This window comes from Apus apus, chromosome 1 (assembly GCF_020740795.1).
Source record: "Apus apus isolate bApuApu2 chromosome 1, bApuApu2.pri.cur, whole genome shotgun sequence".
Taxonomy (NCBI): domain Eukaryota; kingdom Metazoa; phylum Chordata; class Aves; order Apodiformes; family Apodidae; genus Apus; species Apus apus.
Window position 1 is genome coordinate 147,608,888 of NC_067282.1, and position 144,179 is coordinate 147,753,066.

Here is a 144,179-nt window from a genome sequence, read left to right on the forward strand (position 1 = left end):
AATTGACACAAGAGTTCTGAGCAGTAGATGTTTTATCACAGGGAATTTTCAGTATAAATAGATGTAAACCTGTTTTAGCAGCAGATATTTTGGGATCTTTAATCTGGATAAAATCACTGTTTACTGATAGCTGTTACATATTAATATCTTTCTTATTCACTTCTTGTGGAATACTGAGAGGAAAACTCCCATGCCAATTTTAACCTTTTAATTTCTTCTTTGTCCAACTGCATGAACTCTTATTCTACCCAGTGCTCACAGTGCTGTCCTGTTTAGTTCTTTCTCTCTGGAAACTTACTGTATTTGTAGCCATATGAAACAAGAAAAAGAGGGAATAGTATAAGCTTTTTTAGCACAGTAATAGGCTGCTGTTATAAACCTCTGCTGCTGGGAGACCTCTTCTACTAAAACTCTTTCAGTCCAACTTTGGCTAGTTGATTCAGTGGTTATGTCATTTAATCTACATATTTTTGATACCTTTGTATTTTATAATAATGATATATAGTGATACTACTTAGATTGATGCTATTTCATATTTTACAACAATTTTTGACTAAAGTTTCATAACTTACTTTTCATAAGCATAGGTACTTTCATACTCATTTAATATTTAATAGAGGGAATATGTTCATTGGATAGCTTTATTTCTTCATGTTCTGGAAGACAACACATGTTCTCACATTTCTACACATTTCTATGTGTTCTCCAAATATTCTATAGAAACTCCTAACATTCAAATATGGAATAGTAGGTGCACCTCCAGTTTAAGAACCTTATCTTAGATTTTTTGAAGAAAAAGGCTAAAATGGTGGGAGAGCATGTAGACTTTAAAAGATAGAACCTGTAGAATTTAAACTGAACAGTCTGGAATAGAGTAAGGTACTGGTGCCTACTTTGTATTTTAACAATAGTATAATGAAACCTCATCAATAGTGTAGACTACACAGGAAAAAAAAAAAAAAAAAAGAAAACCAAATTGCTCTATGAAAACTTTCTCTTTTATGTTTATAGTTCAGAATATAGCCCTTCTTTCTGTGAAAATATTAAGAGAATCTCATTCTACCTATTTTTATTATTACGTAATACCTATAGAAGCTTAGTGTCTTTGACATCTCTACGCCTTACAAAATTTCTTGAACTGTGCAACCAGTTCAACATTGTTAAAAAAATAGATTAAATTTTTCGGATATCATGATGACACAAGATTTATTTCTCTATGAAACCAGTATAACAGTATTTTAATGAGGTAAACTTAGTTTTGTAGGAGTTGTTCCTTTGTGTTTTATAAAAATTACCACAAACTACATTTTATGCTTATTGTGTTATTGATTCTTTTTTGCACCTTTTTATCAAATTTTTTAGAAGAATCCCACAATTAATTCTATTGAAGATTTTTAATGCAACTCAAGATGTTAAGAGGCTGTTTTGCAAAGCAAAGTTTTTTTCTCAACCATAAAGAACACATCAGAGAGCAACTTCTGTTGAGGAAAATTGTAGTAGGGCATAAAGCTTGGCACAAGCTTGTTCTTCACCATAGGTATTTCTGCAGTTATTCTTGCAGGATTCTTCCAACTGACAGAAAACTCATAGGACTAGTTGATCTAGCTGCCTAAAGGAAAAAAGAAGATAGCTTTGTATTATTGTGCAAGATCTTAACACCTGGCAAACCTATTCTTAGCCTAAACACTTAAAATAATTTATACTATTCTCATGTCTGCTACAACATGTTCATGTGGTAGTTTATTGAAAAAATATTTTTAAATAGTTTACAGCTCCAAAGCTTAATGAAACCATAGAAATCTTCAAAAATCCAATCATTCATAAATCAATCAGGATCGGTGTACACTGGGAAGGCCAGAGCTGCTTAAATATAAGTTTAGACTGGACCTACATTGAGCTCCAAATGTCTTTTAAAAGTGCTTAATTATAGTCCAAAAATATGTCTTTGGAACTTGCTTAAACGCATAGCACTTGAAAGCATAAATACTGAAGTTACTATGAATTTTAAATACGTTGCTTTTACAACAAAGGATATTAATTTATCTGTAGCTGCTTGCTGCTATTTACTAGTGAATCTTGATGACTGTAAGAAATCTAGAATGCTACTAGAAGTCTAAGCAGGAAAAGAGAGTACTTATGTTACCCAGAAAAATTCAGTTGTAGCTTCAACTGCCTAGCTGGAAAATCCCCACCAGCTCTTTTTTGATAATTCTATATAAGACTTATATGACTGTGAGTCTACTTGATCTAGGTGATGAAACTCATTTTCTTCACAGAAATTTTTGCTTCTTGGCATTTAAGTTTGATTTTTATGATGATAGCATTTTCATAGCAACAAAAATGAAGATTTTATTTTTTTATTTTGGTAATTAAGAGAGATTTCTTCTCCCCCCCGGTGCCCCCTCAAGTGTTTTGTGAGATTCTCATTTGTTTCTCTTTAACAGCAATGAGCTACTCTGAAGACCATTTGCACTGTGTCTGGATATTTTGTGATTAGGAGAAGAACCTATTTGTTTTCTTGGAATTCTTGTGCATTCCAGTGTGATGCAAAGACACAGGAAATAATTACAAGGAAAGGTCACAGAGTCACCATCACTAGCAATCTGTAAGTCAGTCATGGCTACGTCCATCAGTGCCTTTTATTTTTGGTTGTGTTGGCTTTAATGAAATAAATTTCTAATCCCAGTATTGTCTTAGATTTGAAATAATTTTGTGCCAGAGACATTGCTGTCTCTTGTTTGGATGAATGCATAGTTATGATAATTCATTAATAAATAATATTTAGTCATTTTTTTGGTGCTAAAAATAATTAAAATAACTTGTTTGAATGTGAATGTAGATCCAGCTACTAGATTCAGTGTCTTGCAATATGTCATCATTCTGACTCACAGTGTCATTCTTTCTTTAATTTTAGAATATATACATTAGAGGTTTATTTCTCTTGTCTGCCCATAATAATTTTACTGAGCAATTTTCCTAATAACTAAAAGTGTAAAAATCAATTAAGGCAATAAACCATACCAGACATGGTAAGAGTAATTTATATGTGTGTATATATATATGTAAAAAGAAAACATTGTTTGATTGAAATCTTGTCTTTTATGGAAATGTGGTAAGAAACCTGTGGTTGGAGGAAATATTTTAAACCATTTTAAAATAGACCACCTTAAGGGAAAAGCTATCTTTGGCAGTTTTTATTCTAGAGTCACAGTGTAGAACTTTGTCAGGATCCTAGGTAGTTCTCTTCTTTATTGCTGCTGAGAGTCACCTAGCTTCTGCTGCATGATCTGGTTTTTGCTGGCAGCATGGGGATTTGGGTCTGCACTCATACTATGTTTGAGAAAGAATCAGGGACAGGTGAGTCCTATCAAAGGGTGTCCGGTGTGATATGGTGGCTCAGTACAGTCCTTACAACTAAGAGGTGGAAGGAAGTTGTAAAACTTTGAATCCAGGTTCAGCTTCTGCTTGCATCTGTCAAGATTTGTATAAAGTCTGGCAGGACCTTTGCCCCCTTGGTGACAGTGGAAAGATACCTGCAGACCCACCAAAACTGATCTTATTTTGGGAGGTTCATATAATACCACTGACCCAAAACCAGGCATAAGCAATACAGGGAGGTGATACTAGTCTTGGAGTTACACAGGGTTACCATCCCTGAAGGTATTAAAAAGCTGTGTAGATTTGGTACTTCAGAACATGCTCTAGTGGCCAAGGTTGTGTGTTTGTTGTTTTGTTTTGTTTTGTTGTTTGTTTTTTTTTTGGTTGGTTGGGTTGGGTTTTTTTTTGTATTTACAGTTGGACTCTGTGATCTTAGAGCTCCTTTCCAACCATGACAATTCTGTAGTAGTACAGTTCTTACCTCTCATTTCAGCCCAAAAAGGGTCTCTGCCATTTTTACTTGTGGTCCGAGTCAGTGAATTAAGTGTTAAAGGCTTGAAACTGCCCCAGCAGTTAGATAATTCAGTGAGAACAAAACTGAAGGCATCTTTTCTTGATTTGGCACTCAACTACTAAGAAGAATTTAATCTTGGAATTTAATAAAAGCTTTAAAGGCTATCTGTTTTCAAGTTTGTCAGTAATCTCAAACTGCTTTGTAATTTTTCCAACAAATTGTTGCTTTTTCCTTTAAAAGGTTAGACTTGGTGATGATATTTCTCAATCATGCAGCTTGCTCCATCAGTTTTGAGTAATATCAACTGGGCTAAATACGTGTTCAGAAATGAAACATTCTAATTGCAGCCTCTATCAGAGTTCTAAGAGCTTAGATGACAGGCAGATAAATTATTTACATGCATTTTGGTGACATGATTTTGTTCTTGGTGATTCAAGTTTGTCTTAAGTAAGTTTTCAGTTATTCCCACTTTTTACCCTCCCTTTTTGTCATTAAATGCATTTCTCTCTAGTTAAACCACTAGTCTTTTACTATTACTATTTTACTATTCAAATTGAGGTTTCAGGGGGACCTTATAGTAGCTTTCTAGTACCTGAAGGGGCTACAGGAAAGCTGGAGAGGGACTTTTTACAAGGGCATGTAGTGATAGGATAAGGGGGGAATGACTTTAAACAAAAAGAGGGGCGATTTAGGTTAGACATTAGGAAGAAATGCTTCACTATGAGGATGGTGAGACACTGGAACGGGTTGCCCAGACAAGTTTTGAAAACCTCATTCCCTGGAAGCGTTCAAGGCCAGGTTGGATGGGGCTTGGAGCAACCTGGTCTAGTGGGAGGTGTCCCTGCCTATGGTAGGGGGATTGGAACTAGATGATCTTTAAGGTCCCTTCCAACCCAAACCATTCTGTGATTCTTCTTTCTCCAAGGAATGTGAACTTCTTTTCTATAAAACTGTTTAGCTACCTAGTGATTCACTTGGAAAACTTAATTTATCTTTGCACAGAATATAACATCTGTGTATGGAAAAATTTAATAATTCCTAGTTTATAAGTTACAGATTTCTTCAGAGAATTCTCACATAAATCAGCAGTGGTAATCACTGCACATTTATCTTCATTGTATGAATGTGATGAATATTGAAAGACTTCACAAAGGAGTTAAGTTCAGTATAGCTACTATTTATTTTTTTTTAAAGTTAAGTGTTACTATCAATGTCAGTATTTTCATATGCATAAAATTTGACCATGAGACTCAGATATTTATTTCTTCTAAGATGGTTCAATGTCCTGTATTTCCTCCAAGATGAGTTCATTCTGCACTTTGTCAAATTATGTTTCTAACCTAGGCCAACAAACACTCTCTAGTGAAAAATTGAAATCTTGACTAATTCTTGGCTGGTATTTATTTTTGCTTTTACCTGGATTTCTACCCTCCCTCCCGTTTTTGGGGTTGACATTTTCTGTGCAGCAGGAAATCTCTGGTTTTCAATCAAGTACACTTGCAAGAAAAATTGTTTGTTCTTTTAGAACTGAGGAAGTTAGCTTTACTTAAAAGCAAGATCTGTAGCTGTCAGTGAAAGTAAGACTCAAGCAGTCGAAGTTAAGGAAAATAAAATAATTTTAGTAAATTAATTTAAATTTGAGAAATCTCTACTTTGATGTTGTCTGATTGCAATTCCTATTTCCTACTAGCTAACTGAAAGCTTTATATAATTTCTACTAACACAGGAGCCTCAGCTCATATTGTTTAGCCCTTAGCTGGATTTCTTCTACTTTCTTTTCAGTTTTAGTCAGAAACCCTGTTGGCATTCTAAGAGATTTGCAATCTGTAGCAGTCATATTATATGGAACAAGAGGAAGAGTCTGTGCTTGGTCTTCTGTTTAACAGGAAGGCTGTCTTCAACAGAAGTGCTCCACTGCTATTGCTTTTGCAACATATCATTACAATCAGGATCATTTGTTCCAGGCTTTTTCAGCATCTGTGAAGCAGCAGCTGGTTACTGCTTCCTTCATCATCAAAGTGCTTTCAAGGACATTGGATGAGAAACTTCTAGGAGAATTTTATTAATTTTGAACACTGAAATAGGAGTATTTCAATGTTGGTTTTAAACGTAGGTCAAGTAACGTGTTAAAAAATATTGGGGAAGTCTTATCCACCATGGGATCATGTGTCTTGATCAATATGAAAAAACTTATTGGAAGCAATGGAACATCCTTCTTATAATTTTTATGATTCTCCATTATTTTGATAATTTTAATAATCTTTATAACTTTTATTTTGCTAGGAATACCAGAAATATAACTGATCCCTTTAAATCTTCATGTCAACGTAAGATGTTTGCATTTAATACACTTCACTCCTATGATTTACACAGCTCTAACATAAATAGATCTTCTTCAAAAAGAAATCTGAGTACATTTGAGCCACTTTTAATTCTTCTGCAACATTAAACATCTACAACTAGCACTGAACTGATAGCCACCAGCCTACATTTTATGTATGTGAAGTCTGGCAATAAAAGCAGAAAGATCTGCTCATTTCAATTTAGCAGGCATCTTGCTGTTAGCAGGTCATTTGCTTATTTGTTCTTATGTGTAAATGGGATTCCATTTTTATGGTAAAGCTATGAAGAAATGTGTCATGAATAGGCACTTGCTGTCTTAGCTAATCATCAACTTCTTTTTAATAATAATTCAACATAAATTTGGGGAGGAGAAGATCCCAAATGAGTTCCAAATTAAATGTTACAGTAGGTGAGAAATGGCAACAGAGGCACTATGGGACCTAAGAATATTGGATCATCTCAGTGCTCTGTCGTATTCTTAATTTACTGAAAGTCAAGCCATTGCAGATGTTGTTAACAATAGCTAAAATGTGATACAATCAAATATACAGCTAAATTGCTTTGATGACATTATAAGATGACATCTGTGTGCTATTTGTTAAACCTACAAATGCAAATTGGTTCTTGCTTTCAAGGTTCTATTGTATCGGGTGAGACTGGTGACTTTGGAAACAGATGAAGCAAACCTTGCTGTTTGGATATTTCCACCTATTAACATCTAAAATATTGCATTTTCTTTGGTAAATAGAATTCAAGGAAGCATTTTAATTAGCTACTGCAATTTTCAACAGAGAACCTAATTTATTTTATTCTGTTGTTGTGAAATCCTAGCATCATTGAGGTAGGAAGGGACCGATCTCCCTGCTCAAAGCAAGGTCAGCTGCAGCGTATTGTTCAGGACTGTGCCTGGTTCGGTTTCAATATGTCCAAGGGTGGAGACAGCAACCTCTCTGGGCAACCTGTTCTGATTAAACAGTGAAAAGGTTTTGGTGGGTTTTTTTTGGGTTTTTTTGGTGGTTTTTTTGTTTGTTTGTTTGGTTTTTTGTTGTTTAGTTTTTGTTTGTTTGGGTTTTTTGGGTTTTATTACATTCATGTGCAATTTCCTTTGTTTTACATTCCATTGCCTCTTTTCCTTCCACTGGTTACCACTGAAAATACTCTGGCTCTGTCTTCTTTACCACCTTGCATGTGATACTTATGCACATTCACGTCTCTGCTGAACATTTCTTCTTGTGGCTAAACAGTCCCAGCTCTCTCATCTCTCCTTCTATGTCAGAATTTGGAAATTATTTTAGATAGTTGAGGAAAACATTTTTTATATCTTTCTAATGCAATTCTAAATTTATTCCAACTCCCTTCTTGAAGTATTTTCATTATTCCTAGTAATTTTATTATAGTTATGCCACTGCTGATACTAACAATATCACATCTTGGATCATGAACTGATTGAAAGGAAGAAGTCAGAGAGTTGTGGTCAATGGGACAGAATCTAGTTGGAGGTCTGTGACTAGTGGAGTCCCTCAGGGGTCAGAACTGGGACCGGTGCTGTTCAGTATATTCATCAATGACTTGGACGAGGGAACAGAGTGTAACCTCAGCGAGTTTGCAGATGACACTAAACTGGGAGGTGTGGCTGACACACCAGAAGGCTGTGCTGCCATTCAGAGAGACCTAGAAAGACTGGAGAGTTGGGCAGGGAGAAACTTGATGAAATTCAACAAGGGCAAGTGTAGAGTCTTGCACCTGGGGAAGAACAACCCCACGTACCAGTACAGGTTGGGGACCGACCTGCTGGAGAGCAGTGCAGGAGAAAGGGACCTGGGGGTCCTGGTGGACAGGAGGATGACCATGAGCCAGCAATGTGCCCTTGTAGCCAAGAAGGCCAATGGCATCCTGGGGTGTATTAGAAAGGGTGTGGTTAGTAGGTCAAGGGAGGTTCTCCTCCCCCTCTATCCTGCCTTGGTGAGGCTGCATCTGGAATATTGTGTCCAGTTCTGGGCCCCACAGTTCAAGAAGGACAGGGAACTGCTTGAGAGAGCCCAGCACAGAGCCACAAAAATGATTAAGTGAGTGGAACCTCTCCCTTATGAGGAAAGGCTGAGGGAGCTGGGTCTCTTTAGCTTGGAAAAGAGGAGACTGAGGGGCGACCTCCTCAATGTTTACAAATATGTTAAGGGTGAGTGTCAGGAGGATGGAGACAGGCTTTTTTCAGTGATGTCTAGTGGTAGGACAAGGGGCAATGGATGCAAACTGGAGCATAGGAGGTTCCATGTGAATATCAGGAAGAACTTCTTTCCTGTGAGAGTGACCGAGCACTGGAACAGGCTGCCCAGAGAGGTTGTGGAGTCTCCTTCGCTGGAGACATTCAAAACTCGCCTGGACACGTTCCTGTGTGATGTGCTCTAGGTGACCCTGCCTGGCAGGGGGGGTTGCACTAGATGATCTTTTGAGGTCCCTTCCAACCGCTAAGATTCTGTGACTCTTAACACTCCCCACTATTAAATTATCTCCTGTATCCTCTGCTTGTCGCTTTAGTGTATAAAGTGAAAGGATAGCTTTAATCATCAACATTTCTCATTACGATTGGAAAAATTAAAAAAAAAATACAGTAAATGTATGCAGTTGTACTACATTTAAGTGTAGTGTTTGTAACAAATATTCTGAAACACTTAATTACATTTATTTAAAAGGTCTACTCTGCTTTTGATTTCTTTTCTAGGAGGTGAAAGCAATCCTTTCACATAATCAGCACTAGGAAAATCTTGTCTTGCCTACAATGCCCTTTTTTTTTTTTTTTTTCCCTCCTCTGGTAGAATGGGAATGCATTGTGCTTGGTTTTTATTTTCTAATGCTTCCTTAGTATTCCTGGCTCGCCCAGTTCACACAATCATATCCTCTCAGTTGATAATCTCTTCTTCCCTCCATCAAAAGGGCTGAAATGTTTTTAGCATTTCCTTGCTCTGTCTTTTCCTGAATTTCACCCTAACTCTAAAAAAAAATTAGCAAATAAGAAAAATCTCCAAGATAGCCTTTCCAAACTGGCAGTCTAATCACTGTAGCCCTGAAACCCCTTAAAGCCAAATGCTTTAAAGCCACTTGAGTTCAGGGATTTGAACTTCTCCAGTACATGCCAAGAATTAGGGTTATTCATATGGCCCTAGGGAGTTAGGCACTCATTTCTTGCTAAAAGACTATGTGAGGACATCACCTTTGGTCCTGAAAATTGCTCTTTCATTTAAGTGCGTTAAAATTCCAGCAAAACCACTGACAGAAGCTATCTATGTTTCTCTGTAATTTGTTTTTTAAGTAACACTATCATATTTCTAACTAGCTTTCCTTCTTCAAAATTTCTGTTCCCTGAACTATTTGTAACTTCTGAGGACAAATATTCTTCAATTTTATTGATTGCTGTAAGTTACACACTTAACTGCTCTTCTTTCTTTATTTTCAACAGTTAAAGGTGAGTGGGGGACAAGAAATGTGACCTCAAATGAAAAGGACCAGGCAAAAGGCATTTCTTGGGGCTTACACACAGCAGCAAGTACTAAATGTTAAGATATTTACTGCAATTCAGGTGTTTACTTGGAGGTGGCTCATTCTGGTCACTCATCTTAGAATCTCATTCTGCAGAAATATATAAGAGGATTTCAATCTCTTTCTTACAAATGAAAACAAAAATTCAGAGGAGAACACTTTTATCATTAGAGTATGCCTAAAGAAGATAATTCTTTTATGCAAATATAAAAATAAATAATGAAACACATCATTATGAAATAAATCAAGGTATTGTGGTTTCCTAAATACTTAGGTTTAGGGATACTGCATCCTCACTCTTTTTCTCTCATTTATTTGAAAATTAAGACACACAAATTCTTTCTACTATTCATATATTCCCCCACATTGTGATAGTAACTGAAATGAGATCAGTTAACTACATCCCTGCCATACGTTGTCAGGAAGCACAGCATGGATGAAACAATGTAGTAGGAAATTTCTTTTTTAATTCTTGATTCAGGTGTAAAATCTTTACCAGATTGCTAGAATTTTTCCTCTTTCTTTCTCCGCTATTTTTTTTTTTTCCCAGCATCTACCCTATTTCTTTTGCTGAAGTGTTGGAAGCATGTGCCCTAAGCACACCAAACAATTCTTTTTTGGAAAGTATTTTAAAGTCCGTACTGTTTTATGCCCCCATGGTGGCCTTTCCTATCCTAACTTTTTTTTAATTCATAGTTTTATAAGAATTATGAACAATTTATGTAATTAAGCATATACAACTAAGGAAATAGAGGTTTGGTGGGTTTTTTCCCCCCATAACTTACTGATTCCTGCCATGTGCTGTTCTACGTCTTAACTTTTAGATAGCTTTAGGTAACTTTTAGATTTTCATTCATCAAATATACCTTTATTTAGAAACCCACTGAAGTTAATGGTTAAGTTATTCTCCTATTATTTTTTTTTTCCTTTCTTTTTTTCCCCTTCCGTATGTGTTTATGAGCTTTGTTATTGTGGGGAATGTTGTGATAATAGTATCCATATGAAATATTTCAGTATCTGCACAATACTTCAGATCTGTCTTGCATCAATCACACTGAGCCAAAATCTGAGATTTCTAATCAGTAAATTTCTTAACTATAGTACGAGTTTTGCTCAATTTAAGACCTGGAGCACTTGGCTTGTAGGTTTTTTCTGTAAAAAAAAAAACTTGATAATATTTTCATGAAATAAACCTAGTATTCTTTTCTATTGGTTTTCCTTTCCAGGATCTCATTTCCTCTAAGACATCTGGCGTGTAAACTTGGCTGACAGGAATGTTGCCTGGTGTATGAGCCTTGGAATGTTAACACTCTAAAGCTCAGTGCCATATCATGAGTGTGTTTTTCATAATGTCGGGAAGGATGAGTTTCCAGTTTATTCTTACACACAGATTTTTTTCTTTTAACAGTGCCTCGATCAGTTGTTATGTGCAAGAGCTGAACTTCTCCTGGTAATGCGTGGAAAGCAATAACCTGTTCAAGTAACCAGTTTCAAAACAAGACACCACAACTGAAAGGCTTGATTTCCTCTCTGAATGGAATGACATGAATACATTCAGAATGATTGTAGATTTTACCCCGACTTGTGTTTTTACTTATCTGATACAAGGCTGATGGACTGTAAAAATATTTGCTTTGCAGAATAGTCATGCTTTATGGCTTTCTCATAAAACAAGCAAAACCAGACTCTAGTCAACCTAAAATAACTCTTTAATTCCATTAATATGAAAGGAGAGGTTTCCATTGGTCATGCTAGATTTTTGATAGGGCTCTCCGGCAGTCTTAGAGCTGAACTATTTTTAGTTTTCTAATATAAGGAATGCATAACTGAAATATTCAGAGCTGCTGTCACCTACTGCACACAGCATGTATGAGTAGTATTATTCTGTAAGTCAGACTTGCATCACATTTGAGCTGTCATACATTCAGCTATACTGAAGTTAGGGAGCTGCAGCTCCTCTCAAAACCCTCTGAAGGTTCTGTGTCTGCTTATTAGACAGTCAAGTGAGTGCCAAATCCACTGGATCTCACTGAGCTGAATATACTGAGACTACAATTGCTGGAACAAGTGAGAGAAGTAAAACTGCAGAACAAATGGGAGTGGGGTGCAGGAGAAGGTGCAAAATCAGAGGGCAGAGCTGAAAGCAAAGCAAGCAAAAAATGATTTGTTAAAATCAAAGAGGAGAGGGATCACATGTGCACTGCTTAAGCTTCCTCAGATACTCTGGTCAGTAATCCCTGGTATACTTTCCATATGCACCAGTTTCTCAGGCTATTTTCTCCTTAATATCTGCTCTGCTTTCTTGCTCATAGCAGCCTGATACTTTCTAGTATGTAGGTTCCCACTCCACTGGCATTTTTTACTTTCCTTTCCTGTCTGGTTGTCCTTAATTCTGCATTATGCAAAAATCTTGGGTTTTGGCTCTTTAACATCTATGGGATTCAAAGGGGAGAAATCAGATAATTTTTTTTTTTTCTAATCAACAGCAAATATAACAGTGGAGTACCCTATTAGCTGTGAAAATCTTACACTGGCATTGTAATAAATGTGTTTAAACTTTTAGGATTTCTATCACTATAAAGGTAGAGAGCTTGCTTTAATGTCTGTGTTATTGAAAGATAGCAACTCATAAAATGTATGCATTTTTTCAAAAAAGTCTTATTTTAGAGAGCAGAACATTTTGCATGTTGAGCATAACTTTGAGTGTCTGCTGAAAATTTGCACCAGAGACAGAACCTAAAATAATATAGTTGTAGAAAGGATACTGAGTGAATCTGAAATCTGTCTCTGTTTCAAATTTCAGCTACTGGTTTTGCACAGTCGCTTTCTTGTTTGTCAGTTGTAAAATAAAGCTTACTATCTCACATGTATGTCCAGCATAGAGAAACATTTTTAAAGCTTTGAAGGTAGGTTGTTTAGAATTTTCAGCAAATTAGGTAGTTTTGCCAGAATGCTGTGTGCATAATGAATTAAAAAAAAAAAAATACAGTAAAAACAGATTTCAACATCTCCTATACAGAATTAAAATGTCCAGAATATAAATTTTGAACTTAACTATGCATATCTGTAACATTCTGCTAAGTGTTTAATATTTGTTTTGCACTGTATAGGTTAATTTCACTCGCGTGTCAGACAGTGCAGTTAATGGAATGCAACAATTGTGTAATGTGTTGTATTTACTCTGCCATCTCTTTTTAAGACTAAAAAAATCCCAAGCCTTTCACGTTTCCTCCAATGTCATGTTTCCTCCAATGTCATGTTTCCTAGACCTCTAGTCATTTTGCATCCCTTTGCAATACTTTCCATTCAACATGACCTATAAAATTTGATGCAAAAACTGAGTACAATATTCCACTGGAAACCCTAACACTTCTGAAATAGCTATATTGTCTTTCAATTTTCCACTCCTTCTCCCCTAGTTTAAAAGATGCATTTTTTCACAAAATAGCTCCTTTAGAAATGTTAAGTAAATTTCATTGGTTAAAGATGAAGAGTATTTCTTCGTGTATCATTAAATCTTATATGTAAAGTATTAAAATAGTCTTAAAAAAAAATAATAATTCTTCACTGTGTTCTGTTTGTACTGGGACATGAGAAATTCCTCAACACAGGAGCTGTAATTTTGGACCCATAGCATCATGTTACATGAGTGATAAAGCATTTTCAGCTGCTATATGAGAAAGCTTGTCACAATTTCTCAGTCCTAAATTTTGTGATAATATAAAGGTGAAGCATTAATATTTAAAATATTATGTATCTACTAAGTCATCCTGTGAATGATAGGACAATAATATGACACTTTCAGAGAACGTTTTTCTTAAAGGGAAGTCCTGGAAACTACAATTTTCAATGGCTACATGTAGGTGTGATGAATGAGTGAAAATCCACAGTGGAGAGAGATAGAAACTCCTTGGAAATTCCTCTCCCTGTTTTCTCTCTAGTGAGTCATGTAGATGCTACAATAAAGTCAGCAATTGAAGTTAGCAGAAATGAATTGTAATTTAGAAATCAGAAATTAATTGTTCAGTGTCTCGTGATGTCTAAAATTCTGCAGTGAGAATGGTGTGCATTTGTTAATATGGATGACCAAAATTAGAAATTTGACCACAATTCTGTAATTTGACATTTAGAGGTGTTCCTGGGTCAGATGATATTCCTCATCAAGTTTCTACTGTGGATTAGTTCCTTACATGCCCTAGAACATAAATATGAGAATACTGAAAATGCTGCTCTGTCTATACACAAACTTCACACATAATCTTCTATATAAAAATGTTTTTTCAATGACAAGTCAAAATTACTGAAATGTTCCATAGGAAATTTTTCAAATATAAATTTGAGGCAGCAATCTGACTTTTTTAAAAGTAGGAAAACATGCACTATAATTTCTTGGTTATGAATTTGATCTTCTGCAGATCTTGAATTTAAAATGAGATTAATGTTTCTCTTCAACCAATACTGAGATGCTTAGGTGCTTTTACTGCTTTCTTCTTGACTCAATATGTAAACAGACATGTCATTACGAAGCCTCTTAAATCTTGCCATCCACATGATGGTTAGAAGAGGGGTCTCAGTTAGCAATGATTCAAAAAGTATTGGTTTGTTATCTTCTTAAATTAGGGGGCTTTGTGGTTTTTTTGTTGTTGTTTGGTTGGTTTTTTTTGTCTATTTTGAAGCTTTTCCCCTTTAGACAGGGAGCAATGTCTGCTGTGCAGCCCTACTGACCAAGCAAGCATTGAGAAATATGTAGCAGTTGCTGATTTCTTCTAATTCAATGTCACTTGGCTGCTTTCATGATGTAAATTCTTGTTTTGGTACCAACTAGGCATTGAATTCTCAAGAGATTATTGAAGAGAGAGATACAAAAATCCTTTACTATCTCTTTTGGTAGCTGGATTTCAGTGTATGTTTTTCTAGGAGAACAGCAAGGCTACATTTTGTCAGAAGAGTAATAAAAAATAAACCTGTTAGGAGTACATTATACGGTTTAGATTGCAACTGAAACTGCTAGAGGTAAGTGTTTAGATTGTTTGTATAAATCTATACCTGGTTGTTTGTAGGACTTTTAAAAAGTCTGTGATATCTGTGAACTGCACTAGATGATGCTTTCAGTAACATTTCTAGGCCAATGTCAGGATACCAGCTAACTGTCTTTCCCTTCTCAATCTACAGTCTCATAGATTCTGGTATCTGAGAATTCCATACTTAAATTTGTCAAGTTAAAAGTGAGATAAATATATTCCCTATACATACACCTGATATGTTTATCTATCGCTCTGTTCAAATGAATGTAATAAGTTTGCTTTGAAGTCACTCTGAAATTCTGGGTTGACTTTATGTGTGTATTGTAGTGCACAGGTTTAATTCTTCATCAACAAAGCTAGTACTGCCCCATGATATATAAAGATACATAATCTCTTTGTAACTGGAAAAGGATGTCGTAAACATGTCAAAGTCCTTGACAGAACTTCTTGTTGATTTCAGTACCTTTCTCATCGGGTCTATCCTACACTTGATCCTTTCTTTCCAAAATCTAGAATAATAGAAAGTCTAGAGCAAAATATTTGTTTTTAACAGCTGATATAAAAGCAGAGTTAGAATTCTTGAGTGCTGCTTTTGGTTCTGTTAGGGACTAGCTGTATGTTTTTTAGCAATTTAGTTACAATTTGACCTTTCACTTTTGTCTGATGTAGATAATTCTGTTTCATTTTCTTCTGAAAATCACTGTGAGATGTTCCATAAGTAGAAAGAGTTATTAATTCATGATCTCATAATGTAATTATCTGTACTAGTTACTGTCAATTTTTATGTTATGTTCAAATTATATGGCATACCATCCTGATAATGTGTTCAGGATTCAGTAATCTAAGGCGCCTGATGACACATTTCTAAACTGAGTTTTAGAGAGGTCTTCATCATAAAGGATTATGTAATTACTCTTATGTTTCAGCTTTTACATTTCTGCATTTGGCCTTTCAGTTTCCTAAACCTTTTCAGGTTAAAATTTGGCAGATTATTTCTCTTCCTGAGTAATCTCTGTAACTGTATGCAGACTCTGAAACTGGGCAAGTAGTACACATTTCTGTGTAAGGGACAAGATTAATAGGACAGAATCAATCGTATTCTTACAAATTACTGAGTATTGTTTTTAGCCAAATATTGAACAGAATTTTTTTAGAATAGGAGAAACATTTCAAATAAAAGTTGACCTTTTTTGTTTCATTTTTTGCCTTGATAGATTTATGAACCTGTCAAAATTTTATGTTGCAAATTCAGTCAACTTTTTGTCCAGCTGGAAAATCCCTCATCTACACAAGCTCAGGATACATACCTCCATGTACTTCTAATGATTCTCACTCTTTCTGGTGCTTGAGAGAATTTAAGAAACTAAAGTAAGAAGAAATCACAAGATGCTGGAGAAGCACTTTTTAAATCAAGGTGCCAGGGACAATTTAGCTGTATCTGACACTATCATACTGAGGGATATTGGGGAAGTTATTCTGTTCAGCCCATAAAAAAATGAAAACATCACCATTCATTTCCCTCATTTGAGGATGTGAGAGCCATAAGGAGGGAGGGTTTGTAACACGTTTTTTAAATTTTCAGCTTTAGGCAAATGCATGACCGTGTTTATCTGCTGCTGGGAAGACTGAAGGAATAGTGAGCCTGTAAAGAGGAGAACAAAGTTTCTTCCTCTTGGCCTAGACCAACTGTCTCAAATACAAGCCAGATAGTGGAAAGTGCTCTACTGAGAGTTTCTCTGGATGTATAATTACTGGAACATGAGGGATGGGAAAACATGTTTAGCCCTGATATTTTTATGTGAAGAAACTTGTACACACAGAAAACAACATTTGAAAAATAAACAGAAGGCACTTACAGTACTGATGATTGCTCAAGATGTGCCAGACCAAATAGTTTAAGAACAAGATATGTAATAAATGACAATTTCTGAAGTAATAGTTTGTCAATATGTTGTAAAAGCACTTTCAGATGAAGATTTAAATACACATTTACAGAATATTCTTATCTAGGATATAATGTGTTAGCTAAATGTGGTTCTGCTGATACTTTGTAGGAAGCTAATTTCAACAAATGGTGGAGACAGCTCCTCAATTTTTACTTGAAAGGCAAAGATCCAGCACACAAAGAAAACCAGAGAGTATGAGGAAATTAAGAGTTTGTCTGTTAGGAGAGACCAAAGAACCTTACTCTATGAGAATCCTATTTCAAAAAATCAGAGGAAGAATATGTGGATTTGATGGGTTGTTGGTTTTGGTTGGTTTTTTTGTGTGTGTTTTTTTTGTTGTTGTTTGGTTGGTTTTTTTTGTTTGTTTGTTTTTTTGTTGTTGTTGTTTTGTGTGGGGGTTTTTTTGCATTGGATAAGGGAATAGAGAGAAGAAGGAAGCGAAGGAATGGCAAAAGAAGACATCATATATGAAAGAGGTAGCTAGCAGAACAAAGGCAAACCAAGGGATTTGTACTTTGACAGGGGAAAGAATCAGAGATGATAAAATATAGGAAGACTGAAGTTTATACTTTGTAATTTATTTGAAAAACAATTAGTAATTTAAAGTCCTTAGGTAAAACAAGGTTTAAATGTCTCTCAGTAATAGTTGTTGAAAAATTTCAGTGGAAGAAGCAAGAAGAATATCCAGAGAGAGAAATGAAAAAAAAAAAAACACAACAAAACTCATTGTGTAGCTTTTTGTTGAAATAGCAAAAAGCATATAACAAGCTAATAAAGAAAATAAAATATAATAATACATCTGGATTAATAGACTTACATTACATGAAAGAATAGTTTTGGATGCAGGATTATAATGATGTTAATAACATAACTTTTATTAATGAGAAACATTTTAAATGGGCCTACGGATGGTACACGTTTATATATTGGTTCAAGTATCCTACAGAATCTTGACCAAAGACTCATATGAAAATTTCATGCTGGTAATTCTGTTACTACACTGGTACTTAGAGCAAATGAAGTTAAAGAACCAGTCTGCTTCCTTGTTAAAAGGAAATAGAAATGCAAAAAGATTGAAATAGAAATAATGACAACTAGACATATGCTTTCTTTAGTGCCCAGGAAAGTACCAGTCCATTTCAGAATAGAATGGTTAGAAAATGTGTCGACCTTGTCCTCAAGATTTCAGCAGTATTTCATAGCCAGGCTTGCTGGTCACTGGCATTTTACAGGATATAGATATATGAGCTTCAAACTGATAAAAAGGAAAAGCCTAGATGTCAGTGGTTACTCAGAAAGGCAGTAGAAATGTCCCCTTTAAATATAAGACCTAAATTTGTGAGAAGCTGATTAAATTCCTTGACTGCCTGGAATCCTTGGGTAGTGATAGGGTTACCATACTACAACTTCAGCTGTCAAGTTAGCTTGATGTTGTTATTGCAGACAGTATGGACATTGGAATAGAAAGAGCAAAAAGTGAAATTAAGGATGGGAGGAAATGTTTTAATATTAACTGACACTGTTGTTCTTGCTGGGAAAGCAGAGGAAATGCTGTATTTGAACTAAGTTAAAAAGCTGGGTAAAAAAAGCTAAATGCTGAACAAGAATAACAGGAAACGAGTCTGATAGTAAGTTATATTTGCAGAAAAGGCTTGTTTGAGTGTGGTGGCTGAAGTATATTTCTTATTGATTGATTACTAAGACAACAATGGGATATGCTTATAGCAGTACTGGTTTGTGTTCAGCCTATTAAATCACCAAGAAATTTACTGACTGATTTGGCTCTAAGAGCTAGGGATGAGTGATGTGTATGAAAAAATATTTTGAGCTGGGAAATACCAGTAATGATAACAATATACAGATGAAGATCTGCCAGAAATGCAATGATATAAAGTATTTTCAAAAAAATCAAGGATTTGAAGAATGTGAAATGAAGAAAAATATCTCCCTCAAACGATATGAATACAGATTTTGGTAGTGATTCTGCAGTCAGTTAATTTCAACAAAATCCATATGAATCCAAATCCACAGATAACAAGCTGATACTTCTGTAATTTGAACTAGAATGCAAATTATAGATGTGACAGAAGTATAAACTGTTTGAAAGGATTGAAGTAAACATATACCTAAAGTATCAATACCTGAACAAAACCAGACAAAAATGTAGAGTTTCTGTGTGGCCTGTTAACAGTGGAAATAACCCATTTTCTCTGCTCTATCTGCTCTAAAATTTCCTAAAGTTATTAGAGCTGCATAGCATATTGTGTGCCCAGATCTGTTCCACTTCAAGAACTGAAATACTTGCCTCTTCTGTAAGCCACACTGGGATCTGGAATCTGTAACATTTAAGTATTGATCAAGGTCTTGATGTCATCAGAAGGCTGAGGGCATACTTAGTAGCATAGTATCAGGCACCCAAAAAATGCTGGCATTGTTGCTTTTTTTTTTTTTCCCCAATTCAAAATAAGTGCAGTATGTCTACCATCAATGGGAGATCTGATTTGATTCCACTTTCAGCCTTATGACATTAAAACCTTGATCTCTCACTTCTTGACAGCATGCCCAAAACAGTAGACTTACCAGCTTTTTTTTATTGGAAGGTCTGGGAAGGCATTTTCTGCTTCTTTTTTACTGGGTCGCTATGTGGGGAGAACATATGATAAATGGAACAGAAGGAAAAAGCAAATAAAAAAAATGAAAACATAATTTAGTGGAGAGAGCACATGCTGAGAAGGTGAGTCCTGGAGGCCTTGGAGTTTGGTCCAAAGACTGCATTTTAATGTAAGTGATTGTCGTATTAAAGGTTAAGTCAAAGCATTTCCCAAACAAACAAAACCAGCCCAGTGGTAATGTGGAAATCCTGCTTTAATCTTTGTTTTATCTCGGTTTGACTAGCACTTTTCTTCCTGTTCTGTTCAATTTCTTCTCAGTGTTTTGGTTGTCAAAATACAGAGATGACAAATAGCTTATTTTCAGAAAGCCAGCAGAAATTCAATGTACCATTGATGCACTTTGCAACATGTGCAAACTTTTATGAATGTTAATAGCTCTGTCACCCTCTCAGTTGATAAAATGTACTTCTCAGAGGTAACTTCTTTTCACAGAGATGAAAGATTGGCTTAGAATCATCACTAATCAATTTTATCTAAAAACTATGTACAAGAGATAAATAAAAACACAAGGTTGTAAGCCAAAATTAAGGCAGTGATGCATGAAAAAAAGTATTTCTAACCACGTGTAAACCAGTGTGAAAATACAGGACAAAAACACACAGAGCTGAATGAAGTTGCCGAAGTTAAAAAAAAGTCGCTTTGGTTCTCTATGCACAGTGTCAACTTTGCACTAATAAAATAATTTTTTCCATGACATTTTTCACGGCTGCTGTTGATAGTCCTAGTTTTTACTATGTTTCCAGAAGTCCTGCTGGCCTCTAAGTAACAATGGATTTCTAAATTGATTTTTCTCTTTAGCTGTGATCCAAAACCAGTTCCAACACAGGGCAATAAATAAGATAGTTTCCCAGTAAATCAATATCCAGGCTTGGTTAATCTGCAGCAACTTTTTGATCAAAAGGTTTTATATATTAAATTATCTGTATCTGAGGAAGTGCACAATTAAAGAAAGGAGCTAAAGTTTTTATCTCTGTAGAGTATTCTTATTTTCATTGTGTTAGCATAGTTTACCGTGCAGTCATATTTATTAACAAGTACATATTATTAATGCAAGATTGAAAATGTGATAATGTATGCAATGCAGATGATTGAAAACTTTAAAAAGTTATGATTAAGATTACAACTGAATTTATTTTTAAAATGTCCCTTGGCCACAATGCCAAAGTCAGAAGTTGTGGTCTCTATTAACTGCATCTCATCATCAGAAAGTAAGACTGAAAATACATTTATTATTGTGGGTGATTATTTTTTAACTGAAATCGCCATTAATTGCTCAGGTATTATGATAAGACAGTGTGGATTTAAGAAATATTGGCTGTGGAAATTTAAATATGGATAATTTTTGTGAAAGATAATACTTTTGGGATGGTGCACTTAGAGATTGTGCTCTTAGAGTCCAGAATGGCCACTACGCCTGAAGGATAAAAATACAAGTACAGGAAACTGTTTTGCACTGTAGCCAAAATCAATATCTAGGGAAAAATGCAAGAACAAGGAACATGTAGCAAAACTTTCCTGCTCTCCATTGATTTACAATTTAGGGACTTCCTGCACCAGAGGCCTTCTTTGTGTCTGTGGTAAGGCTGTCCTCAGGCCTCCCAGAACCATGAGTTCTCTGGCAGAGTGAAGCCTTGTCCACAACAAAAGAAGACGTAATTATGGAGCACTTAAGCCAAATGGAAATACTCAGGTTCTTGGGACCATATGGGATACATATGAGGATGATGAGGGAGCTTTGCAGTGTTGTTGTGAGGCTGCTCTCCATTCTATTAGAAGAGTGGGTGCATTAGAAAGGGTGTGGTTAGTAGGTCAAGAGAGGTTCTCCTCCCCCTCTATTCTGTATTGGTGAGGCCGCATCTGGAGTATTGTGTCCAGTTCTGGGCCCCTCAGTTCAGGAAGGACAGGGAACTGCTTGAAAGAGTCCAGCGCAGAGCCACAAAAATGATTAAGGGAGTGGAACATCTCCCTTATGAGGAAAGGCTGAGGGAGCTGGGTCTCTTTAGTTTGGAGAAAAGGAGACTGAGGGGTGACCTCATCAATGTTTACAAATACGTAAAGGGTGAGTGTCAAGAAGATGGAGTTAAGCTTTTTTCAGTGATGACCAGTGATAGGACAAGGAGTAATGGATACAAACTGGAGCATAGGAGGTTTAAGGTGAATATCAGAAAAAAATTTTTTACTGTGAGAGTCACAGAGCACTGGAACAGGCTGCCCAGAGAGGTTGTGGAGTCTTCTTCACTGGAGACATTCAAAACCTGCCTGGACGCCTTCCTATGTGATGTGCTCTAGGTGACCCTGCTCTGGCAGGGAGGGTTGGACTAGATGATCTTTCGAGGTCCCTTCCAACCCCTATGATTCTATGATTCTATGAAGAGTTATGGCAACTGTGGGAATTAGTGACCAAAAAAAGACAAATCTTGCACGCCTCCGAGAGGGCCAAGCTCTGTGGGGATAGAAGTTGGCCTCAGCCTGGAAAGTTATAGAAGAAAATTTGCCTGAAAGCTGTTTCCAAACACATGAAGGACAAGATGGCAACTGGAAACAGTCACCGGAGTTTTACCAAGCCATAACATGCCTGGTTGACCTAATTGCCCTAATATCACACAGAAACTGTGTGTTCTTACTGTCACCCCTTCTACAGCTCATTTAAGGAAAGACTGAGCAGCACAGGTGCTAGAACAGATTTCAGGATTTCCCACATGGTGCCCCTCCACCACTGACTGGCTCTTTTTCTCGGTGTATCTTTTCTGCTTTTTAATCAGTGGTGTGCGCATAAGAAGAACTTCTTTCGCATTCCATGACATTTTAGTGTTTTTAAGAACTTTAGATGAGGGACCTACCGAATTTATAAGTGTACTGGAAATCCAAGATCACCCTGATCTTTCTTGATTACATCTTTGTACTTTCTTTCAAAGAACTCTCAACAGATTTCTGAGGTTTAACTTCACAACAACCATATTCCTTTTCTGGCAAGATACCATATTTATCCTATGATATTTATTCAGGTACCCAGAGATTCTGTTCTTGAGAGCAATTCAAGTGATGGTAGTTTGTAGGTCCTTCAGTGTCCCTTGGATAACTTTGGAAAAGTCACTATTCATTAGCTACCACACAGTTCTCCTATAGCAAGGAGCTTTTCAGTGAGTGGCTCTATACCACAGTTCAGATATCTTAATCTGTGTGTGAACACAGTTTGTTCTTGGTCATTCATTACTATTAATTTTATCTTTAGGTTCCACAATTCTTCTGCTGACAACTTCACTTTATCAAGGCTCTTGAGCTCCTAGTTAACTTTCCATGTCAGTCCTATCCTAGGAGTGAAGCCTGCTCATGCTGTGAAGGTATGTCCTGATTTTGGTGTATTCTGAGAACTGAAATATATATGCCAGGGAAGAGAAAGGAAGAATGCAAAATACTGCAAAATTTGTGTGGATGAGGAATTTTCAACACATTTTTTTATTAACTATAACCTTTATTAGACCTCACAGAGGTGTAAACTATACATACAAATACATTAGAAAGATACCCTCTTAACAGTAATGCTTCACATTTTGGACCTGATACCAAGAGGGTTGCAAACATTTCAGTACATTCTACAAACCAAAGGGTGCATTAGCCTTTACGTATACAGAGTGACAAAGCCCTTTACTGAAATCAAAGTAGATAAAAGTGAAAATCAGTCAGCTACCTCTTCCAACCTTTACCTACCATAAATGCATATAAAAGCCTTTAAAGCATGAATACACTATTATTTATGGAGCAAAGTTTACTGTTCTAGACAGCTCGTAGAGAAAGGGGAAGAGAATGGTCAAGATGGCATTACATGAACTGCAAACTAGCAAAAATTCTTGTTTTTTTTTTTAATATTTGTACATAGTAAGAGCTCCTTTTTTATTTATTTATTGGTTGTTACTATAAAAGCTTATAAGTGCTAAATGGGGAGAATAGCGCAACAAAGACATTGTTGAGGTATTTGGGGGATTCTGCAACACAATGATGTTACATACACAGTATGAAATATTATTTGTCATCAAGTAGTGACATTGTATTATGAGTAAGCACAAGAAAATAAAAAAGAAAGAATAAATCCAGTTAGAACTTTAATAGAGAGCTTAAATGGTTTTTTAGCGAATGAACATTTAACACTTGTCACTGGTTATACTGACTTGAAATGTTAATAGTAGCATTATTCAGTAGTGAAATCAGAAATTCATGTATCCACATTCATGCTTGCATCGTGGAAACCCCAGTTTTAGTCAGGATACCAATTGAAGTCCAACAGTGAAGAAAGGGAGAACAGTCAACATTCTTATTGGAAAGGGTGTTCTCCTGAAAACCAAGTGCTATTGATCTCTTCACCTAGTGCTTCTGGGCGGCTTTGCAGATAATCTGAGAGGAGAGAAAGCTCGTGTAGGTTCTGATATCAGCAGCAGGTGGTGCTGCTTCTTCTGCTTCGTTTCCTACAATTCTGAGGCTTGATAAACAAGTTTGATATTCAACCCAAAGATTCCAAGGATTAAGAAACTATGAAACAGAACCATCACATTCTGATAAAAGCAATGTGAAGTATCAGACTACAGGGCGAGTCTCTTCAGAACATTATGAAGTACTAGTATGCTTGCAGTGGAGCATTTTAGGACTCATGTTTGGTGAGACAGTTTAATCAGGCAACTATTATACTTATACACTTTTACTATTTTATTTTCTTTTTCATCTTGCACAGGATTTCTATAGAATTCAATCAAACTAACGACAGAAATGGTAATAAATGTAAAGGTTAAGACTGATATACTGTATCATGCAGTGTAACTTGCATGTGCTTCATTATATTAAAACTTGTTTCTAAGTGGAAATAATGAATAGCATTATAATTCTTATGCAGTATTTATATAAATTTGATTTAAAATTCTAATCTAAAAAAGATTAAAATTTGAGATAGAATCCATCCCTGTGCACAAAATAAGGACATTGTACCTCATTCACTGGTAGCAGTTTAGTCAATTGGATCCTTTGATCATTGTTAGAGATGGCTTTTCCATACCATAAACTAGATTAAAACCAGTAAATGAGGAATATTTGAACATGCATTTGATTTTAAAATTATACATAGTGAAATATTTCACTACAAAATATGAATTTAAGTGACTCAGTTGTAAATATAATTATCTGTTTAAACCTTTTTCTTTACAAGAATACATGAAACATTATTCTATTTATCAAGAAAATGTCTTTTTTTCCGCAGATTTTTTTTGTTGAGTTAGAGGAATGATATGATAGTAATGAATGTAAAATACAGGAAGATGGAATGTCTTTGATTTACTTAAAAAATGGATAATACCTTTAGAACATGAAAAAAAATAATCTCCCAACTATATTTGTGCTGTTTCTTAAGAACTTCAATCAAGTGTGAGTATATAAATATTGTAGGTGGTTATATGTGTGGTAAATATTTGTGGGAAAGAATGTTTAGCAGCAGAAGTATCATGCTGATGCTTTTTATGTCTTTTGTGAGCCAAGCTGTCAAAATAAAAAGTTACTGAAGAATACAGAGAAATAAAAAATTTATATAAATAATTTGTGATGTAGGAATTTACAGTGCTAGGTCTTTTCCACTTCTGAAATGCTTAAGGGTACTGTAGAAAGACATGGATTCTTTTTACAAAAAATAATCTAATTGACAAATGAATCATTGAGGTGATATTAAATGAGGGAAATGTTCACTTTTCTCTGTTTATATTACCCATTATTCTTACTTTGAAGGTATGCTTACATTTAAAAAAATCTCACTTTTCAGAAATTATCTGGAGTAGAATGAAATAAAAGAAAAATTGTAAATCACTATGTTTGTAATAAGGTCCTCGGAGTTACTATTTTTTGTCTGTAATTCACCAAATAGATGGATAGGTGTGCCTGATGACATCAAAGAAGTGTCTTATGATTTAAAAAGCAGGTAATTTCCCTAGGTGTGAAAAACAAAAGTAGGATCTTACTTGTGACACCATTTTATACAATGTTCTTCTAAATTAGATTCAAATTGGGTTAATGAATATGATCCATGAGAAATAATGTGTAAAAAGAAAGAAATTCAAATTGTACTTGAGAGAAAAAGGAAGAAAAGCATAATATCCACAGGCACACACACACATGATAACATTATAGATATATATATACATACATACATATGTTTATGTATATATATGTATATATATATGTGTATCTCCATACAGACACCCTATATGCAACTAGTGTGAGATTTCCTAATGTAAGCGTCAGGGAGGGCCTTCCTGGTTTGGTTTCTGGTAGACTGGTATTTCTATACTGTACTATATGTAATCAAGTTTCAGATAGTCCCATAACACCCTTCATGTATGTGTGTGTGTGTGTGTATATATATATATATATAAAAATCAGATACTGTGTGGACAGTTATGGACAGTTATAGTCCAGTAGAATATTCCAATGCTGTGAGAAGCAAAATGTAGAGTGTAGGGTTAGAGTGAGTAAAACCTGTGTATTAGTAACTTTTTTTCCTTCTTTCAAGACAACTTTAATCTAGTTGCTTTTCTTAATGCTACTTCCACACATGAATTGGATAATTAAGGATCTCATCCAGGTAAATTCTTTATTTTTTGAGGATTGTACCCAAGAGGAAGAAATGTTAATCACTTGAAAGCCTCATCTCCTTCTCCTTACCCCTGCCCCCCTCCCTCCCCAAATCAAAACAAAGTGAATCAAAACAAAACATCCCTTCCCCCAACAAACAGACAAACAATAAAATTATGTTGCAATAGTGTTTTAACTAGGTTTCTTGGAGGAGGGGGAGGGGGGAATGTATATTGATCTTGAATAGTTTTGTGTTTGGAAGACTTGTTTGCACTGAACAGTATCCTTAAAAGAGGGACCAGTACAGGTTGAGTCCCCAAATAAATTATTACTATTCCTTTTCTGACTAAAAATAAAACATTTTAAATATATTGATTATACCTTCATCAGAACATAACTATTCTATCTAGACTATAGGTTCCAAGAATCTCTATTTGGGCTTAACTTACCAACATTTCAAAACTAAACAATGAAATGTGAAATTTTGCACATTAGGATGTTCATAGTGACCATATAAAGTTAAAAAAAAAAAAAATCACAGACTGTTAGCCATATATTTCAACTTTTTCTCACAACTTGAAACTGGAGAGAATTAAAAACAGCATCAGTTTCACATTAGGAATATTTATTTTTTTCGTTCCTTATTAGTATCAGATTAATTTCTTTGTGTTATTTTTTTAACAGAATATGGACTTTTTAGGGGGCATGCCATGAGTGAGAAGGTAATAAAGTAAAAACAAAACGTGCTCAGTGAAAAGCTTGATCATATCATGCCACTGACTTTAAGCCAAACTCTTGATGATTTCAGTCTAGAGTATGTCTTAAAAGTCTTTGGTATGATACAGGACTTGCATTAATTTGAACAGGCTTTCAGTCATATCCATTGTTCCCTGACTTAAAATGCTCTTCTTCATCTGTATTTCTGACTTGGAGTAAAGATTCAAAATTGCATTTTAAGTCTATGAATTTTTGTGTCATTTTGACTCATTCCTGCCCCATTTTATTTAATTTCAGATTTCATTGCCGTGGCTGAGTGACAAAAAGTTGAAAAGTTATGGCTAGTTGTATTTCTATTTTAATAACCATACCTATATAATTGTCATTTTCATACATTAAAAAAATATTTATGCTTTCTTTTATATTTTAGTCAAGTACTTTCTTAGACAAAACAATAGCACCACTTTGGCATTGTTGGCCAAATCAGTAACAGGTAGCACAAATATGCATACACTTTTCTGAACTTATCATGCACTTGCTTGTAAAAATGGAGAGCCAAGAAGACACAGTGCTTGGCCTAGAGTCTTCATTAATCAATTTTAACCATTGATACTAAGTCAACAAACAGCTCATAAGGCAACTAACATAGCTACTAGTTGTGAATGGAATTCATTTCTATAAAGAAAGCCTGACACTAATTTACTGTTTAATCTTAGAGAAGGAATTAACACTGTAATCTGTCTTGAGTAAAAGGTGCCCAATTTAATATATCTACAGGGACTGAATGTAGTATCCCATTCTTTGATATTCTTTACTGTCTTGACTGAATGGTACAGATGAGCCTCATACAAGTCCTTCACAAATGGAAGCATGGATTTTTAAGTACCTTTGGAATAGAATATAGAATTTATTAATTTTAATCTAAACTCTTAATAATTAATTATGGTTACTGTGGAGATGAGGCTCAAATTTTGCTACCTTGATGAAGGAGATCTATTAATTTCAGTGGGTTATGATCTGCAGCCTTTTTTGAACTAACTGAAAATAATGAGGCTTAATTACCTTTTTTACTTTCACAGTTCAGTGATATTCTGAGTAATAGTTGGAGTTTTATGTCTATTATTGAATAATAAAATCTGAGATTTCTGTTATGTAATTCGCATGATATGGAAGGATGGGGAGTGGGATTTTCTTTACCACTTAAGTGAATTAAGAGAATCAGAGGCATCCAATGGAAGCCCTGTTCCTAAATATCCGGAGTGCTTTTGAAAATCCAGCTGAACCCTTCAGTTTCTCTAATCAGAAGTTTTTCAAGTCAGACTACTTTGTACTTTTGGGATGGAGTAGAAGCTCATGCTTCTACTTTGTAAGTAGCAGATTTATTGAGACTATTAAGCCTAACGCAGCCCTTCCATGTGCTCCCTTCCATATGCCTGGAGGTTACTTATACAAGTATTCATTTCCTATTCATGCATTTCTCACCTCTGTGGTGCTTAAGCTACTCTCCATTTTGTGACACCATAAATTTTCTAGTAAAGCAAAGTGTTGCCTTTGAAGCTTGCAGCTATGAATTATTCATTGTAGTTTCTTTCAAGGATTGTTCTAATTTGTTTAGACAATTGTCAGGGTCTTATGTTAGATATTGCTGTCTGTAAGTGACATTTTCTACTTGTGATTTCTCAACAGGAGAAATATGGTAACATGAATGTGAGTGCATAAATCCCAAGATAAGTCCAAAAGTTGAATTCATTTGAAAGGATTAAATATCACAAGGATGTGTGGTTATTCAGTTACGTTGACTGCACCAGTAAAATGTTATCTACAAAACAACTTGCCACCACAGTGATCTGCAAATTGCTTTTTGCACTCACACCTTTCCTCGCTTCCCCCTTTAGAACTTCAGAGGACACAGAGGACAGGAAGAATAATGGGAGACAAAATGGAAATAAGTATTTTCTTGGTGACATCAAAATAATGGCTTATTCTAAGAATACTATTCAGAATTCTTAACAGCCATTGAAGCAAAAATACTTCCCTCTCCCATCCCTTCTGCCAAAAAAAAAAGGTTTGTAAGAGCTGTGCTAGAGATCAGAATTGGTACCTCTGCTTATTGAACTGGTAGTAAATAATTTAGGTTAGTTTCCCATCTGTTTCTCTGTACTTTCTTCCTTCTTCAACACAACTGTCTCAGTCAGAGACAGCTGTGACATAGTCTTCTTATTCATTTACTGTTCTGCTTTTACATTGTGGTGGCAGCCTAGTGTGTGTATAAACACACATTTCACAGAAAGCAGAGAATTTAAAGGATTACGTAGGAACACATTGCTCTCTCCTTGGAAAAAATATAGAACCTCACTTTCTTTGGGAATAAAAAAGGAACTCTACTACTTGTTAGACTTTTAAGATGTACCTTTCTTACCTGTTTCACAAGAAACAAGAAACTATTAAGGAGCTGTACAGTATGTAGTCTGCAGACATTCTTCCCTTGTGTTTTAATCAATAGTGCAGTCATCTGCTCCCATGGATGTCACAGAAAGTAAGGCAGATTTGAGCCTTTGAAAAATAAATACTTCCTTTAGAGATCTAATCTAACATCTCCCTAATTGCTCCCTTCATACAGTATTCTCCCTGCTCTCTTTGAGGATGACCAGGGGATACTTCATCTCTTGCTGAGCTTACTGTGTGCAGGGTAATGGGAGGAAAGTCAAGTGGAACCAGGTTGCAGTTCTGGACAGAATGGAGCAGTGCATTCTCCCCTGCCATCTCTTCCCTTCTGTCACAGAGAAGTTTGTTTCTTACCTTGGGACACTGGTGAGCAATAAACTATCCCCCTTTCCTGCATGGCTGATCTAGCACTGAGCTGATTTGCAAAGATGGAGCATAGGACACGGTGTTGTTATTCAAGGTAGAATCAGTGCAGTACCTACCAAAGTTATATGGCAGAGATTATCTGGAAATAAATGTCCCCCACGGCAGTGCATGAAAAGCTATTGAGAGCAGCATTTTGAAGGACATTATGGTTCATCTCTTCTTGAGGACTCTCTACACTGTAATTTGGTGATTAGGTTAGATTTTCTGATTTACAGAGAGATGTAGCAGCCTAATTAACAGCCAATTTAATCACATCTGATTGTGGGAAGAATTAAAACGACAGAGATCTTGAGTAACGCTCTGTTATATTTGATAGAATGCTGATATTTCAGACAGATTTAGGCCCTCATGGGTTACCCTTTGAAGTCATTTGAGGGCTGCTTTTCCAATTGTCCTCTCCAGGAGAAGGCATCTTTGAATTTGTGTCCCACATTACTGTAAGGTGTAATTTGTGTTCCACATTACTATAAGGTGGCATAAACACCACCATTCAAACATCTAAATGGAAACAAGTATTTGAATTTTCTATTGAAGATGGGAAATTTATTTCCATGTTAGAATCTGAAGCCATTTTATTTCATTTAAACCAAGTATTTTTTTTTACTTAATCTTTGGCATGATCTTTTAATATTTGTTTTTACCTATTACTGTTTTGGCCAGACCCTTTCATGTAACAAACTATAAAATAGCACCGTTGTACTATAAAACAGAGATTTTTTACATACTGTTTGATAAATGTGTATTATTGATATGCTAAATTTTACATACTGCATTATATGGAGGAAGAAAGAAGTTACTTATACTGTTGCAAAACAATTACCTTGAAGAATCATTAATGGTTTGAGAGCCTATGTATGCTTTAACTGCTTTTAAAATTCTTTTGTCTCACAAAATGCAATAAACTGCATCTTTGCAAGAGAAGGAAAAACACAACTGTCTTACAACAAATGTATCTATAACCCATATTCTGTCAAAATGCCACAGATGTAATTAATGGATTTTTAAAACTATGTTACCTTACTGCTGCTGTTACTGGGGATGTCAAACTGTGCAAATATGAAGGGGTAGACAAACAATGTTATCAGACACTGTAAAACAAACAGCCTGTTGCTTGTATAGAAGTGCAAATAAAAAAAACCCACCACTTAGACAAGGCTGATGAATGACTCCAGCAGCCAGTGTTCATAGGTTAATTTAGTGCAATTGGATCCATCAAAGGCCCATAAATTTGTAGGCTTTTGAGGGGCACAGGACTTTAAGAGATTTTGTGCAGGACATTTAAAACAGGTTAACAAACAGTAATATATCAACCACAGAATTTTTAGCTCTGGGCTGCTTAAAATGTTCTGTTCTCTAAAGACTTATATTGGAATGTTTAGTTGCATTGTTCACTGGGAGAATGCCCATTGGTTGAGATTGCATTGAGCTTATTAAGCCATAGGTTTGTTTTTTTTTTTAAGTCTTCCAATGTTTAACAAATAATTTATTTACAGCAAAGTATCCTGCAGATGGCACATTCATTCTTCGTTCTTGTGGATGGCATGTTCTTACATTCTGTAGTTTCTGTTTCCTGTGTTTCCTCTACTTGTATTCTTCAAATGCACTTCCTGAAGGTGTAGGAAAAAAAAAAAAAAATTATTCCTGATAGGTTTTAATACACTGTGTGATAACAAAACTCATATTAGTGGAAGAATTGTTATCCTGAATGCTGAAATTGTTAGAGCCCTTCTTCCAGCTCACAGAGGACTTAACTATACAAAAATTCTGTCCACTAAATTCCTTCTTCTCCTAGGCAAAAACATGTTGGTTGCTGTCATTGCTGATCTTGGCAGAGGAAACATCTGCATACTGGAACTTGGATGGGCTTAGACACACAGGTGGTACCAAAGAATTTCTTTCTTTCAGAAAAAGAACATTTGCAAAACCAGGCTCTATAGGGACCAGGGAAAATAGAGTTGTAACTGTAGGATTTATGAAGCCTCTTGGGCTTGAGTATCTAGTGATCAGAGGTTTTCAAAATTGCCGAGTGAGTCTCTGTTACCTCCATTTCACATAAATAGCATGTTAGATGTGGAAGTTTTTTTGTTGAATAAAGCCTTTAGGAGGATAAAAAGTGTGGGTTCACTGCAGGAGCTGCAGCCAAATAACTTGTATTTTCAAAAAGAGACAGGGTGATATGCCAGGTGAATCAAGAGGGTTTTGGAATGAATAATACGCTCAGTCTGCTGTCTTTCCATGCACCAGCCAGTTTCCAGCAGCAGTAATGGGTGTGACATATCTTTCAGTTTAATTTGCTTATTTGCCATGCTGGTAAATATCAGCCGGTCCCAAATCTTTGCACATTCTGTACCAGACTAGGGGCAGAATTGTTAAGTCACTCTCCATATTTACAATCCTCATCAGAAGTAAAATTCTCAGTTAACTGGAATAATGTCCGTTGGCTTAAGAAAAACAAAAAATAAAAACATCTTGAGAAAGATGAGGAATCTGTATGCAGCTCACCACTATATTATCTGCTACTTAAGCCCTAAAGAAAAGGAAAAGTATTCTCTAAAATTTAATAAGTAATTACAGTTTTTCCTGCTGTTTTGATTGACAGAAAGAAAATGGAAGTTGATTTGTTGCATTACAGTAGTTTTGTGAGGTTTTTAAATTATTTCCTATATAAAGTACTATTCTGTATATAACTTTTCAATTTACTTCGTGTCTGTTAAACATAAAACAAATCAGGAACTTGCAAAGGATCGCAAAATTTGAGCTCAGATAGAACTTATTAATTTTCACTGGTTTTGAATTGGGATATGAGTGGAATTATTATTTTTAGAATATATATTAAAAAAATCCAAGCAGTATTAGCGATTGTTAAATTAATTATGCTAGCACCAAGCAAGAGCATTGAGCCAAACTAAGATTTATCATCACTGACAAGTCAAATTTGCTAACAACAAAATATTCATAATGAAGAAATGTCTTTGTTAGGAATCTGCCGTTCTAGACATTCTTAATCTGAAATGCAATACTAAATGAGGAAAAAGAAATTAATCATCTAGTCAGTATTCCTATGATCAGTTCAGTAGAATATTGGCTTGTCTTGATCAAATTTTGCTGCTGCTGCTGTGGCATACCTTCCTTAACATAGATCAAATACAGAAGAAAAAAGTAAAGACAATACTCCTTAATGATAAATTAAAATCAGTTTTGCTGTTTTGTTGCCTGTTTGTCTTCCAGCTTTTCCAAAACTAACTTTTCTGTCTTTGGTTTTCCTCGAGTTGTACCTTAGTTTTCACCTTGAAGTACTAGTTCTGGATGAACACTTTAATTTTCACTGATTTTCACTAAAATCATCATCACAGCACTTCACAGGAGGTTGCTACTGTTAAGGATCCTGCCTTGTGCTTGAAATGCTTATATTTGTAACAATGAACTAAGAAAAAAGGAATTCCTTGACTCTTCTGCCTGTTTTTTTACTCATGGCAACAAAGCAAAATATCCTCATCAATGTTGCCCTTAGGTGCTTCTGTTTGAACAGAGTTTACCAGGAAAAGATATATGCTACATTTTATTTGCAGAAAGTCATACATTCTTAAAGGTTACACACTTGTGGTCTATAAAATGGGCAGTGAGAGACTTATTATGAAAGAACAACCATTTTGCATTGCAGTGGTTTTCAAATTATATTTTGATTGAAAATTAACCCTGTTTCTCAAATGAAAATCTAAATTCTCTCCACTACTGTTGTTGCCTGACTTTAAATTGGCTTTATCAGTCAAATAAAGCAAATGCTAAGATGCAGCAGGGTTTCAGTGGAGGTTTTTAATATTGATATGTAGGTGGAAAAAGAGCTGACATAATACATAGGCTGGCTTTGAAATTGAAGGAGGTTACTGGCAGGTTACTTTTAGAAGTTTCTCCTCTGGGATCAGCATTTTGTTGAATAGCTACAAAGAAGTGGCAGCAGTGACATGCATGTCAGAAAATTATTTGGCCCACATCACACACTCTTTCAGCTATGCAAAGATGAGGCAATTGGGGAAAAATAATTAAAGAAATGTGAGTGCCTGAATCAGGTTCTCAGACCTGCAGTTGCACTCGTATGGAAAAGCTTGCCTTCTTTCTCAAGTCTTGGGGAAAACAGGTAATTAGAAATAAAGTTGCTATCTGTGATGTTTATTTCATTATCAGGTCCTCTGATCTGATATTCAGACCCATACAAAGAAAATGAGCATTTAAGGATGAGAGAGATGCAAAATGTCAATTTTGCCTGTCAGGTCATAAGCAGAGAAGCACAGGCTTGTATCATCTTAAGCATGGATCTTTGGAGACAGGGCAGCTTTAAGATAAAGATATCAACTAACTCAGTGATAGTAAAGGTCATTAAGCTAAGATGGAAGAGTATTCGGAAGCATGCAGCAGCATTCTTATCCCATTAGGATGGACATTCTAACCTCATATTGGCATTAAAAGATATCTTAGTTTATTGGTAATAAATGGAAAGTCTAATGTTTGTAGTAACAGGCATGATATCTTAGCTACAAACTCTCTGGGGTCTCTGAAAGCTTTTTAGTTCTGTGGGCAATGTGATCAGTAACATCATAACAAGGCTGGAAATTAAGCAATGGGAAAAATAATTTTCTGCAGTGAGGAGGCCAAGTTCTTCTATCTATTACACCTAAGGTTCCCTCATTGGCTTGGTAATACGGCACGGCTGTAATAGAAATTAGGATTACTGCCATTGTGCATTTTTTGGCCTGTAAATGTATCTGTGTGTTGTAACTGAGCCAATTAGAAAAGAATTTGCCAATCTTAGAAAGATTAATGAGAAATAATGCAATGCTTTTCTGTTTTCTTGATGGTGTTTTCTTAAACTAAAAAAAAAAAGAATAACAACTTTTCCCTCTATCTCTTAATCCCACTTAGTATTTATTTAAACTTTGAAGATTAGACAAAATCTGAAAAGGATTTTTGAGATAATCTGCTTCCTATTGATGCTTTGCTGCTAAATACATGTATGTGTATTCTCCAAATACGAGACTTAAAGAAGAACAAGGACTAAAAATTTGATGAAGAGCAAAACTATATCAAAGTGTTCAAAATTATTAGAATTATATATAAAAAAAATTAGATCAGCTTCCCTGGTGCTTTAGTTTAGGGTGCAATGGGATAGCATGGAACTATGTTTTTTGCTTTCCCTTTCCTTTATTTACTGAATCAGCCTTATCAGTGGTCATATTCATGTGATAATTTTCCAGGTACCTCATGGCCCTAAATTGATCAGAACTTTGTGCCACTGGTTCTGTGACACTACTTCATTTAAAAGGTCACACTCTTTCCTGACGTACACAATTGTTGTGGAAATAGCTCAATTTCCTTTGGTTGAACAGAGAGCAGTTGTTTTTCAAAGTTCTGTTCTCTAGTTTTCCAAATTGTTGCTAAAACTAAATTCCCTTAGCTGTTAATAAGCACAACTTACACTAGCATTTCTCAGAAGACAAATAAATGAATTAAAGAAAAGCTAGATGGAGCCATGTACAACGAAGACAGAAATTTAATTCCCCTTCTTGCTCCTGTTTTGCAGTTTAGAACTCTAAACATAAACTTAGTGTAACAATAGGTGAAACCATTATTTTACCCTCTTTAACAATCTCTGTTTACACACATAACTAACTGCAACTGAAATAGAATTTTATAATGGATTTGTGTTATGCAGTTATCCCTTCCTATTTTTTGTCAGTTCTGGCAAGCTGAATACCTAACTATCTCCCATTTTTTAAAAGCAAGAATTCTACTGAAAACTTTCAACAGAGTATTGAAATAGTAACCGAGTACATAAAACAGGCTTTGGATGATCATAATTGATGAGTGACCTATACATGAGTGATCAACATGTCCTGCAGTTTGGTTGGATTATTTGATCAACCATTTAGGTTTTCCTTATTCTTTGTAAAATTATTATTATTTTTCATGAATTCTCAAAAGAAAATTGTGATCCTGCAGAAACTGTTTGTTTAAAAGTACAGGTTTTTTAATAAAATTTCATTCCCGCAGGATTTTAACTGTTTATTTCATTGAGCTATTGTTTTGAATAATACAATTAATGTAAAAAAATGTAGTACTAAATTTCAGTAGCTTATTAAGATGGTCAGAAGCAAAGTCAGGTGATTTTCAGTAATATTAAATTTCTTGACATCTAAAGTTTTGAGGAGATTGAAAATAGCTTAAAGAATGTCAGTTTTACCACAAAAAAGACAGAGCTGCAAGAAACCATGAGCTTTATTTTTACTTTTGAGTTTAAAATGTTTTGCTATGGAAATACCAAAATATATAATTCCAGAAGTTATAATGTGAAACTTCTGACTTTCCCTTTTCAAAACATTACTATTTTCATTCAGTGTAGTAAAGAGATACGGAACAATAATTATTGTTAATAACATGTATATTATTAGTAGAAAGGTATATAAATTGAAGTACATTAAATAAACTGAAAAAAAAAAAAGACTTTGGTCTTTGTATTCTATTTCTTTACCTAAATGTTGAGAACTTTTTTTGTGAATTATTTTATTTTATTTATCTACTTAATCAATTTGAACAATGAACTGGAAATCAAATTTATTCACATAGCTTTCCTTGGGAAGCCCACTAGAGAAAGCCAAATACATTACCTGTAGTTCTTGCATATTTCATGCCATTTCTAAATTTCTGTTCAGCTGCTCTTGTACTGAGGAATCTGAATGATCAGGACAACATATTATAGAGCACAGATTGACTGTAAGTAGATTATATTGATAGATCCTACTCTATTCTAAAGGAAAAATTTACCTTTGCAGATCGAATTCAGAGGAACAAAACCAAAAGATAAAAAGTAAACTTCTCACTAAATCTTAGCCAGTGATATTGGTTTTGTATAAAATCTTCAGATATGATTGTTAACAGCAACATGTGAAGGCTATTGAAAAAAATATTTGTATAAAATGAAAGCATTTTCTTATTGACCAACTGGTGTCCAGTTGTCACAACTGAAGTTGTCACAATTGAAGACAACTTTTCTTCTATGCCATTTCATTGTGTATTTCCTGTACCCTAACTCGGATATATGTATTGTTTCACATTTGAATAGTCCAGAAACCTCTCCAACTGCAACCAGTGTTTTCATCCCAGAATTAGTTGCTGAGCCAGACAGGTTGGATGACTTCTGTAGGCTTTGACTCAAAAAATATAAAATATTTTAGGGATTAGGGGAGACTTGTTTTGTTTTGTTTTGAAATAGGGGACGCACACTGGTGAGAGTTTGGTAGCCTTCAGATAGATGTCTGAGAAGGATATTTGACTGCTGGCCACTAAGGGAAACTGCCTATCATTGCAGTTCATAACTTACTCAAGGCTCGTAGTGCTGAAATCCAGCTGGAAAGATACTCTGAGTTGTCCCATCTGTTCACTAGAGACTTCAGGGTGGGTAGCCTGTGGCTACCACATTGTGCTCTGATCCACACCTCATTTCTCTTTGCAAGTTCTGATGTGTGTTTGTTGCATTCATTGGCAGTCCAGTGCAAGGCAATTTTGTCATGGACTGAGTACAAAAGAGGTGGCGAAAGCTGGACATCTAAATTAGAATAGAGTTAAGTTTGGGTATGAGCTCCACTGTATACAGCAGCTGTGGTAATAATAAAATGCTTCTAAATGCCTTTTTTTTTTTTTTTTTTGTGAGTCTGTGATGTACACTGTGTATATAATCACCCCAAGAATATAATAACAATGTCTTTATTTTTCACTTTTCAATATAAATGTATATTTATTTGTGACTAAAAGTCTTAGAACAAGACAAATAATGGTCTTATAGAGAAACAAATATTTTGTTTGTTCGCTATACACAAACAAAACTACACATACAGCCTCTGTAATTGGTTTAAAACTAATTCTTGATGTTGGCCCTATAGCAACAAAAAGGCATTTTGGGGTTACTAGCCCGCATTAATCATTCAGTGCCTGGCCCTCAACACTCAGATTTGTGCCTGTAGTGTAGCAACACTTGTTTGTAATGTAACAACTAAAGATCCTTCGCCCTATGAACAGAGGAAGTGCCCTGCTCATTGAAGCAAACTATTCAGGGTGACCTCCTTATTGGATGAGGGAAGAGCTGTGGATGTTGTCTACCTTGGCTTTAGCAAGGCCCTTGAAATTATTTCCCACACCATTCTCCTAGAGAAGCTGGCTGCTCTTTGCTTGGATGTGCACAAGCTTTGCTGAATAAAAAAAAGCTGGTTGGATGGCTGGGTCCAAAGAGCTGTGTTCAATGGGGTAAAGTCCAGTTGACAGCCAGTCACGAGTGGTGTCCCCAGGGCTCAGTGCTGGGGCTGCTCCTGTTTACCATCTTTATTGATGACTTGGATGAAGGGTTAGTAAGTTTGCAGATGACACTAAGTTGGGTGGGAATGTTGATCTGCTTTAGGGTATGGAGGCTTCACAGAGGGATCCGGACAGGCTTGATTGCATGAGTTTCAATAAAGCCAAATGTTGGGTCCTGCACTTAGGCCACAACAACCCCCAGGAGCTCTACAGGCTTGGGGAGGAGTGGCTGGAGAGCTGCCCAACAGAAGGGACCTGGAGGTGCTGATTGACAGCCAGCTGAACATGAGTCGACAGTGTGCCCAGGTAGCCAAGGCAGCCAACTATATCCTGGCCTGCATCAGAAATAGTGTGACCAGAAGGACCAGGGAGGTGATCCTGCCCCAAACTCAGCCTTGGTGAGGACACATGTCAATCACTGTGTGCATTTTTGGGCACCGCAGGATAGGCAGGACATTGAGTTGCTGGAGACAGCGCAGAGAAGGGCAACTAGGCTGATTAGGGGTCTGGAGAACAGGTCTTATGAGGAGAGGCTGAGGGAGCTGGGGCTGTTCAGCCTGGAGAAGAGGAGGCTGAAGGGAGACCTCATTGCTCTCTACAGCTACATGAGAGGAGGTTGTACTGAGGCAGGTGTTGGCCTCTTCTCCCTAATGACTAGTGATAGGACAAGAGGAAATGGGGTCAAGTTGTGCCAGAGGAGGTTCAGATTGGATATTAGGAAAAAAAAATCTTCACAGAAAGAGTGGTGAGGCATTGGAACAGGCTGCCCAGGGAGGTGGTACAGGCACTGTTGGTGGAGGTGGTTAAAAAATAGGATAGATGTGGTGCTTTGGGAGATGGTTTAGTGGTCACAGGGCTGTAGAGCTGATGGTAGGACTTGATGATGTAGAAGGTCTTTTCAAACCTTAATGATTCTGTGATTCTATGATTCTACCAAATTGTGCATAGGAAAAGAAATCTGCTTGAGGAATTGGGAAAGTAGGCCATTTAAAAAAATCACTTAAACCCAAACCCCAAATCCGGGATTTGTCTATTAAAAAGATTATGAGGTGATGCCAAATCAAAATTACATTAGAGGTATAAAAGGGATAAGAAACTGTGTAAAAAAAATCTGACAGTAACTGTACAACATTTTATATATTCCACTTAATCCTGCCTTAAATCTTGTTTCAAAAAAATAAAATATTAAAGAACATATGATATCTTACATAGATATATTCACTTTATAAGATATGTATCTCATAGATAACATATAATATTAAGAGAGAAAAATATTCTAATGGAGAAAAAAATAGCTCAAGTTTTCCCTGTATTTTCCTTTTATCTGTCATAAATCTAAATAATTGTTTCTCCTACCCCTTTTGTATTTTTGTTTCCTCAAGCTAATTTTCTCCATCCACTGATATTAATGAAAATTTCAGTTTGTTTTTCCCACAACACATTTCTATTATTTTATCACCAAGTTCCCATCAAGAAGCATTTATGATTTTTCTGGTTTTGTTAATCTCTCTTCTACTTTTCCCATAAATTTTCTTTAAAGGTTTTGTTTTAATTAATAATATTTTTTTTCTAATTTTATTTTGTTTCCCCTTTTCTCAAAATTCTGTCTTTCCTGTGTGATGCACTATGGTTTGTTTAGTTCTTCAATGTTTCTCATTCTCTCAGCCTCTTTGATCTAATTCCATGCTCCTCATTGTCTTTTATTGCCTCTTTCACCTCTTGTTTTATTCTCCATTTAATTTCCTGGATGATTTCTTCTGCAGCTAGGTTATCTCAATTACTGCATAGTCCCTCTAATTTTTTTCTTCTTCCAGTAACCCCTCTTGAACACTATCTCCTTCCCCTGCTGCCACTGAAAGGCGCAAAGCCTTTCTTCTGCTCCTCCGTTTATAAGAAAAGTGTTTTTCTGCCTATCTTTTGAACTGGGAAGATGATGGCTGCCCAAAGGATGACATAATTCCTTGGCCCTCCAAGGAAAGTGGTGTGGAGATTTGTCAGAGAGCTGGCACGTATCTTGTCTCCTTTAGCTTGAAGTTACAGAATGTTTTACTCATCACCTTAGCAACAAGTATGGGAGAGAGCACATGTGTTCCTGGCCAAGCCTGTTGTCTTCTTTTCCCTCAATTCTTAATTCCCAGACAGGAATAAACCTCAGGGTTTTGTTGGATTTTTTTTTTTTTTTTTTCTATAGTTGAGCTCTACCTCAAGAAGACTTCACCTGTTGTCCTGTGTTCCTTTTGAGATGTTCAGAGCTAAGCTGGTACTTCCCGGGAAGAACTGTACAGCCTTTACTGTAAAAGGTTGAAAGCTTGAGGAAAAGATGAAAGGATTCTATTCTATGGATTGATTATGGAACAGAAATGGATGCTGGAATGATTACAATTGTTATTTTTCATAAAGATGATATTAAGGAAATTAGTATATAGGACTGGCTTCCTGACTTCCTATGAAATCCCAGGATTTCATGCAGTTTGCTTTCTTACATGAAAAAAATTTCAGATAACTGCAGGAGTGGCGCCAACATATGTGTAGGACAGACAGGGTCAACAGCAATAAAATATATCACTAGAGGCTTACAGCAGATGACAGATAACATGTAAAACAGATGTTCAGAACTCAAGCAGGAGAGGCAGTTGGACATGAGCTTAATGGCAGCCTCATCTAAGATGGGTTTTCTGAACTGTAGGCTCTCCTGAGGAGAGAGGAGATTTAACTGTATGTATGTACTGCATATCTAGTACAACAGCAACAAAATCTGGATAATCTGAACTCCACAACTATACAAATAACACCAATGAATATCTGAAGTGCTTGGAGAATATTAAAAATTAAAAAACTTATTAAAATTAAAACTTATTACAAATTAAATAGTTAATATTAAGAATGTAATTATTGCCGTGACTATCTGGTTAATTTAATTCTGATAAATACATTTTTTAAAAGTCAAAATAATAACATATAAAAATCATATGTTCATGTACACGTAAAATGAATTGCAGAAGAGCTGTGTTTTTGCTCTTGATCACTCAATCTACCTTTTCCTGACAAGGAAGTAGGAGTGAGTAGATGCTGGACAGATCACAAGTTAAACATTCAGTGTTTGGTTTCTCTCCTGAATGAAGACTTAGGTGCTATTTATGACTGGATGATGTGAGCACTTGTCATTTACTACCCAGCAGCGGAATAAAGCCTCACAACTACTAGCTTAGCAAATCCATGTTTTACTCACTGTTTTAAGAGATGAGATAGAGCACACCATTTTCTACTTATTTCCTACCACAGACACTATTTCCCAAAACCCCACTGAATCTCAGTGTCCCTAGTAGGCAGAACACATCAGTTGTTTGCAGCGTTAACAGCCTTGACTGACAACAGAATTTTCCTGCCCTAAAGTAAATTTGTAGGGACTTTTTTTTTTTTCCCCCTCTTTTCAGCCTGGCCTACCTTTTGTGCTTTTGGCATATCAGTGTGGCGCTGAGCACGTACAGAGCGTGCAGACTTAGGTGGCTTTATTGGAGCACAATACATCTCCAGCCTCCTCAGGTCACAACTCTGGAAGCAGCATTCATCCACTATTCCCTTGTGGTGTAAGCGTCTACTGCTGGATCCATACCCTGTAGGCTTACCTATTCAAAACACAAATGGAAAGTTTGTACGTTAGAAAGCAAGTGCAAAGAGCTCAGCAGCAATAATATTAAGTTGCATTTTTTTAATGGACACACCAATGACATTTGCAGAGGCTTCCTGCCTGTATCTATTCTAAGACCCTGTTGGCAGACACAGCTTTGAAAGGTATTCCTGGAAATGGCCAGCTCTGAGCTCTGTCTATTGAAGCATTTGAGCAAAATTATATCTTAGAAAAGTATCACTAAAAGATTTTCTTGAACTGTCTTAGCATTGAACATGGAGGGGGGGAAGTTGAAATTTGGCATTTCGAAGCCTTGCAAAGGAAATTTGCCCTTTAGCTGTTGGATGAGGACTGGATGTTGGGCAGACTGATGTAGCTGGTGTTTAGTAACCATAGGTCATGCCTGTGTTGTATGCAAGTGTTTTCTAATGAAAATATGCTGGTATTTTCTACACTGAGCCTATATGTGAAATCAGAGTGGTTCCAAAGGGGAAATAAATGGTGTATTCCACTGCACAGGGTGTAAAACCTGCAAGCTCAAAAACTAGTGGAAAGCAGGAAATAAGGTAACAAAGTAACCAATGAAGTGCAGCAAAAATAGGAAGTTGGTTGATGGGAGAGATAAAAGCATGTTTTATTTTCTATAGCTTTGCACAAGATAGGAAATGGGACTGACATAGCCTCATCTTTCCTGTGTTTTGTGTTTGCACTGGGCATCTGCAGAAGCTACTTGGCTGGCAAGTGTTTTACAGTTTTCACTCAGCTCCAGTGAAGGGTGACATTTTCGTCATAGACCTCTTACACTCTTCTTTTTTTGTTTCAGTGATTTATGATTTCTTTAGTAACTGTTGATTTTTCTGCTATGCTATGCAAAAAATTATAAACCCATTATTCCCTGGGCTTGTTTTTATGCAACCCAGTTGGATATGCTGTTGCCCTGTTATGACTAACTAGAAATAAAAGAACATTAAATTCACAAAAATAAGTAGTTGCTTACTCACTACATCTCTCTTAAAATTTTGGTAGAATTTGGTTTCAGACAGTAAAATTCTGAAGATTGAATGTTTTGTTTTGACATTTTCAGCATTGAATGTTTCCATTTACAGAGTGATCCACATTGGTTAAGAACACAAAAACATGGAAAAAAGGAAAGAAAATTGCACCAAGAGCCAAAAAATGAAGTAACTCAATTCAATCAGGGCCACCAATTTTTTTCCGGCTTTGTTTTTTTCCCCTTCATTTTTATCACTGAGAGCAAAAACCTGTTATTCATAGAGTCTGGCAGGATTTTCTGCTTTAAGAAGTAACTCAAGCTAGATAAAGGATAAGGGTATAACAAAAGATGAAAATCCAGTTTCTCTTTGGGAAATTATTGCTTCCGCTGCTTATACAGCAAATTCTAGGTTGATACCCATATACTTATCCTGCAGTTGTCAATTTTAAGACAACAATGTATTTTGCAATTCTCTGTGATTAAAACATATGTCCACTGATGATGAAGAACCCTTGAGGCCGTAGTACATCCGTAAATGAGAAGACCTCTAGTGGTAAAGCATGTCTAACATTTTAGCCAGCAATACAGTCAGCTAAGAACTAACTATCCCTTTGAGCTTTGTAAACCTAGACAATAGGGTTTTAAATGTCTTTTTTTTTTTTTTTTTCCAGGGACTATAAATTAAACAAAAAGAAAAACATGCTTACTTAGTATATTGCAATCCACTGTGGGCCTCTATACTGTACATTGCCTTCTAAATTATTTGTTTCAAAAGACTAAACAGAACAGTAAGCCAGGAGTAGATTACAGTAATATTTTGATTTGTCTGTATATGTGTGTGTTGTTTTCTATGTATCACTGAAAAGTCTTATAAATACTAAGACAAAGAGTTTTGGTGTTGTTTTTTTTTTCCAGACTATTTTCACTCATTGAGTTATAATATGAAGTACAAGCTTTTCCTGGAGGTTTTTCTAAAGTCTGTTAATCAGATTGTCTTAGCCTAATACTTTTAAAATTTAGCAGTCGTGGTAAAAAGTCGACTGTCATACTGTGCAGGATACCCAGAGCTGTCCCACATTTTGTCTTACTCCCATTAAATCATGAAAGGGCAAATTCTGTTCCTGGGTATGCAGGTGTAACCCTCATAGATCCAGCTGAACTGTAGGTATAAACACTTAATTAGTTAGGCTGCCCTTTCTTCTTTTCTCAGGGTGACAATTCTTCATAAACAAAAGCCCTCTAAAAGCTTTTGTTCAAGAATTTTCCTTAAATATTATTTCATAGCAGCTAACAGACAGAGAGATTTGATTGATTCCCTAGCTACTGCCAATAGTAAAAATAAGAATGGACAGTTCTTTGCTTAGTTTAATCTGGTTTATGACCTTTCTACCTAGAAAACGTTACCCATTAAAAACAAATATCTATCAATCCAGTAGAAGATTTCAGGATTAGTAATATTTTGCATTTCTAAGAATCTTACGAATGTTAGCTCCCCCTGACATCATGCTAGGTAGATCATATTACCTGTAGGTGACAACATACACAATCAATAAGATGAAATGTGTTGGCCAGGAACTTCTATGAGTTAATAACAAAGCTTGACAGCAGAAGTGTTTCTTCCATGAGTAACAAGACTATAAATGTTTAGTGACTGATAGTGGCATTTTTTATGGGATCCATTGTTGTATGAAGTTATTACAAAGAAAATAGTCAAATGAAAGGAAAAGTTTGCAAGGTCTCAAAATGTTGTTTTTTTTAATATGGTTAACATTTAGCTTTGTTGTGATTAAAGCCAAACATAAAATGGTTGGTGGAGGTAATTTAATTTATTTATTTATTTATTGAATCTTTCATCTCCTTTAACAATCAGTACTTCTGACCAGTTTGTCTGTGTTGAGCCTATACTTGCACAGCATTGCTTGTATTTTGCCATTTTAAACTTAGCTCAGCTATATAATCTGATGCTTTCTTTACTTAATTATCTTTTCTCAAGACTTCAGATAACACAGTGGCATGCAATGGGTTATATAGTGTTCTACCAGTTTATCAGTATCACTTCTTGCATGAAATTTATGACTTTTTGGTAAAAACAATAATTACAACAGGAACATATTTGATTTTTCTTTGATGGTATATAAAGCAGAGGAACTAGAGACAGGTGCTCTATTTGTGTATGAAGCCTTCTCAGTAAGTCAAGAAGGAACTTACGCATTTTTTTGTCAACTGGAAGTTGTAAATACTGAGTTTTATTCTCATCTAGGTAATATCTTGTTGTCTGATTGCATGGAAGTTATTTTATCCTTCAGTGTCCAAATTTACCATTTATAAAATTAAGAAAATACCTAGAATAACCCATGAAGCATTGTCTGCCTTATTTAGTAGTCAGTAGCAACATTTCCTCTGCTCTGTGAGATGCATAAATAGTTAATACAAATCATGAATCTTGGAATCTTTCAGGTGAAAATCTCAGTGTACTTAAAAGTTATTTTTACTGTAGCCCGAGCAAAGACATCTACGAGATGTTTTTCTTTCTGACAGAAAAATAACTTTATGAAGAAGGATATAATAACTTATAGGTCTCTAAAAAATCCTGTATGGTGCATGTAACAAGTTTGGAATGGAATCACTGACACATCTCTGATGGGGTCAGCAATGAAAGTTGACATTTGTTTACAGATTTAAATATTTATGTATTACGTGGCACACTAAATGTTCATCTGTCATAAAAAGATAACATAAGTATTGTGAAATCAAGTGGTTTTATTTTTTTTCTTTAAAAAACAGTTTTCTCAAGGTTTTTGAAAGACCTAGGTAATCACATGGAATTCAAATTTGTATGAAATAGAAAGTGATATTACCTGAAGTGCTGTACAGCAGGTATAGCAAATAAATAGAAAAAAAAAAAAAAAAAAGAAAAAGTATTCTTTTTCAGCAATCTTGATTTCTACTCTACTTTTGAGAAGTATCTGTTGTATAAATTAGTTTTAAAACAGTAAATTTTAAATTGGTCTTGTCCTCTTAAGTGCTGAAGTACACAAAAGATGCTATCACGAGCAGAAATCAGATAAAGAATTACAAGGAGGTACTACCACTTCTACAGATATTATCACTATTTGGCCCATCTTGTTTTGGAAGGGCTACAGGATCAAATGGTCCCAGTTCATCAAGTTACTAAAATATGCACTTAGATCTAGGCAAATGTTCAAGCTCCAGCACGGTCTGTTGGATTAAAGCACATGTTCAGTAGCAAGCACATGCCTGAGTGATCTCCTACGTAGGGACTGACGTAACTAAGCACTTAAGTTAATTTCTAGACAAAAATCCATATTAGTAAATAAACAGCTGGTGGTTCTGCACATTAAATATCAGTTTTCTGTCCCTTGATTGTTTTATGGTGTTGCCTTGAAATACTGACTGATCTTGCTGTGTCAGTATGCTGGGCACCCATATAGCTCTTTCTCATCTCTCAGACACAATTTGAGTGCTGCCTTCCAACTGTTATCAAAAAGTTCCTTATATTTACTCAACCTTCAAAGTGCTGCCTGTGGACATATAACAGTCCTAGGCATTCCTTTTTGCTGTCGTACACTCATTTCCTTGGAGGTTTCTTTCCTTTTTTGTCAGTTGCTAGCTCAAAAGAGGTTTCATATCACGCAGGTCAAAGTTTACTTAATAGAATTTTTGGCTCTCGTTTAATCTACTGTACCAAATATGTGAATGTTTCTTTCCAAGTGCTACAAGCAGATACAAAATCTAGCCCCCTGAAAGTAGGCCAAGATACAGTATTCCAAGAGTTAAACAGCTGGCTTCTGTACTAGCAGCACTTTGCTTTAAATAATGCAATGTCAGTGGAGTAATACAGCAGGGCTTGTTTACACTTGATTTCTTTATTTCCCCCCTTTCTTCCAAAATATCTCACCGGTGCTGCCATTGGTTGTGCTCTGCTGATGGTTTCAATGTGAACAGCACTGGTGTAGGTGAAGTATAAAGTTTCAATGGTCAAACTCTCTAAGAATTCTGTGGAGCATTATATTCTATTGCTGTAGCATTAACATGAGAAGTTATATGAGAAATAGCCCAGGATAAACAGAAACCTAGTCGATAGTCTGCAAGACTCTAGAAAGAGCTGAGTTGACATGTCCTGGAGCTTTTATGTGACTCTTTATATAAGCTGTACATGGTGGGGTTTTTTTGTTGTTGTTTTGGGTTTTTTTTTGTTTTTTTTGTTGTTGTTGTTTTGTTATGTTTGTTTTTTTTTCAGCCCAGCAGGAGAACCCAAGAATGCCATTCAGACTATAATTCAGAAAAATATTGTAAATCTAAAAAACACTGAGCTTCCTCCTAATGTATTATTAGAGTCAACCTTCAGCTGTAACTGCAGCTTTTCAACTCATGTGAAAGCCCATTGACCTATTAGTACACTATAATCTTGTACTGAGAAACTCAGAATGTTTCCATCAACATATCAGTGTAATATAATTTGTACAATTTTGAAGCATTTATGGCAGTTTTGGAGTACCTCTGTGAGGGTTCCTCCAGAGAATTGTGATGGCAAACTTTTTTTTCCTCATTTTCCACTGTGTCCTGTTCGTAGCTTAGAGTAACAAGATGTATTTAGGCATACTATGAGGCAGTAGGTTGTTCAGACAGAATTTTTCTGTGGTCTGATGAACAAGGTTGAGAGTCTGTGGCACTGTATTACAATGTAGTAACTGAACAAGCACATCTAGTCTGCTTTATCCAGACTGGGAGCTCGTGGTTGGAGTATTTTAAAGTTTCATGTACTATTTGCCCTGTGGTGACACAGAAGACTAGGGGTCCTGAGATTTGTCTTACTCAGCGTTACTATCTGAAAGTTAGGGATCTAGTTTAAGATAGTGAAATCAATAAGCAAATGAGAGTGTTTGGAAAGTGACTTATTCCTGTTTTGAATGCTTTGCTTAAAATTAAATAATCCCTTGTCCTCTGAAAGAGCCCGTGTTCTTTCATCAACTACAAATAAGGCTACTTGATCTAGTCCTAGAGAATACACACAACTTCTAGTAACTGAACTCAAAGAACATGAATTCAATTGAAAGTGAATTGTCCTGAATCACAAAATATATGTCATTGGTGGAGTACAAAGCCATTCTTTTATTTATATTTTAACAATTAAATATTATGACACGCATTCTTCTGAGAAGTGTATCAGGCAGTCTACTGTTCAATTATGTATATCTCAGTACCTCCTTGACTATGTTCTGTCTATTAGGCTAGTAGTCTTGTACATTTTTTTGCATTATAAATGCATGCATATGTAAAATAGGAGATTGTTGATATCACTTTTTATCTCCTTGTGATCTTAGACAAATGGTTTAATATTATATTGGTAGTGCATCTGGAGGGTACTCTGGAGTTTCTAATCTGTATTTGGAAAATTATGAGTCAATGTTCAATCAGCAGGAAATGCCTGCATTTTTATACTTCTATGAACCATTAAAACAAACAAACAAGCAAGTGAATACTAAATCTTGTGAGCTCTGTTGTAAAGTCCCTTAACAGAAATACCTCAAGGTTCACATGTGAAGTAGGCAATCTGATTTTCATGTAATAAGTTGCATGCTTTTTGAAGCTACAATATTTAATACTTAGCTTCCATTTTCCTTCAATGTTTTGTTAGCGCCAAAGAATAATTATGCTTAGACTGATTTTTGTTTGTATTCATCAAAATGAGCATATATTAGCATTTATAAATGCTCAATGAATGAATGCTCTAGCTCTGAAGTCTAATTTAATATCCATGAGAATAGACGATAAGCTTTATCAGTATGCACAAGTAAAATTGGTATGAAAGCATATGCATTTGTTAATACTGAGATATTGCACCAGAGCTACTGCTTTGTAGAATACTGGATTGCATTAATTACAAAGTCTAAGGCAAGATGATGTTTTCTCATTACTCTGAAATTCTAGGCAAGTAAGACTGGGAAAACACAGGCACTCAGTTAGTACTGATCTGTAAGAGAAATCTATCAAGACTTCACAGTATGTTTTGCCTGAATAATTAAGATTTATAAACTGCACCTTATGAAAAAATCAAATCTCTTTCATGTTTCAAATGGAAAGTAAAATAGCTATTTCACTTCTTTCAAGTCAGTTAGCTGACAAATGTAGATTTATGCCAAAAGGTGTCTTAATTTTTAATTTGTATGCCTGTGTTTATTTAGTCTGGCACATAGATGAAGAAGGTAATTTTTTCCTCTAGAAATATGCTTTCAGAAGCACTTTTTTTTCCTTCATTGTGTGTTTCACTGGAAAAAAAATAATCTCCTCTTTCCCTAAACTTATTTCCAAAGTAAAGCACTTGTAACAATTTCTTCTCACATATAGATGCACCATACTCTTGGAATGGCTGCTTTGGAGGCCACTAAGTACCCTAAGCATGTGATAGAGCCATTATGCTTCACACAGTAGTTCCTAAGCCAGTTGCAATGTGTGAAGAGAAAAACCTGTAGTTTTGTGAGTATTGTACTGGGATATGAAACAGAAATTTCAGTTTTTAGAATACTTTGAGGGCAAAAGAAAAAAAAAGCTGAAAGAGTAGGAAACAATATAATGTCTGATTTTACACCATTTTGGTGCTCTGGAGGGTGAAAGCCTTGCCAGCCTAGCACAATTTACAAGCCTACATCAGATCCCAAGGCTGGAAAGTGCCAGATGCTGCCAAAAAATATATATACTTTGGCAAGGGAAACGCTTTGCTGGAGAGAAATTCACAAGTCCAAGAAAAGCGAGGTTTATCAGGGTTTAAGACAAGATAATTAGAAACCAGTAGGTCATTGTTTTAATTGAATATTGCCCACTATAGTGCATGAAGGAGGACAGTGATAATACAGTTATTCATCTGTAATGAGAATGCATTCTCTCCTCTTATATATGCTCTCACAGTGAATAATTGCTGCTTACCCTTCTGTGCGTAGAAGGACAATTGATCATGATAGGACCTTTCATACCCTTCTTATTGCAAAGCCAAAGTAAAACTTCCTTTTATTTGGATTATCAAATGAATAACAATGCAAAAACCATAATTAGGTTAAGTCCTACCATCACTGAAGTAACTGGGAAATCTTTTAGTGTAGTGATGAATCAGGTGTGAGAAGCTACTTATATATAACCTGATCATTCAAGGTCTATTCAAATCAATCATAGAATCATAGAATCATAGAATCATAGAATCATAGGGGTTGGAAGGGACCTCGAAAGATCATCTAGTCCAACCCCCCCTGCCAGAGCAGGGTCACCTAGAGTACATCACATAGGAACGCATCCAGGTGGGCTTTGGATGTCTCCAGTGAAGGAGACTCCACAACCTCTCTGGGCAGCCTGTTCCAGTGCTCTGTCACTCTCACAGTAAAAAAAATTTTTCGGATATTCACCTTGAACCTCCTATGCTCCAATTTCCACCCATTACCCCTTGTCCTATCACTGGTCATCACTGAGAAGAGCCTAACTCCATCTCCCTGACACTCACCCCTTACATATTTGTAAACATTGATGAGGTCACCCCTCAGTCTCCTTTTCTCCAAGCTAAAGAGACCCAGCTCCCTCAGCCTTTCCTCATAAGGGAGATGTTCCACTCCCTTAATCATCTTTGTGGCTCTGCGCTGGACTCTTTCAAGCACTTCCCTGTCCTTCTTGAACTGAGGGGCCCAGAACTGGACACAATACTCCAGATGCGGCCTCACCAATGCAGAATAGAGAGGGAGGAGAACCTCTCTTGACCGACTAACCACACCCTTTCTAATGCACCCCAGGAGGCCATTGGCCTTCTTGGCCACAAGGGCACATTGCTGGCTCATGGTCATCCTCCTGTCTACCAGGACCCCCAGGTCTCTTTCACCTACACTGCTCTCAAGCAGGTCAGCCCCCAACCTATACTGGGACATCGTGTTGTTCTTCCCCAAATGCAAAACTCTACACTTCCCCTTGTTGAATTTCATCATGTTTCTCCCCGCCCAACTCTCCAGCCTGTCTAGGCTGTCAATGTTAAGGCTTCCACTGCCCTTGGTAAGCTTTGCATCATGATAATGAACAATCACTTGCTTTTTCTTCCAACCTCACAGTTCATTGAGTAAATATTATCTTAGTGGCACCTGGGGAGATTTGCACGGAATGGATGTGATGGGATTCCTCGAAGTAAGAACAAAAGAATCAATGTACAATGTGAAGCAGGGTGGCTGCTATGTGGTTCATGCCACTGAACACACAAGAAGCAGTACTTTGCTTTGCAATGTTAATCAATATTTTTATCTCAATAGGTACTAGTTCTCAGCCATATCCTCAGAAATTAAAGTAAATAACAAATGACAAGCATGGCACTCTTGTTTCTGCATTTTAGAATCATCATCTGGTTAGAGGCAGACAGTGTGAATGGCTGTTCTATTAAGTATCTCCTGTCTAATATCTTTCACACTATCCAGGAGTGCACCTATTGCACAGCTTGCAATTTTTATTTCTATTTATACCTCAGTAGCACTTACAGGAGGGTAAGCAGTTAAATGCAGGCCACTGTCATCTCACCTACTGTAGAGGTAGACAATTTTCATTCACTTATTAGAAACAAGTATGACAATAGTAAAGGAGGTAGGAGGGAGAAAGAAGAAAACAGGAAGGGCCTCGCACACTTGTCTCATACACCAGTTTTGTATTTGTCTAATACAGTTAACTTCAGTGGATTTACTCCAATGTGCTCTAAGCTCTATAGCTATAAAGTCTGTTTAGTAAGATCTGATAGCAATGAGGAAGACTTTGTCTACAAGAAGCATCCAACCTCATACAATGATGCAGCAACAGGGCATAAGGAATAAAAAAGATTCAGCTTTTTACCTGTGCTGTGGTGTCTGAATCTTGTTTAGACTTTCAGTTATTGAACTTTCAGTACAAGTCAGAATGAAATAACTTTGATTACTTCAAAAATTACTTTAATAATGGTAAGATGACATAGTGCTTTTGATAAAACTCCAGCATGTAGTTTTCTTATGGCCAACATTTGAAGTATGTATTACTTTCCAAAAAAAAGTTACTTTTGACTTTCTGCTGCTTTTAGCATATTGGGATACTTTTACTTCTGGAGATTGATTTATAAGATTCCTGATTAGCAAGGACAATTTAACCATCAAGAAAGGGAATTAAGATGGAAAGATTAAGAGATAGATTCTTTTGTCTTCACTGATGTTAAACAGTACTTTGTCCTAAATTAAGAGAACTCTTTGCAGGCAGAGATAGTACTTTATTTGAGTAATATTTATGGAATCTACCTATCAATTATTTGCACAGAAGAAGGCTGTGACAGTGCCAGGAACTGAATGTACATCAACATAAACACTGGACCAATGCTTTAACTGTATACCTGTCTTCCTTTAGCTTTCTTTTAGAGTCAGTAGGACATGTAAAAATCTAATCTTGAAATGAAACCTCCCTTTGAGGTCATGATGTTCCTGTTAAACTTGTTTAATGAGATAAAAGAAAAAGTGAAACTTTTCAGTGGAGTACATAGTTATTAGGGAGTGAGGATGAAGTCATTGGGATGAAAAATGGATAGTGAGTTGTGCCTGGAAACAAAACCAGAACTAAACTTGGGTAAAATACACTGTTATGCTTGATTCACCTTTCCCTCACACTGGTTTTCTACCAGTTGTAGCTCCATTCCTTTGTCATTTAATACTACAATAGGAGCTAGGAGAATCAGTGCTAGTGACAGGAACATAAAGAAAAAGAAGTTAGTGCTGAATAATAAATGAAACTACTCTTGCTCTCCTTGACAATCCAGCTCATATCCTTATTACTGAAGACATGTAGGGGGATTATAAGGGAACATTGTCATAGTGCAGGGAGAAATTGGTTCCAGTATAACATCTGAAATATCAAAGTACAGTTTCTGCAGGATCATTGAAAACAGAAGTGCTTATAGACAGTAAAGTTGGTTCCTTTAGCAAATTGGAAGCAATCCTTCTCTTACAGGGTTGACAATGGCCTCTCTGATCACAGTTTTTAAATGGGTATGGGGTTTCTGAGTGGATTTTTTTAAGTTCTCACTTGTTACATTTCAGTGGCCTCAGTCTTCTCTGTCAAGTGCTCCAGCCTCAATGCAAAGGACACAGAAGGTGAAAATTGGGACTGTAAGAACAAAGCACACCCCGTCCCCCCTCCCCCCATAGGAGACAAACAGGTTCATGACCATCTAAAGAACCTCAAGGTGAACAAGTCTATAGGACCTGATGGGATCCATCCGTGGGTCCCAAGGGAGCTGCTGGATGCAGTCGCTAAGCCTCTGTCCATATTTGAGAGGTCATGGCAGTCTGGTGAGGTTCCCACTGATTGGAAAGTGGGGAAAAAAGCCCCTACTTTTAAAAAGGGGGAAAAGGAAAACCCAGAGAACTACAGGGTGGTCAGTCTCCCCTCTGTGCCCAGCAAGATCATGGAACAGATCTTCCTGGAAAATCTAAGGCATGTGGAAAACAAGGAGGTGATTTGTGACAGCTAACATGGCTTCACTAAGGGCAAATCATGCCTGACTGATTTGGTGGCCTTCTCTTGACAAGGTGATAGAGACGGTGGATAGTGGCAGAGCAACTGATGTCATCTACCTGGATTTGTGCAAGGCATGTGACACTGTCCCACATGACATCCTGGTCTCTAAACTGACAAGACATGGATTTGACAAATGGACAACTTGAATAAGTAATTAGCTGGATGGCCCAGCTGTGTGGTGGGGTTGACATCCTGGAGGGAAGGAATGCCATCCAGAGGGACCTTGACGGGCTTGAGAGGTGGGCCATGGTGGGCTGAGGGGACAATGGCTGGAGAGCAGTCCCAAGGAATAGGACTTGAGGGTGGTGGTAGATGAGAAACTTGACAAGACCTGCCAGTGTGCGCTTGAAGGCCAGAGCGCCAACCACATCCTGGGCTTCATCAAAAGAAGGGTGACCAGCAGGGCAAGGGAGATGATTCTTCCCCTCTACTCTGCTCTTGTGGGACCCCCACCTGGAGTACTATGTACAGTTCTGGTGCCCTCAGAACAGGAAAGACATGGAGGTGATGGAGAGGGTCTAGAGAAGGGGCACAAAAATGATAAAAAGGCTGGAGCACCTCTGCTATGAAGACAGACTGAGAGACTTGGGGCTATTCAGCCTGGAGAAGAGAAGGCTCTGGGGAGACCTTATAGTGGCCTTCCAGTACTTGAAATGGGGCCTACAGGAAAGCTGGGAGGGGCTTTTCACAGAGATAGCAGTGATAGGAGAAGAGGTAACGCTTTTAAACTGAAAGAGGGTGGATTTAGATTAGACATCTGGAAGAAATTCTTCACCATGAGAGTAGTAAAATGCTGGAATAGGTTGCCTAAGGAGGTTGTGGAAGCCCCTCCCTGGAGCTGTTTAAGGCCAGGTTGGATGAGGCTTTCTGCAGCCTGGTCTAGTGTGGAGTCCCTGCTCATAGCAGGGAGATTGGAACTAGATGATGTTTAATACCCCTTCCAACCTTAACCATTCTGATTCTCTGATTTTATGATAAAAGGGCACTGAGGATGTTGAAGTTGTTCTGGCTTTTAAATCCCATGTGCTCACTGACTTAATTTGAACCACAGCTTTCTGCATCCACAGTAATTCGAGCAAATGAGTCCAGTTCAGCAGAAAAGAAGTAGGACAAATAAGTATGCTCACAATGGTGTAGACTTCTTCATTTATTTATTGGTACCCTGAATGTGTAAACTTAATGCTGAATCTGTAAATGCTAACTCTCTTTGATGTGCTTCTGTCTACAAAAATCATTCTTCCCAAAACTGGGGTGGTGTTTTTGCACATCATGACAAACACTTAATCAGGCTGAGCATGTGAGGAAAAGTTAAAAAATACGTGTCTTAAGCATACTTGGCCAGTGGAGGGCTTACATGGTATCACAGAAAATGAGAAAGTAGAACCAAGTAAATCCTATGAAGTGCATCTCCAAAGAATCACTTTTGGATTTATAGAACTGTTTTTGTTGGAAAAAAATGCTAATTTATCAAGTCAACCATTAACCCAACATTGCCAAGTCCACCACTAAACCATGTCCCTAAGAACTGTATCTACATGTCTTTTAAATACCTCCAGGGATGGTGACTCGACCTGTATTCATTCTTAGAAATTACAGCCTTTTTTAATTCTCACACCTTCAACACCTATGGTTTGTTTTTTATTCATTTAAATACTATTACATCTCAAAACCTGGAGGACTTTGAAGAAAACTTTTGACCATCTGAAAACATAGATTCTGAGTTCTGTCTGAAGATATTTTTTGGACACTGGCATCAGTATTAAGGCCTTTTCAAATATTTTAGTTGTGAGTCTTCAGATATTTAGTTCTCTAGTTACAAGTTACTTAGCTGTATTTGAAATTAAAAATCTAGTGTTGAAATTTGGCATTAAGAATCAAGCTGTACAAAGGAAAATTCTGTTCAGGAATACTCTGTTGGTACCCAGAATTTTACTTAATGAGATCATAAATATTTTCAAATAAATATCCTTATGTAGTTAATGGTAGTTAATCCTAAATTTAAATCTGATATTGATATACATAAACCAAATGAAATAGTATAGAAAACAATACTTCCTCACTAGAAAAACATCAAAGCACCAAAATACTTCTAATATCTTCTTTTTTGCTTCTTCTGCCTAATTTATTACACTTAAAGGAATGGGCAAATGTCACTTTCAGATATTACAGATATGCAGTTAAAAACCTGGGTTTTTAAAAAACAGTATATTCAAAATAACTTTGTCATTAACCACTCAAATGTCATTAAAAAAGTAGAATAATCTGTACAATTTCCTTTGGCTCTGCCTCCTCAAAGACCTATTGCATAACTGTGATAATACTTGCAACCTCCTGTACTTTTAGTATTTATGCACTTTGAGTGTGAATGTAGATGCCAGCAGTACAATATTTCTTTCTTTCAAAACGTTTTAGAGTTCTTTCCATTCAGAGTGATTTTTGGATAAAATATGACCATTGCTCTCGCTAAACCTTTGGTCAAAATGTATACCAAATGAAAGTTTTCTGTGGTTTGGGAAAGTTGGATTATGTTTTTTCCCCTTGTTTTTCTTTTTGCGTTCCTCTGAACTCCTCTTTGCTAGCCAGAAAAGGAGGTGCCAAAATAACCCGAGGAGGCTGTGCAGCCTGTCCGGAAGTGAGAAGTTCAGCAAATTTAGTGAGAGTGACTGTTTCACATAAGATTTCCAGTGTAAGAACCTCAACCAGAATGACACTTTAATTCTGCAGAACTCGTTATCCCCATTTGTGCAATTCAGAAAACTTTCAGGTCCACACCTGGTTAAAATCCTAAATGGAAGTAAAATGAAGGCAGTTTCACAATTCTGTTTGTCTAAAATGGGTCTGAGTTTTCTCTTCTTTGCTTCCAAATTACTATCTAAACTGCCTGTCTTGTGATTTTGCTTAAATATTTGCAATCTTTCCTCATCTGTCAGATGCTTATACCTCTCATGCATTACTACTTGTCTTCTTCTAGTATCACTTTGTAACTTTTCTAATTACTTTCCTAAACTCATTCCAGCATTCTAGGTATTCTTTGTTTATCCCTCTAGCAGTTAGACATCTGGGCATTATATAAGTTGGTATCAATTTAAACTTCATAATTGTTTTGACTTTCCATCCAACATAATAAAAATATTATGCAATGAATTGTGATTGCTCCAAAGATTAAAAACACACAAACAAGTATTGCATTTTTTTTTTCTATACAACTGCAGAACAATATTCTTTGTAGACCAGAGAAATTTAATGTGTATCTCTTTTAGAACTAGTGACAATAAAATACAATCAACGTAAGCATCATCCTTGTTATTTTTTTCAATTCTTAGGGATACAAAGCATAAACCAGAAGTTTTAATACAGGAAATAGCTGCATATTATTGACCTGTGTGGGACTGAATTTCTAACTTTGTCTCTTTGTGTGTCTGTTTCTCTCTATTTAAATGATTGTGATTTTTTGTCAGCTGCTATTTTGCAGCTTTTTCACAGAATACTACAGGTATCACAGAGGCATATACTGCCTCTCCAATGGCTTCTTGTGTCTTTGGATGCGTGTATGATGAGAATATTACAGTAATTACAAGCTGCAGTGATAGATATAGAATTTTTTTCTGTATCACATGAGATAAAGAGATAGTGCTATTTTAATGAAGCTGTATCACTAGCATATAGTCCGAGCACTGGTATTTCCCCAGTATTTTTTATGTTATAGAGCAACTGGCTACACATCCAGAAGATTTGAGTGACCAGCACATAATACAAAATTTACCATGGTATACATGGTCTGCAAAAGCTTGCTGTCCTTTAAATGCTTTTTATCAATTGTTCTTAAGGTCAAGCTTTACTGAAAAATGTAAACAAAATATTCAGCTGACTGGGACTGCACTTTGTTTCTGCACCACTCTAAAGTTTGTTTTTTTTTTTTCCTTTTTCAATTAAGACCAGTTTTATGGCCTATCACACATTAGCCCTGAAATCCCATTATCTGTAACACCCATTAAGACCAACTTTAAGTATGCACACCTTTTTGCCTTCAGTGTTGAGATTCAAGAGTTTTTATAATTGTTGCAACTTCTGGCCAGTGTGTGTTTCTGGAATGCCTGGAGACAGAGGCATTACAGTAATGGGTTTGCTGTGTAACTTTTGTGGAAATCTGGGCCACAGGTTCAGTTTCTGTTTTACACTAGAGGGCTCCTTCACCCGTAGTTCGCAGCGTGCCAGGGCCCGTGAGTCTGAGCAGTGGGAACACGCGGCAGTCTAAGGGGTCTGTCCACACTATAGCGCCTAACAGGCTCCCTGTGTTTTCACTTCACAGAAGTTGGTTCTGCATATCGTGATATTGTCATCTCGTGAGGAGCGTCAGAGTGGCTTGTGATAATTTTCCCTTCTTCTTGCTACATCAAGTGGGAAGAACATGGAATGGAACTATTTCTGAACAAAGAGAAGTGCAGATTTGCTACCTGTTTGGCTTACAGATTCACATGACTATGGTGAATGCTGTGCTCAAGCCAGCTGGCAAACTGGAAATCTTACCTTGAATGTTTTCTAAATTTAGGGTCTCCAGGAAAGACTGTTGGAGGTTATTGAAAATGACATCAGCCTGTCCTTCTGCTGTTGCAGTGGCTTCATTTATTTAGTTTTGGTAGTGGGCCCAGCATTTTTACAAATTTAGGAAAATGTTTATATGAGCTCTGTATGCTTCAGGAGTTTTTCCTATCTGTATTTGGACTATGGTGACTCAAATAACAAAACTAGAAAGTGAGAAGAAAGCTTAAGTCTCAGAGGAGGGCATCCCCATGTGATAACTCCTCCTGACCTTTTTTAAACTAGAATTTCAGGTAATTTTGACCTGTAAATACAGTTCTGGAATTTGGAAAATGAATTGGTAGAGAAGATGCGTAACTCAGGAAGTAAAACACTTCTCAAAGACCTGTCCTGTACTCTGTCTGTTGGCCTCTTTTCTGCATTATTAATAGTTTTCTCAATTGTCTATACAGAGATTTCTTAGTATTAATCAGGCTAGGCATTCTTCGTATCTAGTTTAAATGAAGTATTAGGAGAGAAAACCAGGAAATTTACAGACAAAATAGCTTTGTGCTGTAGTTTAGTAACCTTTTAAGTTTCTTTAACAACAGAACTGTATTCAGTGTGAGGGGTTGTGTAGTAAGCGGTGTTGTCCATTCAAGTAATGTTATCAGAAATTGTTCCCAAACCACTGGGTGATGTTGATATTTTAAAATACTGCTACAGATCTCCATGGCTTAAGCACTTAAGCCCTACCCTGCTCTTTGTCAGCTTCATGCTTGGGAAATGTCACTGGAGTGACAGCTGGTGGAGTGAAGGCAAAGAGCATAGAGGAAGCACTGAAAAGTGCTTGGAACATGTTGCTGTAGTGTAGGGAGAAAAGATTCTGGGAACACAGAAAACAAGATACAGGTTTTAAAATAAACAATGCATTCCATCCTATGCAAAAGTACTGCTTAGTACTGGTTGTAATTAAACTTAGCTGCATCATGAGCAGTATACTTATCAGAACTCCTGGCCCTTCTTCAATAATGCAGCAACAAGGAAGATTATCCTTTCCCCTACTCCAGGATGACGTCATTGTACTGATAAGTAGGACTTAGGAAAGGTTTATGTTCTTAGCACTAGAATTAAAGAATATAATACTCCTTTTAAAATAATAATTTCTAGTTCTACTAATTTTCAGTGTTTATCTTGCAAGATCACTGGGAAATTCAGGAATAATTTATCTGGTTTGAGAGAAAAAGAGTGGGGTAATCTAAGGATAAATAAGCTGTCTGCTGTAGTGTTCCTCTACCACTGTGTCACATCTGGCAAGTATCTACAAGGTCTTTCAAAGTGATATGCTGTAAAATTGCTAAGAAAGGCAGTCTTTAAAATTCAAACATATTGTTAACATTTTAGCGTTGAAGCTGTTAGCAGTTATTGAGTACTATATTTGTTTCCTAATAGAACAGCTGTTCTTAATTTATTATTTCACATTATAGCTTTTCACATTAGACACCACACTGGCTCAAGATAAAATATCAGTGATAGGACACTTGTTCTTTCTTTTTATTCAGAAGAAACCAGACATTATTGCACCATGTCCTATATCTTGCTCAGACTAATTTTGACTCATTTCCTTACAGAAATTGCTGAAACCTCTCCAGAGTTCTTCATGGACCCTTCATTCATTATTGTCTCAGTGCTCTGGCGCAATTATAAAAAGCCATATTTAGTGGATGTAGAAGAAGAAAGATTAAGAGTCAGCTCTTCTGGATGGGCTATATGGCATCTGGTATAGCTCAAGCTGGAATCAGTGAGGGGGAGCCCAATCCCTAAAGAACAATTCATCCTGTCTTATTGCACAAAGTGCTTATAAGTGTCTGAAAATTAAATACTTCTGCAAATGCAAACTAAAAATCCCGTAACACTATTGGCAACTGAGCAGCAGAACACAAAGTTTGTTGTTTTAGAACCATAATATTGCCATTGACACTATTAGTTGGAGCAGGTAACAACACCTAAACTTCAGGTTTCCTGATGCTTTCTAATATTAACCTCTGCCTAATGTTATTATGACTTAACCTGAGTTTCTGGTTTTGTGTATCTTTGCTAAGTTTTTTAGGGTTGTTATTTTTTTTCTTGTTGTAAAGGAATGGGAGGGACAAAGGTGCAGCTAAAACCATTCAATTACATTTGACAATAAGATTGGAAACCACATAATTTTGCCCCTATTAAATCGTAATCTTCCCTTCTCTGAAGTGTATGGCTGTTTTTTTGAATAAGCTTTGTGCTTCCATGATGTGGAAGTGGAATCTGGGGAGGAGGCAAAAAGGAAGTGACAGCGGCTCAGCTATATGCACTTATGTCCTGTACATGGAAATTCAAATCAAATTTGCAAATTTCTGAGAACCTGAGGTATTTATCAGTAATTGTAGGTATCAGAAATATATATATAAATATATATATATATATGTATAAACCGGATATATGATGCTGGATTTATCAGTCCATTATTTGTATTTATCAGTTAGTTGTCTGAAGAGTATGGGTGGCACAAGTGTTTTTCTTTTTATATCCTCCCCCATGATGATTTCAAGGAGTTGTCATCTGGTAGCTCTCCTGCTCATGAGAATGGTTGCTAACATTTGTCACTGCTACTGTAACTGAACCTGCTCTCTGGTATTGATGTTTCCCCATCTGAACATGGAGGGGAGATTTCCCTTATAAGCCTTTTTTTTTTTTTTTTTTTTTTCTTGGACTCAATAGATTCAAGATAAAAAAGAAGCAGCTACTTTGTGATTAGGTGATCTGTTGTGGGTGTTTCTACAGAGATGCTTCACAGAGTGCTTCACAGCCTGCTCTAGCAGAACTGCAAGACTACTAGAGCTAAGCACTGACATGCAATTGCTAGTACACGTTGCAGTTGCTGCCCAACCCAGATCTGGTACGAAAAATTGGACGCAGTTGCATGTGATGTGCGTTTGTGAGAGGAGAACTGTCCTTGAAACCTGGTTCAAACATGATTCACCCTCAAAGGAATCAAAGTCCTAATTCAGGTAAGGCAGCTGCCAAATACAGAACTTCATTAGTGACTTTAAAAGACTCCTCTGTCTTAAATTATATTTTCTTTTGATTCATTGTTTTTACCTCTTTCCAGATGGATTTTTTCTACCTTGCTTGTAACAACTTTCTCCCACTGCTAATTCTCACCTTCTTTTCTTCAACATGTAATTCTGCTGTATAATAACTGTTTTAAAAAAGAAATATACTAGACTATCAACTCCTTTAAATTAATTACGAATATCTCAAAGCTCAGTCAAAGGGATTTTTTTTCTCTTGTTCCTGCCTTAACAATACGGGAAACTTTTGAACAGAGTGTCTATTAAATTTAAAAGAAGAAAACTTTTCTCAGCCTATTTTCCCAATCAAAATTACATAGCAATTCTGAAAAATAATGCCTTCACAGTTCATTAACAAAGTATTGACCCAGAACTAACAGATATCCTACCTATGGTAAAGTCACTGACTTCAGGGAAGTTAACCTCATGGGCATATTGGTAGAAACAGAGCTAGGAAAAGAGTATACAAGGCGAGTGCGCTCTTCTCTGAGGTGACTCTCCTGATTTATTGCCTCACCTCTGTGTTAGCGTTGGCAGAATGTCATGGAGAATGAAAATAAATTGCTTACTAGGCTCTGCCACTTTACTGAGAGGATGTAAGGAAAGTGATGTGAAAAATGGAATGTGTGGGGAATTAGAGTGAGAGCACAGTATTTTGTTGCTGGCAGATGTCTGCTGGTCTTTACTATTTTACTGGGGTGGTACAATTCAGTTGTTATGACACATCCAGGAAGAAAAACAGAAAACATAAGCTTGAGGCTTGGAGAAAATTAAATGATGATGACTCAGAACTTACACCCCAAACTAAAATGAAGCTTGAATTTGTTAAGCAGGGGAATCTGAAGCACACATGAAGAAATGAGCTTCCGATTTATTGAAGCTTTGCACTGATCTTCAGGTGAAGAGGGTAATATTGGAAAGCTGGTGTCGAGGTGGAAAGCAAAGATGATTACGGATAAACTGCAAGCTGAGCCTATGGTTTTGTTGCCATCCTCTTTTCATGAGAAATCTTTTTGTTCAGTGTGTAGTCAGCTCCACATCTGCTTCTGCTGAAATCCAAGGAGAAGTGTTTCAGCGCCTAGAAGTGTTATTGTTTGACTCGTTTGGCTGGGACACTGAATCTCAAGTAACCTATGAACTCTGTGCCATATACTTGCAGCAAGCAGAGGGCCTGCTGGGGTGATCTACTTAACTTGCCATTAAGTTTTATGTAACAGTTATAGCATTGTTTAAAAATGGTTTGAGGGATTCTCTGCAGTAATAGGGCATACCTTAACTTCTAGTTTGAAAGTAGTAGCCAATTTTTATCCATTCTATAAGCAGATCTATTTTTATTGTATTTACTAAACTGTCATCCAAAGTCTGGTAGACTGTTACCTATAATTTATCATTTTTACTGTAATGTGACATGTTGCTTAAAGCTTTAACCCTTCCAGTGGCTGAATTATATGTGGGTGAGCTTCTAAAAAATAGTATTTGGATGGATCTGAATGGTTACCTGCATCGAGGGATTTCAAAAATATTTCAAAGGTGAATAAACGTTGTTGCCTCATTTTCACACATGGTGAAAGTAAGACAAACACAGATAAAATTGGTTTGTTCAAGGTTGTGTAAGATAGCTAGTCCCAGAGCTAGAAATAGCCATGGCCCTCCCAGATGCTTTATTCTTTATCCACTGCCGATCTCCAGAGGCACTTGGTCTGTCCTCTGAAATATAAAAGGTGTGAGAGAGTTTACGCCAATTAGGCTTCTCATATATGGAAGTCTTATTTCTGGATTGCACAGAGAGGGTCTGTGTTAGTCATAATTGTCTACTGCTGGACTAATATATTTAAACATCTCACCATTTCTTTTTGTGTGTACAAAATTTATAAATAAATTTTCTGTACATACAAGAAATTGGTTAGCAACAGGATTAACTTATGCAGGATATCAAGAAATCAAGTGACTTTGGGTTTGATACTGGAATTAATCTGTATCCAGAATTCTTGCCCCCTTTAAGTAGCAGTCATAATTACCAGGTGTTGAAAGATCAGATGGTGGTCTTGTTATTTGTTACCAGAGAAATTCAGGTCCTTTTATGTTTGACAAAGAAGCCATAATTCTGTCTACCCCAGATTATGGTGTTCTATGGGCCACGTGATTCCTTATCTTGTGAAAGCATAGCCTCAGACTTAATTTAATAATATGCAGCATACAGGGTATATTAAGACTTCATTTAATATTTTTATGCATCATAAAGATAGTGTTATTGGTCTCGTCAGTGGATCATCAAGAGGGTAATGACTACATTACACCACTGATGATGGCTGTCATCACATAAAAGGACAATCAGTCCAACATAGTGCCTCTGATTTGCAGTTCCGATATACTGATATTCTAAAGGGACAGGTAGCAGATAACACCAGATACCACATGTCACTTGAGGCAAAGGGTACGTGTCATTCCCTTTACTAGTAGCTGGCAATACTGAATTCTGTTTATCGTCAGCCACTTGGCAACAAAAACTATTCCTGGTCAGTGCTTTGCTGGTGCCCTGCACAGCAGATGCACTGGAATTTTTGCAGTTTGCAAGAATGAGGCAATTTCTGTTGCTCCTGTGAGAACAGAGAGAGGATAACGATTCTTTGGACGGGTGCTTAGTTTTGAAGAACAGAGGAGGATTACATTGCCAGTTTCTCTTACATGCTGATCTCCATCACTTATGGTTGTTGAGCCTAACTTACACTGTTAACTTGTCTGATAAATAGACCATTCACTCAGCAATTTGGGAGCACTATGTTTTTTATTGACTGCATATATTTAGGTGTGTCATGGCCCATTTGTACAGTAGAAGCTCAAGCTCATTGTCGTCCAATAAAATGGCCAGGATTAGCTCTCTTACCAGATGATTTCACTATGAGTTATACTGGCAATGAGACCTGTTCTTACTGTGCCTGTTGTCTGAATCCAAGCTTGAAGTGTTAACACTGGCTTAGCAAGCTTTATATTTATTTTCCCCTTATAAATACATATATATAAACAGCTCATATTTCAAAATAAATCTCCTGAATTGTACTTTATTTAACATCTGACACAGCTGAGATTTCAAGCCACTGAATGCACATATAATGCATTTAAAAAAGTGACATTGCTATGGTTATGAGTTACACAACAACATGATGTCAGCCCTCTGATTGGTGTCATGGTATTTAGCAATGCCACTTGGACAGGAAAGTTCACACACAGAAGGCTGTCCAACAGTTCTAAGAATTTTATATCTTTTGAAGTATTCAATATATTTCTTTATGTGTTGAAGCACTGGCCTTCCAAACCCTTGTTTTTATTTTCCAGCAATCTTGGTGAACTTGGGGTCATTGAATTGCTTGCTTTCTCACTAGCTGCACTGAAGTCAAGCAGTCATCAGCTGAATTACTGTGGTTTAAATGTGTGTAAAATGAATTCAAACCAGTACTTTAAAACAGCATTATGACTCTGCTTTCAAAGTGGCACAAGGATATAACACAAGCTGAAGAGGTAGAGGTGTTTCAAAGAAAAGGTGAATTTTCTGTACTGGGTCAAAATAAGAAAGAAAGAAGCTTTCAGATTCCAATTGCCTACTTAAGCCACAAGTTTTCTGTGATTATAGTTGTTTCAGAAAAAAGCCTCAACAATCTACCATTCATACAAATAAGGTTTTAGTTTTCTGAGACATGTCTCCATCTCCTGAGACTACAGGGAAAGGCAGAATGAAAGCTTTATCAAACTATTAATAATCTATAGTGGCAATGTGGCAATAATAGAGTATCAGTTCCTTTGTCTGGCAAAGGTCAAATTAAGGACAGGTAGGATGGGCTGGACCATAAAAATATTATCTATCTGTTCAGGTTGTTCAGAACAAAGAGGTTTCCAAGTGCAATATAGTGGTGCAAAGTGGGGAAAGCAGGGGAAAATAAACACAAATTGACATATAGAGTGGCTTTTTATTTAATAGATTACTGTCCATTGCCAACAAAGCCTGTTATGTGAAAAACATTATGTTTATACTGCTGACTGTTGAGAAATGTGCAATGCTGATCTCTGCTAACACTCTAGTAATGAATTTCTCTTCCAGCTGGTAATTTCAATTGACTGCTAATCAATGGATCTAATTTATGTTGTCAGTACTGAAGGTATGAAATTACTTATTCCAGCTCAAAGTTTAGCATGCTCCTCTGAGAGGTGTTTACATGACAGCACCTCATGCACTTTTTGTGAACCGATACAGGGCTTTGCATTGCCACCTTTCATAAACTCCTTCATTAGCTGAAAAGGAAAATAAAGGTTTTTATTTTCTTTTTAAATTGTTTTAACTTTTCACCTTTCACATATCTTCATCCAAGAAATTTCAGTAATTTAAAATTTTACATTATTCTGCACTCAGTTCTGTTTATCAACAGCCACTTGGCAACAAAAACTATTCCTGGTCAGTGTTTTGCTGCCCTGCACAGCAGCTACTCTGGAATTTCTATAGCTCAAAGGATGAGAAAATTTCTCGAGCTCCAATGAAAGAAGAAAGAGGCTAATGGTTCTTTGGAGAGGTGATTATAGTTGAACAAAAGAAAAGGAAAAAAAAAAAAAAGAAGGAAGATTACATTGATTTTTGTTTCCAGCTCTCTTGACAAAATTGCTTTGTTAGCTCAGGTAGGATAAGGTAGATGCTGAAGCTGCTTTTCAGCAAGCAGCACACATGCAGCTGCATGTTTTAAAATCTGCTTTTGCCTTTTTCTTCAGTTTCCCTATACAAAGGGAAGGTGCTGTCTCACTGTATCTCTAGGTTGAAGTCATTGACATTTGTGTTCTGTTTTCAACATACAAAGTACTAGCAGAAATGTTAAAATTATGCTGCAAAATTAATCCTTACCATCTTCAGTTGGGTAAGCAATTACCAGGGAAAAAATAAAACAATTTACAAATGCTTAGAGAAACAGATTATTTCCTGGGAAATTGTCAAGTATAATGTATTTGTCTGAGTGCTGCAATCAAATACTTCTATAATGAGCACTCTAGAGGAGTTTATGAGGAAAATATTAATTCTTGTTGTCTGCAGTATTTGGATCTTGAAAGTCAATAGGATATGAGAACACCCATTACAGAGCAAAGACAGAATAAATATTTTAATGGTTTTTCCTTTCTCCCAAGAGGTATGCATCCTGCATAACTATGGATACAATTCTTTGTTAAATACTGTGGTCTTTTAGTGATGGACTGTGTCATAATGTAAAGTTGATTGGCCCCTGACAAAAGTGAAGGCTAGTATTCCCTGGTTTTAAGGCATTCCTAAATCACTAGTTCTTTCATTAAGCTTTTCTGTTTGAGTTGCAGCATGTGTTTAAAAATGTGGTTAATTCATACATTTCTGCATTACTTGAGATTACACAAACTAATACTATTAAATAAAACCTACATATTCTCTTACTTCTTATATTACAATGTATTTAGAATTATTGCCGTAAATATAGGTGCTGTCAGATGGTCTCATTTCAGTGGAGATTAAGTCTAAGTCATGTATACATGAAACTCCAAAATAAGACATCCTAAAGAAATCTGAGAGATTCTTAGTTATATTTTTCTGATCATAAGACAAAGGAAACAATAGAAAATGCATTGTCTCCAACTTCCTGCATTTGTTATAGCTTTTCTCATGGTTGACCTCAACATGATGAAGAACTTCTCTACTGTGAGGGTTACAGAGCATTGGAACAAGCTGCCCAGAGAGGTTGTGGTGTCTCCTTCTCTGGAGACTTTCAAGACCTGTCTGGATGCCTTTCTGAGTGATTTGCCCTAGTTTTTTTGGTCCTGCTCTGGCAGAGGGGTTGGACTCGATGAACATTCGGAGGTCCCTTCCAACCCCTAATATTCTGTGATTCTGTGATTCTGTGATTCTGTGACCTTTGTCCCATATTGTTTGTGGTCCAAGTTTAAGCTTTGGTAACTTGCAAATGAGTTTGGTAAAGAGGTAGCATTTACAGTATTTATTAACTACTGTCTATTCTAGAATGCTTCTTATGATATTTATTCAAATTAAGCCTTCATTATTTTTAGCTCACTTTGGAAATTATTAGCTTTCATCTGATGCCTCACATATTTAAGCTAGAAATAAGAAGATTTTACACTAAGCGTATTAGTATGTTTAACGTCAGAGAGGAAGCCAAGTCATTATGCCAATTCTTATTCTAAAGAGCTTTTAATAGTGATAGCTTTTTCACAAGTAGTCAATAAGGTCCACAAGCAAAATTTAGACATGTAGCTAAGAACCCTGACTTGTATTTGCAAGGTACTAAGGTGACTAAAAACACAGGCACATGTCAAGAAGGATTAAAAAAAAAAAAAAAGCCTGATACGACCTATGAGTGATTTCAGTGGAAATTAGATACATGACTGCTTTTGAAAAATCTCTTTAGTGTCCATCTGCCTTATCAGTGCCTAAAAAACATTTAAAATCTGCCTCACGTGCTTTTAGGAGCCTCCAAGGTCCTACTGACTTTCCAGGAGATGTGTACAAATTTTTGAAAATAGACTAACTGTTCTAAAAAGTTAGTATTCAGTCTTCTAGATGTAGCCATCTGCTTACCACAAATTCAAGATCGCTTTAGGCACCTCAGCAAGCACCTGGGTATGAAGAATTGATAATTTTTAACAGTATGTACCATGATTGGTAGGTGAACTTTAAAATGACACAATGCTATATTTGTAATACAGAAGGAAAAATATCAGCTGGTAGTTCTTAGGAAAAACAGATGACTAGTTAGAAACCAGTGGGAATCCAGTCAAGGGAAAATATTTGTGGTGTAATGATACTTATGGCCAAAAGACCTAGGAAAATTAATGATCAATGTTTTCTTTAGTAAGCATAAAGAATTCCTCAAATTAACTCACACTATCCTCAGCCCACTGAGCCAAAGACAACTGAAGTTAACAGATAATTTTGAGTAAGTATCCATGGACTCCTAATTGTGGATTATGAGGTGAAGAAACTCCTGGACATGGACAGCCTGGATTATTAGCATCACCATTTCCCCCTTCTTTCGTATCATCTTTGTCCCTTGTTTATTATACTACGTATCAGCTTTTCCATAACAATGTCTCTCTTTTCTCTGCCATATGGAAGTGTATATATGCACCTTTTAAAATATTTTATCCTGAAAAAACTCAACAAGAGCACTCCCACCTGTTTCATAATTCAAAGATAACAGTTTTGCATTCAAAATCTGTTGCACTTTATTTGATTCTTGATGGAGGGTTCAAACCTGATATATTATAAAAAAATAAATTAAAAACCACACTTTTTCAGAGATCTAAGCTGCATCTATTTCATATCACAGGAAAAATTTCTCTTTGAAAAGAGCAGCAGACAATAAGAATATAATCATTTATGAATTCTGCTCATTTTATTCATCTTCATCTTAGTGATAACAGGAAATAATTGTATCTTATTCCATCAACTCCTACTGCAATGAAAAACTAAAATATGTTGACTGTGTAACAAGAATTATAGTAGTTGACTTAACGCCATTAGAGCTGCAGTTGTAGAATTTCATTCCATTGCTTGCAAAAAGAAAGATAAGTGTCAAATTCTGCAAAAAGATGCAATTATTTTTAAAAAACTATATTATCTTGACCACTGCACTTTTTGAAATGATTGTATGTTGGGATAGCTGTATTAAACCTAATGTATCTAATTCTTCAAATAGTGGTGGAACTCCAGAAGTGTATGAAAATAATTCATCTGGCTATCTCATACAAGATCACCCTTCATGACTTTTAAATGGAGAAGTCAATACCGAACAGTGACTTCAGAGAATGTTGTGGAAAAACTACCCTCATTTCAACCCTATTTTCCTCAGGCCAGACCAGCTGGTAGTGGTACAATGCAAATATTAAGAGTAGCCTGAAACACGCTGAATTGTATACATACTTATTTGTAGCAAATATAAATAGTCCTTTATGGTTGCTTATGCTGTCAAAACAAGACAGTTACTGAAGAAGGTTTGTCAAGATCTGTACAAACTGAAGTACAGTTTCTGCACCCCCAGATCTGGTTTGCAACTGCTAAGTATTTCAACTGCTGTTCCCTGCAAAGGGATCACTTTAGAGAAGATCATGGAATACAGTTTTCTTTGAAGTGGTTCTGTATTGCTCTGGATGAAGGGAGGAACCGACATGAGGAAGGTACAGGGACTTTGTGCTGCTGATTCAACTCATTGGATGAGTAACAACCTCAAGTGGGGTTCTGTCTTTCTTCAGTCATACAGCTTTTATACATGAGCTCATTAGGTCAGCAGTAGCTATTTTTAAAAAAAAATCTTCAAATTGCATGAGGATCTCAAAACTGTATGCCTGTTGTACCACTGAGTATCTCAAAAATGTACTTGAATATCATTCTGTGTCCTTTCTCCATGATGATACTTTATGGCACAGCATTCTAATGAAGAAATGCTTCTTTAATGGCATCTGATACTAAGATGTCGCTATAATTTTTAAATACTATTATTGTCACAATTTCCTAAAAAACTGCTGGGCCATGTCTGTTCATAGGATTATAAATGAACCCATGTGAAGAGCAGTGTAAAAATGGATTCATTATTTATGCATGGATAAATGCACCTTGTCTCATCATGCAGGAATAAAATATGAAAGAGTGTTACTTATTACAGCATGGAAGAGTATATTCTTTCCACTATATCAAGATGGAAAAGTTAGATAAGTTTTTTCCTTGTACTTTTACTGTCTCAGAGTGGAGTACTTTCTCCAACAGGATTTGCTCTCAGTCAGATTAAGGCCTGGGAGTTCTTAAAGACCAAGGAGTGACTCTAACCGGTATTACCTGCATAAGGTACATTCCAGGTCTTTGCTTAATTGTATTATACCATGGCAGCTGAAACAAGCTTGTTTTTTTTTAATCTGAAACATGGTCCATATAAGTGCATCCTAATCTCCATGCGGAAGTTCACTGTGTGGTTTTAAACGGATTTATCCCACCAAACTTTAGGTTCTACATATAGATTTCTTACTCAGCTGAACTAAAGATAAAACTGCCATAGTTCCCTTCCTAAATTTAGTGGAGAAGGAAAAGTATGTCCTGTGGGATACTCAAAACTTAACAAGAGCTCTGAAAAATTGTAGTTCCTTACTGTAGAATGAGCTTGAGGAGGCTCATCACTCAGATACCTCATTTGTGTGCCCAAAAGTAGATGGCATGAATCTGAATCAGAATCTACTTGTATATATTGGATCAAGATCTGTTTAGATCATTCAGGAGGTTCAATTTATATGTCAATAAATGGGAAAGTTTGTCACAGATTGTCTAGAGAGGACTGGATTTAAGTCTTTTGTCTGAAAAGGGGTGAAAGGAATGAGTGATTTTCTAATACATCTCTGTCCTTCTCTGTATGAATCATGGAGGTACAACAACATCATCTTTTCTTCCTACACCTCTATCCTCCCTTCAAAAAAAGAAAAAAAAAAAACCCAAAGTACCAGAAAACCTCAGTAAGGAATGCTTTGATACTACTCAATTCCTAAATATATGTAAAGTCATCGTGCAAATTATTTCAGCAGTACCTCTGTTTTTGTTCAGTGCCCATTAATTTAGAGTAAAATGCCAGAAACAATTAGAAAAGCCAAAAATGTTGTAAAGCAAATATATATGGTGATTTTGCATTTAATCTGAGCTATATATTTCAGGAATAAACATGGATTTTATTCAAGATGTATTTGCCAATAATGCATCTGATTAAACTAGGAAAATTAGACATACTATCAGTAGCTTGCTCCCAAATTACACAAGAAGAAATTAGATACATTTTCAGTAGCTTGCTCTCAAATCTCTTCAGTCTATGAGTCACCAGATTCTTCCTGCCAAACTAAATATGTCTCTGAAAGGCTGGAAACTTTGATGGAAAGAAACATAAAACTTGAAATACGTAGGAAAAATTAAGTTTTTTCATGGAAGATCTGTTGACTAGTAATTCAGGAATTCAGAGGATGTAGAAACAGATTACTACATCTTACTTGTCTACAGAAGTTTCAAGGTATGAAATATATTCCATTTTAACCTGCTATGTTCATCTAAAATAGATGTCCTCATTAGCTCTCATATGTCCTAAAGTAATCAATGAAGACTTACAAAAAAAGTTGTAAAAATTTCATAATAGTAGAAGTTCTTTATCCAGTCATTTTGATGGGGTGACTTAAAAAAAACCCTTCAGTATAGTTAATGCAAGTCTGAAAACATTCCTCTGTTGTGAATTGGATTTATTATACATAATACCACCCAGTCATCAGAGCTAATTAGGAATGTACTAATCTTTTCAGATCCACAAGTATCATGCCACCTTCTCTACCATTTTTCCCACAATACCTATACTTTTCCTACCTGTGCATGAGCCATACATTTAAAAATATTCTTTAGAATACAGGCTTATTATGAAATACAGAGTTCGTGTTCATAATTTAAGCTTTTACTCATTTCTTTAATAGGATATGGCTATTAATTAATGTTCTTTTGAAGCCAAAACAATTTTCAATAGTATTCACTTTCCTTAGAAGTTGGTGTTTATAGGACCTGGGGGCATTAGCTAATTGCTTACTGGTTTGAAGACAGAAACAGTTAATAAGTATTGCTAGAATATTTACTTTCAGAAAGAAAATAGTTTTGTTCACTATGCTGGATTGAGTCAGAATGGTCTGAGCCGACCTCTTCTTTTTTCTGCATTCTCAGCCTTGTGTAAATTTCTACTCAACACACAAACATTACAAACAAATAGTTCTGTATCAAAAAAATTCATATGAGTTCAGGTTTTGGCATGAGCCATGATTTCCTAACGGAAATGCTTCAACAGAACACTCTTTCCCTACTTGCCCACTTTTATGGGCACATAAGGAAGCGTAAGGGTATGCAGCCTGGAGGCATTCTCTTACTCTAAACCTGTTATATTGCATAGATAGGAAAGCTGGGATCACAGCTGAATTTCAGAAGATGGGAAACACATAAATATGCTGTAGATTGTGGGAAAGAAAAAAAAAAAGATAGAGTTGAGCCATAAAGAGTCTACTTGATAAAAAGGAGCTATTCCAGTGTTCACTAGGAAAGGATTAAACATGAGGTAAGCAAATTGCTTCCAAGTTGTCTTGTAAGAGCAAGAACATTGAAACCATTACATCTGATTGTATGTGGGATTCAATCAGAAAATACAGCAAGTGTCTCAGACTTGTGCTTGATTTTGTAGAAATTTAAATTTACTAATGAATTCAAAGCAGTTTTCTAAGGAATTATAAGCCATTTTACAAGGAATTGATGTTGGAGAGGCAATCAGAAATGTAATGTAAAAATTGCTAAGATAAAATTGACAAGATAAGCTAATATATGTGATTTGTCTTAGAAGTCTGAAAACAAGATAGTACTTGACTTTTCTTGTTTTGATTAAAAAAGCAATTTGTCCTGTTATTCTGAAATGTATGTGTTAACCAGTGCCTAAGTTAGAGCCTTTTTGTTGGAATAGGCATTTAACTGGATTCAGTGTTTTAAACTTTTACTTACAGTGACAGTGAAAAATTTTCAACAAGTTGGACTGACCCACTCATCAGCATATGTTATATCCCTTCAAAGGCTATGGATGTCTTAAAATTCTTGTTCTCAGAACCTCATTCACTGATGCAAACATGAAGTCTGCCTGCCATTACTAGACACTTAGACCCAGTATTTGGGCTTTATCTTACATAGTGATCTTGCATTAATTGTACCACAAAGAATGTATGAATTAATGGCTTTTTCTCCTTTTTGACATGGAGAAATAACTCCCGTGGTTATTATCAAAGGTACATCTAGCAGAAATTCTTCAATAAGCATACATTTGTGATATTTCTTTTGTCTTGATTTATAGATTGAGAAATTACTTAACTCTTTGTTACCCCTTTCATTTGTTGTCATATTTTTGAACAATTACGCTTCAATCTTAGGCAAATATTGACATTAATAAACAAGTTCAGATCCATCTTTCATTAGCAAAGCTTTGAAATGAAAATGCCTTTAAGTCTCTGTTTGCTTTTCAGTGATGTGAAAGTGTTTGAAAGAGGCGTAAGAGCCGAACTGCTGAATAAACTGTAGTGAAACAGCTTTATGAACTTTCTTTTCTGAATGTGCGCTTGGTATAGATTGCCCTAGATGCTCAAGTAATTAATGCAAAAGGTTTTAATTAAGAGAATGTGTGGTTCTGCTAAACTGAATAATTTGCTTTGTGACTCTTGCTGCTATTGATCAAGTATTGCAAATGCATTATTAATAGTAGAACAAAGGAAGAGGTCCCTACGAAAAGGTTTTGGCCAATTACATAAAGCAGATGCCAGAACTGAAGTCAGCAAAGGGTTTTGCTTGGTATTTAAGTTTCAGTAGAAAAGTAAGAGGGGCAGCTATGCCAAAAATTAATGCTGATCTTGCCAAGTGCTTCTTTGAGTGACTTTATCCAACATGAGACTAAACAATGTATTAAATACACACACAGCAGTTAGGGAATCAAATGTCAAATAACAGCTTTCGGCTATTTGAAACCAAATTTGAAACTTGATCTAGCGCGCAGATAAAGGCAAACATCATAAAAAGCATTAGCATCTCTAACATCTAACAGCTAATAAAGACACATACAAATTAAACTTCTGGAGAAACTGTACTTATTTGGTTTTGGTGGTAGAGACTTTGTGCAGAGATGTTTCTTGCTGAAATTTTGATTGATGGCTTGCTTTCCAGTCACCTCATTAAAATTATCATTACTACTACAGTCCCTCTTAAAAAAAAGGTTGAAAAATTATAAAATCCTTGGTGACCTGAGAACTAGCTTTAGAGGAGACCTGTAGAGTCTAAATTTAGGGTATTTTAAATGCTAAATCCTCCTAGACTCACTGTGTGATCCATGGCGACAGAAGACAGAACCTCTCTCTCTGTTATTAAAGAGGCAATTTAAGAAGATTAGCCTCACTAAACTTAGGTTTAGTGGGACAAAACACTCCCTAGCCTTTCTTATTGGGATAAAAAAGGACAAAATAATATCAAATATTGTCTTATTTTCAGAGAACTTCCTCAATGGTTGCTACCAGGGGCAACAGAGCACACATCAAACTTGTGTGTCAGTTGGTTGACTATACAGTGCTACCATTCAAAAAGCCAGAACTGTCTTTTTCTTACAGAGGTATTTCAACCACTGTACCTATAGTCCTGGTTCCCTATGCACTGATGCTGCCGACTTGTCTAAAGAACACCTTATCTCCTTTCCAGGCTAATTTTCCAGTAAGAAGTAAGGAGCGGGGGGATAAAATATAAGGAATACACTCAAATCTTCCATGGATGTGGGATTTGGACATGAATAGAGAGTATAGCCAGACCAAGGAACTTAGAAACACTCTCAGATCTTGCTGTCTGAATACAGCCAAGATGACCAGCATTTCTTTGCAAAGCTTTGTAAGACTGGCACTGACACAACAGGCTGTGTGTGTCCACCACAGCTTTTCAGCATTCTTCTCCTGGGCTTGTAATATTAACATTCCTTTAGTCAGGGACACAGACAGGAGCTAGTGACTCATAGCTCCTGTAGGTATGGAGTAGTTAAAGAACTGAGTGCCATGCCATCTCTTGTAATTATGTTGATAGGTTTGACAGGCCTAGAAATTTTAATAACATCTTAAAAGCAGACTTTGTGAAGTAAGCAAGAAGCAGTTAACTAAAAGGAAATGGAAGAAACAAAATGCAATTGCCTATTGCTGTGCCCCTTATTTCCTTCTCTGTAAAGCAGTAATTCCTCCAGATATATTTTACTTCTATAAAGCAATGGGATCTGATGACACCTCCGATTACCCAAATTATGTTCACAGTCTTATCGTGGTATTCTGATGATTATAAACCAATAGTCTTATGTTGCAAACATCTGGGGATATTCCCAAGGACAATACACAATTCTGATTGTCTTAGTGGGAAGAAAAAAAACATAGTAAAAAGCTGTAATGATTCTCCACAAAGCAGCTGACAAAGAGAGGGTTAGTCTGGATACAGAAAAGTCTGTCTTTTATGGGATTCACTCTTTAACATGCGGAAGTGTGTGCTAGATAATTCCTCATTCTCTGAAGAATGTCAGAGGAACTCCATTATATCAGGCATCTAAATAAGCTCCTTTTCTATGCTAGTGAAGCTTCAGAAGATTCCTCATAAGCTCAAAACAGTTTTTTTAATAGATTACTATGGTTTAAAATGAGTATTACCATCTAACTTGGGCTTAGGAATTAGAATGACCAAAAGTGTCTTAAGGAAACAGGAAAGCTACTTCTTTATTAGCACTCTTGCATTGTTAGCTAAACTGGTATCCATTTATTGGAAAAGGAAAAGGTATATTTTCAAAGAAGAAGAAACCAGATAAAAAAGAATATAGCATCTGCTCCTTAGAGCAAACTACATTTGCCTTCCTTTCTCATGGTAGTAATAGTCCTCATGAAACAACAAGAGCAAGGATGAATGAATGTCCATCAAATTCAACTTGTATGAATAAATAAATAAACGAATAAATATATAGTCAATCCACAAAGTAAATTCCTGTGATAAAACTAGAGTATTTCAAGCAAAATTTCCCCTGTTCTGAACTATCACTTCTGTTAGTTTCCTGTAATTTGTCCTTTCAGGTTTTCCGACATTGTCTGCCAGCAGCATTGCTTTGTAATAACAGTAGCATGGTAGACCTTTCTAGGCACTAAAATTCAAATGAACATAGCAGCCATCCCACTTTGCTTCATGACTGTTGAATACAGATTTTTTGAGCCTGGAGAAACATTAATTGAGAAGAATTACGTCTAAGTGTAGCCACCCGCGTAGGTATGACCAGGCTACCTGTTGGTTTCTCCTAGCACAAGCTAGCACACAGGAACCTGAGTGGCAGAAACCTGTGCAGCTTGATAAAAGGGGGCAACAAACTGCTCTTCACTGGTGATTCACAGGAAAGAAAAAGCTGTCCAAGAAATAACCAGTGCTGACTGCTGTTAAATGTGACCAAGGGAAAAAGCAGACACTCTAATTTGGGATTTGTGCAGTGTCCTCCCCTTGTCAGTGCAGTGTCCTTTCTTGTCAGTCTACATCATGAAGAAATGTAGTGGCAGAAACCACATTTGACTTCCTCTTGGAGTCGATACTTTTCTTTTTGTGTGGCAAGCAGCTAGGGCATCTCTTCAGAAGCTGTAAACAATTTCCTTGTGTAGCTAGGAAGTTGGGCAGTGTAGACTATATAAAGGAATAATTTTTTTCCAGTCCTAACCTTAGATTTAGCCTTGTGGTTACAGAGTACCGAGTTTCAACAGAAAGTAACTCAATTACTTCTATCTTCATTTCCACCCACAACTCCCAAGGAATAGTCAGAAGTTTTGACCTTGAATCTGAACCAGAAGTTCCACCTCAGCCAAAAGATATTCTTTATATTCGGAGTCTCTAGTGAAATACAGAATGATGGAAGAAAAGCCTTCCCTCACAGCTATTTCCTGTGAAAGTTGAAGGCAAACATTACCATTGATTATACTTTGTATAAAGGAACCAGAATATGAGACTAGAAGGCTTAAAATACAATTTAAATTTACATTCCCCTCACTATGAGAAAAAATGTTCATTGTATTTTTACTTCTGCAAATGAAATGGAGTAACATTCCAATGGAGTAACAACTTCCAATAACACTGTGCATTCTGCAGGACATTTGATATAAGGATCTCAAGTTCTAACAATGTTAATGGGTTAAATTTTATATAGCTCTATATTTTAGGTTAAACACTAAAACATAAGAGGGAAAAGGCTGAAACAGATTAAATTCCTGCCTCACAAATCAGAAGTAGTCTGATTCTTGCACAACAGTGCAAGACTCTCCTAAAACAGGGTGATCATTCATTATTAAAATCTTCCGGAGTCTTCCGTGCAAAACAAGGTAGACCTTTATGATGTCAACAGTTACATTAATTTCGAGTGAAAACTGAATGTAAGAACACAACAAAGAAAACTAGAGATAAAGTCTTTACTGATAGCAGATAAAACTCAAGATTGCAATAGTAAAAGTCTCTTTTAAAATTCCAGAAGCCCATCCTGGTATTTTAAAGTAAGGAGATCTAGTTTAGGGCATGTAGAGATTTGAAACATTGTGCAGTCTTAGAATAACTCCCCTCCAACTACGAAGAGAAAATATTTGTACAACACTCAATTAGCCCCTTCAGTGTAACTCAGATGCTGGTAAATACAACAGATTTTGGTGTTCGAATAAACAGATGAAAAGTTGGTAGAAAAATGTAAATTCCTTTATGAGAGATTCGAGTATTTTTAATATTGTGTTTAGCACCAGAATAATAAGTTAAACAGCACCCTAGAGTAGATGCTCATTCACAATAGCTAAAGTGTTTAACACAGAAAATAAAGGCTCTTTAGTGAATTGCTTTGCATATATAAAACAAAGTCTCCCAGTGTCAAAAGTAAACTTTAATAGAAAGCGCCAGGAAGATAGTCTGCTGCTTGTACATTGAGGAAATCAGGATTTTCTGGTAAATTAAATGTGGAAGAATCTGGATTTCCCAGTTCTATTTTTATTGCAAGCAAGGAGAAGAATATTGAAAGCAATAAATCCATTAATAGAAATGAATAGGAATGAGGTGAGTAAGAGTAGAAAACAAACATGATTGCTTAGAATACATGGACTATCGGGATAAAATGAGGATTATTAAAGTGAAATAACCCCAAAACACAACAACAAAAATTCAACAAAACCAACCCACATAAAGCAACTAGATCTCACAAAGAATATAAAAGTTAATAGAAAAAAAACCCTTCAGTTAATTTCTTGTCTTTATAACCTAACAACCCCGCATTTTCTTTCACTTATATTCCTGTTTGGAAAAATAACCAAGGCCCCAAAGGAGAAGTAACTTCAGAAAAGAACTTCAGACAAGCACATATCATTATTAAAAGTAAACACTAGCTTCAGAGGCTCTAAAAGCACAAATTCTTGCATGTTTTGAATAAATATATTAATGAATTAGTTACTTGAATAACAAACAGATTTCTGCTATTTACAAGTTGTATATTTGTTCCTTAGGCTTCATGGGGCTCGGAGCAACCTGTTCTAGTTGGAGATGTCCCTGCTTATTGTAGAAGGGTTGGACTAGATGACCTTTAGAGGTCTCTTCCAACAGAAAACTTTCTATGTTTCTATAATTTTATGATTCTATGATTTTATAATCCTGAGAGCATTTGTAAGAAGGTACTATGACAGAAGAATTATTTATCTACCTATTCCAGCTTTGCCCTTTCTAAAACACAGCAGAAGAACAGCATTGTGATGTTCAGTTCCAAGGTCTTGATACAAGAAGTTATTTGAGTAAATCCACACTAATGCAGACTTAATCTTATCTGTTGTCTGTACTGGTGTTAATCTTGATTATTTTACTATGCATGAATTTTCCTTCACCTGTATTTAACTGATGAAACACCAGTGGAAGTGGTAACTTTCTTCTTGCTTCCTTCCAGGTTTTTGGTTTTGTTTTGGTTTTTTGGTTGGTTGGTTGGTTTGATTTTTTTGTGTTGTTGTGTTTTGGTTTGTTTTGTGGGGTTTTGTTGTTGTTGTTTGGTTGGGTTTTTTTAACCATATGTTGAAGCTTTGTGTGTAATAAATATGATACAAGTGTTTTAAAGGGTTTATGAGTAGTCTGACATAACAGGTACATGCAGTTCTGCCTCATTAATATCTTGGGTCTAGTGTATTCTTCATTCACTTAATTTCAGTGATAGGTCAGCTGAAAGCAGTGATATGGCACATGGATTTGCAGCAGCTGGAAAGTGAATAAAAACAATAACATACTGAAAAGAATGATTTGTCAGAAACTCAGAGAGACTGAACACAGGCACAGGTCTCTTCTTTACTGAGACTTCATGGTCACTGAAGGCTTGGGCATCTCCAAGGTTGAGGATACTGGTCATACTGGTCAGCCTGGTTTGATAATTTCTAAGCTCATTTAGAACAGTTGCAAGCTCCAGTGGATTACATGGAAAAGTTCAGCAGTTGAATGAAAGAAAGGGTTGACTTACTGAAGTAAAAGCCTCTGTCTCCACACACAAACTGAAGAGCATCAACCAGCTCAGCACCACAGAGCGTTTCTGGGCCAGCTGCAGCAGAACTGGTTAAGGTAAGCAGACACAGGCCAAGGTAGAAGAAATGAATGTAGGACACAGTGTGCATCTTCACCTGCCAAAGAAGCAAAAGCAGTGTCAGAATTTCCAGACAGTCTTAAAGAACATAAATACTGCACCCCTGTAAGTTGAGAAAGCCTATGTACTATAATTTGTTAGACAATAAACACAGTATCAGGAAATGACTCACCATGATTTGGTGACTGTCTACATGTTCTAGTCCATGTATTTTGTAAACTGATTTGTTCCCCTGGTGAATATTCTTGATCAAGAGAACCTTGTAGCAACTATGATTTATGGTTGCTCCTGCAAAAGGAGAATATGGAAAAGTGCAATAGACAGGCAAAGGGAAGCCCAGAATGACTAGATCAATGAAAACTAGACAACCTTGAATTGTTTTGTCTGAGACTAGATAGGCTAAGAGGGAATGTGACATTTGCCTGCCAAGGCACTGTGGAAGACAGGTGGCATATGACAGAGAAGGGCTATTTAATCTGAAGAATAGCACTGGCATAAGAAGACATGGATGTAAGCTGGATGAATGGAAATTTCACCCAGTAGAGAAAGGGTTCATAATTGGTACTCCATGGTTCTCCAGCCACCTTGAAACGGGAAACAGCAGGACAAAACGAAGAGATTGCCAAGGTTACAGAAGAGTTGATGGGGAACCTTCCATAGTAGGGGACCACAATCCATGATTCTTACAGTCCTCTGTTACTAGCAAGTTACTATTTAGAAGCATTCAAAAAATTAAGAGGAGCACCAGTGGGAGTGTCAAGGATTTGCATTTTTACTTGATGGGAGCAGCTAAACTGTCACTGGCTTTCATTTTATCCTCTTAGTCAGGTTGGCTATGAGGAATAAACAGAGGTGATAATTATTCTTTTCTTGCTTACACTTTGTTGCAAACTATCTTTTTCCTGGATTTATGATTGACGAAAAACTAATCCTTAATGGGTGTAAATTTGTGCAATTCCATTTATCCACTTCTTTTTCTTGTATTTATATCAACCAAAGATCTTACCCAGCATGTCAAAGAAGATAACATTTTCTTCAAATACTAGAAAAAGCTATTTATATTTAGTAGCAAAACAGTGAATGTTGTGCTTAATGCATATTAAGAACTGATTTAACTTACTTGCCAGAAGTACTAGTTTTGAAAGGTATAAATCTCCATTCAGTTTCATTCTCTTTCAAGGTTAATGTTAGTATTGCAGTCAGGTAAGAAGTTCCAAATCTTTCTTGTACATACAGTTAACCTTGGCTTAAAACTGCTTTGTATTAGCAGATTAATGCAAAGTAATTGGAGTAAAATGATTAATCTCCCCTAAAGTTTCTTTCAGGGTGTCAGGGACCATTTAATTTTACTTTTTCACTGAACTTTTGAAAAAATGATGAAATTATCTATTGTCTGCTCACATGGGATCTCATCCAGTAGGGTACTGAGCCTTCTCTCAACAACGATTTTTAAGAGTTCTTATTTTCTTGGCAAGGGATCTTAGCACCTTGCCCGATGAGTCCCCTATTTCAGCTTAAGTCAAAGCTGAATAAGAGACAAATCTATAAATAAGTCAGAATTTATCCCCCTTTTTTTCCCCCTGATATTTCCACTGTTAAAATAATGAACAAATCTAAATCCTCTAATATACCTTAAAAAGAGAGAATAAGTACTTTCCCATTCACAAGAGCTAACTTTGCCATGCTAAAACCAACAAGTTCTAGCACATGGACACTACTTCAGTGGGAGATGGAGGATTATAAATGAATGTTGATAACATGACGTATTATTTCCTGTAATGTTTCCATATCTTAACAATATCAGTTTTATTATTTTTTGTTTGCCTTGCCATATGTTTACATTTCCAAGATAAATGTGATGCACCTGCAGTTTCAGATGGTTCCTAGTTCTGAGGAGGTAAAGCAGAAAGCTGTTCAGTACAGCGCCTCAGAAGGCTGAAAGACATTACAAGTACAAGAACGTTATGTGTTTAACAATTTGTTCTTGTATAACATTTGGGCCAGAAATAAAACATAAATCTTCACCATTTAACAGTTTTGTCTCTTTCAAGACTTTTCATCTGGGTTGCATTTTCAGATAAATATCAGCACTGAGCTACAACAAAACAGATTATCTACTGTTTTTCCTTTAGTGGAAGCCAAAAAGCCTGCACAGTATAAGCCACAGAGAATTTCTAACTTTATCTCCAAATTTAAAAACAGTCAAGACCTTTCAAACAAGTAAAAACTTTGGGGAAAAGAAAACAGACCCACATGTTTCTAAGGGTCAACCAACTATTTGTTAAATTAAGTACTGTTTCATCAAAACTAATTCCAAACCAGTTTAAAACTTGAACTTTACTTCATCATTTGAATTAAACATAACATCAGTTGATTCAGTATGTTTGTGATAAAATCAAAGTTCCCATTTATGTCTGAGGAGAATATTCTTAAGAAAATACAAAGTTGTAATCCATAATTGCTTCAGGTTCTTTACTAACAGGCAGGGTGCTTGCAATGTCCCCGGTTTGACTAGAAAGTTGAGAGTTTAGAAGAAAACGCATTGGCATGTGGGTGGGGTTTACTCAAGCATCTAATTACATTTGGAAATTGAATACAGGTTCAGGATGAGCCTGGTTAAGCACTTCTTTTAGTTGCATAGAATGACTGACCATATTTTCACAGCTGGAATTTCCTCTTTTTTTTCAGTAAAATAACCAGCTTTTGCTGCATTCCTCTTTTAATAGTTCAGAAGAGTGGCACCACAGAGGAATGTCATATATGAGCATTCTACATCTCTTTTACTTCTTAATTATTTTATATAAGACCTCTTCCTCCAACAAACTATCAGCTGCCCCAAGTTGTGCTTAAGAATTCTTCCAGTGCTTGGGCATTTTAATTAAAACATCTACATTACTTATAAACATCTTGAAAGGGGAAATATCTTTATAGATAATATATGCTACAGAAAAAAATAAATTAAGAATTCTATTCAAAATTACGTTTTGCTACATAGAGTTTGGACCTGATTACCAAACTATAGTATAAGTATATAATTAGTATGTAGTAAGAGTATTCACTAGTAATCACTATATAAATAAGGCCTACATACTCTAGAATGGATCAAGGTTTAAATACTGCTAACTTTGATTAAAGAATCTGGGCTGCATCTTAATGTAGATCAATATGTTCCATTGATTACAAGGAAACCTGGCAGGATGCATCAGCTGAGGAACTAGCACATTACTTTTATGTCTCTTGGTGCCTTGCTCAACACTTAAAAAAACCCAACCATTTTCATCTTTCAAGTACATTGGAAGGGATGCCCATTTGTACATTAAAGGAATAGTTTCATCTATGCAATTACAGAGCTGCACTTCTGAATCACATTAAGGAATGAGGTAAGTGTGTTTTAAATATAAGACACTCTAAAAAATAATTAAGCCCTAAACAATTAAAACAAGAAAATTCTGTCATCTAGATAAGTGCCCTTGCAAAACATTAAAGAAAAAAGTTCTTGAAGGATATGAATTTGCTGATAATGGAAAGTTGAACTAGGGCCAATTGACAAAAACAGAGGTCAGTGTCCCTAGTGAAGCAGAATTTACTTACAGACAGTTTATATTAACATGTAGAAATTATAGGGTTATAACATGAAACTTCACATGCAAACTTTCCTGAAACTGCCCTTCCTGCAAGGGAAAACTTGGAGATGAACATGCAGAGGAATTTCCATTTTCTTTATGTACAATTGCTTAAGCTACACAAATATGCAAGGTCAGCAAGAGTTGCAGCTGGTTTCTAATGTAGAAAACAAACTGAACTTCACATTTACTTTTCATTTATGAAAGCAAAAAAAATGAGTAAATGCTACAATGCTGCCAGAAAATTGCTGCAGTGACAACATCCCTTAAAAGTTTCCCTGTGAAAGCACAAACATTTTATCTCTATTTGTGTATAATAAAACTGCAGAAACTTAACATGTGAATAATATTCTTTTTCCTATAAAACCCTGCACCTGCAGAAAATATCTAAAAGTTCTCGTTTTCAGAAGCATTAATTTACAATATAGACAATGATGTAATTTGACCCAGTAATAATGACATAACTGAAATATTGCAAAGTTCTCTGAATAGAAGTGAAATTTAAGACATGTATCTGCAATAGTTTACCCTTACAGTTATCAATGTAATTACAACTATTACATACAGCCATTTTCCAGATCACATAGAATTGCATGTTCAGCAATTTATAAATAATTCTCAGTTCTAAAATAATGTTACTGAAAAGTGCACAATACTCTTCAAACCAGAAGCAGGCAATACACAGTAAAATAAAAGTAAAAAATTATTTGAAATAGTAATAAAGATTTACCTTCAAGAAATCACAAAAGCAGCACTTAACTAATTGTGTTGAAAGACTGTTGATTTTTTCCATTGCTTCTTAAAAGTGCAAAGTCTGGAAATGAATTTGTTAGCAGTAATGATGAGAAAAAAGAAATCCAGAGAGATGTGAGATGTTGAGAGCAATGTCACATTTCAATATTGAGGACTTTATTCCATTGCGCAGGCTCTATCTGCTCTGATTTTAGCAGTGACAGTGAGATTTAGCAAACAGAAGAGGGATTTAGAGAAAATCCTCACATTTATCTACATTACACAGACACTGTAGACAGGAAACAGCTGGGGGAGCATTTGCCTTCTCTCTCTCTCCCTCTTCTGGCAAAGTTACCGAGTAAGGACTTTTTTGGGCATGGTGACAAATAACATCATACCTTTGCATTTTAAAACTAGAGCACAGAAGCATATTTTTTTTTTTTCCCTTTAAAAGAATGTGAATTAGTGACTGAGGGGTTAGCAGACAAAAAAAGCTTGTGCTGCCATGAAAAATAAGAAAATGTATTCCAGTTAACTTTCAGATAGCTATGTGTGCATTTGTATTTATGTGTATGTGTGTTTGCATTTCAAATATGTAAAAACTTGTATAGGCAAGGGTATTGTTTGTGTATATATGCATACCTTTGCATATAGGTACACATTTTATTCATGCATAGAAGCACAGATATTTTATTTATATCGTATAGAAAGACAGGCAGCCAGCTACATATTTTTTTCTGAATGCATCTTTACGTTATTAAACTTGGCATGCCTATATGCTGAGTAACAATTAAAACCTCCAACTCACTGTGCTATTAACCCTGAAATAGCAGTTTATGATTTGCTAAAAACAACAGAATTATTGAGCATTGCTTGTAAATAGAACAAAATAGCTTTTTGTTCTCTCAGCAACAGAAGTCACACCATTTCCTAGAATTTACAGGACTATGAATATAGTAACACAAGTAGCCCGGTTTGGGGGGATTCCATGACATTAATCTTCAAGGTACTGTTGTAATTATAAAGTGATTTTTCCCCTTTTCACTAATAAGCTTCATAATTACTCCTAATAACAATGTAAATGAAACTAGGAAAAACAGCATTCAACTTTGTCAGTTCTACAATACCTAACTTTTGCCTTTTTATTTTTCCTCAATTATGAGTATATTATAAATAACACCAGCTGGCCAGCAACATGCTCTCACGGGTTATGATGTCATTCAAATCCCTCAACTGTGCTAGTGGCTTGCAATGTGCTCCAAGCCAGCTGTTTTTCTATTTATAATGTATGCTTGCATTTCAATACTTAGCTATTGAGAATAAAGTTTTGATGATGTTTTATAGATGCAATTTGTACTTGTTACCCTTAGGTTTTGGAAGATGACATCTGAGAGTAGAAGATTAAACAAGACTGCAGCTCCAGACACCAAAAACATGTCACCAACGATACACGATTTCCACAAAAGCTGTTCCATAGCTTTGCATTTTGTCCCTGTCCCTTCCACTGAAGTGAGAGGTGCATGCTGAGGTGTTAGCTGTACTTTATTATTAAAAATAACAACTGAGATCATGTTGGCCCAGGTCCATTCTCAGTTTTCAGATCCACCTTGAACTATGTGGTGCTTGCCAGGCAGAAAGGACACCTTTAGCTATTTGTTTCCTCTATGAATGGCTAATACTCTGTTCAGTGCAGTGTTAAATGCTGTATGGTTAGCTACACTGATTAATCTTTGGAAGGGATTTCTTCTAATGTAGCATAGTGGCAGAATCACAGGAGGCTTTGAGGCAAGTTTGCTTAGTTCAGGTGATACCAATATTTCAAGTATTCTAATCCACATTTGTACCTCAGGTACTGTAGTTTAATATTCTGGTCTTTTTTATTCTTCTCTCTGTATTTCAGAGGTCACTGAATAGTGGTGCCATGCTACACATAGCTTGACGCACTCTGCTGCAACTCGTAGCACATGTATCACCTAGTTCACCAGCTTAATAGAAGAATGTGGGAATACAAATTATCAAAGCTTTGATATTCTTTACTTTTTACTTTTACAGTAGTACAGATGGGTGCACACACTTCTGTCTTTTTCTTCCTAAGTAACAGAAGGAATTCACTCATTCATCATTTCTCCACTGCCTGAGCTTCAAACCCTTGTTTCACTCCTCACTGCTTTCTTTCTCCTACGTTTTACCAGACCTCTCTTGGTCATGAGATGAACATGCAGCAGAAGATGTAACTTTTGGCTTTCAGGGTAGCCAGAGAATCATGGTGACTCTACAAAACTGCTAATCCAGTTTCTTTCCATGGAGCCATTCTGAACTTCTACCCCTATTCCACCCGACCAGCCTACATTTCTGATGCACTTAATTTCTTTCTTTTAGTTCTAAAGCGTTACTGTGAAAAGGCAAGAAAACAGAATAGATTCAATAAAGTCTTTTGGTAGTGTTTTTAAGACTTACTTTTTAGTGCAGTGCTTTTCCTCACTAACAAGTAATACCATTATTTTTTTTTCTAGAAAATTAAGCATTCCTCAGGATATACTGATCTGGGGATCATTACTAAATGATCTTTACTTCTTTTCTCATGATAATATTCTAATTAGTAGAACAGTATGTTAACTAATGGAGATTTTTTCATTTCTCCCTTGTTAAGTGTAATAGCTTTTATTTTATTTTATAAACCATTTAAAATGAAGTATTGTATGATTACGATTGTTTATGCAGTTGAAGTAATTCCCTTGAATAAAAGTCACCTGTAAATTACGGAGTGTATCAAAATACTGAGACATCAAAATACTCACAAGAGATGTTCAGACCTGGAAAAAAAAATAATTGGAATGTGCATGGCTATTCTACATTAAAAGGCAATTACATATATATATATATATGTATGTATGTGTGTATGCATCTCTGTCTTTGTCTGGCTTCCTAAATACGACCTGCAGTGACATAACAGCCAAAAAGACAACTGAAATATATGAGAGGGATAATTGGATATTTAGGAATGTGTGTGTTCTGATCCTTATCTTCTGCACTTCAATACTCCCACGATAGCACCAACATACTGTAATGCTATAGAGCTCATGTGTCAGTTTTTCCGGGTCAAACTCCATTTTATACAGGACAGCAAAACTACAAATAATCAGTTATCCTAATGAATATATTATCCCTCCTTAAATCTTTCCTCAAAAAGTAAGAATGTTGCCACAACGAGCTATAGTAAGACAACCAGTATGCCATCCTCTTGCATTCTTCTGTATTGGATTACTGTTGCCTTTTGCAGTTACTTGTTTGCTGTAGCTATTGATTCTTTTCTTACAATGGGAGTATAAATTTTCTGGCAGCAAGATAGAACAACTACAATAGTTATTACCTGAGAGAATGATAGAGCTGAGAGCATGGTGGAAGATATTATTAGTTTGCCTAAATCTAGGCATCTAATGTCATTTTTAGTGCTGCAGGGTATCCCACGTGCCTCAGGCTTCCACTACAGAGTGACACTTATTTCCCGTAAGTCTCTGTGTCCTATCTGCTGACCTCATATAGATTTCTGGCATACTTGAGGGCATCTCAAATGGCCTTCAGCACCTGCAGGTAACTGAACCCCACCATAAGGCCTTCTTTTGGCACGCTGATCTGGGATTCCTGTGAGTTCAGCCTTTGGCCTGAGTATTACCTTTGGCTTCTTCATAGAGACACTCTGTCTTCTGTCATTTACTATTTAAGTGAAAAGATTTTAAAGTGGGAAACACAACGATTTTCATTGAATCTCAGCATGATCTGGGTGTATATTTTTCCTCATTCTCCTTTGCTTAGCCTCCAGCTTAAGGTCTTTTGGTTTGGAGCTGTCTCTTTTTATTTGTTTCATAAATCACCTTGCTTAGTTTTGGATAAGATAAAATGTTATTTACAACTTTAGTATCATTTCCTCAAACACACAAATGATTGTTTAGCTCTTATAGTCTCTAGTGAATTATTTGTAAAATATTATGTGTTTAGTGTTGGAGAAATTTGGCTCTCTTTTCTAGGAAACAACTCTGGAGAAAGGAAAGAGAGTAGTTTATTAATATAGGCTATTGTGTGGAAGTTAGTGATAAGGCAAGTATATAGTAGAATATTCCTTTCATCAAGTTAAAAGGAAATTGAGAAAGAAATAGTTTTACTAATTCATTTTTGCTAATGAGCTGTTTAAAACCACATTTTCTCATGGTGGCTTAAGTAGCATCATCATGAAAAACAAGAAAAGCATGGAAAACAAGTAATAAATTTGACAGGGAGAATGAAGGCATGCAATTTGAGCTGTCATTACATTGGCAATATTGACAAGACACCAAGGAGAGGACAGTGCCATGAAAAGCAATTTCTCACTTGGACAAAACAGGGAAAGTGCAAATTTCATGATTAAATGAGGATCAAGTAAATTGAAACCTTTCACATATGCTGATAAGGAAACACAGGAGTGTTTCAAGAACAGGATGGATGTGTGAGACCCTTGGTCTAGCATTACTGCTTATAGGTGGCAGTGGTAGAAACAACCACTATAACAGATCAGAGTTAATCTATAGGCTTGTAAACTGAAAGTACTGAGGACTTCACACTGTGTGGAGGAAGAATAATAGTTTTGCTAAAATCACAAGATGGCAAGGACTGTATTGCTTGCAACTAGGATGCAGGGAAAGTGTGTGGTTAGAATGTTGTGATTAATAAAATGAAGGGGTATATTTTTAGTATATGGTGTAAATTAAAGTAGTTATCATTTCTAATAGCTTTGCATTAATATTTTTTCCCCTGTATGTTAGAAACAATTGCTGCTCAAAATAATGCAAAGCCAAATATTAATCTTATTTTCCTACTCCAATGAAATATACATCAACTACTGGATATTTTGTTTTCACAATTTCAGTATTTATTGTTAAAAATATAATATATCATTGAAATTACTCATTAATTATTATTAAGTGGCATGTGATGACATCTAGTTATGACTGGTGAAACAAAAAAGCAAAATTTTGAAAGAAATATTCAATAAACAAGACGAAAAAGTTCAACAAAATTGTGTTTCAACATTTTTGAAAGCATTTTTTTGAGTTTTTTATTTTCTGTTTTGTGGGATATTTTGAAATAGTTTATTCTGATTCAGAATAATCAGAATACCAGAATTTTCCATTAAACTGGAAATTCCCAGTTTCAGCTGTCTGTAGTCTTGCTCTCCCTTTTCCAATGTTAAGCACTGAATAGTCATCTTTGCTCCAAAAAGTTGCTTTCTTTCTTATTTCTAAAATAAGCAAACCCTCAAAATTAACAAAGAAAGAAAACTGAGAAATGTGACAGCATAAAACCTATGCTTTCATGCAAAGAAAAAAGGCAAAACAAGTAGGAATTTTAGGGGTTTACCTATATGTGTATATCTCTAGTATATGAAGGATGATTTCCAAGAGTTGCTTAAATGTTTGTATCACAGAAAAAAACCAACCAACTAACAAACAAAAAACCAAAAACCCCACAGCAAAACATGGCCTTAGATATTCCTTCTGTTTCCTAACCTTTTACCTCCACATTCAGATGGCAAGTAGAGAAATATTAATTTTTTTCCTGAGCCATCTCAAGAGTTAATCTGTGAGCATAGTTTTTTATAAAATACAGTCTAGCTGATATATTTAATGGCTTTTTGCTTTTCCTGTTAGACACATGAATTTTAATGCCTATGTGTGATTTTGTTTGTTTATTTGCTGACAGAAAAGAATGTTAAAGAAAAACTGAATACTGCAAATTTTATCACAAGCAGGTTGCATATTTTCACATAAAGCAGACTGTGTGAGAACATGGCAAAAATGCATATTTATTTTCTCCTTTCCTGAGGTGTTTTTGCATGAGGTACAATAAGGAATATTTTCTGAACTTTATACTTACAAATAAGCACGATTTGGAGATAAAATTAGATGTCTCTAAACATCTGCTTAGTTATTTTTTAGTATCTCTAATTTGCAATTAATCTGGCTCCTACTGCATTGCTTAGGACTCCTTCTTCTGGATTCACTTCTCTTCACTGCAATGATTTACTACACAGAAGGGGCTTATCTCATAAAATTTATATAGTGTTTTGTGGACTGAAGCCAGTATGTTCTGCATTTGCAAAAACTAAGCCCCCTCATTGACATTTTCATTTCTGTTTTCTTCAAATAGAAGTTACAGATACATTGGTCACCTCTATTTTGACCTATTAGTTACAGTGATGATCTGGTTTATTTCAATCAAAATATTAAGAGCTAATGAAAAAAAAAATCCCACGCCCGTGAACAAATGTGTCTAATAATAATTTTTAGATTTTAATCAACTGTGCTTTCATTAATAAACTACTGAATAATTAAGTACTGAACTACTAAAATTAACCCACAGAATGACAATATTACTCCACATAAAAGCTATATTAATTCAGGTTCATGAGTGTGTCTCTGTAATAAAGACTTTACCAGTGTTATTTAAAGCTCATCCTATACTGTAGCCCTAGGATATGACAATTCTCTTCAGCTGTCATCTTAACCATTATTGTCTGATCAAACGACCAAATCAGATTTCCTTTCCCTCTTTCCATCTTGAAGTATGAAGTATGTTGGACTGTAACAGAATGAGGCTCTGCATTTAGCAAAATAAGAAGACTGGCTTTGTCTTAACTCAGGCATGGATTCTGTGGTACTAAACAATATCTACTTAGTAAGATCTATGCATTTTTCACCTTTTATTTTCATCTACTTTGATAACATAATTTTTTCATTTGCTATGTTTTTAGGTTTTCTTAAGGGTGATGGTGGCTTAGGCCGTAGACACTGATTTTGCAAATCTGTGGATTTGGATTTCAGGGCATCCTGTGTGTGAATGTATTAAAACAAGGAAAAATGCCTCTTTGATCTCTAACAGATCTTAAATGCTATTGCATTGAACTTTGCTCGTACTACCATTATAATTTCTTCCTCTGAATAACTGTATTACCTTAAGCCATTTTCCTAATAATTTCCGTATTTTCCTGTCTGTGAAATAGGATTAATAGTTCTGAAATGTCTTGTAATGTACATTGAGACTTATAGAGGGAAAGCAAAGGAAGCCACGTTATGTATTTTTTGGAAAACACACCTCTGTACTTTTGTAGGAAGTGATAAGTTACTGTGTTAGCCCTGCGCATATTATGTCTTTATAATCTTCCAAAAGTGTTAAGCATAGCTGGAAGAATTCCCAACAGATGCTTCCTTTTACTTATTTTCTTATCTTTTTCTTCTACATCACTCACAAGTGTTCTTGTCAAAGACCTTCTTTGCAAAACTGTTTCTGGAATGATTATTCTTTACACAATACTCATACAAGAGTACAATAAAAAATAATGTTTAATTCCTCTGCTATTTAAGAAAGGAGTGCTGTTATCTAAACTTATGTAAGTGAGGAGAAATATATCTGAAAACAGTGAAATATAATTTCAATTGCATCCATGAGGTGGCAGACACCAATGGCTAGCTATATATTACTTGGGATTTATAGGGAATAATTTAATAAATAATGCTTGGTTTAAATGCATACACGTGCCTAATTTACAGAGTAGGGTCCTGATTTTACAAGCAGACTCATCAGTATGAAGCTTTTTTCCAGTCTCTGAGCCATGCCCCTCTACAGAAAACAAACCTGCTGGCAAAGAGACTACTGTCTGGGTTGCTTTCCGGTGGTAATGAGCACCTGCAGCATTAACTTGACTTCTCTTGATGAAAATAAAGGGTTACCAATTAAGACTGGTCAGATTGATTTGAATCTTACCATTTCTGTAATAGCTTAACCTCTTCTTTTTCAGTGTTATGCATATTATTCAATATTTTTTTAAAAAAATAAAAATTATGAACATGCAAGGTTTTATCACATTAAAAAACACTTGAAGAAGTAAGAAATAATGATTTATCTTTTTTAAAGAGGGGTAGTTCTGTGAGAAGGTTAATGCGTTAGAAATTTAGATGATGAAGAAAAATAAGAGTCTTAAGCCAAATTATTTAAATGTTTAGAATTTTTGCTTTTCTCACAAAAGTTTTAGAGGAGAACACATTTACTTCATATTATCTACTTAAAGAAGACTTTCCTGTTTCTGTGTCTGCTTTTACAGCTATCACATCTTTAGTTTGCTAAATCTTTATTTTTTTGCATGGCTTTTTGTTACACAGGATATTTTCTAGATTAAAGATTATTATTGCTTCTTTAGAAAACTGTTTCTGTTGAAAAGCTTTCTTTTTATGGGCAACAGGATCATTATTATGGTAAAGAATTGAACATTGGTGCAGTTTTGAGATGTTTCCAAACATTGGCAGTGTTTCAAAACACTCCTTTAATATTATAAAAGCATAGCAGAATTTTTCAGTAGAAAAAAAATAATAATCTGCTCATTCTTTGATTTAAAAGATTGCTATTTCTTTATATATTTCTATTGCCAATATTTTGAGAGAAAAGAAAGCACACATGCAAGCATGGTATCTACCCATACTTCTTAAAGTTTCTGGGCTTTTAATGTAATTATCTGTCTTTTGGTGAATGACCCATATTTTTAACAGGCTTTTTTTTTATATTTCTATTATCATTAAAACTGGATCTATATGCTACTGGGTTATTAAAAAATACAAGTCTTAGCCAGATCAGCTGTGAACACAAGATCACATTTCAGCTGAAACAGGCAGAGCAAACTCAGCATTGATGTGGTTTTATGCTGGTTGCAGAAAGCAACATGGTATTTTATTCTTCATAACATTAGAGGGGTGCAGGCAGTTGTTATGTGAGCTGGCATAAAGACTGAAGGTACAAAATTAACCTGTCAAAACTTGAGAAAATTTTAACAGGCACAGTGAGTTTTGTTTGAAGCTTTGTGTCATGTATGCCTGGAACATTTTTATATAGTATTAGAAGCCTAAAACTGGGTGTACTGATCATTGAACAATTGAGCCTAGCAAGATTGGAACATCTTGCCTTAGAATCACTTGCATTTTTTAATTTTAAAAATTACCTGTGAATCTTTTTGTGGAAGATTACGGTGCTCTGGTAGGTGTGTTTGTTAGGTTTTGGATTTTTTATTCTAATCTGCACTGATAATTTTTAATATTTTCCTCTGCTCTTACTCTGTAAACATATATTGTTTATATGGCAACAAAGGTATGCTAGATGCTTTTCTGTCTACTTTTTGTTATGAAAGGTATAGATTATTCTAGTCATATTGAAATACGTGTAAACATACTGTTCACTTCTTTACTGAAACTTCGTCTGTTTTGCCAGCGTTGCTTAGAATCATAGAAACATAGAATACATTTGTTTGGAAGGGACCTTTAAAGGTCATCTAGTCCAACTCCCCTGCAGTGTGCAGGTACCTCTTTAACTAGATTAGGTTAATCAGAGCCCCATCAAGTCTGACTTTGAATTTCTCTGGGGATGGGGCCTCCACCACCACTGTGGGCAACGTGTTCCAGTGATTCAGCGCTCTCACAGTAAAGAACTTCTTCATAATGTCTGATCTAAATCTACCCTTCTCTAGTTTAAGACCGTTGCCCCTTGTCCTATCACTACACACTTTTGTAAACCATCCCTCCTCAGCTTTCTCATAGGCTCCTTCCATTGGAACTTCCATTGGAAGAATCTGTAACATTGCTACTACATTAAAAAAAAACCCTAAACCTCCCCTCTAAGTTAAAAAAGGGGATTTTATAGTTGAAAAATCAAGAACATTATATGAAAAAAATATTTACTGTTGCACGTGAACCCTTTTCTCAGCCCCCACCATATATTCAGTTTCTTTCCTGGATGAAGGAGGAATTCTTCAGGGGAAAATACTGTGGTCATGTAACTACGGGTTAGTAAAAGGATGGACCCAAGGCTACATGAGTGGCCACAGGTTTGGTGTTTCCAGGACCACTTTCCAGTCTTGCAAAACAACTGTCTGAATAACAAATGTAATTTCTTGGGGTTTGAGCATGAGACTCACTTGTTTTGCCCACACTTTATTCCTCCTGCTACAAAACTGATATCTCCTCACCAATTAGTAAAATTATTATTGCTTCTCTATGGCTGTGCATGTCACGTAGTGCCCAAATAAAGGAAAAAATGGCCTGTACTGTTGTATTCAGTGCCACACTTAGTAGTGATGGTTGTTTTTAGAGGCTGTTTCTGCACTTCACAAAGTGGACACCAGCTTTCTTTAGAAACCATCACAAAGAATATGCATGCTCAGGTCCTGACTCAAGGCTCAGGATGTGCAACTTGACTAAAGAACTTAGAAGTTCTTCTCAGTTTTGCTGTCTATGTGTAGTCACAGGAACCTCATTGACTAAATGTTGCCTCGTAAACAGCCTCCTATACTTTTAATGTGGCTCCGTCTTCCTGGAGGCAACAGTTACATGACCTTGTATGTAAAAAGAACTTGCTAATTACTACTGGGTTTTCATGGTTGTTGGGTGAGTTGAGAAGCCTAGAGCAATCTTCATTCCAAACATATGAAATCCCTTTGCAGCTCAGCAGGCATGTGGCCTTTGGTTATCACACTGTTATATATGACAAACCAACGAAGACGTTCTCATGATTGAGTTGGGATGCTCTGTCAGGAAGGTCTACCTGCTAGAAGAAATGGCTCAGCCAATACTGTTGTTCTCCCCAAAGGTGTGAAGGCAAGAAGTGATGCAAAAAGAGAAGGTTTTAACAGGTGTTTAATGATATATCCTAGGTCCCTGACTTCATCTTGCAGTTACAGATTGTTCTGCTTTCCTTTCTGTCTTGCCCTGATACACCATGCTGTGCCTAGTGAAAAAAAAAAAAAAAGAAAAAAAGAAAAAAAAAGGTGTCATCTTCCACTGGGGCTCTATACAGGGAGATATTTTTAACATTCTTACAGACCCTTCAAGACACAGACCAATATTGAATATTTATTCATTTATTTGAAAACCAATACACTCTGTATTTGATTTTGACCATATGTGATTATTTTTTAAAGGCAGTGTTTGAATTATCATTGAGACACAATGGTTTAATTAAAAGAAAAAAAAATATCATGCTTTTGTCTCTTCCATTCACACTGATTTGTGGCTTACTTACTACTTGCAGAACTGTAAATATGTTTACATTTGTGCTTAAATACTATACAGTGCCATAGGGATAGTGAAATCTATCCTCAAAATAACTCTTGGGAGTGGTAAGTAATCCTAATATTTATGAAAATGTTCTCAAAATCATGTTTTATAATACAGTATTTTAAATATGCATTATGTGAACACTTCTGGTTTTAGTTGATTCATGTGTTATAAGAACCAGCTGAGGTTCATGATGTAACCATGTTAACACTTTTTAATAGCTTTTTGAGAACACAACACAATTGTGCTAATGATAATCAGTTAAAGACTATTTGTTCCAGATGTTACTTTCCTAGGAGGAAAAAAAAAATATAATTAAATAAATAAATAATTAAATAAATGATTCTGTGTCCCTGTTTAATATCAGTTACTTGGAAAAGTCCTAACGTAAATCTAATCTCTGTGTTTAGATAACATGTAACCAGCAAGTCATAGCTTGAATTTGGTCTGCAAATACAATTGTGAAAGAAACAGAGATGCCTAGAAAAGCATTTTCTTCTTCTTTTTCTGGCATGGGCCTTTAGCTCCCAGTGGCCTAAAGTCCCACACCACAAAATCACTATAATTGGCATGGCTGGCAACTTCTTCTCTCATTGTCAAACAGATCCTTTACAGTAAATTTGTAGGAACTCTAAAATTGAGCTAATACCAAAATTATCAAAAAGAAAAAAGAAAGCAAACCACACACAGATTCAAGCATACAATTAAATGACTGACTTTTGATAAACCATATCACCAATTGACCTATATATTTTAAAAATAAACATTTATTTATTAGTTGCATATATTTCAAAGGTTCCTCCAAGGGAAACTTGGCATTCAATGCCTCATTGGCAACATGGGCACATTTTACTAGACTTATGCTAGGTAGACATGTCCAGGCTTGTCTAAAATGTGGCATAAACATTGATCTTTTGGGTTGTAACATCAGGAAAGAAGGGAATCAGGATCTTTGAAGGTAATGAAACTATGCATATATACACATATTGGAGGTAGTAGCTGGAAAATATTGTTAGTCATTACAACAGGCTGTAAGAAATAACTTTTTCTGGGACTTTCTGTCCCTGCAGAAATTAGGAAAAGGTACAATGGCTCAGAAACTTTCCTGCACCAGGAAAAGCTAAGGAAAGGAAGGCAGTTATTTATGGGTCCTACAGTTATGTAGCTCCTGTACATTGTCTCCAGAGGCTCTTCCCAGTAAGGATATCTTAGGCAGAGGACATGTCAAGACCATGAATATTGTGTGATTTTCAACACCATCATTCCTGTTCACAGAGATACCATCTCTTGTAGCACCTCTTGCAATGATACATATTCTCTTATTTGCTCCATACCACAAACACTCCATGGCCCGTCATGCTGCATTTCATAGAGGAACCTTCTAACTGTTTCCCTTCAACATTGATATTGTTTTTTCTGTGACTGTATGTTATAGTTAGTCATAACTAACAAGATTGGAGAGGAGTGAAGGAAGAAGCAGGAGTCCTCAAGGAAGGAGGTGAACATACTACCCAGAAGAAAAACAACATTCTGCTCTCTGCACATATGGTCACTGTATCTTGAGGACTGTGTCTGTATGGGCAGTGCTTGTTCAAGTGCCAGTTTCTATTTGCTGCACCAGGAGCATAAGTGTTCTGACCATCTCTGTCTTGGTGGTTCTGAAAATGCACTGTGAGTATCTTTGGTACTACAAGGAACTTAACTATATGGAGCACCTGCCACATATCTGCTGATTTTTCCCCCATTTCACTCAAAGCACAAAGGCATTGTCTTATGGAGTAAGTGGACTGGCAGTGTGGAGAGTGCTATAAGGATCATTCAGGATTGTAGAGTTCTTCAAAATGCCTATAGAGCATGCATGCACTGTCACTGTTTATTCCAATGTAGTGAAGACCTTGACCTTGGAATATAATGCCCTTGCAAGGTAAGGGAAATATACCATCTGTATCAACATATATCGGGCATTAGGCCAAAATAGAGTCTTTTTGTAAACAGCAAAACCAGTTTTTTTGGTTAAGTGTGAAAGTCATTTATGTTTTCCAATTTAAGCAGATTTTATTAGCCTTACATGGAGAAAAAGAGTCTTTAAAAGTACTGAAACCTGAAAAATTGACTTTTTTCTCTATTTTTAAATACAAACACTCCTCTGCCAAAAGACAGAAAATGTTGTTTGCCAATATAGTCAGAATCTACATGAAAAGGCTACCTATATTAATCACAGTCAGACTTTTTACAGAAGCACTGTTTTCATAACAAATTACTGAATAAATTTTTGCAGCTTGATCAGGGAAAGCCAGAAAATTTAAATACAAGTCAAGTAGTGACAAGTTTTTTCTCAGTATTTAAGAAAAAAATGCATCCTCTAACAGCAGAATATATCTGTGGAACAACAATTGGCAAAGAGTGAGCGCTGTTAGCCTTCTCTGTCATATAGACTATTGAATTCTACACTGACTATTCATTTAAAAATGTCTGTTATCACAGTGCCTGTATATGACTGCAAACAGGGCAACATGCCTTTAAAAAATGAGTCAAGAAGAGCTCCTTCTACATGTCTGTCAATTATCATTTGGGAAAGCTGTGCCTAACAGTCGCTTTACTGCCAACTTTTGAGGATGTTCTGAATGCCCCGTCTTTGCTTGGTCATGTGTGTAAAATCACTTGCCTGGACTCCCTGGTGCTGTGTATGTCTAGAACTGCAGTAAACAGGCAAGCTGAGTCGGAGTAATGTTGCTCTGGATTTAATCCTATTAACAGCAGCCAGTTGCGTCTTCACTGACTGTTTACTTTTGCTGAATGGTGATCCTGCCTTCCAAGGCTGTCCGTGTGCCTTAGCAGGAAGGGGTACTGTGGCCATACAGTTAGTAGAGTTGTTCCAGTGCCTTTATCTGCATCCTCATGACTGTAGACCTGGGTATCTGCCTCACTACAATTCCCCTCCCAGGGAACCATGTAGTCCACTTCCTCTTGCTTGTCCCTGAGGTGATGATCGCACGCTTCTCCCAGCTGTGAACATCTTGTCTCCAAAGGAAAAAAAGCCTGCCTTATGTGTTTGTTCTGTTCAGCATTGTTTTCCAAGGTTCATAACTTGTGTAGAGGTACGGAAATTCAAAAGTCTGACATGAGATTGAGGCAGGATGGGCTATGCTGTGTTAGACATGGTGTTTTGGAATACTGTGGTGTGCTGGCAGGAGTGCAGATCATCAAAGCTGTGTGAAGAATTCAGAGCATGCTGGAGGGGAGCTCTCTTTAGGTTTATTTCTTGACATTAAAACTGCAATGCTCTCAGTTCGACATAAAGGAGACTGGAAGTGCTAGACAATGTGGGCAGTCAGAGAATCGGGTCCTGAGTGTGCTGCTGAAACCGTAGCAAGACAAGCTGTAACTGCAACACAGCAGTTGACTCGACTGGTTCTGGCCTTAGCCCTGGCATGGCTGTTTTAACATGTGCCAAGCTGATTATAGTCTGCAGGAGACTATGTGCCAACTGAGAATTGCTGGAAGGCAGGCCAACATCAAAACAGTTAGAGGGTAAAATGCTTGTTGACTTTGTGAGTGACTTCTGGGAAGAGGGGCAGCCTCTGGCAGCCTCTGAAATTGCTGAGAATGGAAGGAAGTAGTGTCCTCTCAGAAATGCAGTTTGGGGTGGTTATGAGGAAAAATAACCCTTGTGTCTCTCTGAGACAGGAGCTGTGGGAAAGATAGAGTGAGTTCATGGCCTTAGTGTGGGGGAAGGGAGTGAAGAAACTTGCTGGTTTTGTTAGGAAATTGCTTAGTTTTAACTTGCTCACTCCAGTTCAATCCAGAAGGCTGGAGTCCTATATGAGTCAATGAAGTCAGGATAGTTTGGAATTCATTGCTTTTATTGGCCACAAAAGCCAAAAAGGGAAGCTTTTAAAGTCCACCTTTTTTAGTAAAACTGGGGGCATATCATGCAGGTACCCCTGGACTTAATTCTTTCTACTGGTAATAGGTTCACCAACACCCCTCAGCTGATCATTGCCAGTCTTCCTAATAGGACTGAACTTCATAAGCTATAGCTTTATTTCTTGGCTTTTGTCTAAGCTTAAAAGCATTAGAGATGGAGCAGGAGTGGTTAGGTAAACCCATGGCTCTTAAATTCAGGCACTAATTCATTATAAAATGCATTCAGTTCATTAAATCAATCTCTTCCTGAGCATTTTTTCTTCTGCCCTCAATTCCCTGTGTCACTACAAGCAAAAGGAGTTGTAGTGTCTGCATGTTTTTAAAATAAACAGAAAAATCCTTGATGGTGCTGGACTAGATGTTCCTGATAACATGTTGCCAACAGAAAAGTTCTCATCCTTAAGGAAAGTTTTTCAAGTGGTCATGACACTCTCAATCACGTAAGCCTCTCTTCAGAACAGACATTTGGTGCCCTCAAATGACTCTTCAGACTTGGCTCAGAAACAGGCTGACACAAAAGGGGCTAATTAACACACACATTTTCATGTGGAGGAATCTGGTTTCCAAACAGATTTTTACCAGCAATATAGCTGACAAGCTGAATCTGCTAGGGCTGTTTCTTCCGTCCAATTTGAATGAAAATGGAAACAAGGGGTAGGAGAAAGAGACATTTCATTCCAGTGATGATACAGATATGATGAATTCCTTTGAGCCCAACTTCTGTCATGTTCTATTTCTTCTTAAATGAAGGAAGCAAACAAACAAACAAACAAAAACAGATAAATATTGCATATGTCATGAATCCACAGGACACGTGGGTATTTCCATTTATGAAGTGTTTACGGAGAAGAGGCAGAAAGGGGGTAGAAAGGTGGCCCTACATTATAGCACTGGCCTAGAATAATGAAGGCAAAACTACATTTTTCACTTCTGTTACAGATTTCATATCCTGTAATTCCCTTATTGCAGTAGTGTAGTCCTATTCTGCAGAAAGATTTTAAGGCATGTGCATCTGTCCAGAAAATTGTGAAAGAACAGTGAGGAAAGTGCAGTGAATTTCATAGAACCTAGAAATCAAACACCACCACCTCTACCCCCTCATGTATTTCTAGCAACCGTCAGGAGAAAGTATACTCAAAGTGCACGGCCTCAGGTTCTCCTACTTAGTTCTACATGCTCCCTTTTCTACCTGGATTGATTCTGAAACAATTACTATTTTTCTGTCATCATTATGGGAAATTATATATACCTCTCCCTCCACCATATCAACAAATACCAAGTAATGATAGCTAATTGCTCCAGACTAATCTACTGCGTGCACCATCTTATCTAGTAGGGTAGTGTGGTGGGTGGTAGTAAAGGTTCTGAAGATAAGAACAGATTTTCACATGTTTTAGTGTATCACAAGGAGTCTATTGTAACATTGTGCCCTTTGGATTAACATTAAAGAAATAATTTTTTTCAGTTTATTAAAGTTCTTTAGACATCAGTTACATTCAATCTGAGCCTTTAATCATACTGCCAAGAAAAGATAGAGAATTTGAGCTAAAGAATGTATTGGTAGTCTTAATATTGGATGGCGAGTATTTAACTCTGTGTAAGCTACTGATTTTTACAGGGAAGAATTTTATCTCACTAAAGATACATACTTCTGTATAATTTGAATTTAAAATATTCTACCTCATGTAGATATATACATTCAACCCATATGGTAGACTGGATTTTTAAAATTCAAAATACTACATAAATTCTAGATAAATTTCTAGAAGTGGTTCATTCAGAAATCGGTTTGGTTTGCATCCAGCACCACCAAGGAAGTAAACCAGAAGTTTGGGGGAAAAAAAGTCCTGATTCTCAATGACATTGCCTGGGAATCCTCACTCCACCTGAAACTCTATTTACAGTATTACCAAGTATTAATGTACTGAAAACTGTTATAAATGAGTACTGGACCAAATCCCAGAAAAACCTTTGGGAAATGCTTAATGAGAAAAAAAATGCCAAATTTGAAGCTGCTCTTTGAGTAAGTAAGAGAATGCTAGGAGAAAATCTTATATAACAAGGTGATCTGGTTAGTAAATGAGTTACTGTATAGTTATTTGGGATTACAGGCTTTTCCACACCTGACCAATAGAAAAATGATCAACTGAGTTAAAGGTTTAGAAAGATAGCCTCCTGAACACACAGCTGAGGGTAATTATAAGACCATGACCAAGCCATCAACAGTGTAGGTGCTACTTTCAGTTTGTAGCCAAAGGGAAAAGGAGGCAGTTAAAAACATGCTCTGGGGAAGAGTAGGTAAGAACTGTAAATAAAATATCATAAAGGGCCAGTTTAAAAGAAGCAGTACAAGGACATAGAGACCAAGAAGGGATAGAAAAGATACACATTCAAAAGAAAAGCACATTTTTAGAAGCAGAAAAGTGTAGAAATTTCTTGAGAGTTGTCCAAAGTCAAGTTGAATTGTGTGTTACCAAAAAAAACCAACCCAGCAAAAACCCAAACTTAAATAAAATGCTTATCTAATCTTCTCTTCTGCTCTTCCTGTAATAGACTTATGGTGCCTTTTCATCGTTCTCCTTCTATATCGTTTGCAGTGCAACAACTATTTTTTATTTCTTCTGTGTTACGTGCTCTTCTTCACTTTTAGTAGTGTGTTCTTTCATGGGTTTTCTGCTTCTATTAGCATAAATTCTCCTTTTCACTGCTCTCTATTTACTAGCTGCAACCATGTTGAGTGTTTGGGATAATGAACTTCAGGTGGAAAGGTGATATACAAGAGATTTCTCTTGGAAAAGCTTTGCTTTTAATTAGACTATATTTTTTGCTATGAGGGGTGACCATTAGTTGAATACCATGGGTGATAACTTATGCCAGCAAAAGCATTCAGTTAATATTAAGCATCTGTAGCCCAAAGCCTAATAGAAGACAGGTTTGTGTGGTATGAGCACTGAAGAAGTGATAGATGAAATCTTGAGAGATAAAGGGGAAACAATGAGATTTGGTATCAGTAGCATAATCGGCCTAAGAGGGATGGCAGCAAGTACTGTTTTCTGTGTTGCTTTATCATATAGTGTCTTTAATGTCTTGTTGATTTATTAATCAAAACTAACATGAATACCCAGCAAATTAATTAACAATAGTACTTTGTGTAACAGCATAGGTATTCACTGGAAGCCTAGCATCTACATTTTGGACAGATACAGTCATCCATTTTAGATTTCCCATTGTCTTTACTCAACAGAATAGTGTTATAGTCAGTACTCAGGTATCATTAAATAGCTGAGAGCACAGGAACTGATACTCTTTAAGTTTCCATTCTATTATTAGCTTTCAGTTCTGCAGTGATGTAAGATTCAGAAATGTATCAGGTTTCCCGATTAAGAAAGAGTAATTTTTCTGTATGAACCCTTAGAAACGTAAGCAAGACTGACCAGTTCCAGGCCCTCGAGGAACTAGAAGAGGAAGTTCAGTTTCTCATTCAGATCCAAATAAAAGAACAATGGGAGAAGATGGATATGCATCTGTAGAAGAAAATGGTCAATGCGAATGCAAGACTCTAAGACCTGTCACTAAGAAGCCTCATCTAAAACAGCTGGTTCAAGCAGACCTGTAGATCCCTAATTTTTTTACAAAAGGACTATAATATGGCTTAATTTTAGTTGATTTTGAATTTACAGACTTTCTGATATGTTCTCTATTGTCAAACTACTTATTTTTTTCTTACATAAATTGATTGCCTGTTCAGATTGTGCAACGTGTTCTTCACCTTTGGAACTACTGGTTGAAGCATTGGTTATGATTTGAATGACACTAGGAGGCATCAGGTGTAGGTTTGAGCATTTTTTAGCATAAGCTTTTGTGGAAAGCACCATACAAATACTACAAATATTTTGATGAAAAAATCTTGAAGGCTGTTGAAAGAAAATGTAGAGCCATAGGGTAAAAAAATGTGTAATTTTAACTTGTTGTGTAGATGTGGACCGAGGATGTATTCCTCTGTTTGGGGGTTGTCAAGTTGAGCATGCTATCTAACCACAGCCCTTTATAGTGGCTGAGGTCTAATCTTGACCCAAGTGCATGTTTAGCCAGATGTCATTTGTGATTACAGGAATTTGGACTGACTCTCAGCTCAACCACAAACCTGGATGAATGAATGTTGTTCCAGATGCATTATCTCATAATCCTAAAGAAAATAAGGTCTCAGATGAAAGGACTATAGAACTTTCCTTTGTATGAGCTTTGAAAGCTAAGGCTAATCCTGCGATCATTGAAAAGGTTTAACCTACCACTGTGTGAAATTTTAGCCAAATAGAACTTAAGAGCTTTAATACTTTTCGAATCCCCTCAAATAGAGGAATATTAAAAATTAATTGAACTTGTTCAATGATCTTGAACGGTATAACGATTTCTTACTTTAAAACACTATAATATATTATTATGTATTTGGCAGCTTACATCGTGCTACTAACATCTCCATCATGTATGGAATATTCTTTATTTTGGGGAACTCTTTACACACAGTGTTACCCAGAAAGATCACAGAGATACTATAACTCAATAATTACTTGACACAAAGACTTGTATTGAACAACTGGAGAAAAAGAACTAGGATAAAGAGAGTGAATGTTTTTAGATTTTATCTCCAGTCAATAAATAGCCACTGTGCATTTCTAAGATGAGTATATGTGTGTGTGTATCTGTATATATATACAGCACAAATATTGGCACTCTCTGTCGTACCCTTTTGTGCTACCAAAAGCAATCCAGGCTACAAGTTTAGATTTTAGCTAATTAAAGTTCTTGGTTGACACTTCTCCCTCCCCAAATTTTCAAGAAGACACAAAAATAATCTGGGCTTTCAAACAGCAGGGAAAGCCTTGTGTTTTCTGTACAGCTGAAGGTCCCTTTTTAAAAAATCTTCTTCTATCACCCTTGATTTAAACTCAGGTTATGGTGTGTTAACATGTTATTGCCTTTCAGCTGAACTGTGGCAAATGTAAATGGTCTTCTTGACCTCTAGCATGAACAAAAATGAGTCAGTTTAAACTGCAATAAACTAAGTCAGAGTACTTTCCCCTTGTTTCTGGCTAATTGTGCACTGGCAAACAAACATCAAGCAATTCATTGGTGTGTCTGAGTTGTAATTGAGAGATATCTTAAATATTCTACGAAACTTTATGCCTGGTAGAACTTACAAAGAAAGCTGATTTATATGCAATAATACAGTAATACAAATATAAAATAATTAACACAACCAGGCCCATGTTCTTAACGGTGGGACATTTTACTGGATTACTAGAATCACAGAATCTAAACAGGAAAAAGAATGTACATCTCCTCAAAAGACTATGAGTATCATTGTTCATTTCCTTGGTGCCAACAGAGTGATTAATGGTTTTTGAACTCCCAATTCTGAAAGCAGCCAGAAAATGAACAGATATTGAGGTATGGGAAACAGAGACATGGGATAAATATGCAGGAAATGGAAATCAGTTATGCTGAAAATATTACTGTTAATAACTTAGAAAAATATTTGGCTGTGCTCACAGTACATATATCTTTAAGATGGCTGTATTAGCTTGATTATGAAGGATAAGCAAGCCTCTTTTAGGTAGCTAATTCATACAGGCTTGTGTCAGAAAAGAATGATATTATTTTGGTTTGGGAATTTGACACCTTGTTATAGATAATTTAGAGCATATGAGAGAAGTATCTTTTTGATGCCAAATGACAATCTCCAATAATAGCCAGCATTGTCATAATGAGGATCACAGATCTGAGTATTTACTCCTTCCAACTATACTATTTTTGGACGAGAAGTGAAAGCTTGCTAACATGATATTCAATTATTTGCTAACCTTCTTAAAACATAACCTTCAGCAGACAAGTTGTCCTGATCTTTTGTTGACAGTTTACGTAGCTAATCCTTTCCTACCAATGATACTTAAAAGAACTCCAAAACTTATTTAGTTAAATGAACTTTTTTTTAAATTATTTGAAAGCAGGTGATACTCTGATCACCTTGGGAAGAATAGGAAGAATAAGGAATTACTGGCTTTGCTGAGAATGGCTAGTGAAAGAATCACCTGAAGTAAATTTAAGTTCTTTATCTGTGCAACATAAATCAGGGAACACATCTGTCACACAATTCAAGATTTGTTTCCCATGTATGCATGTTAATTAACTACAGGAATGCTTAACAGTGTTTTCTAAATGTGTTGTAATGCTGCTGAGGAAATTATCATTTAAGAGTGCTGAGGTAGCTGGCTGATGTCATTGCAAGGATGCTCTAAAAATCTTTGAAAAGTCATGGCAACTGGGTGAGAATCCTAAGGACTGGCAGAAAACAAAAGCCGTCTTGTTTTCTAGAAGGACAAAAAGGAAGAGCAGCTGATACAGTTTATTTTTACTTTAGCAAGAATTTCAACACTATCTTCCATTGTATCTGCACAGACAAACTGGTGAAGTTCAGACAACATAAGCATGCGGGGAAGTGGATTGAAGACTGATGAACTGCTGGGATCAAAGGTCAGAAGCCTGAATTCCTACTGAAGGGTAGTCACTATTTGTGTGCTCCAGGACTGGATACTGGAGCTGACACTGCTTAACATCTTCATTTATGCTCTGGATAAAGGGGGAGAATACAGACACAGCAAGTTCATGGATGATGCAAAATTGGAATGGTTGATACTCTAAATGGTTGCACTGCCTTTAAGAGGATTGTTGACAGACTACAGAAAAGGGTCAACAGGAATCTTATGATTTCTAACATGGGTAAATGTAAAGTCCTGTACCTGGGAAGGAATAACCCCATTCACCAGTACAAGCTGTAGACTAACCAGCTGGGAATCCACTCCGCAGAAAAGACCTGGTGATCCTAGTAGATGAGTGGACCATGAGCTAAAGAAAGTGCCTTTGTGGCACAGGCAGCCTATGAAGTCCTGGGCTGTATTAGGCAAAGCATTGGCAGAAGCAGGAGGGAGGTGACCCTTTTCCTTTTCCACTCCAGACCCACACTCCCCTGTATGCAAAAGGGACACTGACATACCAAAGTCAGTCCAGTGAAAAGCATGAAGATGATTTAGGGACTGGAGCATCTGACTTGTGGATGAGAGACAGCTGGGCTTGTTAAGCCTAGAGAAGAGAAGGCTCAGGGGGATCTTATCAAACTGGCAAAGGGGAGATGGAGTAAAGAAGGTGAAGCTAGATTCTGTTTAGTGATATCCTGTAAAATGGGTAAGAGGCAATGGAAACAAACCGAAACACAGTATATTTATTCAGATTAAATATAATAATACATGTTTTTATAGTGAGAGTGTTCAAAGGCTGGAAGAGGTTGCCTGCAGACATGGTGTCTCCATCCTTGGAGATAGTCAAAACCTGAATGGACATGCTACTGAGCAATCTGGTTTAGTCAACTGTGCTCAGACAGAAAGGGTGGTGGATAAGGGGAGAGCAGATGGTACTGTTATAGGATTGATAGTGTCCAGAGGTCCCTTCCAACCCCAATGATTCTGTGACTCTGTGAAATGACTTTCAAGAATTGCACCTTCCACACACTATACACACCATGTAGACTAGTATGTCTGCATAAAATTTCATGACTTACATGTCTGAAACAATCAGAAAATGCATCAGACAAGGCAAAATGTTGTTTTGTGAACCACAGTACAACAGAGTTTAGTGTTTAGCTTTTTCCTGGGATTAAGGATTTGGTCCTTAAATGTGGTCAGGGTAGTTGGTTGGAAGAAGCCTTATTTTGTTTCTTGGCATTCAACTCTTTAGAGGAAATAATACACAGGGTCTGTAAAGCAAAAGTCTTAAGTCTTAAGATTTCTTCAGTTTTCATGAGCCCAAAGTCCTACAGACAAAGTAGAACACATTGACTGTTTAATAAATCAGAAGTTTAATATTTGTCTCTTCACAGATAAGATTTCTACTAAAGAAATGAGCAGACTTTTTTTTTTGAGATGTCTGTATTAACTTAATTTGGAGGATAAGCAAACTTCTTCCAGGTAGCTAATTCATACAGGCTTGTGTCAAAAACAAATTATAATCTTTTGGTTTGGGAATCTGGAATTTGGAATCACTCTCCCATTCTCTGTTATGTACCTAACAATGTATTTCCAAAATAGAGTTGCTCTGATGTATTTCTAATTCTCAGTATCGATTTGTTGAGGAGAAAATGCTGATTTCTTGTATGGATACAAATAGCTGGGAAAAGCATAGTGTTATTATGAACTTGGCTCAAGTCACAATTATGGTATTTAAAACTAGACAGTACTTCTACAAATATCTTGGGTTTTTTCACTGTCTGAAGTTTCATGTTTTAACTTTCTGCACTGAATGTGTCACTCATCCAGAAGCTTCATCCAGAAGTAGTAGTTGGCACACACTCCATTATACCAAATAATACTAAATAATGAAGAAGAATGGAGACTGATTATTAATGCAAAATTACTTGAATAAGTGAACCGATAGAATGACAAAAATAGATTAAGTAATTGCGTGTCTTAGAAAGGATGTTAAAAAGTACATCTTACATAAATAAAAAATGAAGTGTGTACGACACAGAATGAGTCATCTTGTGAATAAGAGGAAGATGAATTCAAATGTTATTTGCCAGTAGTAATAGATGGTAACACTCTGGTTCTGTCAATCTGCTAAATAATAAAGATGGACCCAATGCAGGAAGTCAGTGGGAGTTTTGCTTGGCTAAGAAATGTAGCATAGAACACTAGGAAAGTAATGAATTTAAATAAGAAGTATCTATTGTGTTGGCCTACATTCTAATCCTGCCTCTAGTGATTTAAATAGCAAAGCGTTTATTAGCATCACTGGGTACAGGGAAGAATCCCCTCTCCTCCGATGCTAATGAATTCATTTATTAGCAGCAAAGTAAAATGTAAGGTAACCTGCAAATAGCCTATAACGTGTTCATTTTGATCAAAATACTAAAAGCTTTAACAGGATTATTTTAGTAACGTCCACTCGTGAAGGATAAGGTAGGAATACTGCTTAATTTAGAAGTAGAAGAAATTTCAGTTTTTATCATATTCCACAGTACACATAAAAAATTACAAATCTTTAGGACAAGAAATCTGTAAAAATCAGCATACAGATGATACCACATTATCAAATATGAATTATATAAATAGGTGTTATTACATCCATCTTTGAGTATTTCATTCTTGAACTAGAAAATATAAGTTAAAATCAAGTGACATTTCCAAATGTTTCTGATTATGGATAAAATATCACTGATCAAGCTTGGAAGTTTCTATGGTTTTTAGTGTTGTCTAGATTGAGTCAGTTTTTAAAGGCCTCCCTATTTTCTGTACACACTAAGGTGAAAAAAAGTGTCAATGAGTGCCATTTTGTTGTGCTTACACATCTGAATTTTCACATTTTAGCTTTTCACTGTTAAGGGGAAAAAAAAAGAAATAGTGGCATGGCTTTAGTGCACTGAAAGAATAAAAAAAAGTAGAGAAGTAAAAAGAGACAAGAAAGACAGAGGGGAAATAAACTTGGCAAAAAAATCTTGCAGTGCAGGAAGGTCAGAACAGGAGAGAAAGCTTGGAGGAGACAGATGTGCTTGGGAACAAAAAGGGTAAACACAATTTCTGGAGTAGAGCGAAGCCTTGGACTCATTAAAGCAGAGCAAAACAATCAAGAAGGAGACTTTGGGGAGCAAAGAGAGCAATCACACCTTGGAAGGAAAAGGAGAAAGAAACTGGGAAGTGGGCCTGAAAGAGGAGAGCAGGGGAGAGCTGAGAAATGAGGTTTTGGTAGAAGCGATAGGGCTTTTGCTAGGATGGAGTTAAGCAAAAAATATTGCTAAAGGCTCCAAGTCTCTCAAATGTCAGCCAAGGTGGCTGTCTGTAAATCTCTGGGTTTATTTATTTGTCTTGCCACAATATATAAAGGAATTTATTTAGTTAGTGAAACACATTTTTATTGCATTCTGCAGAGCCTATTCTCCCTTCAGTGTACATGCTAATAGGAAATTGTTGAGTAAATCGATGGGAGAACAGATGTCTTTGAGTATTTTTCCATTGACACTTTTTTCTTGATATTCAGAATTTTTAAGAATGTGCAGACTTTTGAAAAAGCCCACATGGAATGTGGATAATTCATGCAGGCAGAAATTTGTAACTAATTGTGAAATATAGAGGGCTGATAAATGGCTAAATCATATAACTCTGAATCACTTAATCACTAACATGGTCAGATTGTCAGTGATGTTTCTCCAACAGAAAGTGCTCCCCTACGTGAAAAACAATTGTACGCTGTATTCCCAAAGACTATTTTGGACAATGAATTGAGCACTCTGAGTGATTAATGGATTTGGCAAATACTGAAATACATTAATCAGTGGTTGATTATGGTGGGTTCAGAGAAGTAAAGAAGTTATGAAAAGAAAAAGAAGTTCTGCTAACAGTATAGTTCTTCCATTGAAAGTTATAAAGTTGTCCAGAATTTGTTGGATTATGTGTATTCAATCAGATATATCACATTAAGAAAAGTCTGCTTCCTTTGCTTGTGAGAATTTGCTTCTCTCTCTTCAGGTGAGACACCTGAAAGCAGCAGAATGCCTTGAGAAGTAACGTACTGTTCTTCATGTAAAGATGTGGAGGAAGCAATGTGTTTAAAAACTTCTTTTACTATTTTCCTTTTTTTCACTGTGTATCAGCACAGTGCTCTGAAAAGTTTCCTCCCTTGTTTAATCTGATTGTTGGCTTACACCACCGTCCTGCAGCCTGAGCTGAGCCAAAGCAACCTAAAATCCAATGAATCTGTAGTATCTCGTCTACTAATACCCACATTTTTTCTCATGTTTCATAGCTAGCTAACTACATGAGAATGTTATTTTACTTGTTGGTGAATCTATAGCATACATATTCTAAAGGCAAAAATGAGGAAAGCAAGATGTCTTCACAGCAACTACCAATATATGATTTTTCTTTTAATATGATTAACAGTTGCTGTTATATTTTGGACAGGTCTATTAGGAACCAAAGATTAAAATCCTTCTTGTGCTTAGGAATCACTCTTTGTTTGGAATGCTATTTAACCATGTTGTCTCATTCTGTTCACCTCAGTAAAATTATACATTTATATATACATGTGAACATATATTGTATATAGTTATTATTATATATGTATATGCATTTTATATATTTACATGTACATAACCTGTCATTTCCCTCTTTGAGTGTTACACTGAGAAACACACACATAAACTAGTACAGGAGGAGGAGGATAGGTTACATGACTTAATTCAGTTTCATCCCCAAAAACTAGGAGAGGGGTTCTCTGCCATGTCATTGGGTGGAGGAAAGGGCAGGCTTAGATGCAGTAGATGCAGGAACGGTCAGGTTACATGTGTTGAACCAGCTGCCATGAACAGAGTGATTTCTGGCATCTTGTAATAAACCTGCTGGTGGCTGGTACATGCAGCTGTAACAATATCAAGAAAAGGGAAACGGTTCGGAGTCCATTGAAGTGCTGACTGCTATAAAGGGTGTTTAACAGGGATTGCAGCCCAGCATGAATAGAATCCTGAACTATTCACTTAAATCTTGGCTACAGGAAAGATGATTTTCCTTATTTTAACTAGTCTCAGAAAAGGTAGGTATACTCCTTGTTTCGAATTTTACACTCTTGAGGTACCCATCTCAAAACCAGGCCCAGCAATTTATACATGGTATGCATGAGAGTAAATGACGCACAAGAGAGGCACGTATCACAAGTCTTGCCTTGCAAGTGACCTCTGTGAGGCTTCATCCAGAGCCTCCCATAGGGATCTGAGTGAATACTAGACCCCCTACAGGTCAGCAAGTTCTGCCAACTTGCAACAAGTTTACATTAAAACAAGAAAAGAAAAATAAATTCTCAAACCTTTCAAATGGAGAAACATTTTTTGAATTAAGATTTATGACTTGGTTTCATAATCTGTTACTTGACAGCGGCTGGCTATACAAAGTGTGGAGTCTATTGGATTAGTTTACATAACAGATGGTTCTGTTTTCAAATTTACTCCAAATGTTCAGATGCTTTAGTAAATTATTATTTCCCATCTGATAATACCCCATCGTCTCAACTTTAATCTTTGGTCTTTAAACAAAAAAAAGAGTTACTGGAGAGCATTGGGAATCATCGACACTTGATTTGAAAATGACAGCCTGGGGAATGACAGGACTAGGGCAAAATGCATAATCAATGGCATTGAGAGTATTTGTACTGAGCTTTAAGCAAAAATCACAATATATGCAGTGTTGCAGTTTACTTTTCAAAATAATTGTATGGGAAGATTTCAAAATCTGTTTCATGATTAGACAGCTGTGCATGTTTCTTCCACTATCCAGAACTTCCACTTGTGTAAAAACCAGCCTTAAAAGTGCATAAAGAAAGCAAGAAAAGGCAAAGAAATCCATTAAGCCTCCCGAAAACTCTGTAAAATGGGTGAGATTATCAGTGTAGTACAACATCCTACCACAGCACATTATTGTAATAAATGGGTCATCTTGAATTCATTTTGAATCATAGGAAGAAAAAAAAATTAAATCCAAGACGGCTTCTAAAGACCTGCAGGCTATGTTGTCTCTTCCAGTAGACATTCTATACCTAGATGTTAACGTTATATCAACCTTTAACAATTTTCTGTCTTTCGCTAAACTGAGGGGAGCCCCATCCCTGGAAGTGTTCAAGGCCATGTTGGATGGGACTTTGAACAACCTGATCTAGTGGGAGGTGTCCCTGCCCATGCAGGGTGATTGGAACTAGATCATCTTTAAGGTCCCTTCCAACTCAAACATTTCTATGATTCTATGACATCTAAAAAAACCACCTTATTAAAAGATATTAGGAAAATAGGAACTTCAAACAATGAAGTTGCAGCTTCAACACAAATTTGCTCTCTATACATACTTGTGATACCATAGCAGTTTCAGTTACATAGCACTTTTAATTAAACAGCCACATCCCGCTTTTCCCACAGAACTCCAACCTCATTAATGGCTATGACAGATAGTGCTCACTGAAGATTGGTCTTTATTCAGTAGTTCTTCACAGTCTCTTTTTTCAGTATATGACCCTATGCATTATTTATCATGTGCCATCCAAACCTGTCCTGAATATAGAACTTTCAAGTGCGTACAGGAATATTTCTACTAGGCTCTTCCATTAGTGCCAATGGATTAGTTCAACAGGAATACGTGACTTAAGATTGGATTCCAGAACCTTGGAGTTACATGACCAGACTCTGCATGAGATGTAAAGGGATAGTACAGATATTTCAGAGGGTGAAGTGGATTGATTATGAAGTTGAGTAGACTCCTGTCCATGGATAATACATGGAGAATTATGGAAAATAAATGTGCAGTTTAAATCTTTCCACTGTGGAAACTTAAGAATCTTACTCAAGTGTACAGAAAGCCACACCCTCTTCTGGCAAAAAGCCCTAACCCTCATGTTTGATGAGCTACCTAAGTTCTTGCTTTCAGTAAAGAACAGGGAACATTATTATTTCCAAATTTTACTAGAGCAGAAGACAGCAAAGGAGTTGCTGGTTCTCTGGCAGTGATGTTGGTGATACAACAGTTTACTAGTTAAACATACACTTGACAGATTAGAAAGCCAGGTTTTGTTAATTTCCATCCCTCTCTGTCAGAGGAATCAAATGTGTATTCCACAGCCATTCCGCTGTGCCAAAGATATTCAAGGAAGAGGGCAAAGTGAACCATAATTTCTTAATGGTCAGAACACACAGTTGAGAATGAGGAGGAAATGAATAAGCAGCTGATACCAAAGATGATAGGGAATATCTATTTTACTTCTTTCCTAAGAAGGAATCCTTTAAAAATATTAAAACCTACAATGGAGTGTAGGGCTTTCTAATCCAGCCCTGCTGTTGCCTGAAACCTAACAACTTGCCCAGAAAATTAATACAAGTAGTACTTTCATGTTGTGACACAGTTTCAAAAGGAAACAGTGCTTCTACCCTCCTGTCATTGTATTCCCCAAAAGTCTATTGTGTGGAATCTCCGAGTATGATTCATCTCAGAGGAAGGGTGTCCTGGTTTGAGCCAGAATGAAGCCAATTTTCCTTTTACTGACTTTTTTTCCTTCAGTAAATTTTCTTTTAAGTAGTAGCAGTGTTCCAGCTAGGAAGGATAACAAATGGTGGAATGTTTTTCTAATTGCTGGGTCTTCAAGGTCACACCTTTACTCTGCTGACTCAGACACTATTGGGAGATCTATGAGTTAGACAGACAGCAAAATTGGCCAGAGATATTCCATTCCATATATCTAGGTAAGCTCAGAGGAAAGTCAGAGATCACAGAAGACAACTTCCTTCCTGCTTCTTCTTTCCCTTCTTCTCCATCCATGGCTGGCGTCCAGGGAGGACTCCGTCCATCCATCACCATCAACCCCGAGGCTGAAGCTCTCCTGACCTTCAACACTCTGCCCTCTCTCCAGCAGCAGTCTGGAACTTTTCGAGAGAGTTTGCAGCTAAGGAAAGTGCTTTGGGAGTTGCTGGGGGTGGGAGGAAGCACTAGGGGTTTGGTACATTTCCTGAACACATTTTGTGTATAATTGTATATATTGTCTTATACCATTAGTGTTTAATTAAAGCTGTGTAGTTTAGTTTTCAATCCAGCAAAGTCTCTCTCTTCTTCTCTCTCTCCTTCTCTACCCGAGTGGGAGAGGGAGGGGATCAAGAGCATTGTTGTCAAACATGAGTCAAACTGTGACATTTATTGGTGTCCAACATGGGGCTCGATTATAAGCTCAGATTATAAATATTCACTAATTTGGAGCGTTCAAAATTTCATCTCTGATGGGAAGAATCCCTCAGACAGCAATGGACAAGAGTTCTGCTGAATTTCGTGATGGATTGAAAACTGAACAGACACTTTCTGCAGTGAATCTACTGGACCTTGTCTGCTTCAGAAAATTTCAGATTATTTTACTTTCTCAGCAGCACCTAGGAGCAGCAACAGTGGCTGAGACAGAATCCGTTTATCCAGGGAAGCTTTAATGTATCTAGCCTTGAGGACATTGCTCTGCCTCTAGCATGTTCCAGTTTCAATGTTATGCTCTATGGCAAGAGTCTGGTAGCTCTCTTCATTCACCAGACAGCCTTCAGCACCATGCTCACTTGGAAGAGCTATGTCATCATGGCCTTCAGTTGTATTCACATACGTATGCACAAAAGAGGCACATCACAACTTCATAAGGCAATTCATGTTGCAGTAGCAACACAAGAACAAAAATTAGACTGAGAAACCACTGACATTTCAATCCTGCAATATATTGTGGATCCTCATGTGGGTCATCAGCAGGTTTGGGTTCTTGAAGTGTGTAACACAGCCATTTAGCACTTGAGCTAGCAAAGTAATTTGTAGTAGCAGAAAGCTTTTATCTTCCACTAGGGGGGAATGGATACACATACTTTGCTGGTTAGTTTAATAAGTCTTTGCTAGATCATGCAGAAATTGTGAGGCCTGGGGGTAGTAGGTTAACTGGAGTCCCAAGGTAAAGATTAAGAAAACCGTAGTCTAAAAATAGGAACACACCACAAGAATGACACCTAGTTTCCTTCTATCTGTGTCTGTATTTCTGAGAGCTTTGGGATATGTTCAGGTTAAGTTTTTTCCTGCAACTGAGGGGAAAAATATGAAAAAGTAGGACTTTAAGAAAAGCACCGAGTATCTGAATAGTTGAAACTCAGAAACATATTTGGTGACTGAAAGCAACGTCATCGGTTCAAAACTGCTGAGCAGCCTCCACTGTAGATATCAGTTCCTGTGCTGCACACGATGGCTCAAACCCTCCTGGTGCTACCCCTCGGCCACTCACTACAGCCAAGAGCAGCTTACCTGACAAACTGTCCTAGTGCTTTCTGCATTAAATTATTGTGAATCAAAAGTGACAAGATCTGACATTTAGTGAAAATAACTTTCTAAAATCACTATCTCTGTAAAAATCCCAGATCTGAGATCTTTGATTGCCAAAGCTAGGGAGGGCTTTTTGACTTTGGGCCTCAGCCAGGCCTTCTGTCCTGTGATGTGCTGAGGGCCTTCAGCTCCCTAATAGCCTTGGCTATGGATGCTCTCCTGGCTGTCACCTAGGGCCTCAATTACTGCTCTCAATTTTTCTTTACCCTACCACTGTTCAAACTTCTATTAATGCCAGTTCTTTTCCCTTTCCCTCTCTTGTGGCAATGAATTTTCATTCACTGTGGAGCCTCCCCAGCTCCCACTGAAGTCAAAGAGTACTTTGCCATCGACTTCTGTGGGAATATGATTTGGCCCTTCCTATTCTTTATCTCTCTTCACCCACCCACAGCTGTTGTCTATCTATTCTTACACTGCTTTTCTAGGTTCTTTTAATTCTGTGTCCAATACTATAAACTTCATATTTTTAAAATATTTATCTGGCCTCTTTATGCACCGTAATCTGAACCTTCTGCTATTTAACCTCCCTAACGTTTCACACACCCATTCCCTTGTCCCTCTTTAATTTTGTTTCTTTTCCAGATTTTGGCTTTCCTGTTTTAACCTCTCTGACTGAAACAGGAAACAGAAAAATAAACCAAAGTATTAAGAACTTCATACAGTAGCTAGGTTAGGTGGTGGCTTGGATTCATCAAAGGGTATTCGGTTTTCAAATTTTAATAGCCTAGATAGGAATCTTGTTCATTATTCATCTGTGTTAGAACTGTAATGAAACACTACAGTGGAGAGAATTAAATTTCTAGACAGATGCTTCATAAATAAAGAAGCATTCCATAAATATCAAATTATGCCACTATCTTAGCATGTGCAGGTTCTCTGCCATTACAGAAATGTGATAATTATCTCTGATTATTCATTATAATTTAAGAATGGAAAATGAATAGAAAAAGTATGCATGAAGGAGGAAATACCTGTAGCACTGAGGTTTTACCTTTTCAATTTTGTATGTGAGTCTTAGGGGGATTTGCAGCATTAATTCATCTTTAATTTGAGAAGAGTGGTTAAGTAGTATGTGGTTAAGTAGTGTTTCTGTTCAACAGTACACTTAACTGTTTGTTTCACCAGCTGCTGAATAGTACTTTTTCCTTGCAACAGATGCTTTCTCTTTGAACAGAACTTTGTTCCCACTGATGCTTTCATAGATAAGGTCAATAAGAAAACATTTTGTTTGCTTTAGAAATAAAATAAATTTAGATAATTTATAGCAATAATAAATTAAATAATATAAAAATATTATCATAATAAAATGAAATAATTGTAGTTCCCAGTTTTCTTTTGTATTCCAGAAAGAATTAATCCATTCACTGCCTAAATAGCTTAATGACAGGTAGCAGTACTACAAAATTCTCACACTCTTTCAAGCTTAAGTGCCTCTTTTATACCTGAGGGAACACTTAGAGGAGTAAGAGCTGAGATAAATGGTCAAGTTACAGCTATTCTTTAAAATAACTTCTGGAAAAATTTCCAATCATGGTAGTGGTTCTTGACCTGCAGTGCTAGTGACAATAAGTGTTCGACAGACATTCCCTAACTTATTTGATAAAGGGAAGTGAACTGCTCATGGAATGCTCTTTGGTGAATAATAGATGTCTGTCGTCACCTACCTACTCTGGATTAGATTTGTGGTCGGATTTAAGAGATATATGGACAGGTTATAAGACTGTAAATAGTAGTGAAAGTTTATTTAAACAGGAGAGGAAGGCTCCAGTGTAATAGATGCAATTGGTTAGGATTCCAGCAAGTATGATGCGAGGCCTAAAGGGAAAGTAAAGGAATAAGAGAAGAGCATGGTATAGGGAAAATTTGCCCAGCACAAGTAGCATAGCTGACAAAGTAAAAAGAATAAGAAGAAAGAAAACCAGAGGCACATGACTCCTGGACTTATACATTCTAGAAAATCAGGTTGGAAGAGACTGCAGGAGACTGTATAGTCGTGCCTTTTGCAACAAATAAGAATATGCCATCTTAGATGTGCTCTGAATGGCAGATAAAACATGAAGCAGCCTTGTGATTTTTTTGCTTTGGAGCCATGCTGTGATTAGGCACAAAGGACTTTTTAATCGAAGTGAGACATGAACTAAAGAGGGCTGAGAAAAAATGCATTTTAGTTCAGTGTTCATTTCCTCAGCAGGTATCACTATCCCCAAATTAATCTTGACAGAATAATTCCAAGCATTTACCTCTTTTACACTGATTAAATTTTTATTTCATAGCAAAAATTCTTATTCCTTGTCCATATCATAACTAAAATAAAATGAGATCTTTTACAATGTAATTAACATTATTATAGAATAACAGGCTGCAATTATTACCATATGCTGTAAGATATAATTTAAAATTGGTGTGCGTACAGTACTTAATTACCACATGATCAAATAAGAAACTTAGGCTATTCATGCTTAAACTACTCAGGAAGTAACCAGGGAGATCAATAAATTCTTGTCTGCAAAGTACCATAACAGGATCCTGCTCTGGCAGGGGGGTTGGACTAGGTGATCTTTCAAGGTCCCTTCTAACCCCTAACATTGTATGATTCTGCAATAACAGTTATGTATTACCAAAGCCTTAAGGTAAGGTCCGTTTTGTGAATGGAAGAGAAGTTTCAGTTCTGCATCACCTGCATGCAATATTTCTATATCATATTTGCTTATAACCATAGCAGTAGACTTAGCTTCATATTGTATTAATGCTCATATTCTGTGTGTGTAGAGGTGTGCTTAGTTATTGTATAATTCTGCATCATGTGGCAAAGTCCAGTCAGCACACTTTTGTGATTTTAAATACAAATCAAGTAGTTCTGGCATTTAATTTTTATTAATCACAAAGTACTCAAAACTTTCTCAGAGTCTGATCTTTTCATCCTAAGCTTATTTGATCTTCATCCAAGCAACCAGCATGATTCAGTATTCTCCCAGGATATAATATTATAGTTTGCAAAGTGATTGTTAAATGCATTAATAATTTCAATGGGATCATTAATAACATCTCTTGTCAGTGACCTAGCTTGGATAATAACTTTCTTGTGACTTGCATGAAGCAAATTTTTTTCTGGGGGAGGCATATCCTTTTCCAGAGGCTTCTAGATTTCTCTCAGTTGTTTTCCAGTGACTGAAATTTATTTTAACTGGAGTATGTCTTGAGGTTTATGCATTAATTTCTAAGAAAATGTGATAATTGGTTAACCACTGTTCCTCTGGGACTGGCCTGATTGTTTAACCTAACAAATCCACAAAGACTTGCTGTAAATAGCAGCCATTATATGTATTTTTCATGATGTCATGTTGTTATAGATTAGTTTCAGGCAAGTATTTATTGACACAATTAATATAAATCTACTAAAATAGAGTGGCAAAGAAAATTCTTCTGGTCTGAAGATTAATTTGCTAGATTTTCAGTTTATAAGAGCAATTTATCATCAATGTTAGTATTTTTGTGTCAGGATAGTCATGTGATTGCAAAGGGTAATTCTCTGGCTGTTGGCATACCATTAAGAAGCCCAAAATGCACTGTAACCTAGGGAGCAACATTGATCATCTTTGTCTCCCTATTATTTAGCCCTGTCAGTTTGATGGAACACTGTCTGGCAGCATTAATCTCACATATCACCATATCCTCCTGCAATGATAGCAAGCTCTCTCTGTATCTCTCTGTTCTTTATATTGCTCTCTCCTGATTTCTGCATGGACAATAAAGTCTGACTACTTGTTGGCCTTGCAAAGAGATAGCCACTGTTCAAGCAAGGATCATATTTCTGTTTTATCTACCTTGTTATGATGTGGAGCAATGGAGCCAAGGGCCAAGGCAACATCCTTTCTCAGAGACAGCAGGTTAAGAAAAAAAAAATCAGTTGTGGAAGCAACAATTTACCCTGCTAAAACAATGAAAGGAAAATTGCTGCCAAACATTCACAGAAGTTATTAGCAGCCAGTTCTGTAAATAGTTGGCCCCCTGGTGTGAGAAAACCTGTTTTCACTGTGGTTGGAGAGGGAGAAAGTCCTAAGGTAGATCTGCTTGTAGCTGTCCCTCACTGAAACATGTTCTGGCTACTCTCTTTTGCTGTCTCCTTCCATGTAATACATCCAGTGTATTTATTATATGTTATCAGCAATGATCCCACCATTGACTCTTCTGCACGTACACTGAAAGGGCAGAATGAGGTCCATAGCAGTAGACTGTGTCTGCTATTTTGGGTGTCTCAGCAAATGGAGAAGCTAAACTAGTGTGAAGTTAGTTGTATGTGCAGGACCATTCATTTCACTGCTTGTCTTCTTTATTCAAGACCTAGAAAAGTTAATAATGTTGTTCAGATGCATACTATTATTATTGGACTTTTGGGGGGTTATCCTCAACTTGTAGCTATTATTCTTCAGCCCATTCCCTAGGTCAAATTAGAGCTGCCCCTAAGAATCTCCATCTCCAGTCAGCAACCAGTGAGTGTAACTGAGCTGGTTGTAACAGCTGGGGAATGCAGGCATTTGTACAATGACTGTGTCATTGTGTGCATTGGCATAAGAATCACTCTAGGAACTTTGCCCTACTGTGCTTACCATCTTCTCTTACCTTTTACAGAAGAAAAAAAAAAAAATCCACCATTGGTTAGTTTGGTGGTTGCTTTACTCTTCTGAAACATTCTAGTGAAACAAGGATAAACACAACAGAAAGGTCCTCAAGTAGCTATGGGCAGAATTTTCCAACAAACCCCAGTTATGATGACGATTAGTAGAGGGGAAAGGAGGCTCTTCAATCTGGCCTTGTGTTATGTTGTTCCTATAGCTGCATTTTTTTAACAAGATACTAAACAAGATACTAAGTATGCACTGCAGCTTGAGTCCTGTGAAGTCTGGTGTCATATCGCTTTAATCCTTCTTGGTGTGCAGGCAAACTGGGTAAGTACTTACCTCTTCTCTTCAGATGAGAGGCTAAAACTTAGGTTGTTAGCATTACAGAATCATAGAAATTAAAGATGGAAAAATTTTGTTAGATCATCTACAGTAGTTCATCATCTTGCCAATACAAGCATTTTACTATAGAACAATGACTCCTTGCCCAAAGCCGCAGAGAGAATCAGTGTCAGAGCCAGGATTAAAACTCAAGGAGTTTCTGGCTCCCTGTCCTCTACTCAAACAGCAAGAGCATACTGCAGGAAAGCTAGATTGTCCAAACATTAACAAAAACCAGCAGGGATGATTTGATTAAATCAGATTCATTGCTAAAAGGCCTGTAGTGGTTTTGATTAGCCCTTGGGCCCTCATCAGGCTTAGAGGGGTGTGTGTGGTAAACTTCCTTTTACCAGTATATTACTGTGAAGATCTTGAAGTGATATGTGTTCTTGAGAAACAGGCAATCAAAACACTACTTCAAGCAAATCCCTATGAATATTTGGATCAGCATCTTTATGATAAACAGGTCAGACTTAATCCTGTAAACTCTTGAATGCAGGGTCTGTGTTTTCAGTATGTCTATACAGTGCCATACTGGACACTCTAAACAATTCTGTGATTTAATTAATGATAATATTTATTTATTGCATATGAGAGCTAAAGGTATAAATAGCTTCACTTGTTCATAAGCAGTTGCACCCTATAGTTCTATATGCTTAGTCCAGAGGGCTATTTGTGAGCATCTGTTGTTCTGTATCTCATATATGTTTTCAAGGATGAGTGTTATGTGGAATTATATGGAATATGGAATTACATGAAATGTGCTTATTAATATTATTGCTATTAACATAGTAATAATTATTATTGCAGAACACTCAGTTTATGTATTTCTATGGACACTCATGTAGCATCTCTAGAAAGAACACTTTAAAAGTCAATATTTACTATTTTCAACACCAGAATTTTACTGCACACGTTTCTACAACAAAACTATAATTATTGGGACTGGATATACTCTCTAAAATTAAAGTTTTCAGATTTGTCTCATTACAAAATCTTGTTTTCAGTACCTGAACTTTAACTATTTAACGACACTTTTCAATGATATGTATCTACCTCAGACAGGACTTTTTTCTTTTTAGCAAATTTTACTCTGCATATTTCAGTCATTTCTAAGAAACTTAGAAAAAAAATTGTAACTATTTAGTGAGAAGGTTTGAACCCTTGTGTTTTGGATCAGGGAAACAAAATTTGTCAACAGGTCATCTTTATGTTGGATATCTGCTTTCTTCATGTTTTGAACAAGAATTTCAGGATGCTTTGAGTTGTTCTGGCAATAGTTTTTCTTCACTTAACATTTTCCTACTTAAAAAAGAAACTTTCCACTGATCTGATTCTGTTTACTCTTGAATAACAAGGTTTTTACCTCTTCAAGTGCTCTTTTGGTCCTTCCTCAGTTGTCAGATGACTTCTCAGACAGTAACAAATGACACTCACTGTTGAGTTTTAGCAGGAATCTGGGAATGAGTGATTACACGCTGTGGCAATGCAGAAGATAATAAGAATTATCTCTCCACATGTAGCTAAGGTTGTGCTTTCACAATCACTTGAAGATGATCTAAGTAGATACTTCTGCCAAAAGTGGTGACCTTACCTACCACCAGACAATGGTGGCATACTTCTGCTTCTTGACTTTTAAAGAATTTATCCAGATAAAGACTTCTAATTTTTTTGTCTGAATCACTTTGCTGACACTGTAGCCATGCAGACGCTGGCACAGGAGTGGGAGTAAGACTGCTTGCCTATGGTAAGGGCAGGGAATGCTACCTCACAGACTCAGCAGCTAAAACTAACTTAAACTAGTAGTTACTAGTAGTCCTGTCCTCCTCACCTTTCCATTGACTATATATAATCTTTTAATTCAGTCATCAGTCTGTCAGTATAGAGGTGAGTTGATAAGACATGGCTGGTTAGCATCAATAGTATTTGAATAGGTCAATAGCAAACTTTATCTGCTACTCAAAATTATTAGGGATAGTCATAGGGATTTTGTTGTATGCCTGTACTTGCTTTATTGAATTACAGACCACCTGATTTGGACATATATTTTGGTCATGAAGGATGGAATTAATTTTATTTAACATTAGATATCTGTAATATAAACATCAAAAGCTGAGCTGACCATTTAGGCTCTCTTTAATCATCAATGGAATGTTTTTGGGACACCTAGATTGGGGCCTCTTTCAATAATATGCCTTTAGAAGGATTAATCATGCTCTAGAAATACTTACCTTGCTCTATTGAATAAGTAAAAAAAATAATCCTCTGTAGATGAGTAGTCACATGACAACATATATACTTCATACACATACTTCATATGAGATGAAGCCAATCAAAAAGCCTAACCATTTAACTGGAAGGACTGGTTAGGCAAGGAGATTTGGTCAGAGGGAGACTGGAAATGCTTGGCAAATTCATGATGCAGATGAGAATAAACAGGCCTGAAACCAAGAACTGGTAAAAACAATCAGCTACCAGCTGCCTTCCTCTGCTAAGTCATAGAGTTCTGTGCCATGCAGCAAGATACATCAACCCAACATATGACTCATGTGGGTATCAAAATAGTGCAATGTGATGGATGTTGCCTATTTCATACTTTGCTGTTTTAAAAACATAGGCATTTATTCAAAGTCAAGCACTCAAAAGTGAGAATTGCCACTAAGTTAATTCCTAAAGAATTGTCATCCCTACTATATTCTCCATAAGGTGGAGATCTCAGGTGGGAGTTTACACTGTTCCTATTCAAGATCAACATATTTCCTTGAATTTAAAGGTTGTACATGCCTATGTAAAAAAACCAAAACCAGATGTGCCTGGAAGAATGGAATCAGGAACCTACCCTCGCATTCCAAGAGGAGGGAAGAAACCAAGAATAAGAACATATAGGTCAGTCAAACATGCTGTTGTACTGCTACATGCAAATAATTGGAAAGATTTAAGTAGGAGATTAAGTAGAAAATATTTTCCAGAAAAAAACCCTAACAACTTATTTTTAAAAATCCCTGCAATAAGTAAACAAATTTTAAGTAAAATATTTATAAGTATTTTTGTTTGTTTTTAAAGTAGATCTGACATCTAGCTGTGTATAGTAATATTGTTATGCTTTGTTTTGTTCTGTATTATGGACCAACTTAATGAGAGCTCTATCTGCATAATAAAAAATAGGCATATTTCAAGTATTTGTTGTGCATTTTTGTTATTTCTATTTAAACACAAAAATAGTTTGGCATAACTGTGCTGAAAACTGGGTCATGGCTTGTTCAGAATATTTGCAGCCCTTTCAAGGAACATTGGTTGTACTTAAGGCTTGTAGTGAATTCTGAATTTAAAAGGGTTTTGGGTGGCAGGTGTGAACATTGTCTCCACTTAACTGACTATGTTTTTTCATATTTCAGAGTATGCTAATGTAAGTTAATTCCTGTTCATTTTATTCAGGTGAATTACTGATTGAAGTTAAAAGTTAAAATATTTTCCTATTCAGAAGGCAAGAGGCATGTTGAATGTAGTTGATTTAAGTTTACTGAATGTTAAAATGACTCCACAGAGAATTAAACAGGTCTGTTTTTCAATAACATTTGTGACTGTGATTTCCTCATAACACTGCCTTGTACAAATTAGGTTCAGCATGGTCAAGCTGAGGACTCAAAACAAAGTCACCTTAGTTTAACAAGAAATCACGAATCAGAAGAACAACAATTACAGGATGGAAGGATGTTTTCTGCTCAAAAAAATGTAAGGTCATCCAACATGAATGTTAGGGTAAATGGCTGAATTACAGAAGCTTTTTTCAGTCTTGGTAGCTGAAATTGTCTATTGTCTCAGCCAGACAGGAATACGCTAATAAAACCTAGTTTAATTCTCTAGGAAAAAGGTTGTTTTGCCTTCCACATGAAGGACGCTAAGAAGACAAACATGAAATTCCACGGAATTACTGCTGGTACACAGTAATTTGATTGTTTATATGCCTGTAATGCAGATTGCTGTTAAAAAGTATCTTTTTTTGTAGTATGAAATTTCTGGTAAATGGCCCGCAAATCTTACACAGAATTTAACGAAGACTACAAACCTTTTGGTGAAATAGGCTGGAATTTCAGCAAATATGGGGTAATTTGTGCTTTGGAAGGGAGCTGTGTGAAGTCTGTCTGTTTCAGATAATTTTTACTTTTGGTCTGCTGCAAATATATAGGCTTAAATGAAAAGGAAAAAACTTGCCTTTGGCATCTGTTCAGTCTAGCTCTGTGTATTGAGTTTGCATGGCAAGGGTTTGGTAGCAGGTGGGTTGCCAGTGTGGCTTCTGTGAGAAGCTGTGAGAAACTTTTCACTGTGTCTTGTAGAGCCAATGCCAGCCAGCTCCAAGGTGGACCCACTGTTGGCCAAGGCCCAGCCCACCAGAGATGGTGGTAGCACCTCTGGGATAACATCTTTTAAAAGGGGAAAACAAAACTGCACAACAGCCTGCAGCCAGAGAGAGGAGTGTGAATATATGAGAGAAACAACTGTAAACACCAAGGTCAGTGAAGGAGAAGGGTGAGGAGGTGCTCCAGTCACCAGAGCAAAGATTCTTTCACAGCCTGTGGTGAAGACCACGGTGAGGCAGGCTCTGCCCCTGTAGCCCATGTAGGTCCATGGTGGAGCAGATATCCACCTGTAGCCTGTGGAGGACTCATGGCAGGAGAGATGGACATTTGAGGAGGCTGTGGCCCTGTGGGAAGCCCATGCTGGAGCAGGCAGTGGCTCCTGGCAGGACCTGTGGACCTGTAGAGAGAGGAGCCCATGCTGGAGCAGGTTTGCTGGCAGGACTTGTAACTCCAGGGGTGACCCCTGCTGAAGCAGTGTGTTCCTGAAGGACTGCACTCCATGGAAGGGACCCATGTAGGAGCATTTTCTGAAGAACTGCAGCCCACAGGAAGGACTCACATAAAAGTTAATGAAGGACTGTCTCCCATGGGAGGGACCCTACAGTGAAGCAGTGGAAGAGTAAAAGGGAGTCCTGTCCCTGAGGAGGAAGGAGCAGCAGAAACAAAGTGTGACAAGCTGACTGCAACCCCCATTTTCTGTCCCCTTGAGCCACTGAGGGGAGGAGGCAGAGAAAATTGGGAGTGAAATTGAGCACAGGAAGATGGGACGGGTGGGGGAAGGTGTTTCAAGATTTGGCTTTATTTCTCATCATCCTACTCAGATTTATTTGCAATAAACCAGCTATTACTGACTTCTTAAAAATATTGTAGAATGTGAAGCCAAGATATTGTGTTAATTTGTTTTGTTAAATTATTGGAAGTGTGGAAAAATTACAAGAAATACATATGAGAACCCTTGTGTAGATGCCTTTATGTCAGCAAAAAGACATGAATGTTTGTGTCAATAGATCTTAGAATATAATACACCTCATAGACAAGCTAATAAGCTATGGACTATTTGCAGGGATGCAGAAATTACTCATAACATTTGCTAGAATGATCCAAAGCTTGGTCAAACCAAAGTGGAAATCCTGAATATTTTTCAGCTCATGATAGCAAACATACAAAGGCTTTGAGTGTTCCAGATAGTAGCTACTCTTCACTTTAGCAAGCATAAGACATAAGCAGGGCTAAATATAATGTGTGCATATGTTTCTCTGTGTCTCTTTCCTCAGAGGAGAAAGCTCAAACTAATACAAGTCATACTCTTCTTGGGTATGAGAGAAAAACCTCCTTCAATTCACCTCTGCAGCTGCTTTCTTCTTTTCTGCTTTTAGTTACATCTTGAGCTCATCTCTTATATTTAAGTGTACTTTTTGTTGTATCTTACCACTTCCATCAAGTGATCACATATTCTCCCTTAGGGACTAATTGCTAATTGTCAAGTCACTCTGCTGCATTTGTGTTTTGGCTGCTGTCTTTAGCATATGCAAATATCAGTCAGTGTGATCACCTGCTCACTCAGTCCAGACCTGTATACATGACACAGATTAGACAACTAATTATACAATTCCCAGCAAATGTCTCCAAAATAAATTAACTGTCTGAAGTCTGGGAACATGGATCATAAAGTTAATCAAATAAAAAGCAGCATGCATTTTATTATTAACATTTAAAACAGAGATCTGGTTTGGTTGTCATATAATCTTCCACTCCATGAGAAGGCTTTGTCAGCTCTGGCTTAACTGGTCAACCCTACTCAGCACAGATGAATGCCAGATTTTGTGCTAACCATTGTAAACCAAAGCCATCATGTTTCATGTAGCTCTCTTCATATCTGCTATAATACCTAAACAAAATGGGGTGAGTTGAGGACAGAGCTGCAGCCCTAACTCCGAATTTCCTAGCTTTTGTGGTCTTAAGTCATACCCTTAATGTTATTTGAAAGTATTTTTTTGTGGTTTAATATATACTATAACTTGTTCTTTTGTGACAACTGCATTTATACTGGCTTCATCCCTAATACCACTGGAAACTGGAAGCAGGTCATAGTGGGAGCCTGTCTTCCAAATATTTTAAACAGAAAGTCACCATTCTGTGCTCATTGCTCTTGCTCTCCAATAAAAGTTCAGTGTTCTTTTTGTATTAATTAGAATGACACCTCTTATGTCAATACCAAATCCAACTTGTAGGCTATTTATCCTCCTGAATGTTAAAGGTGAAAGAATGAACAGAAATGTCTTTGTACTTTTCATTTTTTAATTAATTTGAAAAGACCTGGTTTTAATGAAAAAAATGGGTGTTTTTCTTACATTAGAAATTCTTTTCTTGTCTTTTAATTGGATTTTCCTTCGCTGATTCCATAGTTGCTCTATTATATGTTTGAACATTTTAATGCTACAGGCTCTATTCACGTTGACAAAAGTCTGCCTCTCTCTACCTGTAAGTACTGTCACTGAGTGAGGGCTGTCACTGAAATTGCAATCTCTTCCTCCCCAGCTATCAGGCTGTATGTTCTGACTTGCTGCTCCCTCTTTACAGGCATTAGGGAGAGACCACTCCTTCAGGTAAGTCATCTCATTGAACTGATCTGGCTGCAGATGGACTCTCTTTGCTACCTTTTTTGCTGTCTTTTTCCATACCACCTTGATTATAAGTTAGACTAAAAAAGTATGAGCTGCAGCCTCCATTGCACTGATACAGCTATAAAGGTGGCCATTTTTCATTTGTTTCAATGATCTGTTTACAGTGCAGCACCATAAACTGTTGAGATAAGAATGAGGGGGGAGTGAACAAGAAAGTTGTAGTTCTACTTCACCACTGAATCAACTGCAACATTCACATTTATATACTATTCTATGATTTTTAAAGTCCCTTCCAACTTAAACCATTTGATGATGATGGTGATGATGAACATGCACACAGCCACAGAGAGAAGCTGGATGAAAGGAAGTGTTCCAGAGACAGTGAGATGAGAAAAAATCCTGAACAGCTAATCTGCTCTCTATCTGTGCGTGACTTTGAGTGACTGTTGTAACTCAAAAGCTTTTGTTCCTTAGCCAGAAAGTCGATAAACATTGTCTTATTTTTTGAAAGGGAGCTGCTGTTGGCAAATTATTTGGGTGCTTACCTTTTCATAAAGGTGTAAGTCAGTATTTCAAAGCAGATTGAAACAAGAGATTTTAAGAGTTGTGATTTTCAGGCCTATTCTCAAAAAAAACCTGGAAGACTTTACCTCTGTGCCAGCCACTGGCTAAAAGAGATTGCTCAGAATACTGTGTAAGGGCTATATTTGCAGGAGAAATCCCTTTTACATACATTTGTGTCTCAGCTCTCTTAAGAGAGCTTCATTTTTGCAGCTGTCGTAAGTTTTTTTCTCTGTTAAAATAAACCAGTGTAAAAAAACGCCTTTGTTGTTTGATGTAGCTTTCACTTTGCGGAACATCCTGAATAAGGGGAAGAAACCTTGTCTTTTTGCACTTGAAAGTCAGAGGTGTGAAATATGATAGTAGGCATTTGGCAGATTAAGTGCTTATTTTTTGTCATCTTACTGGATGCCAATTTTTCTCACCTATTTCAAGGTTCACATCTTGTCCATTTTATCACTTCCATAGTACTTTTCTGACCGTGCAAAGAAGTTAAGCTGTTTTGTTTAATATGGGGGAATTCCAAACTCATATAAAGCTTTCATAGTGAACCACATATTACCAGACCTACTGCTTCCACCTTTCTTCCTTTTTGGTAGCTAGAAGAAGTGTGCATGGGGTTCTGGCAATGCCAGACAGAAAAAACATCTGGCTAGTAACATCGGTGCAAGCTACATTAACCTTAAGTGCTTCATCCATATGGTTTTGCTGAGAACAGCAAAAGTTCACAGAACTGTGAATTTGCCAAAAATAAGGTCACATCCCGGTAAAAGGGACATCAGCTCAGATTCTCAAAGTTGGAAAACTCACCAAAATGACATGATACAGCGAAAGATGAATTGTAGTGAGGTGTCTCTCTTGCTGCTTCTACAGAAGACAGGCCATCTCTTTATTATTGCCAAAGATATTAAAATCTATACATGCATCTTGTTCCCATTCTTTTGGGCTGCTCTTCAAGTAACAAAAGGACTTTATGTTTTCTACTTCAAAATGGAATGTTGAGGAATGTGTGCATTTATGTACACACATATAACCACAATTAAATGCACACAGACAAGAGGTTAGTTTTAATTTAGTTTAAGATGCACAACTGTGTTTGTGAGATGGAAACTAAGAAAATCCATAATAAGTCTGAACTAAGTCCCAGTGCCTCCAAAAATCTGAGAACAGAAAGCAGTTTTCCCAGCTTTCATGTATGGAAATACCAGATGAGTCAATGGGTGTTCTCTGTGCTAGGAGCTTCCAGGGCTACTTTCTCTCCATCAGCAGCACTACCTTATAACTTCTTTTTCAAGGCTGCCCAAAATCCACAGCCACCGATTCAACTGGTGCTTTGGGTGCACAGTAGCCCTGAAACTGGGCTCATCATTTCTATGATATTTCAGGAGAGGCAGTTACACAAAAACAGTTTAGGGAAATTAATATCTGGCATTTGGGTTAATGTAATATTTGCTCAAGGTGACAATTCCTGGTAAAAAATTACACTGGAGAGGAAAAAACAAAACAAAACAAAACAAAACAAAAAAGAAAGAAAACCTGACTTACTCATAGCATAATAACAGTGCGTTTTAAAATGCTTTTAACCACAAAGAGTTTGGAGCAACCAGCTGCAATCTATTAAGTTTCAGCTCACAGGGATTTTACTTTTTCCTCAGCTTTCTTCTAAGTTATATAGTATTTTTAGGAAATTCATGGTTCTTACTGAATTGAAAAGAATTATCTAACTTTATGAGGAAAAAAAAACAACTAACATCCATAGCTTTCGATACAGACTGCAGAAACTAGGGACAATTTTCACTATTGATTGATGGATATGTTTTACAGTAAATTATATTTTTTTGTCCTTCTAGGAGTTCTTTCTTTTTCATGTCAGGGACAAATCCATCCTGATTTTTACAAGTGTCATTATGAAGTTTATTCAAACTTCTATCACATTTCTTGCTGTGGGATGAGTAAAGTAAGCAAAAGTTGCCTTTCAGTGTGTGTCTATCCAGAGCAACTCCTTTCAGGAGTTTTAGTTAGAACTGAAACCTGTTCATCTCACTAGTGATGAAGCTAAGATATTTTTGCAGATTAATTTAAAAATCAATTAAATTATTAATGGAATAAAATCCCCACATATTTTTTCCACCTTATTTTTACGATGTGATTATTTTTTTCTGATGTGTGGCAAGTTACGTTGTTTGGATAGTCCGGGAAGTCAAAAAGCAATCAAATCTGTTGACTCAATCCTACCTTTCATGGATTTACTAGGACAGCCCCTTATCTGTTATTCTACTTCCATTTATTATGTTATGGAAAAGGCTTATTTCACATTGTACCAGACTATGTCGGGATAGCAGTTCTTGTATTTAGGAATGGAATTGTGCTTAACAACTAGAAGTGTTCTGTAATTCTTTGGAAGCTGACTAAAGACAACTAGTGTTTACTTTGGAACTGTGATGATTTTAAGACTTGTTGAAGGATTCACCTAGTATTTTTCCTCTCCCTGTCATTCCTTCTTTGGTTATGCAGGATATAAATGGCTGAACTGTTCACAAGATGACATTTATGAACCAAATTTTAGCATGGTTACTGTCAAAACAGTATTGAATGGTGCCAGAAGAGATGGGGATGGGAGGGTGAGGACTCTGTCTTTCCTCACATGGAGAAAATAGCAGCCTTCAGGTAACAAGTCCATGACAGAAACAGAAGAAAGGAACTGCTGGGAGAAGTGGTTGCAGGAACAGGAGGCAGGTCTAGCTTGGGAACCACTTCTGATTTTGATACCTAATTCAGAACAAAACTGTCTTCAGCTTGGACCTGGTAGCTAACTGATGGAAGATTTAAAAGAAAATATAGGTTGTGGAGAAGCAACACTTGGAAGCATCTCTGCCTACGTGTTTTGCCAGAAAAATAGCATCAGACTTGGTTTCTCTTTCATGCAAACTGTCTGCACTGACCCTTATGGATGAAAAGTTGACATCATATATTCCAGAACAGAACAAGGGTCTGAATTAGACAAAGAAACAGGTGAAAAGATCTGTACTAATTTAATCAGGATGTCCAATACTTCTTTGTGGGTTCCTCATGTAGAAGGCAATTGCCTGCCTGATAAACTGGATCTTCATGGCTCCTCTTCATTGCTTTATGAATTGTTTTATCTGAAGCTTTTATTGTTTTACTGTTACAGATGATTCTGCACTTCTTTAGTCCTAACATTGTCGCAGTGAGAACATGTGTATAAGTTCCTCACTGAAGCTGGATTTGCAGAGATCACGTCACAGACCCAATGCCTCAGTCACCTCCTGGGTAGAGGGAAAATAAAAGTCCCCTTACAAACAAACAAACAAACAAAAAACAAAAACCCCAACCAAGCAAAACAAAACAAAACAACCCCCCCCCCAAAAGCCCAACAACAAAAATAAACAAAAAAACCACCAAAAAACAACCAACAACAAAGAATCCCAACCAACCAACCAAACCCCCAACCAACCAAACACCCAAACAACAACAACCAAACCAAACAAACAAACACAAAGTATCATTTCAAGGTTTTAAGAGTCAAATAGGACCATAGAAAGAGACACGATGGATTAGAGGTGCATTAAACTAAAAAAAAAACTGTAACAGGGAGACTCCGGGACACAGCAATCCATGAAGATTTTGTGAAGAGGGAAGATAAAAGAAAGGTTAGATGAATCTTCAGTGTGCTGAATGTGCCTCACAGTTTCTATAGAATAATATAATTGAACTGTTCTTGACTCAATTTAAAATTTTACTTTGTGGTTGACCTTTTCCAAATTAATGACACAATTTCAGTGGTAGGACACAAGAGACATGCCAGTTACAATGACTACATAAAAACATTAAGAGAAACTATATATATTGTTGCCTAGCAGAGAACCAAAACATTTTTTCTTGAAAGCCACATGAACTTATTTTCCAGGTCCTAAAAATGGCTGTGCATTGGACATCAGTAGAAAGGAACTGGAAGGAAGAGATGATTTGTAGTAGTTGTTCTTTGGATGGTGATTATACTTATTATCATATCCCCAAGTACTTTTAATATGAAAATAAATATTTAATTGAAAAAATAGTGCCACAGCATTAAGGTCACACTCCAGCTAGATATTTTAGAATGTGCTTCACTGTACTGACTTTAATTGCTGTCTCTGTAAGACCTTAATGCCAATTTCCAGATAGAATCATAGAATCGTCAAAGTTGGAAAAGACCTTTAAAATCACCAAGTCCAACCATCCACCACACAACCCCTAACCACTAAACCATCTTAAGAAACACCATGTTTCCTCAAGACTGGTATGGATAAATGAAGACTCTCAGTCTTTTCCTTTTTAATCCCTTGTACCTTCTTTCTAATCAGTATGAAAAATACTGACCTGTTTAGTCACTCCCAGAACCCAGGCATAACCTTTGGGCTGGGTTTTATTACAGATCTTCCCATCCAGGCTCTATGTGTGTCTTTGCCATCTGAGACCTCCATTCAGGGCTGGGATGAATCTCTCTGAACATACCTGTCTGTGTACCTTAACTATATATAGACTACAATAGCAAGTGGTTTGGATTAGACAAATTGGATAAAGTGAATTCCCAAATGAGATGGTCAGGGCCTGAATCAAGAATTACACAATATGGAAAACAGAAAAGGTGGAAAATGAGATGATCTGGAGAATGAACTTTTAGATACAGCATAATTTTGAAATATGTAGGCAAAAAGGTTATTTTTGTTCTCTCTGGACTTAATACGAAGTTATTCCATTCTGTCTCCTAAAAAAAAATAATAAATTATGGTAAGCATGCTAGCAATAGTGGCACACTTAACAGATTGAACATATAGATGCTGTATCTCTTATGGAGGTACCTCTAGAAGGCCTCCATGGGAGGAATATATCTAGTTTGCACTCATACTGCAAATATATTTAGTGTACATTATGTATCTTGTGAATGGGTGCTGTGATTCTTTTTCAAGTGCAACTTTTTCTGCCCTAAAATAACCCCATCAGCACAAGCAAGAGATGGTCCTAGGCTGACAGAGCCAGAGACTTCATGTTCTTCAATAACAGGGCTATGTGTATGAGGTGTTGATTTGCATTTGCAGATTACTTTCTGCTTTGCTTCGATGGGCTACAATTGCAATTACATGGATTTTTATTTATATGAAAAAGGGCTATGAATCTTAATAGAATATTTAGATTACTGGAATGAATATAATTTCTTCAGGCAGAAAAACCTCATATATATATTTCATGATTCCAAATATTTTTCTGCTTCTCTGGCAATTTGAAATACAAAGTTCTCATCTGCCTCTTTCAAACTTATTGGCCTCCACCACCCTGTGATAAAAAAATAACAAAACAAAACCTGAGTGAAGTCTGATTACTTTTTTCCTTTTCAAATGAATATTCAAACAAGCTGTATAGTCTAGATATCCAAAATTTCTGTGTGGTATTCACTGCAAAAGTGAACCAAATTTCAGAAAAACTGGAGTTACTAGACTTCATGGACATTACTTAAGTAAAATTACCACCTAAGTGAAATGGGAAAACAACACATGAAAACCAAACAAAACTGCCTTGTAAAAAGATGCCTTAAGCCCAAATGAAACAAGAATATCATTGAATCTAGTAAAAAATTGAGGTGAAAAACTGGAAGAAATTTGCAGGGAACTTTGCCGTTTAGTTTTACAGAAAATGAATGGATGTGTTCCTGTTTCTGTGGAAAATTTTGGAGGTACCTCACATAATTTATAATTGATTTTCCACTAAACTGTAGAAAAATCTTTTTTTGCTTCTGCTGCTAAAGTGCAGCACCAGCAAAAATCTGCAGAACATCTTGGCATATTCTTCAGAAATTAACTCTACCTCAAAAACCTGAAAGCATGTTGTCTCTTTTATTTATTTATTTTTCATTTTCTTGTATTTGAAAAAGAGAATACCATGAACGTGTGGAATACATTAGTTCCATAACACAGCAAAAGGCCATAGTACTATAGTTACAGCAGTACATTTTAGCAAAACATTTCAAATGACACTTTGAGGTAAACTTTATACTTCTTAGATTTGAAATTTAATAGCGCCTTTTTAGAGTTCTTGGACCCGGTCTATGGCTTAGGTGCCATACACCAACAAGTGTCAAACCTGCAGTTGGTTTGCTGTTTCCTAGAGTTCTGAAAGTCTGGATATTAGAACTTCTTAAACATTCATCTAGTGGGTTTTACTGCTGTGTGATGAGTCCTTCAGCTCTGAGTTTCTGACTGAATTTTCTCTAGCAGCAAAAATGCATTATTACCTGGAGGGCAGTTAAAGAAATCAGAAGTTTTATTTACTATGTGAGAACTTTGCCCACAACTTGAACACACTACAAAAAGCCATTAGAATTAACTTTAATTCACAAGTCCACATAAATTAAAGAGAAAAAATTCTCTTTTCCTCTAAAGTGTAGTTCTATCTGCACTGTTCTGAGGTCTCATTTTTTGATATAGACGGGAGTGGAAGGAAAATTGTGGGTTTTTACAGCATAAAAGAAAATATTGTCACTTAGTCATTTGCAGCTGAAATTGGAATAACAGATATCTTGAGATCTCTGGACATATTAGAGGCATTATATGCAAGAAAATTCTGATGTTTTCCATTATAAAATGCTTTATAAATTTGCAGGACAAGGGGCAATTGTTTTAAACTTGAAAATATAGATTGGACATATGGAAGAAATTTTTTAGAATGAGGTTAGTGAGACACTGGAAAAGATTGCCCAGAGAAGTTGTGGGTGCCTCATCACTGGCACTGTTCAAGGGCAGATTGGATGGGGTTTTGACCAAACTGATAGTGAAAGATGTCCCTTCGGGGGTTGGGCTAGATGATCTTTTATGTCCTTTTTAAACCCAAAACATTCTACGATTCTAAGTTTCTACTCCTGACATTTATGGTTTTAGCTCAGGTTTTAAAAGACTGTGCTGTGATTCTGAAAGTTGCGATTCAAGTGAGGCCCAATAGACTACTTCAGGTCAGACCTCTAGATTTTAAGATAAATTTCAGTAAATTACACTAAAAATACTGCAAGTGTATTAAAGTTGCAAAGCCATGATATTTCAAAACTGTGCCAAAACTGAAAATATTTGTTGTTTTTCCAGGAGAACTGTGTGTACCTACTACAATGATGCTTTTAACTGTGCTTTTGAATGCTAAACACTTTTCTTTGTTCCACTGATGGGTCAAAGTTGTTAGTAAATTGTAGGACAAAAGCTGGATATTTTGACTGCTAGAAAGGTTCTGTATACCCAAAGAAACATCAATATAGATTTTTGTGATGAGCACAAATAACAAGGAAATAATTCTGTATATTGTCATCTAAATTATCACCTTCCAGTTTCAGTGTCAATTTCTTAAAATGAACAGGACAGCCCATATATTTCAAATTTATCATGTCACAGTCATGCTCCACAAAAAAAATAATGTAGTAGTCATTTTACATACCTGTTTTAGTAGACAAAAGTGTGGTTCTGTATTACAACTATAGAAAGTAGAGGGTGCAACAAATCCAGAAACTAGCAGATTGCAGACTGCATAAACTATCTGATTTAGGAAGTAAGCTTTGCTATAAAAATAGATTAGAAAAACACTTGGTCTTGAGGACCCAACATACACACTACGTACATTTCCATGATCTCACTTTGGACAAGACTTAGTAAGGATCCCTGGACCAAAACCACCTTATCTGAAAAAAAACCCCAACAATCTGAACTACTAGACCTTCACTATCTATCTGTTCCTGTACCATATGGATGACATTGACAGGATGCACATTTCAATCTGGTGCCCCACCCAGGACAGCTAAGATTTGTGTAATAATAAGACTTTGCATAAACTGCAACGGCCTGAATGTTTATGGGGAAAAAATAAAAAAGATGTTGGAAAGCTGCAGCACCAAAAAAAGCAAGAGACGAGGGGAGTGCCATTGCTTGCCTTTAACTTCACTGGCACATGGCAGGGGAGAAGAGTGTGTGAGGGCAGGGAAGCGGGATAAAGTTAGTATAGGTTTTGCAGGACTTCATGTGAGATTTTATATGACAGCAGCACAGAGCCATCTGATTACTCCCTGTGAGGTGGAAAGGTACCCTCAAAAAGGAAACCTTTTGCCCCTACTGAAACAGGAGCTTCTCTCTTTCTGTCCCCATTTTGCCAAAACTTCAGTAAAATGATTAATCTGTCCTGTGCTTACGCTTTTGGCTGAAGCACCTATTCCTAGAGCTGCTACACCCTTCCAGCCTCATGATGGTCCATTAACACCCCATGGCTCGCATACCCTGCCTTAAAGGTCCTCACAGCTGGACCTCCTCAGTCCTAGCAACTACCTCCATCCTCCCACTCACAATGCATTCAGCAGCCAAGCTCTCTGCATGCCTATTCCCCTGCAAAGTCAGAGAGGGACCACTGTTCATCAGCCCATGGCTCAGGCATGTAGCTTTAAGCAACAGCCAAAACTCTGAGTGGGAGGAACACCTGCAGATCAACAGAAATGGATCAGCAAAAGTGTTCAAATAACAACAAATTTTTATTCCCTGAGATGGCTATGACCAATAACTTCTCAGGACATGAAGAGGGAGAAAGACTTTTTGGGGGAGTAAGTGAATAGGAAAAAGACAAAAAAGGAACTGGGGGAGGCAATATACCCACCACTCACAAATTCCTCATTAAGATAGATAGCATGCCTCAATTATAATTAAAAATACTCCTAAAATGCCAATGTGGCACGATTATTGGGAAGACTAGAAATGCCCCATCAGGTGCCCTGCTGTGGGAAGCCTACTTGCTCCCCTATGCCAACTTGGATGTCCAAGGGGTGTTTCTGAGCACTGAGGATGGATAGCATTCATTTTAGGGGGATGGACATCCCAGAGTTCAGTTGAACTTTTTCCCCAGGTGTCTCCTGCAGCTGGCTCGTTCACTGTAGCCAGGGAGTGGGGTTTTGGAGTGACACCAAAGGTGTCACAGAAGCTACTGTTCACACGGTTTCCCAAGAATTTCCCTCTCTCAAGCCTATGGGCAAATGTGCTGCAATTTGTTCTCTATGTGGAGCAAAAACTGCTATGGAGTCTGCTGCTCCTATCTCTTATTCCCACCATTCTTGGGTTTTAAGTACTGCATCAAGGCCCTGACGCAAAACTTCTTGGACTGTCTCCTGCTGGTACCAGTGAGGAAGTAAGGCACCAGGGAAGGAGATGTGACTGCAGGTAGGAGCTCTTCTTCAGCAGTGGAGTCTGAGGCACTTAGGAAAGCAAGTCTGTTAGTCCTTGATTCCATGTGAAGAAACAACACAGCTCCCTGTTGCCTTCCCTAAAGCAGGTTCCAGTGCTTGTGTTTAGGAAAGGTAGTGGTCTTTGGACAAACATCTTGGGCATTGCATTAACTTATGTTCCACGAGTGACTTTTTCAGTCGCTACGACAGAAAAGAGACAGTCATGTAGGATGAGGAATGGCTTCTGATATGGCTAGTTGCTGAAGGCAAGATAACTCACAGTTCCAATTGAATTGCATGCAAATGCCTTGAACATCTACATCTGGAGTTTCTAATGTGAAGAACTTGTGACACAGAGCAAAAGATGTCCTGTGGAGTGCTTCCAACCAGAAGAAGTCAAGATTTTCCACAACACTTATTCTGTTGTACCATCTTCAAGATCTCTTTGTTACCCTTGCCATCAGGAAAATGCCAGTCCTCCTCATTAACTTCATTGAGCTTTGATCACTGGTTCTCTCAGAACCAGTAGCAGTTGTACAGCTAGCCACAACACTTCTACTGGGTAATCCTGCTGCTGGATAAACATTTGGACATCTCCTAGTGCAGGCTGACAGATGTCATGTCCTTCAGGGCTTAGGTGGCATCTTGAAGGGTTTTCTGAGAAGCCTCCCCTTGTCATTAGGGAAAACAATAATTGAGAATGTGGTGAGAGGGAAAGAGAAGGTAATAAAACGAGTCTAAGTACAGTAATGAAAGCTATTTTCGTCATTGCCATTGTAAGATCTATGTGATTATTTTGCTTATCTTTTTAATACTTTATAATTTGATTTTGTCTTCTAAGACCAAGTTACTGATTTCTTTGGTGCCACTACTCAGACACGCAGTGTTCATATTTTGCATATAACATAGTCGGTATTTTGCCTCAGTAGATTTCACTTTTTCATTCAGGATGATGATTTACTACAAGATTCTCTCTATGACCATGGTGGGAATTTTCCAATCTTCTGGAATTTTTCTAGTGCACTTGAATGTTTTCCAGAAGATTATATATGAGTAGTATCTTGAATCTAAGATACCAGACTCTGTGGTTTTGTAAATGTTTATTCGTCACAGGGAATACCTCTCTTCCTCGCTTGTTACTTATGGCTAATTTTTTGAACTATAGTATTACCTTATGAAGCAGATAAATAATTCCATTCTTTCCAAATGCCCCTGCAATACCTAAGATATAGCTCTGCTTTTCCTTCATCACACTTCACCATCTGTGAAGCTATTGACAATTAACTCGCTGACTTTATTGCTCCTGGAATGTTTTTGTACATGCCTCCCTATTTAAAATGTATTGCTTTTTAATAGCTCCTTAATTCATTTGAGTTAACCGACTTCATTACCCACTAATTTCTATTTGTAGTTGATAATAATTCTCATTCTGTTGATTTTTAATTCCCTGTCTGTACGTATGCTTACATACATGTAGAACTGCATATGTACTATATATTTGTGTATGTACACAGGAGTAAACACACAATTTCTATCATTGCTTTTACCAAGAAAGATATCTTCTTGGCTGAATTATCTTTTTTAGAATCTGAGGAATCTTGGCTTCTTGGGCATCCAGCAAGATGTTCCTGAAAAATTCCCAGTAGTTTTAGCACTTCTTCAGTTAGATGCATGTTCCCAACTCTAATCTCAGCTGTTCCCCTAAGTTTCAAAAACTGCAGGTTTTAAAAGATCCAACCAGAGATATTTCAGGTTGGTGACATATCCTGTTTGCATTAAATAAATCAAACCTCATTTCATTAGGCAATTTTTCAATTTTTCTAAAAGCCATTAACTGTTCCTTATTTATCATAATGAGGTCCATTATGGTGAGTAATTGATAATGAACATTAGTGAGTTACTTGATATCCCATGCAGGGTTTCTGTGTTAAGAAAAAAATCCATTACTTTTAGAAAATTCTGAAGTTTTATTACTGGCTGTATAGGCCGAGAAAATTACCTGCAGGATGAAAGACACTTATGGTAGCAGAGTCTTCCTTTCTGCTTTTAATAACTAGATTTTCTGAGGCAAAACTTTTCCTATATTTTTCTGAAACGTGGTAGCCTGTAACTGATACTTCCTAGCTTGCTTTTGTTTGTTTAACTAATTAATACTTTAACCACAAACACTGGGGAGTTCACTCAGTCATTTATGACTTTCTAATCATGTAACAGGATATTGGATGCAAAATACCACTGCCATCTGACCCGGTTTTCCACTGCAGCTTTTATGGAACACATTAGACATGAAATGCAATCCTCCAAAACCCATAGGACGTACTCCATCAAGTTTCTCTCTATTACTAATCACATAATTTCTTTTCTCCTATGTGACCGTTTCCAACTTCTCTTATTGACTCTCCAGGGCCCACACAATAGTATTTATAATACCTCTCAGCATACTTATTTGCTTTTTGGTTTGTCATTAAAAAGTGATGCTTTTAGTTGGTTTATGTGCTTGGATATGTATGTCTGATTCTGTCATCGTGATTCTCCCCTTTCATGTAGTTTGAGTAGATTAAGTCTTCCTGACTACTTCATCTGTCAACCAGAAGACTGGTACATATTTTGCTGAGCTGAAGGCCATAAAACCATGTGATCCTTTATTTCCTTAGAGACTACCTTGCTGTTCTATTGAATCAAGATCTTCCCTTCCTTCCCTTACCACCCCTACTATTGAACTCCATTATCTTCTGCCTGGTTCTTAATTGTACTTGAGAAACAGCTTAATATTTCTAAAGTATCAGCTGGGCTAGCTTTTTTCAGTTTTTCTCATCTCCCTGGCCAATGAATGTTTTCAGTGGCTAAAGATCACCTGAAATAAATAAATATTCTCAGTTTCAAAGCTTTTTTATTACCTTGAGTGTTTCCTGTTGGATGGGAGAAATCATCCTGCTGTCTGTGGTGTTCTGTGCAGTACATCTTAGGCACATGCCTAAGATACTTCTTGGGACTTCTCAGAACCCAGTTTTGAGCTCAACATCATGTCTCTGAATTTTCCCCTGCTGAACTAATAGATTAGTTCTTACAGGCTGTTCTTTTCTGATGTCTTATTCAGTGTCAGGTAGTTATTTGATGCTCCCAGCTGGGACAATAGGCGCTAGAGACTGTTCAAATTGGCAGTGAGAACAGACTAACCCTTGTATTTTCTTACTTGACTTAGTTACTTGTCATTGGAAAACTGGAAGATCTGCTATGATACTGACCCAGCTGATTCACTGGGGAATCCCAAATATGCACAATACATGAACTTCAGTATCACAGACATCTTTCCCATTTTTGTTGCCAGACTGAACCTCATGTAGAGGTTAAATCATTTCAATTCACAAGGCAGGATGCAGATAATACTAGATTTGGTGTTGGACATATAAAATGATGGCTGTTCATCTTTGTTGCTATAGCAAAACCACGTGTGTACAGCAAAGCTTATAAACCCAGCTCTGTGAATTCTGATGGAAATTCTGTTGCTAAATCCTGTATTTATACTTCAGAGTGTCTGTACTAGCTAGCTTTTATTCATCATTTAAGTCAGTCCCATTCAGTGTCAATAATTGCCAGCAAAGTTCAAACACCAGATGAAGATCACACAGCTCAGGTGGTATGTGTGAAAATCAACAATGCGTTCCTGTAATTGTTCTGAAAAGATCCAATGAGGAGGATTTTACTGAGCCACATATTCAGTTATTTCCTCTCTTAATGATATGCTGTTTAAACTTCACCTTTGGTCTCCTGCTGTTTGCCACCCTGGCTGCTCTATAGCCTGGTTCTGCTCCTTGTCGTGGAAGCATTTTGAAATCATTATGCCTTTGTTTTCTGCAAGGCAAGATTTATAGGGAAGGTAATATCCTTTATTAGAGCATTTGGTTCATTTGGAAAAAGTGGACATTCTTGAGGGGTCAGAATCTCTTCATCACATTTGTTTTCTGCCTGCTTGGTTTTTCCATTTTTGAGAGTTCTGCTTAGAGAAAGTAGGCCTGCTCATTTTGTCCTTTTCAGCTGCTACATTTTCTTCCAGTGTAATAGAGAGAACACATGTACTTGTGTTATTTTGTGGAGACTTGTGTGCTTGTTTTTCCAAAATCCAAAATAAAAATAATAAAACCCATTTTAGGCCAAACATCTGTATTTTGGCCCTGGTATATGGAAACCTCACTCCCACCAGGTTTTTTGGAAAAAGTCCTGGATTGATATGATCAACTTATTTCTTCTTAAAGGAAAAAAAAAAAAAAATCTGCTTTCTGAGTTACCTGAGAGACAGAGAAAGACCCTATGGACAACAACGAGATGTATGTATTTATTTTAAAATGAAAAATATTTGCAAATTTTCTCTTCTGCTGCTTACCCCCTAAGTAATGGAAAAACAATCTGTGTTGAGTAAGAGACTGTAGATTGTGAATATTTTTAAGGTCCAATGCAGTCCTGAGTTCCAGACCCATGCAACTTCTCAGATGTCTAGCAGAGTTTATGTAAGTCTTGACTGAGTTAAATGCCAATATATTTTTGCTTGACAGCATGACCTATACATAGTGGGCAAAGAGTTCTTACACTCTTCTAGTAATCCCATTCTATCCTTTTCTTACTCTGTTTACTTCTCCCTGAAATGACCGTGACCTTCTGCCAGATTTTCTTGAAGGTTATGTTAATCTTTATTGGCAAGAGAAACAGTAGCTGGAGCAAAAAAAGTGAAAGAGAATGCCACATGAGAATGAACAGCACGCAGAGCGTGAGAAGTTTCTGCAATAGCTGGAACTGGAGCAGCTTTGTCAGCATGCAGTCCCTGGAGCAGTAAGTAGGGATGTACACACTGAAATATCCTAGAATAAAATCTGAATTGATTTTCAGGTACTCAAAAAGGCTTTTGGGATAAATCCTTTACCATGACAGGTGTGTGCAGCTCAGGCACTTTCTATGAAGCTCTGTGTGTTTCATCCAGCCCTGCATTTGGGCCCAAATCTCATTTCTTTTGTGTTTAAATCCAAATTATTGTGTATATCTGGCTATGTAAACAAATGGAGAAAGATCTCCATATCCATGTCCGTCTTGCCTGAGAATTCTGTATATAGCCTTTCACATATAAATGGTAAATGTGTTTATGTGAAGGGTAAAAATAACTTCCCAGAAAACTTTCTGACATGATATCAAATAGCCACAGCTTAAAACATGGCCAAAATTAAGCTACCTCATATTAGGTTCATGCTGATCAGTATATTTAATAAGGTGGGAGTAGCCTCAAGGATGAGGGGAAGGGGTTAATGCCACTCTCTTTAAGGAGCTGGAATTGCCGTTGCTTTCTAGTAGATCCTCAGCATTGCAGTTTAAGTCACTTCAGGCTCTTGAACATTGCAACATCTGTAGTGTAGTTCAGGGCCAAAATGCAAACAGTTATGTCACATTTACTTTACAAGATGGAACGTGGTTTAACCAAGTTGAGGGACAAGCATGCTGTAGCGAGGCCCCACAATATGTTTGTTTTTGTAGAGCAGATGAACCCTAAATTAGTACCAGATGTCAGTACTAGACCTGCTGTATAAGGAACACAGCAGGGAACTAGCCATTATGGTGGAGCCACTGCGAGGCCGTAGTTAAGGTTGCATTCTGTTTTACACTTACAGGGAGAACTCAGTCTTTTCCTATTATAGTTAACACACCAGATTTCTCCTTCCAGTGTTGGTCCATGAGTGTTTCTACTGTGAGATGACGAAGTGCCTTGTGCTCTCAAGCCAAGGTACTTTTTTGCCTTTGGAGTGCCCAAAGGTTATATATATACCCTATTTCTATTTGTGCTCTGTACTTAGGTCATGACGAGTGGTGCTTGCTTCTTCTTCCTTGGTTTGCTTCAACTGCCTTTGGCTTCAGATGTAGCTCTGTTCTCCTTACAGGCTGCAATGTTTTTGGCTTTGTGATAATTTTTTTGTCATTTTCCTTGTTAGTTTGTTCATTAGTTAGCAATTTTCTTTGTTTTCCTGGACTTTTTTCATTGCCAAGAACTTCCCTCTTGGCAAACAGGAAAAAGAGGAGATTTTCAGTTTAAGTCGTGTGGCTTCTACTAACCTTTTAGTTCTCTGCCTCACAACAGTTTAGTCCCCAATCCCACATGGCTTTTTTGTGACAAGATCTTCTTGCTTGCACCTTCCACCACATGTGTTGAGAGCACATGTCAGGAAGAGTCCTTACTGTCAGGAAGAAAATTCTTTATTGTCAGAAAGAATCCCTCTTTCTTGAGATTCTGTTACGTTCAAGCCCTTCACTTCCTCAGTTAGAAAAGATCTTGAGTGTGGTCTCTTGATCTTAACTGGACATCCACAAGGACAACTTCAGACACCAGTGGGACAATTCAGAGGCCAAAGACTTTGTGTTTGGAAGGTCTTTTTTTCTCACTAATGTCTGAGTAGTTTTTCTTTTGTGCAATAGAATGCATGGGGAGTTTAAGGAAGAAAATTCAATCCAAAGTCTTCAAATACATACTTCTTGTTTCTTTTTTCTTTTTTGAATTCCACAACTTAGTGATCCTACACTCTATATCTACAGAAGTATACTGTAAACTGTAAATAGCTGATAACACACAGACCTTCACACAGTTTTTATGCATGTCAACAAGTACTATCCAAAGCAGTACTCAGTTATGGTTCAGGGAATGATAAGGGCCAGGGAGTATTCCTAGAAAACAAAATGGATTAAACAACCTTGTTTTGGGTAGACATAGAGCGTAGCTATGAAGGTATTTGTTCTAAAAGCCAGAAGATTGTCCCTGGGTTGTTTTATTTACTAGTGCAGCTGTAGCCATATTGGTCCTCAAGAGGTTTCGACGTACAATCATATGAATATCTCAATCCAGATATATGGCAGTGGGCTTCTGTGATGATACAAAATCACCAGGAACACCAGGAAGCATTTCATATTGACCAACTCAAGTAAAAATTATATCTTCTGAGAACTGTTCATCCAACTGCATAGATATTTTTGGTCACTCCATGACTGCACAAAGATCTATTGTCATTCAAAAACAGGTCTCCACATTGTTTTACCCACTGGCAATAATTCTAGTGACACATTCTCATATCACAGGTTCAGAAAATCTCCTTCTTTTGCAAGGACCAGATTTTAGTCCTCTTTCACTCTTCTCTCCATAGCCAAAGAAATTCTTAGGCAGTTTTCCCTACACATTACATAAGTCTTCACTAGCACTAGGCATTCCATGGCTACTGTTTAGTTTCCTGTTTTCTGATTCCTCCTTGAATTCAGTCCTTGAGTGAGGAACAAGTCTATGATATTTGCAACCAGATCTTTAAAGCTGACTACTTTTCAGCATTTCAGAATTGAGAAAAGTTGCTTTTTGCATATGCTGTTCTCAGAAGACAGACGCTGAAACTCAGTCCCCAGGGCTCAGGGTTCATCCTTACGGGGGACTACAGATTTTATTAGCCTAGTCTTTTCCACAAACAGGCAAACTCAGTGGTTGATTACACGTGTCAGCATTCTGGGTCATGGATACATGCTTGCAACCTGTTACCCATCTGCTTCAGCTCAAATGAAATTGGAGTGTGAGTTTATTTAAAGATAAATGCCACCTAATGAACTACACTGCTCTGAATCTGCTATCTTCTTCTCCTCTAGATGAGTTTGTAGTCTCTTGTCAGACTTCTGAGATTCTTTGAAGTGGTTCCAGAAACACGTAAGGTGGTCCAGATCATAATGGAGAAATAGAAGTTGCACTCTGTTTTAAACTCATTTAACCTGTTTGTTTTTTTTAAGTCAAATATAGTATGCCTGAGAAAAGTTACAGCTCTTTAATCCAGGAGTAAAATCTGAATAGTCTGAGAAGCTTCAAAAACAGTATCAATGAATGTCTGAGTAAATCAATTCAAAACTGTTCTTCGTTATGTCACGTTCAGAACTGTATACATTTTCAGAACCTTTTGCCTAACATTTCAAAAAGTTAAAGTCCTGTATGGAATTAAAATTTGATAGATTTTCTAGGTTTACAGCAAAATTGTTCTCTTTGTTAAT

At 36.6% G+C, this 144,179-nt stretch overlaps 1 protein-coding gene across 1 annotated transcript; it reads right to left on the reverse strand.

The window, feature by feature from the left end:
• Positions 1-30,783: 30,783 nt before the first annotated feature.
• On the reverse strand, positions 30,784-83,644 carry IGF1 (insulin like growth factor 1). The gene is made up of 4 exons (XM_051641930.1): positions 83,336-83,644; positions 78,863-79,019; positions 41,387-41,568; positions 30,784-31,209 (listed from the first exon to the last, which is right to left on the reverse strand). Exons 1-4 carry the CDS (start codon positions 83,396-83,398, stop codon positions 31,150-31,152), a joined length of 462 nt encoding a protein of 153 aa, XP_051497890.1. The 5' UTR covers positions 83,399-83,644; the 3' UTR covers positions 30,784-31,149.
• Between the last annotated feature and the right edge of the window lie 60,535 nt (positions 83,645-144,179).

Excerpts from the sequence above, each read along its gene's own strand:
- IGF1 (XM_051641930.1), bottom strand. The coding sequence starts at position 83,398 with ATGGAAAAAATCAACAGTCTTTCAACACAATTAGTTAAGTGCTGCTTT. Across the intron at positions 79,020-83,335 it reads GCTTTTGTGATTTCTTGAAG|GTGAAGATGCACACTGTGTC; the intron begins GTAAATCTTTAT and ends CTTCTTTGGCAG. Across the intron at positions 31,210-41,386 it reads ATATGCCAAAAGCACAAAAG|GAAGTGCATTTGAAGAATAC; the intron begins GTAGGCCAGGCT and ends CTACACCTTCAG.